Source organism: Etheostoma cragini, chromosome 15 (assembly GCF_013103735.1).
Source record: "Etheostoma cragini isolate CJK2018 chromosome 15, CSU_Ecrag_1.0, whole genome shotgun sequence".
NCBI classification, from domain to species: Eukaryota; Metazoa; Chordata; class Actinopteri; order Perciformes; family Percidae; genus Etheostoma; species Etheostoma cragini.
The window spans coordinates 13907977-14052155 of record NC_048421.1 but is presented as its reverse complement, the minus strand read 5'-3'; the positions used below and the strand labels follow the sequence as shown (position 1 = coordinate 14052155).

General features: G+C 40.5%; 6 protein-coding genes across 17 annotated transcripts; 3 read left to right on the top strand and 3 right to left on the bottom strand.

The window, feature by feature from the left end:
* Positions 1-17479: 17479 nt before the first annotated feature.
* LOC117958390 (C1q-related factor) lies at positions 17480-34213 on the bottom strand. Its single transcript, XM_034894724.1, has 2 exons — positions 33003-34213; positions 17480-19441 (listed from the first exon to the last, which is right to left on the bottom strand). Exons 1-2 carry the CDS (start codon positions 33609-33611, stop codon positions 19262-19264), a joined length of 789 nt encoding a protein of 262 aa, XP_034750615.1. The 5' UTR covers positions 33612-34213; the 3' UTR covers positions 17480-19261.
* A 41222-nt stretch (positions 34214-75435) lies between these two features.
* On the top strand, positions 75436-77740 carry LOC117958610 (bryoporin). Of its 2 annotated transcripts, none has more exons than XM_034895097.1 (3): positions 75436-75591; positions 75890-76013; positions 77053-77740. In XM_034895097.1, the coding sequence occupies exons 2-3, from the start codon at positions 75910-75912 to the stop codon at positions 77480-77482; spliced, it is 534 nt and encodes a 177-aa protein (XP_034750988.1). In that variant the 5' UTR covers positions 75436-75591; positions 75890-75909; the 3' UTR covers positions 77483-77740. The 2 variants fall into 2 exon arrangements, with proteins under 2 accessions (XP_034750988.1, XP_034750989.1); XM_034895098.1 differs by having other exon boundaries at positions 75462-75591; positions 75874-76013.
* A 499-nt stretch (positions 77741-78239) lies between these two features.
* On the top strand, positions 78240-79964 carry LOC117958609 (DELTA-sagatoxin-Srs1a-like). The gene is made up of 3 exons (XM_034895096.1): positions 78240-78423; positions 78891-79016; positions 79114-79964. Exons 2-3 carry the CDS (start codon positions 78913-78915, stop codon positions 79568-79570), a joined length of 561 nt encoding a protein of 186 aa, XP_034750987.1. The 5' UTR covers positions 78240-78423; positions 78891-78912; the 3' UTR covers positions 79571-79964.
* Positions 79965-87474: 7510 nt separating this feature from the next.
* On the bottom strand, positions 87475-92279 carry ramp2 (receptor (G protein-coupled) activity modifying protein 2). 3 transcript variants are annotated; one of them, XM_034894958.1, is made up of 6 exons: positions 92047-92279; positions 91450-91512; positions 91329-91358; positions 89485-89517; positions 89151-89328; positions 87475-89049 (listed from the first exon to the last, which is right to left on the bottom strand). In XM_034894958.1, exons 1-6 carry the CDS (start codon positions 92105-92107, stop codon positions 88800-88802), a joined length of 615 nt encoding a protein of 204 aa, XP_034750849.1. In that variant the 5' UTR covers positions 92108-92279; the 3' UTR covers positions 87475-88799. The 3 variants fall into 3 exon arrangements, with proteins under 3 accessions (XP_034750849.1, XP_034750848.1, XP_034750850.1); XM_034894957.1 differs by having other exon boundaries at positions 91450-91515; positions 92047-92277; XM_034894959.1 differs by lacking the exons at positions 91329-91358; positions 91450-91512; positions 92047-92279 and adding an exon at positions 89780-90474.
* A 3989-nt stretch (positions 92280-96268) lies between these two features.
* On the top strand, positions 96269-114105 carry ezh1 (enhancer of zeste 1 polycomb repressive complex 2 subunit). 7 transcript variants are annotated; one of them, XM_034893110.1, is made up of 21 exons: positions 96269-96441; positions 97992-98175; positions 98348-98473; positions 98986-99108; positions 99563-99680; positions 99839-100078; positions 100694-100796; positions 101096-101259; positions 101446-101537; positions 101632-101794; positions 102934-103118; positions 106004-106095; positions 106395-106423; positions 106537-106662; positions 107818-107996; positions 108133-108228; positions 108428-108509; positions 108594-108674; positions 108783-108867; positions 109013-109058; positions 109150-110399. In XM_034893110.1, exons 2-21 carry the CDS (start codon positions 97996-97998, stop codon positions 109174-109176), a joined length of 2337 nt encoding a protein of 778 aa, XP_034749001.1. In that variant the 5' UTR covers positions 96269-96441; positions 97992-97995; the 3' UTR covers positions 109177-110399. The 7 variants fall into 7 exon arrangements, 5 of the variants coding, with proteins under 5 accessions (XP_034749001.1, XP_034749000.1, XP_034749004.1 ...); XM_034893109.1 differs by lacking the exon at positions 96269-96441 and adding an exon at positions 96604-97039; XR_004659511.1 differs by lacking the exon at positions 96269-96441 and adding an exon at positions 114091-114105 and having other exon boundaries at positions 97996-98175; positions 109013-109185; positions 110127-110130.
* cntnap1 (contactin associated protein 1) lies at positions 110733-132783 on the bottom strand. 3 transcript variants are annotated; one of them, XR_004659510.1, is made up of 24 exons: positions 131904-132783; positions 127595-127696; positions 126568-126761; positions 126124-126277; positions 125586-125789; positions 125045-125229; positions 124655-124804; positions 124222-124483; positions 123818-123967; positions 123547-123721; positions 123041-123147; positions 122804-122926; positions 122273-122476; positions 122023-122179; positions 121805-121932; positions 121529-121702; positions 121207-121425; positions 120864-121103; positions 118538-118777; positions 118180-118307; positions 117900-117993; positions 117410-117489; positions 111189-111283; positions 110733-111155 (listed from the first exon to the last, which is right to left on the bottom strand). XR_004659510.1 is itself a non-coding variant. In XM_034893107.1 (24 exons), the coding sequence occupies exons 1-24, from the start codon at positions 131962-131964 to the stop codon at positions 113970-113972; spliced, it is 3927 nt and encodes a 1308-aa protein (XP_034748998.1). In that variant the 5' UTR covers positions 131965-132783; the 3' UTR covers positions 110733-113969. The 3 variants fall into 3 exon arrangements, 2 of the variants coding, with proteins under 2 accessions (XP_034748998.1, XP_034748999.1); XM_034893107.1 differs by adding an exon at positions 117127-117171 and having other exon boundaries at positions 110733-114169; positions 117259-117489; XM_034893108.1 differs by having other exon boundaries at positions 110733-111283.
* Between the last annotated feature and the right edge of the window lie 11396 nt (positions 132784-144179).

The following is a 144179-nucleotide window of genomic DNA, read 5'->3' as shown; positions in this document are numbered from 1 at the left end:
ATCCCCACCCTCCACCTCAACCCATCACTAACACTGTAATTATCCGCCTGTGGAGGGTGGGACATCTGCAATAACACTGGAGTTTGATCATTTGTGTGCGTGTTGAAGACTAGTGTGACTCACTGAGAAAAGGGGAGAGAGTAATTTAGGGTTGAATTAGACATCCTGTTGTTCTATGCAAGCTAGCAGCTCTATTCTGTTTATTATTGAGTCATTTTAATAAGCAATTCAGTGAATCTCAATCCTTGCTTGTCGGAAGGTTAGCTGCAGTTTGGATTATTTGGTCACAGTGTTTGGTCAGAGGATCTATGCGGTTGATCTCAAGCTCCCCTCAACTCAAAGCTCTGCCCATTAGAGGCCCGCTCTCACTCCTCAGCACTTTCTCGAGATCCGGCAGCTGATCAGTCCGGGGTTTATGTGTGGCACATCTGATTAGAGACTGAGGGCTGAGTGTGAAGCTCCCATGCAGTAGGGCTGTCACAACAGCCAAAGCTCTGTGGTAGAGAGGAGAGGTGGGTGGAGGTGACCCTGTGGAACTCCGGGTGTTGGCGTCACATGCGCTCAGTTGCAGCGATGGCTGCTGGCGATCGGGAGTGATAGTGATGATTTCTGATGCTGGATCATCCAGGGGCTCTGGTCTTATACTCACTGGTCCACTGGCTTTTTTAAAATTAAACAACACTACTGATTCAAAGTTGATTCACTGTAGACAACAAGACAAAAAATAACTGCATATGTCATTTAATGGGCGTATTATGTGAAGGAATACGTAAATGTATTGAAAGGTCTTGCAGGTTTTTAATTCTAAGTTGAGTATATCCGCTGCCAGATGTTAATTGATGCATGTAGCATTACAGATAAGCTACAGATACACAAGTAGGATGTGACTGGAATCATATGATTGATTCTCATAAATGCTGAAATTAAAAGTTCATTAGTCAGAGCCAGAAAGAAAATAAGACAATTCTGATAACTAAGAATTGTCAATTATTAGGAAATAAATGACAAACTGGTTCCAGCTTCTCAAATGTGATGATTTTCTTTTGTTCAAGATTTAATATTTTAGGGTCGCCTGAATAGCTCACCTGGTAGAGTGTGGTCCCCATGTACAGAGGCTCAGTCCTTGCTGCAGCGGCTGCAGGTTCAGTTCCAACCGGCGGCCCTTTATTCCATGTCATTCCCCCCCTCTTACTCTCCCCCGCCATCCTGTCCTATAGAATAAAAGCCTAAAATGCAAAACAAAAAAATCTTTAAAAATTAATAAAGATTGAATATTTTGGGGTTTTGGTTTGAAAATATCTAATTATTAGCACTTAAGACTCTGGGAAATCTGTGAGGGGCACTTTTCCCCAGTTTATAGACTGAACAATGATCTATTATTGAAAACCGTTGTAACGAGCAATTGTAAATAATTTAAATAAAAAAACATTTGTAGCAACACTCCAGTCACAGTAAGTGTCTGCTGTGTGATCTTAAAATCCAAAAACAGGGGCGGCCTCTTGCACACCCAGTGAGAGAGTTCGACCCATGTAGGCCGAGTCCTGCAGAGACCCGGGTTCGAATCTGACCTGTGGCTCTTTGCTGCGTGTCACCCCCATCTATCTCCCCCTTTTGTGTCTATCCACTGTTACTAAAATAAAGGGAACTGCCCCCAAAAGGGATCTTAAAGAAAAAACGTTGAAACACAGAGTTCAGTAGTTCAACTGAAAGCCTCGTAAAACATGGCCTCTTGGTCAGGTGCCTTTGTTATTGACGCTAAAAGTCTCCTTTAGCATCATTTATAACACGCTTTACCTAAACACGTTTGGTCCCTTTTGACACTGTTGGGTTAAGGAGAAAGCCCGTGGGTGGGCTAACGGTTCTGTGACTCGCAGGAATAACGGGCCAGTTAAAGAGACACGCGGACACGAACTGCACTGTCCTGGGTGAAAGTCCTGTGTGTCACCCATCCACCACCCCGATCAACCTCCCTACGCAGAATCTCCCCCTTTTATGCTACTCGCTTAACTCTGTCTAGGTGCTGCTCTCCCCTGTACGTTCTACACACACACACTGACGGGTGCTTTTTTTTGTCGCATCAGATGCTGACAGTCACTGTCCAAAAATCCCCGGTCTGTTGTTTGGTTTAACGTTTTATAGATGCTAATGACTAATGCTGTTTCACTTCTGAGGATCATTCTCTTTGTGTTATATCTCTGTTTTTCTGCTATAATCAATGAACCATAAACGCCACGTTTTATAACTCTATCTCTCTTTAGATTTCAAGTGGGGAACGATATGTGGGACTGAAACTTTTAAAGCGTTTCCTTCCCCTGTTCAAGCTTCAGCAAGGTCACTGAACTGCAGCGCTAATTATCACCTGAGGATGGGGGCTCTTCTCTGGAGAGTAGGAAACCCCCCCACCCACCACCCACACAGCCACCCAGCCTGTGAATGTACTGTAAGGCCTGGGGCGACTAGCATGTTGGCATTTTTTCCGGGCGCACGTATGTGTTTCCCTACATTACATTTGTTCATTTGGAATGCATGTTCGTTTCTTTTGTTTTCTGTGTGTATGTGGTTGAGAAAGATCCCACGTGGATGTTCATGGTGCTGTGGTCTAGTTAAGCACTTTTTAAAACAGCTGCACTATCTGTCTTGTCTCGGTGGATTTCCCCCTCCCTGATTTCTGTGAAATTAGACAATATGAGAGACCAGCCGACATCTCATTTGAAGACTAATTAGGTTATTTGCAGGGCGGGCAAGGGCGTGCATTGCATTAATGGTTTAATATGTGCTCTTTGAGACGATGAATATTGAGTCACATTTATGCTGCATGGGTGAGTGAAAATACAAATGTTCCATTCAGGTCCTAGTGGAAGCAATCTGCATATCTCAGCTCTACAATTCTCACAGTATAATTGGTGGTAGTATAATAGGATAGACAGTTTATTACACAGCACTGTGTTTGCTGACACAAAGTTGATTTCCCAAAGACAAAACAAAAAAAAATTGTTAAGACAGCAGAGGCAGAAACAACGGAAGTCAGGAGTGTGAAGATGAGATGTCTCCCCTCCCCAATAAACACATGACAAGGTTAAGGAGAAGGTTTAAAAAAAAAACTGTACTCTAATGTGATGGCTGACATGAATTTGTGACATGCTGGTGTGAAGTTTTTTCCAGTCGATGCGTGTGGTGTTAAAATGGCAGCCACATGAGGGGCCGTGCCACACATGTTATGCCCCAATCAGCATGCCCCTTTACCACAGATTTTCTCATCTCTAGAGGAACAGCCCTAGAGGGGGCTTAACTTGTGTCAACACATAGAGAAAGATAGAGAGAGCATAAGTCAAAAAGATAGAGCGAAATTGAAACCCCTGAAGAGGAAGAAGGGTAGCGGGAGAGAAGGCAGATCCTTCACATGACCTCCATGTACATCCAATGGTGCTACCTGAAGCACAAACGTTGGCATGGCATTCAGAGGATATGGAAATTCACTCATGTCAGCCATTATCATTTATGGCAGCTCATTGAATCAATATTTCGTGGCAGCTGAGTTGGTCTACTCATCCATGAGCACCCTGTGGAGCAGCAGAAAAAACCTGAAATAAAGACAAACCTGGAAAAAGTGGGGGAATAATGGAGAAAGAGAGAGAGTTGGACAGTGAAAACCTCATCTTATAACCTTCTCTTTTAAGCCATCAGTCTTTCTGACCCTCGTAATTAGCACACAAAGCACAGGGATGGAAAGAGCTAGCTTCAATTGGTCCCTGTGAGACTCTACAAATAAGATATTGCCGCATAGACAGTATTTTACTGAAAGCAGAGAATAGATTTGTCTCCTGGCATACACAGCAAATATTTCATCCAGGGTATGCCTGCGGCTTGGAGCCTTGTTGGTATTAGTGCACCTAAAAGTTGTTGGAAGCTTACAGTCCAATTGGGAATACTTTCACAATATCAATTACATCAAACACACACGGGCGCTCACAGAGATTTACACACATTCAGCGCAAGACACCAGAAGACAAACAAACAGAGGAAACAGGTTGGCGGCATGGAATTAGGCAAATGAGATGACACCTGACACCTATTTGTATGGGAAATGAGCATGATGCTGTAGGGTGTCCTCCCGCTCCCCCCTCAGGGAGCAGGCAGCTCCACACAGGACAGCACACCCAGTGCCCCCCACCAGCAGCCCCTGGGCGTGGAGGCCGGCCGGGTGAAATAATTGAATAACTAACAGCAGATCACTATTTGGCTGACTCCAGCTCATTGGATGGACAGAAGTGCTTAGAAAGTGCTGCCTTGCAGGCTGGCAAACAGCAGACTAAATGGAAGCTCGGTGGAGAAAGCCGAAGCTGAAGACTGTAGCAGGCTGTTGGTCGTACTTGTAGACTTAGCTACAGGACAGACAGTATAAGAGCAGCGGATAAGGCAAGAGGCGGTATAATCTCGCAGAGGGGCTGATTTACCACCATTTCTGAGTTCATGATTTTAATGACTTGTAGAAAAAATTGTGAAAGCATTTAAAAGGCTTTGAGAATCGAGGTCAGGGAATATTTCTTGATGGGGCGAGGGAAGTGAAATCCTGTACGGTCTGGTATGTGTGGAGTCCACTCAGGGCTGTGACTGCAGCACTGCGTCCCGGTGCTTTGTCTTTGTTCCTGTGTAAAGGATAGAAAGTGTGTGGCAGCATGGAGGAACTAGTTTACTTATTCATCAGGTTTCCAAGTCCTAGCAGGCGCAGGGTTTCTCAGGGATGATAAATGGCATCCGATGGCCCAGGTGGAGGGGGAAGAGGGGGAGGTAAATAATGGAACAGCCTGACAAACAAAAGAGGCTCCATGATGCATTGTCTGAATATAAAACAAAGCCACAGGTGTATGTGTGTGTGTGTGTGTGTTGTGTGTGTGTGTGTGTGTGTGTGTGTGACCAGGGCTGATGGTCTCTGAAACGTTCCTCATCTCTCCATCGCTGCCAAACCCATTGCAGGAGTGTTTAGGTGGCTTTTGAAGTGAGCCTTGCAGCACCACCTCTGTGAAGTGGCTGCGTGGAAGGAGCCATTGCAATTGGACAGGGATAGAAAATAGAATAAATAAATATATAAAAGAAGGAACGTCCCCCCAGAGTGGAAATGTAACTCTAATGCAGTAGGAGGTGGACAGGAAAGCTATTAAGGCTAAGCGAGGGCCTGGGGTCCACTCAAGTTTAACACTCCTACTCAGGTCTGCACAAAATGTATCCCTAATACACACTCTCCCACACGCACACACGCACACACGCACACACGCACACACACACACATACACACACACATACACATCCTCTCAACCTCCTGTTCCAGCTCCGTTCCATCTGAACTCTTTCTCAGCGCTGAGCTGAGCAGACTCAAGGAAACGGTTCATTTAAATGTACATAATTTGCTCTCGGAGGCTCACTCTTGGTCTCAGTGTTCCCCTGTGGCGCCACAGAGAAAATGCCCAGGAGAGGCAGACTGAGAAAAAAGATTTTATCCTGGAAAAATCCAGTGGCCTGGACAGAAACACAGGCTGGTAAAAGCCAGGCAGAGTGAGAGCTTCAGGTACACTGGACATTTATCCCCTAGAGACTTTGATGCCAACACATGTTTTCATCTCGTCTCTCTACCAGATTCCTTCCACTGGATAAGCCCATACAAGCCTGTGCATTGACCAAAGCAAAGTGCAAAGATATAAGTATCTAATATACTCTATAGCGTCTAATAATATTTTTGTTGTTTGCTAGAGCTGTAACATTTACCAGCAATTTTGATAATGGATGATAATGATTTTGGTATTTTTTCAAACAAAAAGGCAAAAAATAGCTCCTTTTAAAAATGTCCTGCTTTTCTAGGGCTAAAGACATTCTTAGGCAACTAACACTCTTGATTTTGTCGACCAATCGATAGTTGATTTAATCAACAGATGTGTAAAACTGAGTTTCTTAAAATCTTGTGTTTACCAGAGTTGTGCTCATAAGTTTCTTGGAAATAAATCATTCAGCATGAAAAAGCATGTCAAAATTACTAATTGATTAAAGAAATCTGAGTTGACTAATAACAAAACAACCAATTATTTGACTAATCGACTAAAAGTGGGCAGCCCTATGCTTTTCTCTGTTACATCTGTTATGTCATTATGAAAGACGGTATTTGGGATTTGACTCTGGTCTCTTGGGAACTGAGAGGGACATTTTTCACAGTTCTTTGACATTTTTCTAAAGTGACTAATCGACAAAATGAGTAAATAATCTAAAATGAATCGACAATTGTTAGTTTCAGCCTTACACTACACTATCGGGAATTAGGACATTTTTACACACATACAAATGAAAAAAAGGAAAAACCAAAAAGGTAATACAGTTTACAAGGTTAAAAGAGGAAGACAGGAAAGAGCGGAATTAGAAGAGAGTGAGAAGCAATTTGGCCTTTGTCAAAGTCAACACTTGGCCTTTTGCGGCTCAGAAGGTGATTGCGTTGACTGTGTTGCACAAGCTAATGTGTTGTCAGAGTGTGTGAGATGCTGTGTCAGAACTACTGCGAGCCGTCAGAATATCAGTCATCTGTTTACTTGTTTCTGTGTGTGAGGGTTTTCACAACCTCTGGATTTATACAGGCTCAGTCTTTACATTACCACTGACCCGCATTAGCAGGGGGAGTGGAGGAGCTTCAAGCATGTGTCTGTTCTCCAAGAACAAAGCAAACAAATCCTCATAATTGATTCTATTTGGGCTATGTCAACTTATCTGAAATAATGGGTAAACAACAAGAAGGACTTGAGGGATAAAAGACATGCTTGTTGTATATTTTGTCAGCATGGAGTTCTGTCATTGTGATAGGAGATCAAACATTTACAACAAAACAACAATACAAGCTAAATTACAGCCAAATTAACTGGTGGAAATGGACCCGACCAGGTATGTTGGGGTGGCGTTAGCTCAAGCTTCAAGTCCCCATATGGACCAAAGTGTGATGGTGGACTGGTAGCTGGAGAGGTGCCTCTTCACCTCCTGGGCACTGCCAAGGTGCTCTTGAGCAAGTAACCAAACCCCCCAACTGCTTGGGGCGCCCTCCCATGGGCAGCCCCCTCACTCTGACATCTCTCCATTAGTGCATGTATAGGTACTGAGCATGTGTGTGTAATTCAAGCCTGTGTGCAATGTGTGTAATAACGTGAAAAAAAAATATTAATCACCTTGGGGCAATTACACATTAATAATAGTAAACTCTTATGTTTATGGGTCTTAAGACCCATGGAAGTGAGTGTAAAAAATACATGTTTGCTTAAGGGAAAAGGTTCAAGAGTTAATGTGCTGGTTCGTTGCTCACAACTCTGCAAGGTATGACCCGAATCAAAACTGGGAAAAAATACCCTCCCCTGTGCTGTCAAACATTCAGACTTCTCTCCCCTGAGCAGAAAGAAAAATATAGTCTACTCTCTCTCTTTGGACAAGTGAGAGGGTGCTGTTTAAAAAAGGAAAACTCCCTATCGCTCCTATGTAACGTACCTATCACTGGTCATGTTTTTATAAAAGACAGGCGCCTCTTCGCTGTTCCATGCTATACTTTAGCTGGAGGGAAGAGTTAATGTGCTGACTGTGCAAACTCATCCCCTTCTGAGGATGCCTATTACTAAACGTTTGGAGAACGACTTCTCATATGGAGCCCCTGGAAGGTAAATGTTGACTGAATCACAGAGCAGCAACTGGGCTACATCTACATTATATTTGATCTGTTTTGGATATTTCAATGAAGAAATGTAAATAAGGTACTTATTCCAGCTTGGACCACAAACCCTTTAACATGCGTTAACCTGGATATAAACGTCCCTTGATTGCAGAATGAGGAGTGTTTTAAAAAAAATTATTAAAGAAATAACTGCTCCATTACGTCTTTCATTAATCATCTTACATTTTTAAGCTGTTTACATTATTTAATGCAAATGTTTCCAAAAGCTTGTGAAAGGTAAATCCTGAAAGAGGTTTGTCCACACTCTTTCAGGACTTGCTTGTATCTGAATTTAGCAGCAAATAAATTACAGATTGGGAATTTGATAGTGTTATCACTTAATTTTTATGTAAAGAAAGAGAAGCAAAAGCAATGACCTTTTCTACATATGCAGATCATTTTGTGACATACAGTATACTACTGTAAAAGACATTTTATTGTTAAATTGGTGGAGGTAAAAAGTAAAAATTCTCACTTTAGGGGCGAGAGCATACCTTGGGTGAGTTGTGGAAAAACAGACACACACAGAAAAGTCCCACTGCTTCCCACTGAGCCACCGTGCCGCTTGCATTAAAGAATAAAAACGTTTATGAAGCATTCCTTAAGCAACCAGATGGTGTAGATGTGTAAAGGTGTGTCACAGTTAAGTGCTCAGTTTTAATTAAAGCGGCAAGAAGCAAATCGCAGTACAAAAGCAATTCTGATGTTCATCCATATATTATGACTGTTTTACCTGATTGCTGTTGCTTCCTCCCTGCAGTTTGACTACATTGACTTGTCTTTGATATCGCATTAATACACACACTACTGTAAACGGTATAGGTCCCTTAAAAACTATCATGTACTGTGTATGTTGAGTATAAAAGACATGCCTCCCAGGTAGGACAGCAGTTGAAAAATAGCCAATTGGCTAACACTGGCGCATATGCAGAAATGTTCATTAATGTGCATTGTCCTAATAAAATAAATAAGATGAATAAATAACCTAGAACACAACTGCAAATGAATTCACAAAACAAAGCTTCATCCTTCTAAAATCCTTCAAATTATGAAAGTGTTTTAAGTACACTGACTTTACCCTGACATTTGTAACTGTGGCACCTGCAAGGTTTTAGCCAAGTATAGTCATTTATAAGCAGAGGTGGGTAGAGTAGCCAAAAATTATACTCAAGTAAAAGTACTGTTACTTCAGAATAATATGACTTAAGTAAAAGTAGAAGTAGTCATCCAAATAATTACTTGATTAAGTAAGTGAGTAACTGTTGAGTAATTGTCTGTCAGCATCAATCAGATAAAAACACAAAACAATCGTCTTTATGGAAAAATTAAAGTTCATCCAATCGTGACAAGGTTTCTTATCTTATAAATTATAAGATAAGAAACCTTGTCATTATACTGCTTTGCAAGACAACAATACAGTTAAATGATCAGATTTTTATTATAATTGATCAACTGTTCATACTGTCCAGGAACACAGACAACAGCTGCTTCACACAGCCAGAAAGCACCAGAAAAACAACTTTTTGTTTGGAAAAATAAAGATTATAAGAATGATCCAATATCATCATTTCTATTTTTATTTACATCAGATTCTTTTTTGTTGTAATACTCAGGAAAGAAAAAGACAGGTGTCAATTCCTGCAGTTCAAATTTTGCATGATCACTTAGAGTTGATATGTTGCTACCATTGTGTGCATTTGGCCAATATTGCACACTTATTTTATGAATGATTCAACAAGTTATCTGGAAGATGGAATTTGTCTTGTGAGTGTCTTGGTTTGCAAAGACTGTATACATACATTTTAATCTATGTTGTTGGCAGAAGTGTACATTTGGGAAAACATTTATCCAGAAAAATGAATAAAAACCTTCTATATGTAATTTAATTCATTAAATTACAAAGCATGATTGTTTGACATCTGTTGGTGGAGAGCATGGGATATTGTCACAAGCTTCAGAACAAGCAAGTACGTGGACAATTAGTAATGACCGTTTTGTCAACTAATCAATTATATATGCTTTTTACCAATAACTTTTTTACCAAAGAAATAAATCAATAAAATTGTTTTTTGAGATATCTTACACACTAGAATCCCCCTTACGTTGTATGATAATGAACTCAAATACAAAAGTTAAAGGAATAAATGGTACCTTTTGTGAAACTTGCAGATTCAACTCAGGAATACTTTAGAAATAACTTTCAGTATAATGGAGTCCAACGCAACACAGAATACTGCCTAAAACTATTATCATAGGGCTGAGTCAACAACCAAACAAACTTAACTTAGACAGCATTTTAAACAAAAGCTCAGGCTAGTAGTTCTTGGCTCTTGTATTGCATAATATCATACATGTGTTTCTATAATTGTGGTCACTCAGCATATGAGGTATTATACTGTACAATGTCATGAACCTAACTGCATCAGGTTTAAGTAGTTTTAACTTTGCTACAGTTTCAATAGTGTTTCTTTGTTTGACCTTGGTTGGACTCACCAAGCTGTCTTAAAAGGTTTAACATGTAACGGCAGCGTTTGGGTGGACTTACTGATGTCCGATCAATAGGAAGGACCAAAGAGACCCAACATGTTGCCTCGTAGCTTTCCCCTCCTTCCATCTTCCCAGTTCCCTCAGGTTACTTTCTAAACAACTCTTGAATCCTCACCAGCAGCACCATGGTTCTGAAATAGGTTTCAGACTGTTTGCTTAGTTTGGTGTCTCTGACTCATATTTTCTGAAAGATTACTGTCACTGGTAGAGTCTAAATAAGTGTTATTGTCTTAGTTTTTATTTGTATCAATGCAGAAAAGGGCAGATTTGCCAGCATGTATCCCCCGGCACACACCTGTATATATTCAAGAGATCACTGGCTCAAATAAGCAATATCACCTCTTGTGTAATATTGCAGTTATACATACAATGGTTACCAGCAAAATAAAAGAAATAATCAAACTGCATTCATGTTGTGGGGTAGCTTGCTCAGAGGATGTATAGTCCTTGTTTAGTCCACCTTAGCCAGCTGACTTGAGCTTACGTTATCTTTTTAGAGAGCGTAGGATTTCCTAAGTTGAATAAATACTGCACAAAAAAATGCTTTGCATTGCTTTGTGTTGTAACTAGATAGCTCCTGAAAACAATTCCATTTTCCATGGATGGATCATTTGCAAACTTCACATGTAGGCTATTTTCAACAAAGCACCTTTTCACCTACTTACCAGAACAGCTGATTTGAGCCAAACATTTTCAATAACTCAAAAGCATTATAAAAGAAGGCTAATTTATTTAATCCAATTAATCACTTCCTATAAATATGTTGGAACACTTATGTGTGTTCCACTGTGTTTTGTGATGTATTTTCATGGATACAAATGTTTCAAAAACAGTTGGGGATTTATTTCTGGGATGTAGTATTTTTAGTGATGAGCATGGTGTGCTATCATGCTGACTTGAGCTCGTTCTAAATTCTTAGTTGGCCAATCAGGTAGCTTTAATAATTAGCTGTAGCAAATAATCTGGCCTTTGGCTGAAGCACTCTAGTCCTTGCCAAACTTTGCCGGCTGCCATGGCAACGGGTGACACTGACATTTTCAGTTGGGTGCGTTTATCACCTCACACCCTTTCTGTTATGTACGTCTCTGACATTTTAGAAGGGATGTAGCTGGCACTGGGTACTGAAGCAGCACTGCTGCTGGCTTATAAGTCTCTGTTTGTGTTTTTATGTGTTTGTTAATTAACAGAACGTAATATATGTTTGTTTGCTCATGTATATGCATGTATGTATATCAATGTGTGTTTTCCCTTCAGTTGCTGATTTCTCACTTAAGCTGTTGCATCTCAACACTGTGCATCTCCATGCCAAGTGTTAATTGAAATAAAAAAATCCAAACAAGTTGTTGTACCATGTCAGTTATCCATTATGGAAACATTATCAATAACGCAGCCATGTTGGCATGATTCATCTTATCTCATATTGGATGCATGTGTGAAAGAAATATATTTTCTATTAATATGTATATGTGTTCAAATGCATGTATACAGACCTTGTGCTTAAGCCTCTAGCCCAGTAATTGAAAATTGAATAGAACAGTGAAGTTGTGGGCTCATGGCTCATGGCCTAATTTGGCAGATGGCTCACTGAATCTCTCCGCTGAACCATTCGTGTGTGTGTGTGTGTGTGTGTGTGTGTGTGTGTTTCTGCTTGTGTAACTCCTCAGAGACAATGACTCTTTAAAACCTCCTCCTAACGATTCAAGTTTACATCAGGACCTGCACTGAAAGTTGGAAGCGAGATACAGGTGAGGGGCTGTGGTCTCCTTCAACTTGCAGGAGCTCATTACCTAATCAGCTTATCTAAAATGTTATTTTAATCAGAATCAGAAATACTTAATTGATCCCCGAAGGGAAATTCTGTAAATTCCAAACCAATCACCAGGATAACATATTCAGTTAAGACAATGCCATCTTTAACACTTGTTGTTGCCTCTTCAAGTACATGTGTACTGTGCATCCAAAGTCAGATTATCAACCTTAGTTCAACCTTGTACACTTTTACGGGTGTTCTTTGGTATTTCTTGTATTGTGAATCTTAGTTTTAGACCTTGTGAGGTCAGAAAAACTGTATGTTTGGGTTAGGCATGTTACTGAAATATTTTTGGTACATTACACCTTGGTTCTTAGTTTTGTAGTCTTGTTCAATATCTCTATTGGTTGTTAATGCATGTGCTGAGATCTGGAATATTATGACAACATAGTCCTACAGGGAAGGAAACATGCGCCATCAGATGATCAGACAGGTTGTAAATGAGCCAACTACTTGGCCGGATTATCTAACCTACTTTATTTGAAGGTCAAACGGAAAGTTCATGTAATGTCTGGGATAGATGGATGTTTACAGCTGACAGTAATTGTACAGTTAACACTACTTTTTCACTTTGAAATGGGATTTGTCTACTACCTGTGTGCTCATCTGACTGCTTGTTTTTCTTCTTGCCGTTGCTTTTCTAGATCTCAGCCATTAACTTGTTGAGAAAGTGAAACAACGTGGAAGAGAGAGACAGAGCAAGAGAGAGATGGGAAGCAGTGTGTAATCTGAACATATGGTATTGGAAAAGAATAATGGAATTGTCGGTCCAAACCCCCAAACCGTCTTAAATTGGCACATGTCCAGAGGTCCTTTCATGTCTCTAAATAACACTACAAACAGTTTATTGTAATAGCACATGCCAAATGGAGGTGTGTGTGTGTGTGTGTGTGTGTGTGTGTGTGTGTGTGTGTGTGTGTTTGCAAGTGCCCAAGTTAATGTTTGTGAACGTGCACCTGTGCAGACAGCTGCCTTTCACTTCAGCCTGAAATGTATTTTTCACTCAAATCTATTAATTAATGTATCCTCATGTTTTTTTAAGGGCTCACGTTTCTATGTGAATGTGTGTGTGTGGGCTCATTGCTGCCTCCCCACATTTTCTCCTCCTCTTATCTGTGTCTTTATTTAAGCAAACGTCTACTGTGTGGAGCAGGTTGTGTATGAGCGTCTCCCCGCGCGCCTCCCAGCGAATGCTCCACACTGACACATGTCTGAATGTGTTAATCACAGATGTCTGTTTCTCCCCCTCTCTGGCCTCCTCCAGACCTCCCATGGCTCTCTCCCGGTCTCAGTGCCCAGAGCGAGCGCTGCACAGGTGACACAAGGCGGCATGACTAGCATGCCACGCATCCATCAGGCTGCGAGAAGCAGCAGGAGATAGCACACTAAGCTAAATTTGGGGAGTTATTACTCAGTACAGGCAGACTGCAAAAAGTTAGGCAGGAATATGGTGGCTTTTATATTTCATCAGAAGTTTGGCATGATTACTAATTTCCTGTTTGCACTGTTCCTGTCTCCCTCAGACATCTTGGAGAGGTTTTTGTGTATTATTCACAAAATCTTCATTTTCCATCCAAGGTGACTACTTCTCTTGCTTGTAAATATTATTTTATCTGCATGCTAATGTTTGAAATAAATACCATACCATGTAATGTCATATCCTGGTTGAGTGGGAGGGCAGGTAGGTGTCCTCTTTGACATCTGCCCTCTGCAATTCTGACCTTATCCACCTTCCAGTGGTGCCGTAGGTCTTGTCTGATGTCCGCTCACGCAAATACCACTGAACTTTGCACAAACACGCACACATACAGATTCACTGTAATTAGAGTCATATGGTGTGAGCTTACTGCCTCCCACGCCTCTAACCAATAAGGTTATTCTGTAGATGAAGAAAACAAATACTTCTATTTCTGCAAGTTGCCCATTTCAAGTGCACTCCACAACCCTGTCTTTTCCTCGAAACAAACTGCAATCAGTTTTCTTCTTCTTTCACTGTCCTCATCTCTAACTGTATCACTCTTGCCTTTTGTTTCCCATTTGTATGAGAAAAGAAATGTGAAGCAGGTGAATGCAAAGACATGGATGTTGTTAGAGATGGTGGAATAGATCTACAGCATTATCAACATGTTGGGTAATTAGTGACAGCAGCACTTTATACTGTACATAAAAAGCAAAACAGCATCTTTACATATGTGTGCTCCTCATTCTGCAAAAACCTTTATCCATTTGGCTTCTATTTGCCTACAGATATGTTTGTTTGTCTTGGCTACATATTTGAATACCATTAATGTAGCAGGCACTGCCTCACAGCCCAGAAATGGTTTGATCTTTTTTTAAAGTGTGTCAGTTTTTTAGCCCTATTAGTAGTTTGTTCTTCTTTGGGGTGTGTGTGTAAAGCACCAGGGAGGCAGCACTTTAAAAGGTCACTAATGCACTTTGCCTGCTGAAGAGAAAAAAGCTGTGTTGAATGTTTGTGTTTTTTTTTATCTATCTTTACAGTTAGTTCTCTGGAGATGCGGCAGTACAACATGAGGATAGCATTGGTGTTTTCACTTTGAGGGAGGAGGAGAAGAATGTGAGAAACATTTCCTGCGTTGCATCTGTTCCGCCTGCAGTGTGTAAGGGCCAGCGCAGGCCGGGATCAGATATTTACAAAGAACTAAGCACAAAGTGGTGTAGAGCGCAAAACAGCAGTTGTGGCAAGTTAATGTCAGAAAAAAGTGTGTGTCAGAGTTAACTTTAATTTTGTTGTGGCCAGGAATATGTCGTTGCAGTGTTAAACAACTGTATACAAGGGAGTGGAGCGGCAAGGTGGGGTCACTGTGTTGCATAGTCCGAGCGAGAGCCTGCAGATGAGAGCCTGGGCGCTCAGCTTGGCCGGCTCCCCCGGCGCAGGGAGTGACTGCAGAGTACACCTGGCCTGGCAGCTTCAGACCATCCAGGGACAACTGGGAATGGCTTCCTCCTCAGCCGCAACCCAAACTGACAAAGGGAATCGTGTGCGACCATAGAAGCAAACAGAGCAAGTTTGACAGTGTTAATGTGTGACTGTGCTATCATGCAGAGGTTTTCTGTGTGTGTATATGCTCTATACGCGCATGCCTGTGTTTGTGCGGATAGAAGAGGCTCTAGGGCGGCAGGAGGAGGGCGGTCAACTAACAGCTGTCGGATTTTCTAACCTTTGTGTTTGTCATATCAGGTTAAAGGCAGGGTATGGTAAGGAGAAAAGAAAATAGGTTAAAAAAAAGTGAGTGGAAAAAAGGTCAGGCTTGAAAATAGAAAGAAAATAATGGTGCTAGAGTGCATGCTTTAATTATAAAGTTATCACTGTTGAAATTGGCTGCCAAAGTACTCTTAAGCAAAGCCACTCCAACATGTTCTACCCACACAGACATTTTAGCAGTAGAAACCCTGCTGTTAAAGATGTGTAATCAAATCAAATATAGCTATCAAGATCACATTAATCAACACCTTAAATTTAATAAGCATAACAAGTGAGAGACCAGAATATGGATGGTTATTTTCTCATTTGATTTAACCAAGAACACAGAACAGAATAAGACATGCAGAGTGTATATTACGTTGAGCATTAAATTGAGATTTTAGGCACTCAGAATCATTATTTTCATCACTAACAGATCTAGAGTTCACATAGCTGGGCTCTGTTTTCTCTCATGAGGATATGCAGGTGACATAAATATCCAGAAGTCACCACCGTTGCTCCTTTCGTGAGTGGCAAATGTTCAACATCTGCCAGGTGCATTCACAGGAAACACACTGTCAAAATGTTCAGGAGCTGTTGTGCAATTGGCTGCAAAAACAGCATTAGAAAGAATTTAGGCATGAGGTTGGATTGACTGCCAAAGGGTAAAAGACAAGAAAAGCAAATGGATCACCCCGTTAGTGAGACAATTCTGTCCTTCTGGTACTTAAACTTGTCAGGTATGAATCTTCTTTTTCGAACACACTCCTCTGAATTGAATGTCTTTAAATTCTTCCTTGACGTTTTTAGTGTTAGGAAAGTTGTTTCTGGCCACATTGTAACTTCTACAGACCACCAACTGCCATCCGGATCATAATCGATTGTAGTGCTATCAAATGTGTTTTACTTTCCCTCATTACCTCCATTGTGAGTTTGCTTTGCCACACAGTGGTGTCAAGGGGGGTTTTACCGCATGAACATGTGATGTCAGCTCAGAAACTTTGTGTAAGACTGGGTCAGCATTCAGTTCAATAGAGATGTTCCTCTTAACGTACACTCATGAGTACTTGTGTCTGCTTATTTTTTGCACTGCTAAGACCACAACACATTCTTACATACACACACACACACACACACACACATAGTGTTTATTCAAAGAGCAGAGGCTGCGACAATGCAAGACCCAGAGCTGATGGGTTTTTTTTGTCAAAAGACTCAGATGAACAGGAGATACATTTTCCTTTTTCCTCTTCTTTTACCATCTGTGTTTGCATGCTCTGACAGGTCTGTGTTGAGGAGCAGCCACTTCCCACGTTTTGTGGGTTTGAGTAAAGCAGAACATTTCAAACAGATTCTGACCTTATGTCAAACACTAAAACAAAGCTGATAGATGTTTCTTTTCAGCGATGGTCCCTTATTTTTTTTATAATAATGTCTTCAAAATGAACACATGGAAACGATTTACAGATGTTAGTGCCAGACGTTCTCATTCTTACCAGCTCGCGTTAGCTTGTTATATGCTAGAGGGAAATGGATGAAATGATACAGAGTGGGGATACTGGCTCTCTTAAGAGCAAAGTAGCGCATACCAACATAGCAGCTAGTGTCACATCCCATTCCTGCCAGGTCTGAGGAATGTCCAGTCCTTGACACTTGTCCAATCCGAGCTATCTCAAGCTTTCTCCTGCAGCTTCAAGCTGGCTAATCTCTCCTGACACCTCACACAGCCCCGACAGGGAATCACTCTACCCTGAAAACAATCCATCCCTCCTCCCTCTCCACCCCAAAGCGGCACAAGCCCCCCTCTCCTTCTGTCTGTCTTCCTTATATTTCTCTTTACCATCTCCTTCCTTATCCATACCCTCCCCATTACTTCTCTTCATGGGCCTACTCTTTCTCTCGTGTCTCCATCTGTCTTTGTCTAACCATATACTCCTCTTCTATCTCGTCAGTCCCCCCTCCCCCTTGCCTTTCTCCTCCATCCACACTTGCGTGCTGGGTATATCATGCCTCTGGTGGATGTTTGCTAAAGTTGGAGGGTCTTTATCTCCAAGCACACCTTTGCAGATGGAGAGAAGCTCCACAGGACCACTTTAGGATGGTTCGAAAGAAACATAAACACAGACATCTTTCCCTCTACACCCATCCCCCTAAATATACTTTAGTTTTTGGAGAGAAAAGAGAGATGAGGGACTTGCTGATAAAAATATGTTTTAATGTTTGCACAACAGGCCATTGTTAAAATTCTTAAACAGAACAAGAAACACACATTTCCAGTTATGTTGTTGTTTGCACGGTAGTTAGAACAAATGAGATTTTTAACAGATCTTTTTCCCTAATTAGCGTATTTGGGATTCAAGAATTCTCATGAGACAAGTCACTCAAAAAATCCCATTTATTATTTAAATGTATTCAACAATTCCAAAAGATAAGATAGACAAACATGTCATAGATTTAATTTACAAGCTGTTTGTACTCCTCCTCATATCTATAGAAGCTCCCCACCCTACAGAGCACAATCTCATTGGCTGCTGAGGAAAATATCTGTGGCACATAATAACTCTGAAAAAGAACAATGTAGCTATGGCACGGCACATGCTAAAATGCAGACGCTCACTAGTATGCACAGACACATACATACTCACATGTGCAAACGCACGCACCACACACACATACACACGAACAAACGTGCAGTCATGATTGACCCAGTCACTCACCCAATCAATTTCATTATCAAGCAAGCTGTCAGGCCGCCAAGTTGAGTAAATATTACCATAATGCCTGTGTGTCAGTGAGTATGCAGCTAATGAATGGATGACATCCAGTGAATCTCAGACAAACTGAGACGGAACAATTGCCCACTCACTGTTACTGTGCCTAAACACCCCCTCCACCTCCCCACCATCTTCTGACTCTCTCTCTCTCTCTGTTTTTGTGACCCCCCCCCTCTTGCCCTCCTCTTCATAAGCCACTTTTTGTTTTCTTACAGTGCAAGAAGGCTTGGAGATCAGCACAGCAAAAAAGAAAGAACTCTTCAACTAGGTTACCTGTGAATCGGAAGATTCGATCAGAGCATCTACATAAAACATTGAGGAGACGATTTGAACTCTACTTTTAATCCAAACAGCAGCAGGACGTAGTGTGTGTGCGAACAGTGTGAGGTGGTTCATGGTAAAGACATTGTCGCTATGAGATGTCTCCTTTTTCAGATACATTGGAAAGTAAAGTGCAGAATGCATTGTTATTCTCCACATGAACAATATTAAGATACCTTGCTGTACCCAATGATGAAGAAAAAACACCCACTGCCATGGCATACTGATTTAAAGATTTCTTTCCCAGCTGTTAGATGTCTGAACTGCATCACAAAAAACATCTCACAAACCCGTTCTTTCGGTCAAACAGGATATCTTCACAAGGGACAAATATATTCTTTTTTTTCTTCTTAAATCTCCTTTGTGTAGAATATTATGCATGTCTACAAAATAAAAACACACTAGGAAAAGAATTGCACGGAACAACACTATGGGGTTTCAGTCAATCAAGTCCACTGACAGCACAGCCGACTGTTGCCACGGTGGAGAGAAGAGGTGAGATCATCCACTTTTATAGGTTTTTCATTTTGGTTGTTGATCGTTTCCGTGCAATGGAGAGGAGATACACTGAAAGCAAGGAGCTTCTGACACGTCGGTGTTGTGGCGAGGAGTGTAGAGTAACCAGCCCACCTCCCCCCCACGTCCCACTCCTCCCACCCGGCCCCTCTCAGTGTGTCCTCCGGAGCTTTGCATTCAGGCGCGGCTACAGAGCCTGGATGTCTTGACTGATGGCTACAAAGCAGAGGTGTCCGTGATGATGGAGAGAATTAGGAAAACTAGAAAGCATTCCAGCTTTTAACACACACACGCACACACACACACCATCCCCATTACTTTCTGTCAATCTCTTCCTGTCTGACTGTCTCTGTGTCTGTCTGTTCTCAGTCTGCGTAGAGGATAAAGCCAGAGAAGGTGCTGTACTTGTTGTTGTTTCCTCCATGGGCTTTCCCTCCGTCCAGTTTGATGTAAACCTCGTCCCCAGCGTCCAGATGGAGGATGACGCTGTTGGATGCGTAGTCGTAGTTCTGGTCAGCGTCTTGGGCAATGGCGCTGGCCCGAACCTGAAAGGACATGGACAGAAGAACATGTAGGAGAATGGGTAGGCTTGTTAGATACAGTACACGTTAAGATGTTGCCTTTTCTCGTTTAGAAAACTCCACCAAATAGGTTGTCATTTTCTCATAGCGTACTACGTAGACCTACACACCTGCAAGTCTCCATTACTGTAAAACAGAAGTTAAAGCACTCTCAACATTTGTTATTTTAATGATAAAAAAAAATTGTTTTGAAAATGTCCAGGGCTATGCTTGGATTTAGACAACAAAATAGTCTTTCGTGGGCTAAATATCATCACATTTGATCCTTGATAAGGTTTTGAGATATTCTGCAAATAAGTAAAAAACTAGCAAACATCCAAACAAGACCAAAATGGCTAAAACAAAATGTAAAACCATCATTTCTTTTGGCAGATGTAATAAAGAGAAAACAAAGAAAAGACCCTAAAAACTCACTAGTCTGAAAATCCACTGTGCAACTGTGAGTAACATTTGTTGCACAAAGAACGTACCACTTACCCCCAAAGAAATAAACAAACAAAAGAAAAATCTTTTTTTAGTAATTTTTTTTTAAATACTGACACTAGTTTTCATTTTGAAGTTAAATTATTACTGGACACAACAATGGCAAAAAACAGTTCTTCATATTGATATTAAATCCACAGGACCAAACACAGGGTCAGGCAGACCTCTGTCAGGCAGATTTATGGCTTCAATCAAGCCAGCGTTTTTCTAGAAGACCTTACATTCAACCTTGGAACAAAAGGTCCACAGAAAGAGAAAGTTTCAGAAACTCAACCACAAGGCTGGCTCTATGGGCTTGTCACTGTGGTGGATATTACTGAGAAATATAATAAAAGAGACACGAAGGACGCCCACTGAATGTAAGCAGAAATATTTCATTACGCACAGAGCGTGATGACAAGAAACTTTGGAATGAATTCATATATCACACAGGAATTTTCATCGCTATATTTGCCAGTATGTATGTGTGTCTGTGTGTGCGCACACCACAGTCTGGCTATAGGACATTTTGGAGAGGTTTCTAAATAACATTTCCTGGCTAATTAATACCTCTACCACAAACATGCTGTCTCTCCGGGGAGGACAGTGTAGCTGCAGTGCCAAACAATGGCTGTGTTTTCAAGCGTGAGTGTGTTAGTGTGACAGAGAGACTGAAATTGTAATGTAATCATTAGGAATGTATGACTACTATATCATGCTGTAGCTCAATTTGCAATTTTTAAGACTGTAGCCTTCTCTTGACTAAATACATTGTGATTTAAATTTCAGGATGGTGAGTAAGTACTTGGGAGAAACTAGCAGTGGCATACAGTGAAGGTCAAAGACTGGATGTTTTTTGTGGTGTGTGGTGTGTGCCTTGTCTGCTGAGATCTAATTAATTATAATCCGCCACAACATGGAAACCTTGTTCTGTAAAGTGCAGTGTTTGGTATTTAAGCAGGTACAAAGAATACTGAAAATGATTCATATATAGAGCAGAACCAGAGATATCGTCTGTAGTCAAATTGTTAGGAAGGTCCTTAACTGAGTCAAAGGATCCGGAAGGATCTACTACAAGTGGCAGCCATGATAAGAGCTGGTCAAATTCTCTAAATGATAAGGAAAGGTGCTTCAGTGCTTCCTTACTTCTTTCCTTTAGCATTGGGTACACCGGACAGTCCAAGAAAGGAGATCATGCTGTCCCACAATTCCTTGCATTTAAAGTGATACACCATTTGGCCAATAACAAAATAAATGATCAACATGACCAACAAGAAACGCCGATCATCTTGTAAGTTACTGGACACAACAATGTTAGGCTTATTAAGCATTTTTCATATTATTTCATAACTGGTAGCTTATATTCCACCACGGCAGACCCACGTCAATTACATCCACCGTCGCATAATTACGGTGGCGAGTGCAAGTGCACTCAGATTTTCTTAGCCCTGCAGTTCTCTTTTCTTAAGTTCTTATGTATTCTCCTTCGATCTTTTCTTGACCTCATAACATTTCCATTGTGGTCAAGGAAATGCACTTAGGAACTATTTTTGACTATTCAACCTTTTTTATTCTGTGCATTCACTTTCTTTGTCAAAACATTGTGCCTACATTAACCACAATGCAACTATCATATATAGTAGTACTCCCCAAGACCTGAAAATAGACCACCCCCCCCGCAGGGGATGACCCTGAACATTAGACAACCAACGCATTTATGGCCTGTGCTCTTTATTAACTTGATATCAATCCAACTTATCATGTGCATCAGTGGCCAGGGACTAGACTTAAAGCAAAACGCCCCCATAACAAGCAAGAAGGGAATCTGGCTGCAGTTCAGGCCTGGCAGTGTATCTCCGGGTCTGTGGGTCTATTCGGGCCATAAACTGCTCATAGTTATGGACTTCATTAAATTTATTTACATTCATGTTAATCTGTCAGGTAACTTTGGTCAACTAAACTGACTATAAAAAGGGTCATAATTCCTAAACTGTCCAGCCAATGTAGATGCAAAATTAAAACTTAAAGTTGGTACTTTAACCTCATACAGTAGGCATTATTTCAGAGCACAACCACCGACAAATGTGCCAACTCTCCAAGTGCTTACAGTCTGCGCTGTATCTCAGTGCTATAGTAACTAACAAGGAGAACTGCATCAGTTGTAACTTAAATAGTTTAGAATCGAACAAAAAAGTCATTATTTTCTGTTGGGATGAAAAAAGAAGGCACTGTACAGCTTCAAAGCATCCATTGGTTAAATAAGCCAATTAGTCACTTAGATTGGTCAGTAAGGTTGAATCAAAATCAATAGTTTACGTGCATTTACGTGCAAGTATTTTCTTGTGGCTCATTATCAAGTCTCCAGAGATCACTCTGGCCCCTACTTTTGCTCCGTGTTTGTCCACACAGCTTTAAATAATTGTTTTTCGAGTGGGTTTCGACAAGCTAGCCCAACATGCGGCATAAAGGATGCCCAATAATTAGTGGCCCTATTTAAGGAGTCTACACAACTGGCATATTGTCAAATGTTAGAAGAGGCCAGCTACTGACCGAGATCTCCTGCACAGAAAGCATTACCATTGCCAAACATAACAGGGAGCTTGGAACTGGTTCCCTTCCCCTACATTTAGATGTAGTACAATCCCTAATTATATATATGTATACATATATATATATTTTTTTTTTCTTTAAATTTTGTGCAATTCAAATGAGTGATTTCAAGATTTATTTTAAAATAATCCCTTTTTTTTATATTTCTTCTTTCTTTCTAGTTTGCACACTTTTCCAGATGTGACCTTTTCTATGGATTCTGTTCATTGAGCTATGTTTCATTAAGGATATTCTTCCTATTGTCTTCTCTGTCATAAAACTGATACCAATGATATGATATGATATACTAATACTGTTAATACTAAACCCTCAGCTCACACTCGAGCGATTTTTAACCACCAGCTGTTGGAAACATAAGTGTGCAATGGTGTGCAAAGTCTTATTAAAATAGAAAATGTAAAGCTGGTACTGAATATTTAGTAGTTGAATCACTGCACTACATGATAGTCTAAACAGAACATTATTCCTTTCATTTGTATATTTCCAAGCTCTAATTGACACAATAATTAAAAGCTTGTGACAGAAACTACAGCATTTCTTAAGCGAAGTATGTAAGGCTTACAGTGAGTGCTTTTTTTCTGAGAAACACGACAAACAGAGAAGGTTAGAGTGAGTCTATCCTGCACTACCAATTTAAGTGGTAAAGTGCCATATCTTTGACACCTTATGTTGAACCTGGCCAAACCAGGCTGCCTGCTTCAGGGTTAGGGTTAAAACATCTCTTAACAACACTCCATCTTAGGTACAGTAGGACTGGGTGGGTCGACATCTCTGCTAATATCCCCACATAAATCAATATTGTTTGTGCTGCCATAATGTTTCTGGGTGAGAAGAACAACTATTTATGACCATTATTAACACTGATGTTCTATGATTCAATGTTAAATTCAAGAGTGTGAACTGCAAAATATTTCTCAAAAGTTTTACCAGAATACAAATGTACAATCTTAATTACTTACAGATATCTATGCCCTCAAATCATCAATATTGTTTTTAGTCATAGGCCGGATAGTGGCTGAGCATTCTGCTGGATTTCTTGTGAAGTCCTCTTGCACCCCTTCAGACATTCTCTGAAAGGTTTTTCAAAGAGAAAACTCTTATTTGCGTCGCCTTCAGTTCGAGTTGTGAAGCAGAGCGGAGCAAGGTTGAAACCCTCAATGTAAAATGGAAGGTGACCAAGAAAAGGGATGCACAAAACTTTTAAAGAGCATGAAGCGTTGGCACAGCACTTCAAATAATCACAAAATAATTTATTTACAGCTACTTTTCAGTCCTTATGACCTTCCTGAGGCTGGATAAGAAAAAGACTTTACTTTATCTGCCAAATCAGCTCTTTATGTTTAACTGTTTGGAAGGTGCCTTAAAGTTTGAAACAACATGCCATGGACAGTGAAAGTCACGTTGGTATAACATGTGCAGATACTGTAAAGGCTAATCTGGATAATTCAATTCAGAGGAGAAGTTTTAAGATGCACGAGTAATATATGGAATATTGTACTTTTTTATTGTTTATCCTCCTGATTAAATCTGGCACAGCTCATATCGATGTGCAAACAAAGCCTCCTGTTCTGAGCATATTAATATGATAAGATGTGCCCTGAGTGTGCAAAGTCAACACCATCCTATTAGAGGGTTACCGCCTTGAAATGGTGAGGGAGTGGATGACGATGGCTCAGGAAGATTTGTTGGTTGGGATTTTAATGAAACTATCAAAATATTTGTTTTCCAGGTGTTCACACATAACCTGGGGACAGATGGCAATGTCACAGATGTGTAATACCTTTAAATTACGTTCTTCATTTGCTCTATAAGGAGCTAAATTTTAGCCATCTCCATGTGCTTCATGTGTGATTTATGGTTTTAGTGGAGAGGAGGTAGACAATTTAAATGTAACATTTTCCTTCAGCAGAGACGGAATGAGCAAAGCCCTGGTGAAAGCAAACTTCCTTGAAATGTCTCTAGTTCTTCCACGATTATATTTTTTGTTTTTTGCTCTAATGGTTTTTTATCCCCTTCTGAGTCAAACTGCTGCAGGCTTTCAATGATAAGCACGCATTAATAAAGTCTCTCACTATTTTTGAAATAATCATCAGGGAGTTCCTATTGGAGCTATTTTTCTTTCTGTCTTCAGTGCACACATGGACTTGTTAGGGATGTGAGTTTTACATGCAGGGTATCGCAGATGTATAGTGAGAGATGAGCAGGACAAACAGCCAACTAGCAGTGCGTGACCTTGGTACAGAATATGTAGAGGAACTTTGACAGGACAAACAAAGCATGAGGCTGTAAGCGCCGGCTCCAGCGATGGTAAATTAGGTGTCAGGCGGTGTTGTCTTCCTCGTGGCTGCTCGTGCATGTTTGCATCCGTCACATCTTCAACGTGATGGCTATGATTGAATAACATTCTGAGTGGAGACAAGGCTTAATAGGTAATACATGCATTGTGCACTACTGTACTGTAAAAATGAACATTATACATTTATTGATAATACGGCTGTTTATTATGGGTGGGAATCACCAGAGGCCCTTATGATATGATATCATCACAATACTTTTGTCACAAAACAATACTATTTCTATTATCTATTTCATTATTCCCCAATTTCAAATTATGTCCCCTAAAGGAAACTTTGTCAACATCTATTTTATCTAAAAAGATACATTTCTCTGTTTGTTTATCTCACTGAAAAATCTGGTGGTCAAGCAAACAATCTGACCAGCCCGTATATAATAAAAGATTGATACTTTTATACTTTATACTTTTTTTTCCCCCCACCCCAAGTGTTTATGTGAGAAATTGGAGATGAATTTGTGGAACATTTTGAAATACTGTCATTGCTCCACAATGAAGGGGTCTGTCTTTTACAGTCAGTCTCTATTGAGAAGGCATTTTACATTATTTTCATTCAGCATCTGTATTGTGCTTCTATTCTAAACCCTTATTAGAATACTGTTTATGAAAATCCTGACAGCTTGAAGTTTTATCTGTTGTGTCTGGTGCAGGAGGGGCCAGTAAAGTCCCACTAGGACGTCTTACAAGAGGCTTTCTTACTTTGACAAGGACATGTCTGGTGGATTCTCTGACAGGGATTTGTTGACTTGATGTTGAGCCTCCATTTTGGATCAACGAGTCTATTGGTCCTTCTTAAATCAAAGTGCACTGCCGACTAATTGTGTTTGAACATTCCAGCCGTGAACTGCATGCTTAATAGCAGCTTAGATACCTCGCCACCGCATTGAGCCAGGTCCAACATTTCACTGCACCGCACACACAAACACACAGACTGAAGTTGAGACTCACACTTACACACACACACACACACACCACACACAAGATGCAATTTTATTGAATGAGAAAAGGAAATTAGGATAGTTTGCAAGAGAATTGCGGTGTCAGAAAACGGCAGATCTCCTATATGTTACAGGTTTATTTGTCTGAGGAACCCAAGTGAAAACATGATAAGAGGAATGAAATGGTAACACGAGATTTGCCATCTGTCAGACAAGCAAAGGAAAAAGCTTCCTGAATTAATTTCACCAGCTGTTTTCTTTGTACCTGCTCCTTTGAAACAGAATGACTTTGCTGCAAAAACCTCTCGCTGTTTATGAAATTGCTGAAGTTAGTGCCAAAGATGAGTCTGGTTCATTAGTTTATCCAGCCCTGTCCCTTAATAAAAGACCTTACCCTACAACTAAATTGCATTATCAATTATACTTTAAGGGAATTGTATTTAATCCTGGATTTTGGTTTGTTTTTTTATGTATGCTACAACAAATTAGACGTTTCGAATCAAAGTCTATGAAGGGATTAGTTCAGGCTGGAGGGATGGGTCAAACTAATACAGGACTTTCACCAAGGAAGCCGCTGTTTGTGCACGTGTCAAACCAAAAGTCAGCTTTGGCTTATTTTATGTGACATAAGTAAATTCATTTACATGATGTACTTAAGTTATGTCACAAACACAATTTAAGTTACGTAACAAATGTACTTGTTTTAACCAAAAGCAGGATCTTTTTCTGAACCTAACCAAGTACTTTAGTTCCAACACACAATGTTAACCACGTGTTTAAAACTGCGCCCGGTGTGGTACAAGGACTTGACACAAACATAATCTGGGATAAAATATGTTTTCCTTCTTGAAACCTAATTGAGAATAGTTAGTTGTATGAGAATGCTACTTTTAGGAGAGACGGGGTTGCACCACCGATATGTGATCCAAATTAGAGATGTTCCTATTGGTATCGCCTCCGATACTGCCTAAAACGCTGGTATCAGTATCGGAAAACTACTTGAGTTTTACTCAATCCGCTACCACGTTACAAAAAAAACTAAAGAAAATCCACATGAAAGTAGTTTATTAATGTTCTTTTTCCATTAGAACTGACAAACTGGATGATAAAAGAAAGTTCTGTGGCATCCATTGTTTGTTTGTTCATGTTTCACAAAGAGTGTAACCTGATCCAGACCGACAACAAAGATAGAAATCATATCACATCCATACAGGGATAGTATTATACAGTTGTTAAAACATAATAAAACATATGACACACTGGTATTGGATCAGTACTCGGTATCGGCCAATCGCAAGTTCAGGTATCACAATCGGTATCGGGGAAGCAAAAAAGGTAGCGGACCATTTCTAATCCAAATGCTGTAGAAACCTTCTAGAGGCCAGAATAACTGTATCGCAATTGTAGCGGTGGCGACAAAGAGGATGAAATCAAGCTTCAGCTTCAGAAATCAGCTTCTCTTGAAAGAGCCACTGAAAGAGGCTTGTCTAAGGAAACAGTGATGGGAAGAAGAGGCATCAACTTTGACCTGCAATCCAGCCACTCTTTTCTCTCCTGAGTCTGACTCATCACACTCAGTTAATTACTGAGATAGGCCGCACTGTCTGCCTCTAGCCCCAACACCAAAACCACAATCACTTCTCCAGGCGTAGTCTGGAAAGAGACTTTTACGGCAAAATTTTCACCCTTTGTTCACACTAAACCTATTTTTCCATTGTGCTTCCTAGTAACCCTGAGGCGCTGAAATGTTCTCTTTTTTCCTTAAATAAAAAACAACTCCTCTAAAATGAGGCAAAGAGAGTTCCTGTGTAAGTGTTGGATGAGAGGCAGACTGTCAAATTTGCTATAACCTGCGTTTTTCCAACAGTGGTCATTTTATCCTCTCTTACTGGGCAATTGTTGATTTCTTACCCATATTCATTTTAAGGGGGGAGGGGGGCAAAATGTGTTAAACACACCGATTTATGTAGCCGACTGTGAGTCATTTGAGCCATTGACTTGCTGTTTTCCCGTGAAGAGGGAAAGCATAATTGTGGGTATCACTGAAGACTGAATTCAGGGGACGGCTAAATGTCAGGGGCGTGGGGAGAGACGGAGAGAGAGCTGTTTGCATAAGAGGGCCAGGGGCACTTGTCTATCTCCCATATGGTCCTCATTATAATGAAGAAGTCTTGTGAGTCAACACCATACTGTAGCATCCTTGAGTCAGCCAGCCACATGAGACTATCCATAGCCTTTTTTAGACCGTATGTTTTTGCTCTCACGGATACATGAGACGTTATAGCAGTATTTCATGAGCTACTCAATCTGAGATGTCAGCGCAGCAAGTGTGTGCACTGCTGTGCTCTAATGGTTCTCTATTTAAGGAGCTCAGTGTAAAATGTTTTAGTAATACAATTATTACAGACAAGAGGTGGGCAGTTTTTGAGCAAGTTTTGAAACTTCACCAATAAATGAAAGATTGTCTTCCCAGTGCTTGCGGATGACAGCTCGATGTCATCTTGACATTTCCAATCTGTGTGGTATTTCCTAACAACATAGGCCAATCTTCATTTCATAGCCCTCACACGTAATTAGGCCTGCTCTAATGTTCCACTCGGCAGAGTGTCAAATCCAATGTCCAATTTCAGATCAAGGCCAAAGGTCCGCCTCCACTACCTCTCTGGCTGATTATAAAAGATATGCCACGGTATACATCACACAGAAAGAGATGGGTCTGTCAGAAGAAGGAAAGAGACACGTAGATGCATACACAAACACACCCACACACACACACATACATACACATACGGGGATCAGTACCACAGGCAAAGACTCTTAGGGACTGAGGGTGGCTCTCTCAAACCCTGTCTGTCTATTTCAGACAGAGTCTCTCTGTTACACCAGGCAGGCACACAGAGGCCTCTCAGTGCTGAAGTCAGACCACGATGAAGAATAGCAGGTCGGAACATTACCAGAATTTTAAAATCAATGAAGTCTATGTATTGCAGTATGTGTGTGTAGATAAATTAGGTGTCTAGTGGTTGCAATCACATGTTTTCTTACATTTTTGTACGGGAAAAAACCCTAAACATTTAATCTTGTAAAAACAATCATTAAAGACCCCTGCCCATCTTGAGTGACAAACTATTGCATGGAATCTCTTTTTGTTATTCACACCTTTCTTTTAGAGCATGTAACCTAATCAAACGGAGCAGACCCTCATCCAGATCTCCTGGCCAATGGCTCAGTTCCCATGTTTAATGTCCGGATTGGCACCACATGCTAAACCCAATGCACAGCAACAGGAGAAACAGGCCAGGTTGTGTTCATGTGCAGCATAGCTGGAGCCCCCCTTGGAGGTGTCAATAATGGACTGAGGGGAATAGTGTGAGAAGGAAATGACACACAACTGAATTTAAGCAACACTTTGAGATAAAAAAAAAACAAGCACAAAAACCAAATCTAAGAAAAGGATGGGACGCTCTTGTTTATTCTGCTATAGTGCGATGCCTCACTTGAGAGCATAGAAGAAAATTGATGGCATTGTGTGTTATCAAATCGATTCTGTGATGCTGCAATCTGGATTTTGTTTTGCTGTTTAAAAAAAAATAGAAGTTTTCCTTTTAAGATGAAAACTTTCTGCTTCTTTGGAAAAGTTCCTGTAGACCTGACATAGAGGAGAGATGGAGGGCAATGCACAGTTGGGGTGGGTTGAGGCAGTGGGTTAGGAGGGTGGGGTGGAGAAGGGAGGGGGGGCAAACATACGCGTCTGTGTGTGTGTGTGTGCGTGTGTTTGTGAGCATGTGTGAATGTGTGTGTATGTGAGGAGGAGACTGCAGCGGTAATTGCTAAGGAAGAGCCATGTGCACGAAAGGACGTTGAAGCTTATTAAAGGAGGAGACAGAGTGATTATTCACTATGGCACTCTTGAGAGACTGATGCTGAAGTCATTGCTTTTAATTAACTCTGAAACGGTTTTGCGGATTAATAACAATATTAAGAAGGGAATGGAGAGAAGAAGCGCAAACACATCCTGGATCTAGTTCAAGCTTTTTAATTACAACTAAATAGACTCAGTGGCACAATGGCACAATAACGATGTCTTTTCTGTCCTCTTTTCTTTCTCCCCCTTCAACTGCATTCATTGTATTTACCTTCATTGTCACTGCTGGGTCTCTTAGGATGTGTCGAAGACAGGTGACATAGAAAAGCATGGATTTACTAGAGAGAGTTTAGGATTGGTTGGAATATTTGGCACGTGAGTAACAGAACAGGCAATGAAAAAGCCAAAAGGAGTGCTCAGCGGAGAGAAACTTGCAAAGCGGATAAAGTGTTCTTTGCTGAAAATAGATTTCTTATTTGTTTGTTTACCAGGAAGCTCACTTTTTGGTCTAGCTTGAAATGTGTCGAAGTTGGGGGGGACAGTATCGGGATTTTTATATTGAACTCTGGAAGTGGAAGAAGAGGAGAACAATAAAGTAACCCATAGATGCTACACAGCGTGTAAGAACCCCTGGAGTGGGAGGAGCCCATGCTGGAATGAAACAGCACTGCAGGGCCTGGAAACCCACTGCTTCACTAAAGCCAAAAGATGATAAAATACTACTATTGTCTGCAATTCCCTGGCCTCCCCTGTCCGAACTCACAGTGTAGTGTTTTGCAGTCTTAATGAGCTGAGAAAAGCACCATTGTGACTGTAGGAGCTTCAGTTTGACTTTCAGCACTTCATCAATGATGTAGCATAACTTGGCCCAACATTTATAACCATTCACAGTCATTTACACAGAGTACGGCTCATGGGTATTCTCCATTAGCCAAACACACAACCTAATAAACACCATAGCAAGAAGACAGCTTGTTTTATGTATACACTGTTCATAGGACAGGGGAAGACAGTGAAAGAGACGCACGTACCACTTTATAAACATAACACGGGTCTCTAGAGATGCACACTGTGCGTCTAACTTAAGTACTTCCACACCCTCCTCTTGGGATCAAAACGAAGCGGGAACAGAAGGCGTTTTATAGGAACATATGTTCCTCTTCCCCTATTATATATCAATGCTTTTACACCCACCCATAAACATTACTGTTGAGTGAGACATTATATATAGAAGGCGATTGCTGTAACTCTTTTTCTTTCTTGCTGTGTGTGAACTTGGTGAGGGTAAAGGAATTAACCTCTGGCTGTCTTGGTGAGATTGCAGGTTCACCTATAGAGCGATGCCAGCTGTTATTTTAGCCCCACGCTGCTTATAAACGTATACTGTAGTGTACTCATAATGTGGGACCCCAACATATTTCTGCTTTAATCTTACTTCATTATTTGGCATGCTTTTTTATATTCCACTTGGCAGAAATTATTAAAAATTTAAGAAAATAAAAGGATTTTAAAGTCAGCAGATGTGAAACACTTCAGAAGCTGCTAGGAAATGATGTGCAATGACAGTTGGAGGATCAGATTTGGTGTACTTTAACTTATTATGTATCTCATTTCATTGCAGGGCTATGTGTTTCTGACTGCTGACAGTGAATTAGAAGCCCCAAATGTTCATGAGACAATGCGTTATGCATTTCCTATGCTCTGTGGTAAGCGTGAGCTCACTGTGTAAAATAAGAAAAATAAATGTCAATAGCTGCATATCTACATCCATGTGTAGAATTCACTTTGAGTACACAGATTTGGTGGGAGGAACTAAAGTACAGCTTAGCACGCAGTTAAAATCAGAGACTCATGACAATGTTTGAAATGTAATGCAATGTAATGCGGCTTTTAACTTCTATTTTTGTCTAATGATTTCTCCTAATTTTTTATGTTTTTGTCACTGAAATTGTTTTCTACGTGAAAGCAGAAAACCATCTTTTTACATGACAGGTTGCTTCTTAGCAGATTTTTTTCTGAACGATAACTTTTCCTTTTTTTTGTGTTTGTTGTAATTCTGGCAACAAACTTTATGAAAGAGACACAGTTGCACTGCAGCCTGAGTAAACAAAGCAAACAACATCTGCAATATCTGCAGCCTAACATCTGTCTTTTTACAGGCAAAACGTATTACGGAGCCACTTTGAAGATCAGAGATCTGACAGCTGATCGGAAGGCTGCAAACTAGGCACATTAACCAAACTAAGAAGACCCTGCGGGGCGCAAAAATAAAACTACAGCCCCATTAAAATGATGCATCAAAGAAGCCGAGAATAGATCGTGGAGACGTCCTAATGCATTTAACACGACTGCAAAGAGAGATGGTTGCAGCGGTGGACAGACTGCACAATCCGGTAGGTTTGCACAGGTATGTGGTTCAAATACTGTAAAGCAAATGTTCTAATATTCTCCCTCCCCTCTACATGCAGCGCAAAACAAGCCACTAAAGCCCACATAGTTTAAAAGTTAGGCTAGCCTATATAAGACATTTGTAATAAAAGAACCGGAAGGTAGGTTTAGCCTACACATAGGCTGTTAATAATAATAACAAAAACAATAACGTAATATCGTAATATCGTACTGCGTACTTGAATACTACTACTACTACTTCTACTAATAATAATAATAATTAAAGCGTGACTATAACATAACTCGAAATACAGAATAATCACCCATAAAATACACGAAACCCCTGATGATCAAATTAAATGCCAGCCAGGCTACAACATCAAACCTTTCCAAAACCAACCGATTCGTTTTCCAGATCACTCCATCTCTAAAACACTCAAATGAAAACACTCCGACACAAACTACAATTGAATTCACCTAGATATTAAATCCTAATTGACAAAAAGCGGAATGCCTAAAATGTCAAAATTTGACTGTGTAAAGGCAAAAAGATCGGCGCGCGCTCCCGTTCAGCCCAAACTGTGACTGTCCTTTGGATGGCGGGGCGCGGCAATGTCAGGAAGCATCATGCAAAGAGGAGACGCGAATTACAACCAGTCGACACATCTTTATCTCCAGGCGCGCTGGGTGCCACAGCTGTGCGCTCTTGGCTTTGGAGGCGCACGGCAGATGCGCACGCTTGGCTTACAATGTCACATTTTATTCGCTGGCTTTTTATGAAAAATAAGTTTCCTACAATGAAGAGAGAGCGCCGTGGAGCAGGCAGCAAGGGAGAGCAGGAGAGGGAGCATCAGGGGAGCAGGGACACGGAGGAAAGGAAACTTTCAAAAAAAGTTTCAAAGCACTAACCTGGCCATTCTTGCAGAGGTCTGCCCACATGCTGGTGCCGTCCCCTCCTCTCATCAGCACATGGTAGATGAAGAAGTACGTGCCAGGTATGCTGCAGATGAACTTGCCCGAAATGCCATCATAGTTGTTGCCTAGGTTGGTGACCACGTCGTCAAACTTGAGGATCTCGTAGCCTTCGTGGGGGTTCTTAAGCCCTGCATAGAAGGCCACCCTTGGTACCGTGCTGTAGGTTGCCGTGCTGATAGCTCCGTCCCCCCCCAAACCCAAAATCCCAGTCCTCCCCTGATCCCCTCTGTCACCAGGCGGTCCAGCGGGTCCTGGTGGCCCTGGTTCTCCCGGTGGTCCGGGTGGTCCGGGCTTGCCTGGCCTGCCAGGCTTCCCCTGTGGGCCGTGCTGTAAGGTGGAGGGTGGAAGCACGTTGCTATGGTCGCTTAGCGCCTCTGCCTCAGCCTGGAGACCGGTGGAACTGGTGCTGCTGGCCGGAGTACCCTTGTTCAGGTAGGGGTCGCACACCATACGACAGGTGCCCAGCATCTCATAGTGGCTGGCATCTGTACCCACAGAGCTGACGAGCACAGGGATAAGGACGACCAGCACCAGGACCAGCATAACCCCTACAGCAGCCGCCACCAGGGTCTTCCTCCCGATGCTGAGTCGGGGAAGGGGCTGAGCTGCCAGCGTGGGTCTCCCGGGGGCAGAAATGGTGACTGCTTGGTGTGAGGAGTCTGTCACCGTTGAAAGGGATCCGGAGATCCCGAGAAGAGTTGCTAGAGTACCGGCGAGTGTGTGAGGGTGAGACAGAGAGCCACATACACTTGATTCTCCTTACTGCTCTGCTCAGTCACACTAAAGTAGGCAACCAGTCACTCACACATCCAAAAAGACCTAAAGAAACCCAAGCTTACACAGGGAGACATTCAGCCCGTACTTACAAACACAATCTGACTTGTGAGAAGAAGCGAGAAGGATGCAGATCCCAGAGGAATGGAGTGAGAGACAGAGGGAGCGAGACAGAGAGAGAGAGAGAGAGAAAGAGAGAGAGAAAGAAAAGGATGCGAGTGGGTGAGTGTGAGAGATACAGAGCAGCCACTGGATCTGTATGTGCATGTGTGTGTATGTGTGTGTGTGTATGTGTAATGAGTTTGTGGTGCCGGATTCTCAGGCTTGGCTTTTTATACGGCAGTAGCAGCCGAGCCTTCCCCCATCCCCTCCACTCCCCCATCTAGTGAGAGGATGGTGTGGTTACGTCCCCTTTTCTCTCTCCGGCTCACTCAGAGGAAGGACATTGCATTTCTTTCTACCACTATCCTGAACCACTGAGGAACCGGCACAACCCCCCTGACCATCTTGCTCCCCCTCTTTCATCCCTCTCTTTTCTTTCTCCTCGTCCTCTCCCTCCGTCCCCCCACTTTTGATGCTGTTTCTCACTCCCTTGCTTTCCCCTGTCTCTCATCAGCATCCAGACTCTAAAAATAAAGATGGAGCTGTGGAAAGACAATCTTTTTCTTTTTTTCTTTTCCTGGAGGTGGGTTCTAGAGATTCATGCATATACTGTATTTGCACAGACACAAGACAACACTTAAATCTGCTGCCAGGAAATGCTAGCAGCTTCACAAAAAAAGGTGCTAATTACAAAAGTTAATGCCAAGAAAATTATTCATAAGCCGAGAGCTTGAACTGTATAATACAATTTCAACATTAACAACACACGAAGAACAGTTTGAAAACTTTTTTTAAATGATACTTAGCAGCATCACACAGGGCCACTTTTTGAGGGTAAAAGCAGCCAATCTATCCTTCCGCTAAGGGCCACCGACATTGAAGCTCCCCTCTTTGCCTTTCCCCTGTGTCAATAACCCTGTTTCTCCACCTGAATGCGCTGACACCGTTTCTTATTGCTGTCTTTTTTTAGGTATTGATTTCATGGTTTTTATCAAATCAAGGGTCCTGGTTGGGAGAAAAAAATCCATATGCAGCAGTGATGTCATTTGTTTGACATTTTCGTCCCTTAGAGTGATGAATGGTAAAGTAAGAAAGCAAATGACAAAGTCTGTAGATGGCAAATAGACATAGTCATCATGTGAAATATGTGTTGTGTTTGCAAATAGGTCGGCCTTAAATGTTTTTGGTCTTAATGCTGTAAAGTTCCGAACACAAAATGGACAAATAAATCAAGTTGGATGGAGAGAATATGGCACGGCCATGTCAATATGAACTGCAAGTGGAAAAATAGTGTTCCTGTCAGCCTCACAGAGGCAACGGTAAAAACAGCAGAGGCGGATTTGCACTGATATCTTTGGCTTTGAATCACACATCTGAAGCCAATACAGCTGGTAGCCCAACACCACACACAATCCAGTGATGAACAGTACAAGGTCACAAAAATCCAAATGATAATTTTCAATAAACAGTCTGTTGCAATCTAAGTATCTGTTTATCATAGTAGATTTGAAATGCATTAGAAAATATATATTTAAGATGTGGCTGTTTTAATAAATCAAAATGTGAATGTGTTGAAAGTGTCTCTTTTCAGATTTTAAATCAGAACATTTTTGGATAAATGGACCGTTGTTTTTTAGTCCACTGGGTGTTTTCACCGACCAGTTGCACTTCTTTATTTAAACATGTGCTTATCAGTGAAATCAGCTTGTGTAGTCATTGGTGAGAATACATTTCTGCATATTCTTGGCACTCCCATGGTTGCCCATTCTTGGCTTCAGTAGGACTGTTTGTGCCTGAGCTGAACCAAGCGCTTGTGATGGATTGAGATGGATCAATGAGCAGGATGCCTGACTATTTGTCACCACTACACTTGACATAAGACCAGTTATTTTTGCTGCATTTCTCTCTCTTCATCATCATTAAACTTCAGTTGCAAACTTCTGGCCTCACCAGTTGGTTGTCTAATTTATCACTGAGCAGAGTCTGTGAGACATACCCAAATAACTGGTACACCAGGTGTGCCTGCAATGCATATTTGCCTATTTTGTTTTATTCCTTACTACATTCTATATGCTTATATGAGGAAGCACACAAGCCCTAAATTGGTTTTGGGGTTTGTTTAGCTGGCCGTTGTTTGTTCTTCGCACCTGTCGGCTGTAACTGCCAGGGAGATCACTGTGCCCCAAATCTTTAAATCTCTGAACCACAGAGATCAATGCACACCAGAGAGGACAAACAGAGAGCGATAGAGATGAAAGAGAGATGAGAAAGATGGAGAGACAAGCAATAGAGAGGAAGCAAGAGGTGCAACATGGAGAGGGTGTTAACTGCTGTGACAGCTGAGCTGCATATCAGTGGAGCTGGTTTGTTTTGCTTGATTTGTTGGAGCACATAGGGAGAGAATCCATGAGTGTCAGTGACAGTCGTGGTAACACATATATTTTAATTGAAGTGACATGGTATGAATCCCTGCATTGCTTCATGTGGTCGAGACTTGAGAGTTGCATTTTCCATGATGTCTTGTCACATTTTTTAAAACAGTAAGGGGATCACATAAACGTTGCAGAGTTAATGTTCCCTTCCACCATGGAGCACCTTGGGCATGATAGCTCCAGCTAACACATTTGGCATTGTTTTCGGAACAGGGACAATAGTTGACACAATCATGGGTTCAGGGAGTGGTCATTACAAAGTAGAAGAAACAAAGGAATGATATTTTATAATACATACATAATTTGGCCTTTTATAGTGTTAATTTGCAAGTGTGGTAATTGCTTTGGTAATTGCTTTACTGACTATTTTAATGCCTTTAAACTGATTTTTGGCCAGAAGCTGAGAACACAACATTGACATAACATCACCTTTTAAGGTGATATTGTGAGCAAAGAGTTGCTTACTTACGCATCATTAGCTTTTATTGTGGATCATATTTCTGGCCAACTGATTAATCTAAGCATAATGTTCCCACTCCTTTTTACTCTGTTTTTGGTCTCCACCAAATGCAAAAGGGAAACATCTGGCTCTTTAGCTGCTAAATGCTTCACTTTGTCCAACAGCTAATTGCTAACTTTGTCCGTCTGCTGTTTTTGCACTGAACAGGTATAGTACAGTCTAGTTAAATCAAAACATTTGAATCCTAAAAGTTCAGTATTCTTCTCATATATATGTTCATGATTTGAAACTAATTAGGAAATAGGTTCATTTTATTTGAGTAAACTAACAGTATGCTACTACATTTTCAATTACAGCATGCCCACTGTCTCGAAAAAGACTGCATCACTGATGTTTGCATCTTTCGGCCACCTCTAACCCAATCTGAAACAATGGAAAAACTATACCTTAGGAAATCATGCAAGGAAGTGGAATACATTTTGTTAGTCTTCTTCTAGGATTGTTTCAATCCTATTTTAACAAAAAACTCACTCAAACTTAACCATTAACCAATACAGCTTATTTGATGCATGTCAGACTCTTAATTCCATCTCTGCTTGTCTTGGTCAGAAGTATGGTGAAGATGTGTTAAAATATATAATCAAATAGAAATATGATGACCCATAGAAATGATGGCAAATCGTACAAAAATAAGAAGCAAGGGCTTTTTATTAGGCATTTATTCTCACTGTTATTTTTTATTAAAAGAGAGCTCAGATAGGGGTATACAATTATGTCAGGATTCAATGTATGTATGTATGTATGTATGTATGTATGTATGTATGTATTCATATCCATATTATTAATGTAGATTTGTTTGTAATTTGTTATTTTAACATCCTGTTATGATGTAATTGTATGTTGTGTTTGATGTCTGTAAGCTACTGGGACCTTGAATTGGGGATCAATAAACTATCTATCTATCTATCTAGCTAGCTATCTATCTATCATTTGATTTTAGTAGACATACAATAAAAAATTAAATAAAAAACAATATTAAAAGAAGATGAATCAATTTTTGGAATTCTATGAATTGATTTTGAATCGGTAGATCTTTAATCGCAATTTGAATAGGAATCGATTTTTTTCTCACACCCCTATCAGATTCTGTTCTGTACAGCACAGCTGATCGGACTTTGATAAAAGAGAACACTTGTGAGATACAATAAGTGAGCGGATGCGAAGCAAGAACAGGAAATACCAACCTCAGTAGCACTGTGTCCAGACATCAGCCACATCCAAACACACCTCAAAAGCTTTTAATCACTTTGTTGTTCTCCCTGGTTACAAAGAGATGGGGAGGCAGAACAAATGTGTTTCATAAGTGTTTCAGAAGTGCACAAGGGAAAACCACAAAACATGGAAAAGGAAAAAAAAACTTTTCTTTTTTTCAAAAGAAAAGTTTAACAGGTCAAAGAAACAAAACAACATCACAAACACACAAGCACACACAGTAGATGCCTCATTTCTATTTGAGTTTGTGTCTCTGATTGCTTCCCTTGTGTTGGTCCTGGCCGAGGCTTATCAAAGAGCTCCTTTCATAAGTGCCAGGATCAAGCCACTGCTGTGACTGCTTGGCACCCACTTGGGGATGGGGAGTAGAGAAAGGGGAGGGGGGAAGGGGGCTTCAAAACAAAGAAGACACTGCACAGGAAGTCCAAAATTGAAGATGGTGAGCGAAGGGGAGATGGTGCGTTTGTACATTTAAAGGAAAATGGGGAAATAAAAAGGCAGAGTTTGGAGTGGAATTGCCCACGGCTTCTGCAAAGTGTCTGTGGAATTATGGTGTGTGTGTGTGTTTGTGTTTGTTCATGACAGAGAGAAAACGGAGAAAGGGCATTCTGTGAGTCTGGGGAGGAGTTGTTTTATATATATGTGTGGAGAAAATGAATATGTATTTTCTTTAAGCCTTCTTCCTGCCTCAGTGATTTCCTGCTGACGCGCTCTATAATGCACAGAATATCCAGGTGAATGCAGAAACAGTGAAGGACAAGACTCCAGAGGAAACAAGCTACACACACACACACACACACACACACACACACACACACACACACACACACACACACACACACACAAACACTATACCCTGAGGCCATGTGTTCCTTCTCACCACAGCAGCCATGGTTCTATCAAGCCTGACGTTTGCTCTGTTTACAAGAGCATGTGACAGCATTGCATTTTTACAGAGACATAATAACTCTGACTTTGCTGACCAGAGCTCATCCACTTAATTGCGATTCTGCCTGGTGGTCCTTCATGGTCAGGGGTTCAGTTTTGCATGGTAGATCCTGATACCAAAGTGATTACGACACGTAACCACTTTACACGTCATGTCACTTGCCATCAAATCAGCCTTATTACATGCACTTTTGGCTGCAATGAGCCAATAATAGTTGCATGCTCTGTATGCAAGATTATGAAATATTTATTAGCTGATTACACAGACATGCTATCAACATCCACCAAGAGTAGGATGTTGTACACACTATTTAGTGAAGATGTTTAGGGTAGCATCATAGCTGCATTTTGTCACCCGTGAACATGGCTTGATCTTTAGTCTCTGTTTACACGTTGTCTTTTTTTCCATGACTGAGCAGCAGAGCTCCAGGGAAATTGTTGTTTTTAACTCTTTGTCCTCCAATCTGCAGAATGAAGAGAAGTGAGAAACAGCAGACTTGCTCTTTGACTGACCAGCTGCAGGGCTGACTAATATATCCAGGTATCATAATGACTGTGGTGATGGGGTGTTTGTGTAACTGTGTGTGTGTGTGGGTGATTCATGTGTGTGACCCTCAGTCTGTCTTGCCTGCGGCGAGCTAGTTGTGGTTTCACTTGGTCTCAACTCCTCTCCCTTCAGGCTCCCAAATGACGGAATAACCTTTCCACCTCGGCCAGGACTGCAGAGTCACTCACAGCATGAACTAAAAACTAATCTCTCGCTAAACACTTCTTATCGCTCTCCACTCTACCTTTCTCCTCCACTTGCATTTGAGTCCATCTTTACAAGAAAGGTCCAAATTCTAAAGTCTCGGGATATATAATATTCATAGAACCATACACAATCATTAACATTTTTCATGTAGCAGTGTAAGCTAATTAATTAATTTTACTTTACACTTAACAGAATCCTACTTATTCTCTAAATGGAAAAATACAGGCAACTATAATAATATTTATAAAGAGTGAAACAAAAGTAGCTATGTGTCAATGGCTTAAAAAAGGTAGTAATACAATTTGATTCTAACCTGCTAACTCCCTCGCTTCTCCAACCAGATCCTCTATATTGCTTCAATGTCATGAAAATCAAAGTTTGTGTTTATGAGTGATGGTGGCCCCAAATGTGTTAAGTAGAAAATATCTGTCAGGTGTTACTAGTGCTTTCATTTTAGTTGTGAAAGTAAATTGTTTTAAATAGCATTGGAATGTAGAACACACAAATATCCTCATTAAATTATTATGTCAACACAGAGTCTGAAAGCTATTTCTACGCGTTTTAAGAACTCCACACTCATCAGATTTAATTGAACATGTTATGATCCCTCTGATAAGCTATGAATAAACAACTTGCTAAATGATTGTGACTGAACAGAAACATCACTGTAGATTTTGTATTGAAACCTGGGTGATGTAAACATTTCTGTCTTGGAGTGTTATTTGGTGGGGATAAGTGAGGATTTTTTGTCTTATTCTTTCTCTGTGTTTCTTTTTCTTCTTTTCAGAACCGGGTTAGTCCCAGGGAGGTTTCCTTAATCTAGGTGTTAAAGACAAGAGCCTGTCAAAACCTCAGCAGGAGGTTCAGCTCAGAAGGCTCTTTGTGGCCTGCTCTTGTGCCCAGCATGGCAGGACTGCCGCAGAGAAACCACAGAGGAATTTTCTGTCCTCGGGGATGGGGATCAAGTTTTTGTGAGATAGACCACCCCCCCAGAGGTGAGATGAAGTAAGAAAATATTAAGTATTGTGAGTGAAGTGTTAATTCCCTGATGTTCTATGCAGTTATCATGTGAAAAAACATACTTATATGTATAACTTGTTTTTAAGAAGGGGAAGGACAAGGTAAATTGCTGTTAATATCATAACTAGAAGGGCTTGGAGAGTGCAGACCTCCACCAAGGCCTACCGTAACTCACAATGTTAATGCAGGGTGAATTAGGGCTGTCAATCAATTAAAATGTTTTATTGCAATTAATCGCATGATTGTCCATAGTTAACTAGCGATTAAGCTTACATTAATCACACATTTTTTAACTGGTCTAAATGTATTTTAAAAGGCATATTTTTCAAGTTTTTTAATGCTCTTATTAGCATGGGAGTGTCACAGTTTGGCCCAGAATCCCCTCTTCTCAGCCTGTGACCTGTCATGCCTCCGCTGTTCCTGGACTGGTTTTTTGATCTATCCTGTCTCCTGGTTGACTACAAGGGAGTTGCCATCATCAGCGCTTGACCTGCCACACCTGTTGCCACTCTTCTCATCATTTTGGGTAATACACTATTTTTATTGACAGCTACATGAAAAGATCAGTATATGTTATCTTGTTTGTTTAATCCATGCAATTGTGTTTAAAAATTAGCATTCTCTATTTACTTGGATTTTGTACTGACAAAATAATATACCACTTTTATGTGTCTTTTATATGTCTTTATACTTTTACTTAGACGTCTCTTATACCACTTTTATATGTCCTTTACATATGGAATGTCTGTATGCTTATACTTCATTGTTTTTTTTACTGAGATGGTCCATAGTTGAAGGCCTCATAAAGGCCAATGGGTCAAAGGAAGTCAACAAGTTTAGAATAGATGACGCTGTGGTTCAAATGCCTAGCAACATTAGAAAAGAGGAAGTTGTGCAGGCTTTGCTTCGCTGCAAATGGAAACAGGACGTCTGGACCATAGACTGTAAATATTAGTGGACAACGCATCTGGTTCTGCAAATGCAGAAGTTCCTCAAATCTGCATTCTATCTGAATTCCAGCAGGGGGCGACACGTGCGGTTCCAAAGGAGGTCAGTCTATGGGAAAGTGACCCACTTCTCACTTCTCACATTTTCATGATGAGTTCATGGTCTCAATGGCTAGTTTTAAGTCTTCAGCTATACAGAATGATGTTCATTTTTGGAATTATGGTATCTTGATTTTAAAATCGGCAATAAAGCAAGGGGTGTTTTAGGGTGTGGCTATGATGTGATTGTCAAAATGTGTAACGTAACGTGGCTTCTCCCTCTCGTCTAAAATCGTCACATCCGCAACCAGGATGGCTGCACCCGTAAGTGTTCACTAAACTATTAACTGATAATCTTGTTTCCTGAGTTGTTTCAGTATACTAGTTGAGGATAAATGGACACGTAGAGGAAGGGCTAAACATGGACAGGTTAAAATGGAGTCAGATTAGTTTGGGCCTTTGGGCCTGAGATCCAGCACAGAGCCGAGCAAAGATTCTTCTTCACTAACAATTGCATACCTCTTTTAGCTCCACAGCAGCAACATTTTATAAGTACAGAAAAGGTCAAGGCTCTATACACTGGGAACATATGCATAATGAACTCACCACAAATTTCACTGTGAGCCCAGTAAGCCTGCAGGAGGAAATCCGGAGATGTGTGTTAGTGCAGAATGTGTGTGTATTGGGGGTAGAAAGCAATAAAGCTACTGGTAAAGCATCTTCTAATTAGCAGACGGATAAATACAACAAAAGTAAATGTTGACTCTATCTACATATCTATCCAGAAAATAAACAAAAATTAAAATAGGTATGAATCTATATTCAAAGCACTAATAAGTCATGTAAAACTCGCTATGGGCTTTACAGTGCAATGTCATTTGGAGTCATCCTCCCCACTCTCTCCCCCACCATCAACCCTCTTGCTGCCAGGCACCCGTGGGTCCCAAACCTCCAACCTTTGACCCCTGCCAGCAACCCTCCCCACCCTGCAGAGCACACACGGCACGGTACTACCTGCACAACATTAAACTGTATGCAATATGTAATTATGTGCTTGATGAATGCCAATGAATCATGCAACATAGAGGACATTTCTAATGAACTCTAATGAAGTTTCTGTCCCTTAAGCCCCCATGTCTCACTGCAGGCCTGGCTCCCAGGTCAGTTATATATCATTAAGGGAGGAGAGACTACAGTACAAAACATCATCGATACAAAAATCCTTAAAATGGATCTGGGAACAGGGAGAGCACATACTGAAATAATGAGAAACCCATGTTTAGTAATGCTGTATCTCTATATTAGGCCACAAATGTATTACTAATAATTCTACAATAAGTGTGGGAAACGTTTATATGTTAACAACATTAAAATTCAAATTATGTATGTATTTGAGCTTTGTCTGCAGTCTCTGGGCAGCTTTATCAGGAATATCAAGCTTGTCCATAAGACACAGCACCTTCTGCAAAAGAACTGCCCACCATGACCTTGTATGTATCTTTTTATTGTTCAGATTTCTGCTTAATTTTTTCCCTGAATAAAGAATGTTTTCATTTAGCCTGGCTGAGCATATTTTTCTCTGAAATCTTCAGAGATCCATAATTGAGCTGACTACCTAACAACACACCTGGATCGAAAAACGTTCCAAATTTTTCCTGAGAGAGAGAAAGAGAGAGAGAGAGAGAGAGAGACAGATATATAGAGAGAGTGGGGGGGTGCAAAAGGGGCCAACCCAAAAAACGCAGTGGTACCCTCCCCCCCCATGGCTGTTAATTTAAATTCTGCCAGGAGACAACTCATAAATCACTTCCATTCTGACTAATGGCTCCTGCACTGAGGGAAAACTCTTGCCTCTCTACCTGGAGACATTCTGCACAGCAAAAAATAAAGGCTGCACTTAGGTTGTGTGTACTGTGTATACATACTGTATATATGAGTTCTCACTCAGACAGACAGTTTTTGAAAGAGTCAGCAGCACAACTAACCCCTCTACGTGAGCAGCTTTCACTGGAGGCAGAAATTCCCCTGTGTTGGTCCATAATTAGCCCCCATATAACTGCAACTGTGTGACGTCAGTGGTGTGTGACACAAAACTAACCTTGGAATGGATTCCAAAAAATCACCCTGGGTTAACGCACTAGCACAGCTAACACAGTTTTGTGAGTCATGTGAGTCATAAAAGCTTCTGTGTATTTATTTTATCAGACTCAAACTGGTCGTACCTCAGGGAGTTTACAATGCTTTTTTTCTGATTATTTCACAGCAAATGTTCTTTGTGTGTGTGAAAGAGAGAGAGAGTGTGTGTTTGCAGTCATATTCAAATGTTCTTGTTTCAAAGAAAGTTAAACTGGAATTATTATTTTACATAAATCCAGCAGTAAGTAAAAATGGCAACCATAGATTATTTATTTGCATTTCACTATGAGAAAACATTTCATCTGCAATATGATTTTAAGAAAATCTTAACATCTAGCAATTTAGCTAGAAGTCTCCTTTCCCTTTAGTTCACTTCCATCCTTGCTCATTTTGTTACTATTTACTTGTTCATGACTGTAAACACACTATGAACAACAGTTTCAACCCAAACCTTTTTTTGTGCCAAAGTTTAGACAGTTCAAGGTTATTTAATGTATTTCCATTTTTCTCTGCGCTCTTCCATGATTTAAAGTGGGCGGGGCTCAGTTGGAAAACAGTGATGTAATATACTTTAGTGTGGCAATTTAGGAGTTAGCACTATTTGAATCAGAATCTGATGACAGTTGCATGATTGTTTGATCACTGTCATGAAATCGGTTTTTCTATGTAAATAAAAATGACCTAGGTGTAATAGGCTTCTTAATACTTTAAGCATTTTTACAGGCCTTAAAGTGCCCATATTATGCCCATTTTCAGGTTCATAATTGTATTTTTAGGTTGTATCAGAATAGGTTTACATGGTTTCATTTAAAAAATCACCATATTTTTCTTGTTTTCACCCTGTGTGTTTAGGTCTCTGTTTTAGCTATGGAGCAATACATCTCACTTGTTTTAGCTACAGAGTAGGACATCTCACTTCTATCCTATCTTTGTTGGGAATCGGATGCCAGATGCTTTCTCCAGTTTTGGTGAGTACAAGGCAGGATTAGCTGGGAGACTTCTTCTAAACGACGTCCACTTGTGGAATACCAGCAGAACAGGGACAAGGAAGTAGTCCTTTTGTAGATTATGGTGAACTAGAGTGGCTTGTGGCAGTGTTTTGCCATTGAGAACAAGCTAGCAAACAACTTTCATGCCTTAAAGATGTTTAGAAAAATTGACAGTGTAAAATATAAATTTGTCAACTATCTTTGGTACTGAAGTAAGATAAAGTGATCATAATCAGAGTTAGGGTTTATAAAGATATACACTTTTTGTTTTTTTAACTGTTTTGTCAGATAGATGGAGTTATATGATTGGATAAGCGTCAGTGCATATTTCTGAATGTATAATATACGTTATATATCTCATATCTTATCGTTATATAAATTCAGATTCCTTTGTTTTTCAGACAATTAGGAGAACAAAAGGTAAAAACCATGTGGCCGAGATAACAGGTTCTACATGTCAAACTAAAAGGAGCAGAACAAACTGATAGGGAAGTGAGGTGTTTGGAGGGTTTGACACTGTTTATTTGTGACATTAATGGCCTATGATCACAGAGTCCACAGAAGGTCCTGTCAGGATGATGAGCTGCTTTTTGTGCCATAGGAACACATCATGTCTCTTCATCCGACGCATCAGGAAGGCCTGTGTTATGAGGGACGTATGCATGCTTGTTCTTCGCTCACTGCTTCTAATCTAGTGATTATCTTTCAGGCTGGCGCCATGCATCGTGACTATCACAGTTAACAATGTTAATGAGACATTTCGCTAAAGTATGTTAGGTTTGTAGCTTCACCTTCTGACACAGGATGTCAGCGGCACAGTGTGCGATGAGCTGGTGTGTACAGTGTATTATTGTGGATTGCGGCATCCTGATGGCTCATCTATTTGAAGAACATACCACATACTCATGTGACTGTATAGCACTACCACCTTATTTTATTCTCCCATGCTAGCGCTAGCATGTGCTACTGTTAGCCACCTCATCTTGTCTAGTGATGTAGAAAGCCGTGCAGATTTTGAACAGCTCACCCGGAGACTGAGGCAGAGGACATTCAGAAACCCGTATCTCACTCAAAACATTGTGGATGTTTGTTTTTTCTAAGTTTGTATGTGTGTGAAAGCAACAAAGAATTTTTTTTTAATATGGAGACTTTAAGTGCAGGTACTTCACAAGAGGAGCATTAATGGGGCAATGGATTCACCAGCCCGCCCATTTAAAAAAAGCATATTGAATTGGCTAATAGTCATATACCAATGGATTACCTACTAGAATATTTTTTTAAACACGATGATTCTCAGGCAAGTTTGAGAGTTTCTATGATATCTAAGTTGATTTATGGAGGTTTATTCACAGACAGAGATAACTAAATTATTAGAAAGCCTAAGAATCTAAAAATATGAATATCATATCTGTGTGTTTGGATTTTGAGATTTTCAGTTTTTATGTAACAAGGCGACAGAAAAAAAAGAAAGAAAACAAAACAAAAACACAATCAACAAAAAAACAAAAACAAAACAACAAGCAATTAACAGACAAATAACAGAGCTGCCAGGAAAATTAAGATTAAAAGTGTGTCTTGGATGGATGTAATATTGCTGTTATCTACATAGCAATATTATAGCAATATAAGTTGCAATACAGTCAAGAGCACATCTCAACAGAAAAGAATAACATGTTTTTAAATAAATTTTCCCCAGGATGCTCAGAAAGCGGTTTAGTGTTTTAGAGTGTGCATGCGTATCCTTTCCATCTGAATAATCCCAGTCATTTCGTTAAGCCATTTTTGAAGGCAAGGACGAGTGGGGGACTTCCAGTCCAGGAGAATCGTTTTCTTTGCGACAACCATGCCAAGCATTAGTGCTTGTTGCGTCTCAGGCGGGTACCTGAGAGCCTTCTCTGAGCACCCAAGGAGCGCCAGCTCTGGGTCAGGGGCGATGTCCAAGTTAAAGATCCAACTGAACCAATGAAATATATCACACCCAGGTAGATTTTATGCAGCTGTAGTTTTGAATAGTGTAATCGATGAACAACTTTATACTGAATCAGTTTATATCTAGCATTGATAGAGCATGTGTGAATTCTAGTCAAAGCTTCATTCCAGGTATCGTCGGACACCTCAAGCTCCAGTTTGTCAGACCAAGCTTCTCTGATATGGTGAGTGGATGCAGGGATGGCGAACAGGGACACAAAGCGAGATATTAGCTACTTGGAGTCAGGAGGAAGCAGCATGAGATCGGAGAATGGGCAACTTAATGGCATGGTTTCAACGTTTGTAAATACACCTTAAGCAAACTGCCTGATTTGAAGATGTCAAAAATTATGAGAATTTGGTAGATTAAATTGCGTGGCCAGCTGACCAAACGAGGCAAAATGTTTGCCCACATATAGGTCTCCGAGGGCAACATGTCCCCTCTCTCTCCAGTCTGCAAACACCCTATCCGCTTGGCATGGTAGGAGTGAATGATGGGGGTGTGTACAGAAGGAGTTGACTGCTGAACAGTTGAAGGGAGTTTCTCAAACTGAACTTGTTACCAATACATTTACAAGGAAACTCTGTTTTGGAAAAAAAAGCAATGCACTGGATTTGAGTTTGAGTTATGACTTCAAGAAGGAGTACGAATTCTGACCCAAATTGCAGTTTAAGTTCCCCTGGGGAGGTGTGCCTCACAGTTTGAAAACCTCTGAAGTAGACCATCACTGAGATCATCTGTCCCCCAGTGATGTGAGGGGGTATCCTGGTTAGGCTGCAGCAGACAGGATGGGTTGGTGACTCCTTGCTGGGGGCAACCGTTTTTTTTTTAGTTGGTTCACAATTTCCTGTCAGCGAAACATAACACCTCAGGGCCCTGTTTGCTTCTTAATTGCCCCCTCGTGACCTGTCACTACTCATTTGGGAGCAGTGGTGTGACCGATACGAAACATGCATCGAAGTCTCGCCAAATAAAGTTGTCCTGTGGTCTATCCAGATATATAATGCGCATCAACAGACAAACAATCTTTTTTGGAAACCATGTGGAAATACATTACTTGTGCGTCTGTGTGCTGAAGTGTATTTTTTTCACATTTTCAATTGTTCTACATTTTAACCAAGTATGCAAACTTTGGGATTTGATTTATTTATGACGTATTTCTAATAAATATTTATTGCTCAGTGTGGAGAGATACCTTTCTTGTGATAAGCTTTTGTGTTTTTAAAAAAACAGCAAATACCCTCTACAGACACACATACGCCATTTTGTCAGACCTATAGATCCATTGAGAGAGAAGATTAAAGAATGTGCTTTTTTGCTCTGTAATCTGTCACACACTGTGGACATGTACTTCATACACTCCCGATGAAATGGGGCTATTGCTTGTGCGGTGACCTGGAGTAACTGGCTTCAGCCGGCTTCGCCTCTTATCCCTCCCAGTACCACGGATGACCCCTAGCTTTGATTGGGGCCTCTGATCCCCCCTGCGGGTCATACATGTGTTTTAAAACTCAACAACTCGCTTTTCTTCCTCCACTATCTCCTCTAGTCCATCCACCTCCTGCCTTCCCTTTTTCACCCCGGCTTTAGAGGAGGTTTGAAGCTGTGGGGCGTGACACAGATCATCAGATGCTGACGGAGAGTTCCGGTCCTCTGGACCACAAGAGTCACGGCTTCCCCTCTCGCTTCCGTGTCCAGCTGTGCAGGACAGATATGAGCCTCTGAATATAAGGGCCACTGTCACAAATATCCAAACCCCCCCACTGCCCCAGCATCCCTAGCTCCCTCCAGCCTTAAACAGCTGGGCTATGTGGGACATCCAGATTCTGTGTGTAGCAGTGGCTCACTGCAATAATCCCTTGCACTGCTCACCCATCACACTGACTAATAATGACTATGATCAATCATATGTGAAACTTCACTGTGATAACCTCACACGAGATAACCCCCACAAACCAAGCAGTTGTTAAGTTTTTTAGTACAAGTCAGAAAAATGGCAAGAAGGGTCACTCGGAGAGCGCAGCAGATGAGGTCATTCTTTGCATGTGACTCTTCGCACCAAGATGTTTCTCATCGTGATGCCCTTTTTCTGTTTTCCTAACTTTTTTTATCCCATTGGATATGAGTTTCTTCTTGTGAGTCTTCCCTCTCATCTCCGAAGCCCTGGTCCTGTAATCCAATCTCATTAGCTCTATGAATGGAAGGCTCTCTGTGTGAATCCATTAAGAAGGCTTCTCTGTGGCTCCTTCTCTGTAATCTCTCCAACCCTGGGGGATTAATCACCCACAGAGAACAGAAATCAATACATTTAATCACTAAAAGATGTGACAAAAACGCTGCAACTGGGGGATATGGTTGAAAATTATTGTCCAATTGAAATTCATTGGAGAGAGAGAGAGAGAGAGAGAGAGAGGAAAAGAAAGGGTGAATAAAACCCTACTCTGCAGCACCTTAATGAGGCAATCATTCCAGTTATTTGTGCCATGTATTTGGCCATAGAAAGGAGGTTTTTTATTTGTTCAGGAAACTTGCAGTGTAGAAAGTAATAGACAAAACAAATCAATAATTAAGAATAAAAAAGCCCGGAGACAGAGTTTGACCAAGACAATCCTGTCATGTATTACAAACAAACTTCAAATAAAGTCTTTCTTGTGCCAGTACATTATGTTCAGTGCCACTCACTTTGTTTGTGTGCATGTTCAGCAAAGGTGTGTATTTGAGAAATGAGGCCAGGGTCTGCTGAAAAGTGTTGTAACGTTTAAGATTTGATGATGCCTCCGTGATTCCATAATGAGAAGGAATGAGGGTCGCCCGGCGACTTTAACCCACTAATAAAATCTGCCTCCTGTTAAAGGCTGTTCAAAAACCACAATTACCTCCCTGACATTTTTTACTACATGATTTATGAACTGAATATTACATATCCCTATCTCACCCTTATTCTGGCTGGGGAGTAATAAAGGGAAGTTAAGAGGCAGTATTGATCAGCTAAAAAGTAGTCTTTAATTTGCCACAGTCCCGCGGATGAAACCGAGAGGAGAGCAGAGGAGAGGAGAGGAGAGCTATTGATAAGTTTTCCTCTCCCACGCCCCTCCACCATGCACCCACTGGCCGTCTGGACACCCGCCACGTGTGAACAAGCTTTCAGCTCACATCATCTTCTCCACTTCCACCTATAATTGGCCATATGTGTCACCAGCACCCTACTGCTGCTGCTGCTGCTGCTGCTGGAGGGAAGGAAAGTGAGATCACAGCTTTGACAAGGTGATTGTTGGATGGCTCTTGCTTTGACATGTCAGGTAAGCCTTATCTTGGCAAGCACTTCTGAATTTTCGACCCTTTCTACCAGTTAAATTAGTGGAACCTGTTGTGTTACGACAATCTGCCTGATTATAACTTTAACTGCTTTAGCAGTAAAGTTGCTAGAACATAGCAAAGAAAGAACACCATAAACTTTAAGCTTTTGTCCTTCACGTGTAGTCTGGACATAATGAGATATTTATACCGTCTCGAGAGAATATTTCTAGTAGTTCTGCTAGGGACCGAAAATGTACAGTAGATCATCAGTAGGCCAATCACTGAATAAACTGAATACCTAATGCCCCAAAGCGGCTCATGGCATGTGGCATTCAATGAGCATTTATTAACCTTTACCGCTGCTGCAGAAGTTACCTGCATTAAGTGAGACAGTTAGTGTTCAGACAGGTTATCAGGTAAATATCATTGGATAGAGAAACTCAGCTACAACAAACCCAAAACACAACCAAATTACATACAATAGAGGGAATCAGGCGTCTTAAATTTTATGTTTAGTCTCTGAACTTCATTGGCAGTTGAATTAGCAGTGAATGCATCAGTGATGCCAGAGAGGGACAGAGGGGGAAAGGTCAGAAATTGGATAAGGGTTCATCCCTCTTCTCTTGTCTAAATGGCAAATGTCACAGCAACCAGTAGAGAGGCGGCTGCAGAGTGCAAGAGAAGGGGGAGTGGAGGGGCGGGTAAAGTGAGAGGGGAGGGTAGGAGAAGGTGGATAAGTGGGGAGGATGTGAAATTTCTGCTGAGATGCTACTGGGCAGATGCTAAGTGTCGACTGGTAACAGTGATCTCGCCAAGCAGAATAGCAGAGCAGCAAGGCAGCAGGGGGGGAGGGGGGGGGGGCGGGGGAGTTAGGAGGCAAAATACATGTAAAGCAATGACATGCACATACAGCACAATTAATGTGCTTTCCCCAATGTGGACCACTGCTGTCATTTATTCAAAGTGCATATAAACAACTTTCATGTCTTAAAGATGTTTAGAAAAAATTTATAGTGTAAAATATAAATTTGTAAACTATCTTTGGTACTGAAGTAAGATAAAGTGATCATTATCAGAGTTATGGTTTGTGAAGATATACACTTTTTGCTTTTTTAAGTGTTTTGTCAGAAATAGATGGACTTATGTGATTGGATAAGCGTCAGTGCAGATTTTCTGAATATATAACATACGTTATATATCTCTTCTTTCCCTTCTTCCTTCTCACACGGATTACATCCCAAATGAAGAATTGTGATTGTGCATAACCATTTAGGATAACAGTTTCAACAGATCCTAGTAATTACCTTGCTCACTCAGTACTTCCACAAACTTTTGCGGCTACACTATTAAATTCAGATTCCTTTGTTTTTCAGACGATTAGGAGAACAAAAGGTAAAAACCATGTGGTCAAGATAACAGGTTCTACATGTCAAACTAAAAGGAGCAGAACAAACTGATAGGGAAGTGAGTTGTTTGGAGGGTTTGACACTGTTTATTTGTGACATTAATGGCCTATGATCACAGAGTCCACAGAAGGTCCTGTCAGGATGATGAGCTGCTTTTTGTGCCATAGGAACACATCATGTCTCTTCATCCGACGCATCAGGAAGGCCTGTGTTATGAGGGACGTATGCATGCTTGTTCTTCTCTCACTGCTTCTAATCTAGTGATTATCTTTCAGGCTGGCGCCATGCATCGTGACTATATCAGTTAACAATGTTAATGAGACATTTCGCTAAAGGATACGTCAAAACAAATACGTCTGTGAAAGTTTTTGCTGTTTTAGTAGCATTAATTCACAGCCTTATGTTTTCTGCACCCCCCAAAAAGTACAGAAAAAAAAAAATTCAGTCTGTCACCTCTTGTGAGTGGAGAAGAAACACCTCCCTCACTAAAAGGTCTTCTTTGGATCAAATCTTTGAGGTCTCTGTTGCTGGTAATAAAAGTTGTTTAAATGTTCATTGATTTGCTTATTAATTAGGCTTAAGTAGGCTACCTGCCCCCCTAGTAATCAAGTGAGCCCTTTGCTGCATGTCACCCCCTCATTCTCTCCTGCCTTTCCTGTCTCACGCCAAGCGATTACCATCCCATAAAGACGAAATGCTGAACACTGAACAGGGATCAGTGTGAAATGTTTTTGTCTTGCAGTTGTAGGTAGTGTGTTTGTCCCAAGTTGTGTAAATGATGATGAGTCAGTGTCTGGTGTTGGAGGGCAGATTCATTGGGCAACCCTTGAACATGATAAATTAAAGCCATTGTGTTTCTTTTTCTCACATGAAGATGGACGATTTCGGGGAGTTAAACCTATAGTTTCTTTTCCCTGATGAACAGTAACTCATTTTTAAAACTTTTTTTTTTTGTTAAGTTGCATATTTTCCTCTTTTCGTCTCCTCTCAGTTTCTCTGATGAATCAAACAGCACCTGAGAGTGTCCAGCAGCGTCAGGAGTGTAACCAGGCCGAGGCATCAGGGAGGCTGAGTCAGCTGGCTTCATCCCCTTCTATAGGAATGGTAGAGGAGAGCACTGGCACAGTGTCTGGCCTCATGACTTAGTGAGACACATGGGACATCTGGAGACAGGCCACCATCTGGTGTCTGTCATTGAACTAGTTTGACACCACGATGAGAAACACAGAAGCATTACAATGCATGTCTGCCTTTCCCTTTTGCGTCAATGGCTTGGACTCACAAAGACTGGCAGCCACCACCCCTCCTTCTTCTCCTGCTATCCAACCATCCCCCTATTCTCACTGCTCATCTCTCTCTATATATCTCAGTCTGGTCTGAAGATAGACGAGAATCTGCTGTGGGATTATGTACTGTGAGCTGCTAATAATGTTGAAGAGCCTCCTGGGCTCCCACTCCCGAAGCAACGGTGCAATAAAGCCAGGAGCTTGGAAATACACGGCTATTTAATGGAAGCCGAAGCTTCTGAGATGCTGTGCTATATTTACAGGTAGCCTCTCTGCCTCAGCTTTTTGCATCCTGTGCTTGTCTGCCTCGGCTTGCCTGCCCATTGTCAGCCACCTTGGCGGAAACCTGGCATCTGCTGTTACCTGTGACTCCCCTGTAGCCTCCCACGCCACTGCTTCACACTCTGCTTGCACAGGCAAAAAAAACAAAAACACTAGTGCGGGCGCAGTCATTCTGATTGCTGTGATAAATGACACCTGGTTATGCAGCACAAAACCGGGGACAAAGAAAGACAATTATGGTGTTATTCTCAAACAGTGGAGAAAAGGGGGAGAATCGAATGCTCTCTTCACCTTCTTTTTTTTGTAAATTATTTTTTGTGGCTTTTCCCTTTATTTAAGTGACAGTGGTTAAACATGAAAGGGGGATGACACGCAGCAAAGGTTCGTAGGTCAGATTTGAACCTGCGGCAGGAATCAACCATCATGGGGCAAACACTCTTACTGGGTGAGCTAGAGGGCACCCCTTCATCACAGTTTGTTGTTTGTAGTGCTTAGTGCTGCAGCCCAGTTTTTCCAACTATTCAAATCTTGCCATTTAGTTTGTACCATCTGTCTCACACCGAAGCTAGAATGGATATGACACAACAGGGCCACTGTTTTGTCGTCTTGTTCTATTTATTCCTCGATAATGAGAAATCAGCAGAGGGACTGGCATGGTGCTTGCTGTCACCCATGAAAGTCTTCCTAGGCCATATGGCTTGTCTACAGGGGGCTACTTGACTCTTCTGACTCTGTGGCACCAGAAGCACAGATCTTGATCTCTCTTCTTCAGAGAGTTGTATATGCATCTACACTACCATGCATCCTGGTTGAAACAGAATTACTTTTTTGCAGGGTCTCTACTGGATACTCTGTCATCTGTTTTTGCAGTAATTGGCAGCTGGCTTGGTTGTATAAAAACAGTAGCAACAACAAAATCTGTGAGAAAACGTCCTGGACAAGTGATGATGAAGACATGCTGTGGGATTTAAGATGTCATAATTGTCCTTTCTCTTTGTGGGAAACTTTGTCCATATGCGGTAATTTCAGCTTTGTGTGTGTTCAGTGTTTCATGTCTCCAAAAGAGAAGACAGCACTATGTGACTAATTACGCACTCTCGGATTATTTGAAGGGGTGCAGATTGAGGATGGCATGCATGCAATGTTTAATTCAGCATCCCCGCATTAAGTCTTTAATATCTAGTGTTGGCCCTGATCTGCAGGAGCAGGCTCTGGCACAGACAAGACTTGCTTGTTATCCCCAATGTCGCAAACAATAATACACGCTCTCTCAAACAGTGCAGTACAGTAGTTTTATAGTGTTGAACATCACACTCCAGTTCACTGTTAGAAATACACATTTCATTTGACAATCTCTCCAGGAATCCGTTCTCTCCCAGTTATATTTACTAACATATAAATGTAACATTTGTAAAAGTTTGCGATCCTTACAAAACAATGCATCAGTGGGTAGAAACTTCTTTTTAGCAGCAAACAGCAGCTCTATAGTTCACACAGTCGGTTGGTTGGCAAAACCTTGCCCACCCTTTGGTGCCCTAGGAGGCTGAAATTTAGCGTGGAGGTCAAATGTGTGTGAGGTTACAGTATGTGTGTGTAAATGCATGAGCGTGTGGATGCGTGCGCATACTTGGTCACAGCTATTCCGGATTCACGCGTAAGTGTAAGTGGATAGCAGGAGAGGAGGGAGGGGTGGTGGCTACCAGTCTTAGTGAGTCCAACCCATTTTGGCCTTTTGAAAAGTATAATATGCAGTGGTATCCTAATAAAACAGTCATAACTTATGACCCACCCTCTGCCTGTATTTTTCTTATTTTTCTGTTTGCATTAAGTTTATGGATGTCAGCAAAGAGCTCTTGGGCCACATGTTGGTGTGTAATCCCAAACCAATGACAGTGTACATAAACAGACAGGATGAAGCTCTGCATTCACTCATAATCTGGAAATTTATGACCTTTCCTTTCCAAGATGTGGGTTGTATGTGCTTTAAAACATAACTGTCGTAAAACAATCAGAGAATTATTCGTCTGATTCCCTGCTTTGTTTGACGCACCTTCTCTTCATGAACTCGCTAGCTCGCTCGACCACTGCTGCTCTCTCTCTCTCTGGCCTATAGCGGAGGGGCAAACTTTGAACTCTATGTTTACAAACAGTAAGCAGTACTTACTACATATTATATGTTTAAAACCTTTGCAAATGAAGTCATTTTAAGGTCTCTATGCTCAAATACAAAAACGTCCCTTAAATCACAAATCTAACAATTCAAAGTAAACTAAACTCGTCCAGGCTGTGGCGACCGTGAAAGCCTTAACATGTGTTTCAGCAGTCTAAAATATGCCAACTTTACTTAGAGCAAAGCCAGATTTGAACAATGGCTGCCACAATAAACAATATATGATAATAAATAATTACTGTTGAGCCAATAGAGAACTGCCGTGACGAAAATAAATCGTTATTGAACGAGATAAGAGATGCCAAAACATGCAGGCCTACTGTTATACTGCCAGAAATTAGACATCATCATTTTTTAACCATAAACCTTAATAAATACCCATGTGGTCAGTGTCATTCAAATACATTTTTGTAAATAATTAGGGTTACTACATTACATGCTTTCTACATGTATTATCGTCAGCTTTCTTCATAAAAAAACAATAGGTTTGTCCACTGGATTGTGTTTTATGCAAGAAATGTGGCTTGTATCTCTGATGTATTCAAATTCCCCATTTTTAAAAATATAGTCATGAGCCCAACCCTATTTTACAACCACTCCATGCAAACTTTTATTCATCCACATAGATAAATCCCTTAACGGTTTAGGTCCAAAATACATTTCTGATCTGCTACTACACTATGACCCCCCCAGACCTCTCAGGTCATCTGGGACAGGTCTACTTTCTGTCCCCAGAATCAGAACTAAACAGGGTGAAGCAGCTTTCAGTTTCTATGCTCCTCATATCTGGAATAAACTCCCAGAAACCTGTAGATCCGCTGCTCCTCTCAGTTCTTTTAAATCAAGGCTGAAGACCTTCCTTTTTGATACTGCCTTTAATGCTCATTTCTTTCTTATGCTGCACTGTAACTTTTATTCTGGTGTTTTATGTGTCCTAATGTTTCTATTTTGTTTTCAACTGTATATTCATGTGTCTTATTGATTTTTAATGCTTATGACTTTTAACTGTTTGTACTTGTGTTTTATCTGTTTTAATGATTTTGTGTAAAGCACTTTGAATTGCCCTGTTGCTGAAATGTGCTATACAAATAAAGCTGCCTTGCCTTGCCTTGCCTAGATAGATCAGAATTTAAATCCAACAGCATCACACAAATGCGAGTAGACATGCAAAGTAACAAAACAGTGCATAGATAATCTCATCTTTCAGTGCTCAACCAATAGTGGAAATTGAAGACAAATAGAAAATGAGTTGTGTTTAGCTTAACGAACATTCATTTCACTCTCTCACATCTGAAAGAGTTCAAATCCCAGCGGGTAACCACCTCAGGCGAAGACGTGCTGAGCAGCAAGTCCCAGCAAGACCAATAACCATCACCAACAAAGAGTGAGGGCCTATGGAGCACACATGTGGAGAGAAGGTCACGGACCATGCTAAACCAGCTGCACACACACAGCCTCATCCACCCTGTCTGAGACAACATCTTGTAGACCTGCCCCCATGTTCAGATTCTGGACGTCCCCTGGTTGCTCCGTGGCTGTCTGGGTATATTACAGTCATTCTAGCACTGTGTGGCCTTCCGCTCACTTTAATAAAAATGTATGAAGACATTTAAGTCACATGAAATCTATTATTCTAACAAGCCTTGGAAGCATGTGTCCATATTTTATCCATACATCAGCAGTGTTTTCCCTGAATCTGGTATGTTAATCCTGATTATCTCAAATGTATTTTAGGGAAGCTGCTTGGATTGCAACCCTACTCAGACACATCAAGAGGCTCAACATCTTCAAGTATGGCTCAGTGTCCTCAAGTATAGAAGCCTTGAGCTGTTGACAATGAGTCATTACAGCCTTGGGCCACATTGGAACCTTGAACTCAATGGGACTGTCTGTTTTCTGTAATTTTCCTCACTGTAAGTTACCATTTCAGAGTTCTCCTTAAATGATAACCTTAAAGTCTCTCACATAAAAAGGTCTGGCAAATGGCTCAAAACTTCCACCACGGCCCCTAAATTAGCATCACCTCACTTCCTCTTTTGCTGACGTTTTTTTAATCACAGAATTCTTTCATGTTTTGATGATTCATCTGAGAGTATTGAAGACTCTCCAGGCCTTGGAGTTTCATCCAACAGTTATCCATGCAGAAAACGAATGGTCCAGAACCCTGGACCCCTCAAAATAACTAATCTGACGCTATTATGCTCATTTCAGTTTTGTACCACATGCATGTGATATTCATTCCCCATACACAGTAAGACATGGTTACGTGAGCGTGTGAGCATGTGAGCAAACACTGTGCGTGCAGCAGCACTGAGCACATCTAAGCAGGTTCTCAGGAAACATTAAAGGTGTTGTGGCTATGCTCAACCCACACCCCTGAAGATCTCAACTGATTTTTCTTGCGGGAGAAGCACTTGGCAAGTTGCCAGTTTGTTTTTTATTAAAAGAGGTTAAACTTTGAGGTCAGTTGGATTCTTTTTTTTGTTGTATGCAAATGTGAAAAAGCCCCTCTCATTCCAAAGTGTAGGTGTTTAACAAAGTGTCAGGATCCTGCAGCCTGACAGCAAAGAGATGAATATCCCACTCACACGTAAACCGTGCTGTACAACGTGTTACACACCCAATCAACCGTCCTTCCTTTTTTCCCTCCGGCATGGGAGACAGGTGCTGCTACGTGCGGCGTAGTGGGACTGAGTGGCATTTTAAACTGAACTCACCAATCCTACCTACACCTGCATTGTGTCTCCAGAGCAAATGCTTTCCGATTTAGCGACTGACAATATCCAAGCTTTCTATTCATTTCCCGTCTTTCAGGCAGAAGGAAATGAATCACGGGGCTGTCAAGGAGAGGCACAGGAGCAATAACAGGAGTGTGAAAGAAAAGAAACTTTGATATGTGAGGTTTACTTAGTCTTTTATTCCTTACGGACCCTTGGGGTATGTTATGGGACACCATACTGCTAGACTCCGGCTGTTAAAGCTAACAGACCTGCAGGTGTAATTTCATCTGCCCATCTTTTTCTTCCCTGCCTCGCCTGCCTCTCGATTTCTTTCTCACTTTCTGTATTTGGCATCCTCTACCTCTCTTTTTTTTTCTTTCACACTGACTGTCTGTCCTGTGTCACTTTCATTTAAATCACAACCGCCACGCTTCTGAGGCTTTTAAAGAAAATGCTATCAGACAAAAAAGACCTTAATATTCAAACATCATTACCTTTGCAGATCTAAATCCCACATAGTATGCACACATGAGTACAAGAGTACTAAATAATAACTTGTTGACATATTCACACTTGCATACACACAAGACTGTGTTATATAACATTGAAATAGGAAGTAATATGTATGTTTTGAAAGAAATGCCCAAATTGAGTGGGAGATGTGAGTTAACCTGTGCTGAAATTAAGAGTTTAAGTGGACAAGTATAAATGTTGACTTGTTGGTGGCCCTAGATGAGAAATCAGAGGATCACAAAAATGAATAGGATTCTTCCCACTGAGAACCGAATGACTGCGACAAATTGCAATTATTAATTGATCAAATAGTTATTTCACTCTGTACCAAAGCGTTGGATCGACTAGCAACATTGCCGTCCCCAGAGCTGCCTCGCGCTTCCTTGGCTAAAAAAAACAACACATGGACAAAGGGGTGGAAGGTGGAAGGATTTGGAAAAAAAAACAGCACTGCACAATTGTGATTAATTAGCTGCCCATCACAGAGGTGAAGAAAGTAGGGACAGACATATTGCCTATTAGACCTGAATAGGAAAGATGGAGTGCAAGCCAAGTAAGGTGTCTGAGGCTGATGGCAGAGGACATTTCACCGCAATGTATCTCTGATGTCAAACACAGGCCAGGGTCTGCAGCACTGTTCCATCCTCCAGAAAAATGTTAGCATGCATTGGCAAGTATTGTCAGTGAGGAAAATATGTAACAGTAATGAACTCACAGTATGTGTTTAAGATGTATGAGTATCTCTATTTATTTTTACAGTATATATGAGGATTTTGTTCATACTTTGTCTGCACAATCAAAGATCTCCAACGCCATGTATGCAGTTCCTCGGCACCACTCTCATTTGACAATGTGTTTGAGTGAGTTTTATTACAGGGCCTGGTGCTTCACTTTCTCTCTCGCGTTCTCACCTCGGTGACGGTACTGATATTTTAAGGTCTGCCATCTGCACATGTGCCAAAACAGCCTGGGAGTTCTACTGGATCAATCTGAGATTATTCCCCAGGTTCCGTTGGCTTCCAGGATGGCCAGTCCACTCTCTCTTTCTCTCTCTTGCTCTCTCTCTCTCTCTCTCTCTCTCTCTCTCTCTCTCTCTCTCTCAGACACACACCAACATTTAATGATTTTTCTGAAGTGAACAAAACAATTAAGTAAAGCCTGCAGCATCAAAGTCCTTCAGTTAGAGCTCAGAAGCCTGTAGGGAGGTGTTGTGGAGACTGAACACAATCAAAGAAATCAAAAGGCAAGTGAGTAAAAAGGCATTTTGTATTCATTCTCTGGCCTAAGGCATTTGAGTAGAGGTTACCTCAGAGGGATCTCCTCACATTCTGTGTTGAACACCTTTGTTCTCAAGCACAAGCTGTGGATAGCGGCTAAACAGTGAAAACTCTCAATACCAGTCATCAGTGAAAGTGATGTTGCACACAGTTTATGTCCCAAAACGCTTACGTTTCTGAATCCTTTTTGTTTCTCTTTTCTAGAAAGGAGTTCACAATTTAATTTAATTCATCCAAAATGTCCTTGAAATGGGCTAAATATGTACTAATTGTTGTGAAAATGGAAAAGGAAAAGGAAAAGGAAAAAATCATGCAATTGTTATTCTATATTTTTGACCTTTTCCTAATTATTTTGGACCTTTTGGTAATTGTGGTCCTATGACAGTCTTTTGTAATGCCATTGACACATTCATTCCCAGCATGCCAGATCTGTTCTGACTCTGTTAGTGTCACCATCATTGTAAACTCAGATTTAGTTTAATTAAACTTTTTAGTGGTCACTACTTATTCTTTCATGTTTTGTTAGAAACATTATTCATTACTAAATCACATTAGTTGTTTGTAATAATGACATTAAGTAAGCAGTGCACAGATCATGTTTGAGTTAACTAAGGATGTTAAGTTTCTGTATGGGAGGGGTGGGGTTATTTGAATGGGTAATAATAATATAATAGGTTCAGTGACATGACTCTTTGGTCAGTTCATCAACACATAGTTATGGGTTATGTTTCTTTGCATGTTAAAAGCTAGAGTGCTTAGTTTATATCCCCCCCTAAGGTATTCTAAGTAATGACAGCTGTTGGCGCATCCACATTATACAAGCCCTTTGGTGATTGCGCACCACCCCAACCCCTCCTCCACGCAGTTGCTACTAACCAGGGAGGACACGGAGGATAAAAAAACATGATGGACTCTTCACAAGAGCTAATAATCTTCTCTCGATTTTCTGTGCGCAAAGGTTTTGTGGAGGTGATGGTGATAATTAGCTTTGTAGCAACTAATTTGGCAATGGCTAGAATGTAACGGACGTTTATTAATATTAAAAAAAGTTACGCATTAAAGCTTTAAGTTAACATGCTTATTTTAGGCAACATGACTCCAGAAAGTATACTCCAGTAGTATACCTACTTACAGTATGTAAACTTGATTAGTCTACCGCATCAACTTACTACTCTGTGTTAATCCAACTTGACCTGTTAAGTTTCACTTTGCGGGTTTCCACACAAATTTCTAGTGAATTCAACTAATTAGGGATAACAGTGTGTGGCTGTTGTGCTGGCAGATCCAGAACTTAAACTCTAATCAATAGCCAATAGATCACTAACGGCAACAGCAGTGTCTGCCTTGCCCTGTTTGTCTCAGCAATGTTGTTTTTGCCTTCCTCTTGGAAATACCTGTCTTAAATGTATTGCATCAGTACTCAAGTTAGTCATGTCTGAAGGCACAGTAAAGTAGAGAAACCGACACAGATGTATGTCAAAAAACATCGGTAGATGTAGTTTTCTGTCCATCTTCTGGTAACTCAGAACCCAGATATTAATAGCTTTCCTCACCATGTCTGCATCAGCAACTGAGCTGAAGGCCCTGACACACCAACCAGACGGCTGACCTTTGGCAGAAAAGGCAGTCGGACTGACTGCCTACCCGAGTTGCCTCGGAACACACCAAAGCCTTGCCGACTGCCGACGGCAGCTGATTGGACGAACGCATCACGTGGGTCTGGTTTCTCTGGACATTCAAAGCCAGAGTGGCATGACGGCTTCTTCAGAATATGATCTCGTATTTTACTAAAATAGTTCACGAACTGTGTTTCTGAAAACATTTTAAGCAAGAAATAGGCCATGCAGTTGCTGAATCGGTCTTCAATTCAGATCGACAAAAGGTCGGTTTAAAAGATTTTCCTCCGATTTTGAGAGACTCTAGTCAAGCTTATCCCACTCGGCATTTCCTGGTTGGCACTCCACCAATCAGATTGGTCATGTGAGTCCGACTGCCGGCAGTGCCCGCCTTCCAACTGAGAATGTCAGGTCGGCCAAATGAAGGACGCCGGCCCCTCCAACGGACAACGGCAAGGAACACACCAAGCAAACTTTGAGTCACTGATCTCGCCAGACTGTCCAACGGAGGACTGTCCAACGACACACTAACCGATTAACGGGTTAGTGTGTCAAAGCCTTAAGAGTCATTACGGTACCAGCATGTTTGTTGGTTGATGGTTGAAAATACTAGATCAACGCAAATCCAGTGTAAACATACCCACCCATCGACTGGAATTGACCAGATTAATTACACTGAACATCCCCATAGGAAATTAAAGTTTAGGTACAGTACATCGATTACTCTTGAGATGTATCCGAGGACCAACACTGGCCAAAGCGTGCTTTAGTGCTGCTTACTGCAGCTGATTCTCAGCTCAAATAGACCCAAATCTGCACCACCAAATCCCACCAGCAAAATTGCCAGATTGCTTGCATTCTTCGACTGATACCCATTGTGTTGATTTGAGTTAAGTATATGAAAGAAGGAGAAAAGGGAATATGCTTGCTCCCAAAAAAAAAACTAAAAAGAAAAAGACTGAAAGACAAACAAACGGTAATCAAGTGGACTGATTTCCACACACTAAATGCAGTACAGCCAGACACCTATATGTCATACTAGAATGAGCAGAAAAACAATATTTTTCAAGACGGAACAATAAAAAGCAATAAAGGCGGGTTACAGCTGGCTCAACACCCATAATAATGAAATATCCAAATTGAGCTCAGATTTGGAAGAAAATTTGTTTTTTGTTATTTATTTATTTATTTTGGCTTCTGCTTTTATGTGAGATTATCTTTTCTGGACAATTTACATGATTAGATTAATTCTAGTCGTTTTCCAAACGAACAAAACACATGTTCGCTAAACCTCTCACATTAAATGATAATTTGTTGTTGTTTTAATTATGTGATGATAGTACTGCACATTTGTTTGTTAAGTCAAGTTCTCTATTTGCCAGCACTTCTTGGACCGGTCTACTGTATTTTCAACCTTTGCTTCTGTTAAAAGATATTTTTCTTCTATTGCCTGCCCAATATGGAAATTATTTTCTGTTACCCTCAGAAAGTAGGACAGTGTGTTTGATCTGAAGCTTGGCATGCTTGGAGCTTGAGAGTCACCTGATTATTGCAGACTGGGAACGTTGGTCAATCAATGGTCTTGACTGGTCACGTTGGTGTCTGATGGGTGGCTTGCCATTGTGATTTGTCCATTAATTCAATTGACAGAAACTGTCCTTGCATTCTGTGTATGGCATGTGTATACCAAGGGAGATTGTTTTTGTCTCTGCTTAATTATGAATCAAAAAGCTTATTCCATTGTGTATTGGGTCGTGGATCAAACTGTCCATGTGTGCACAGCATACACCTTGGACCACAGCAAACCCCATTTTAGTGCAAAATAAGACCAGCTGACCTCTGCATATGCATTATTTGTGGCATATTTGTTCAAAGTTGACCTTTGAACTAAACACAGACATGATGAGTAAGAAAAGTCAGCAGCTTCTCTTCTGTCTGAGAAAGCTGGCTAAGTTTCAAGTGGACAGATCCCTGATGACAATTGGTTTATAAATCCTTCATTGAGTCTATCTTTACCTTTTTAATGTATTTGCTGGTACGCTTCTCTGAATTTAAAAATGAAAAACAAATTAGCAACGGTAATTAAAGTCTGCTTAACTCTGGAAAGACTAGGTAACGTTGCCACATAAGGTACACTGGGGTATAAACTTTTAATATTGTGGCATTTTTTTTTGCCATTTGGTTTGAGACTGTATTTTATTGATGTTGTTGTCTTTGTTGTCATTTACTGTGTGTCAATGTTTTGCTACTGCAGCAAAATGAATCGCCCCTTGGGGATAAACAAAGGTTTTTGAACTTGAACTTGAATATTTGTGACATTTTGAGAAGCATTGAGCCAAAGTAGGACTGGTAGGAAGAGTTTGGCTGAATGTGTGGATTGGCTGTTGGTGTTGAAGGCATACTTTAAGCAAGAATACACACTGTACATGCTTACTCTTTAAATATTTCATTGTAGTGATGTTTGCAAGCAGCACTTTGCATTCTGAAAACACCTGATTCACGTGTTTACTGCATATTGTCTGATTGGTTTTGGATTAAAGAATCCAGAGGTTGAGAGTTTATACGTGGGCGCATACTTTGTTAGGGATCTGTGTTAGAAGAGTTTAAGATAGATAGATAGATAGATAGATGTTTATTGATCCCAAAAAAATGGGAAATTCCTGTGTTACAGCAGCAAAATCAGTCACAAAGCACAAAATATAAATATAAATGAAATACTAGGAAAAATATACATACATGCAATATACATGAAATAATAATACAAATAAAGTAAAAAGACAAATATATTTGAATATGTACAGGATGGGGGAACAAAAATGTGCGACAGCTAAAACAATATGCTAAAATGTAAAAATGTATGCTACATCTAAATAAACCAAACGTGCAGGTTGCATTAGTGCAGTAGTGTGTTGTCCAAAGTCTCATCTACCACCCAGAGATGACATGTTAAAAAGTGTTATTGCTTGTGGTATGAATGATTTTCTGTAGCGGTCCGTGCGGTGTTAAGTTGTCAGTTTTGACACCACCTTTTGACTGTACAGTTTGTTTTACGGGTCATTAGCAAGAAAATGCCTATGACCTTAATGCCTCTTTTGGTTCTGTGCACTCTTTCAATCAATACTGTGGGCTGTCCAGTAATGTGCCGACATCTGAGTATAGATCACAGCATAGATCAGCCTGCCCTTTTTTCTTGCAGATTTGTGGTTGTTTTAATAAATTATTAAAAAATAAACTTTCCAGTTTGTTAAATAATAGTATGTTCACATTAGAATATCTACACCACTGCCCTACCTATTACCACTACCATAATTGTAAATATTTATTTTTAGCCATGGCCATAACATCTCAATCTTGATTGATCATTAAAAAATGTTAACAGCGTTAAAAAGGTGTTTGCCTGATGGCTCTTTAGTGAGGAAAAAATGTTATTGAATTTGTGCATTTGTGGATTTGTAGTTGAAAAATGCACAAAACATCTGATGGGACAGCAGTTTTTTACTATGAACACATTTTCCTGTTAATGGACAATTAGTATTAGAATTTTCAAGTTGGGACTCACTTGGATGGCAGTCTTATTCCACAGTTTTTTATGGTCATTCTTGAATGTTTCCATTTTTGGATGTAACACTTTGAAAAACCCTCTAAAGCTAGGTATGCTCAAGATCAATAATCTGACCACAAAAAGCCATTTCTGCATAGAAGTACCCCACATGTGGCTAGAGATGATCTGGTTTGCCTCAAGTACAGTTTCGATGGAAGAGGTGAATCCTATATTGGAGTATAAAGCAACTGAAATGTACGGTGGCCAAGATGGCTCAACACAAATACAAAAACCATAACACAAACGCAAAAGCTACAAGAAAAACTCAAAAGCTACAACACAAATGCAAAAGCTACAACACAAACGCAAAAGCTACAACAAAAACACAAAAGCTACAACAAAAACACAAAAGCTACAACACAAACGCAAAAGCTACAACAAAAACACAAAAGCTAGAACACAAACGCAAAAGCTACAACTCAAACGCAAAAGCTACAACAAAAACACAAAAGCTACAACACAAACGCAAAAGCTACAACACAAATAAAAAAGCCATAACATAATTAAATAAGCGACAACAGAAGTGAGTGAAAATGGAAGTGAGTGACAACAGAAGTGACAAATTAAGCCAGCGGATGAGCTGGAGGAAAGTTCTCTTATTTTATTTTAACAGTGGGATATAATATTTGTGTGTTTTAAACAGCTTCACTAATCGTGACAAACCGTAGACTTTAAACATAGCACTCACGTGTTAAAAGATGCTGAGCGCCATTTAGATGACGTCATAGCTGTGGCTTCGTAGCCTAAATGGCCGAGTAAATACATGTGAAAATGAAAAAGACCTTGCATAGATTGCTTTTTTGTGACATTCACAAAATCATAATTAACAAGGAACCATGTCTCAATTACTTCTCAAACACACAAGAAACTTCTCAACCGTGGGCTCCGATTGTCAACAACACACTTGCTTCAGCTGTCGCTTATGTATTTGTGTTGTAGCCTTTGTATTTGTGCTGTAGCCTTTGTATTTGTGTTGTAGCTTTTTAATTTGTGTTGAACCATCTCGGCCACCGTAGAAATGACACCTCTGACTGGACTAAAAATGCAACAGCCAAAAACAATCCTAATTTTGCACTACTCACACCCTCAATCTGGCTGGAGAGTCTGTGCCTCACTCTCTCAGTGACAAATGACCTTGATACACAGAAGCAGCGTATGTAGCCTACACATGGACCCACTCACTTAATCAAATGCAAAAAGAGAAAGGGTTAAGAGAAAGAAAATAACCATGGAAACAGAGTAAAAAGTCATCCATTGCTTTGTGCCCTTTTAAACTGTCATGTAATGATTTAGTATGAGGTGGGGTGTGAGGCACACTCCCTTACAGCTTGGCCCCATCACCTCAGAAAGAGGCAAAATAAGACAGCAAGGAAGGCAGGAGGAGGGCGCAGAGGAGGGGTGGTGGTGGGTGTGTGGAAACATAAGGGTAAAAAATAAATCCATATCCGTGCTTGGTTGCTTCTGTCCGGCCTGTCACTCTGAATTCATCGTGAGTCAAAAGCAAAATGTCACACCTTCCATCTGTTCACCCTGAGCTGCAGACTTTTAATTGCATGGGTAGAACATCATTTGATCGAAGTGAGGCTGAGGTGAGGATGGGAGCGAGGTTTACAGTAAGAAGGTGGGCCAGGTGAGGGGCGATTGCAGCAAGCAACAAGACAAGAAAGCAATAAAACTGATAAATGATGCCAAGACACACAAATACTAAAACCCGCCGCCACCACCACTTTCTCACCTCTCACCGCAGCGCAGCCCTTCCCACAAGCACACCTCTTCAGTACCCGCTGCAGCTAGAACACCCCCCAACACCCACCATCCCACCATCTCCTCTCTAGAGGACTGGGCAGCTCTTATTGAGCACTCGTCTGTTTACAAATCAACGCTTCCCATCGGGTTTTGGATCAATGGGATTATATTTCTTAAAAAGCAGTGCCGGGGCAGACGAAGGTGGGGGCGATAGGAAGGGCGGCACAGGGTTGTGGGTGTGTGAGTGAAAGGCGGAGGATCGAGCTGTCAGAGAGGCTGCTAGAGGGCTGTTGGAGGATGTGATGACAGAGCGACGATTTGAGGAAAGAATGGGGGAGAGTGTGTGTGTGTGTGTGGGGGGGGGGGGGGGGGGGGTGGTGGTGGTGGGTGAACACAAGAAAAGCCAATGCCTACAGATGGGATGGAGGTATGGAGCTTATTGATCTCCTGTCCGTCTTCTCTTCAAAAGATCAGCGGCAAACAGAGGCCCTGGTGTTGATCATTTAGTCAATGTGAGGATGCGGATGTTCTGTCTGGGGATATGGGAATAGCAAACTCTGCAGTTTAGCATGTTTTCATGATGCAGATATTGTACCAAACGTGGCAAAAATTGAGATGTTTTTCGGAAAATAACTTGCTGTTGAAGGACAAAAAAAGCATTAAATATTTACATTTAGCAGAATTGGGGTAGAATGAGCCCACAATGAGCCTAACAGATTTATTTCAGTTTTTTGACATAGTGTTGAGAAAATAAAAACTTAGTTTCTCTCTGTGGAATTTTAGTTTGTGTTTGAAACACAATCTAAAGAAAAGAATCTCTTTTGGTTCACCACAATGTGTATGTTTTCATTCTGTGCATGTGTGAACTGCTCTCCAACAGCGGCTTGTGTTTACAGGCATCCAAATGTCATAAAATGCACTCCAAAAATGATTGTAAATCAAACAAAATAGCCCATCTATGTTTTCAATAGATTACTGATACAATGGTAGACTGTAAGGGATTGCATGACAAAAATGAGATTGAAAGTGCTTACTTGAATCATGAATGATGAATATATTTGCATGTTTAGAGTTATCAAATGCAGAAGCTTCAAAAGTTAAAGATTACACAAGTGCTATTTTGGAGAATTGTATTTAATTCCTGTTGAGCTGTGATGGAGAGGGATAATGAGAGACAAAGCGAGAGAGTCCTTAATTACTGGCGGCTCTCCAGAATAAGCCTTCTAACCAGTTTGGTTGTTAGCTGGTTTTTAGTCATTTTGATGTGTATTCTCTAAACCTTCTGAGCTGTGTTTTCACCTCCCTGTCCCCATGAGGTGACAGCAATGTATTCTTATTACACACGGTGCTATTGATTTTTCTTAGGAGGGAGAATTAATCCGCAGTGAGCACAAATCATGTTTGAAGCAGGTGTTTATTCCCACTCTCACCTCCAGTGCAACACCCCAGATGCATTTCATTGCACGTGGTAATTTGAGCGGCTGGATGCACTGGCATGCTCTGTCAACTTAAAGCCCCTATCTTCAGTCCTTGCCCTCTTGGAAACACACACCAGCCTACATAAACATACACACTTGGGCGCACGCATGCACAGACACTCGCGGACACACAGATTAATGTCAAGGACTTTCCTATTTAGAATTCTAAAACATGCAGATTAAAGCCACATTTCTCCATGCACCTCTGCTGTGGGATATTCTGTGGGCTTGTCCCTTTTATTTCCCCCCCTCTTCAAAGTGGCACCAAGTGTAATCCTCTTTAATGGATGTGTAATATTTACACTTATACCATAATCGCTTAAACATTCATTTACGGAGCCATATTTGGTTGTTCGTGTCCCTGACAGCCTATTCATCAAAAAGTAAATGTGCAGAACCTCGTGCCTCCTGCAGCAATCAATCAATATGCTCCTCTCTCAGCTATCATCAGTGGAGATACGTCTCAGGCCAAAATTAATCACTGTGAAGTTTGCATAATCCCCCTCTGCTTCCCCCCACCCATTAGCCAACATTTGAGAACCTTTACCTTTGAAGACCATTTGATGACTTAAGGAATTAATCAGAATCTTCCATTCTCAAGGCTGATGACATTGTAAGAGTTTATGCTGCGGTAATACGATGTATAAAAAAGCGTTATTTCTATTCAGTGATTGGATCTAGGTTACATTATCTGATTGTCTGGCATTTTACATTTCTTCTGAGAAACTGTACATGGATCATTAAATCCAGAGCGATGCTGCTTTGAACCATGACATGTTTAGAGTCTAAGCATGCAGGGTTTCACCCGACACTCGGAAGTGGTCATCTTTTGTATGTAGGAAACATATAAAAGTATCCAATTGAATGCAATTAATTTGTCTTCTTCTGATTATTGTGTGCATGTTTAAACTCAAAAGAACCCGCTAAAATGAAATGTCTGCATGGAAAATGTGCAGCTGTTAAATATGCAATACCAAGTACACAAATCATTTGATCTTTTTGTTTGCATGCTTGTTTGTTCCAGACATAGTTATGAAAACGAGGTTATTGGTTAAAATTTGCAGTTGCATTGTTAAACAAATAGGGCCTTGTGGGCCAAATCCTGCCCACCAACAAAAATATGTGATCCACTGATAAAGACTTTTGTATTTCTTAGTTTACATTAAAAGGTTACATGCCTGTCTCATAAACGATAAATAAGTACATAACTCTTACGACATACAACGATAGTGAATCCCAATAAATATAACTATGTAACATCTTATTCTGCCACCAAACAGCAGGCATGGTTTTAAGAACTGAGGGTGGTGCTCAAGTGAAGTCTAAATAACTTACCAGATGAATAACACAAATAAAACTACAGTAGGACAGATAACAGAGCAGAAACCAGATCACATCAACAGTATTTAACCATCTTATCAAACCATAGATGAAGTGTGATGCTGTTTATTGTGTATAGGTAACCTATTAATGGCATTTCAATACTTTGACATGCAACATACATTCACATATATCAGTCATTTATTTGCCAAATGAGTATTAACATTAACTTAAACTCAACTTAATATAACTGCTGCTTCCACTTACTAATTGAATCTGGCCTTAGCTAAAGTACTTAATAAAAACATAAAACATATTGAAAACATTTAGGCCTCCATTTTCACAGCACCTGACCAACATTCCCTATTAACTCGGGTGTACAGCACCCTATAATGTAGCAGGAGAACGCCTTCTGTGGGCACCTGTACGTGGAGGCTGGTGTATGAACAGATAATGAATGGTTAGTTGTTAAAATATAAAATATGTCTTCAAAGGAGAAGTTATAATTGTTGCATATATATTATTATAGCTGCATGCAACTGCACTAAAAACAATGTGTACATACTCCCTAACAATGCTAAATAAATCTTCATCATCTTCATGTATCATATTCTACCTTTTACATCTCTTAGTCAAAATTAATATCTCCCAGTTTATGACAGTTAATGAGGTAACCCGATTTTATACTGATTAATCTGGCAATGTTATTATTATTATCAACAACATTACACAATATTGTTCATTTTAATAATGACTGAGTATATGATGTCTCCCTCGGATCTTTGTAATTAAAATACACTCAAATACAGCCATAAAACAAACCAACAATAAACAAACCACAGTGACTTGACCTTTTCATCAGGTATTACAGTATATGTTCTTTTTATAAGTGACATACCATTATGCAAATGGTATGAAAATTATTCCAAAGCAGTAAACAGTACTGGGATTGAGACCACAGGTGTACTGTTACATTCATCATGCTGTGTTTTCCATGTTGTATATTGGACACAGCTTAAATTGTTAAGCAAACGTGCAAAATGTGGAAAAACAGTGTCTCTTAAAGAGGAGAACATTAACACAACAACAATACATAAATGACCCATTAATGAAGTTTTGGATTTGGCGCTGTTTTGTAAAATAATTGATCTAAAGAGTGGAAACTATAAAAGCACTGCATCAGGATAAAAAACAATTACCAGGCATTACAGCAGGAATACAAAGATCAAGGACATGAAGTATGCTTTTTAAGAGATAGAGATGTCACTAATGTTACACATCATTGGGGCTGCAAAATTGTTGATTATGTAAAATAAAAGTTTAATCAAACATGAACATGTCTGTGAATCATGTGGCATTAGTGTTTAACACAAGCAAAACTCCCTTTTCATACTTAAGGTAAAAGCCTTTAAATCTGTGAGGTTATGAATGTCCGCTGTTCAAACCTGGTGCAATGTCTCCACACAATCATAGAGCAGCACAATGTAATGACCAATGCATGTTGTAGTATAAAGTTATATCAATCTAAAATTGGGCTGCCACATCTGTCTGTCTAAGCTAGGAGCAATACACGATCAGGGTTGTTTTCCAACGTCCTAAGTGGCCAATTCCGCATCCCAGAGCTACATAATGTCGATATTACATTTGGTAGTAAAAGAGTGTTTCTGGGAAAAAGGAAAAAAGAAATCAGACATCAAGCAAGGGATGATAAGGCTTTACTGTGTATCTGATAATGGACAGAGGAGCTGGGAGGCAACTACATTAAAAACAAAGCACATATTGGAGGCTATACACACACACGCACACACACACACACGCACATATGCATAACACATCAAGTCAAAAAATTGTCATTTGCCTCAAATGTGAAAGTGTTTGTGAAATACCAGACTAATATAAGCAGGGCATTCCTGCAAATTGGTGGTATTTATGTGTGTGTGCGTGTGTGTGTGTGTGTGTGTGTTTTTTGCAATGTTTTTTTTTTATGCTAAAAGAAAAGAACGTATGATCTAATTAACCCCACAGGGTCAAGTTATAAACGTGTAAGTTGAAAATTGAGAATGATAAAATAATTTAGTGAAATTGATATAATCTCCCACTACGAATCAGTGTGGTTGCAAATTATCACCTTTGAGTATTAAAACAGATTCTCTAAAATCCACCAATTTTTAACTGTGTTATTAGGTACGCCTACACATATTTGACGTCCCTGATACAAATGAGTGAAGGAGGCTGTAGGTTGTGTTTTTGTTGAGGCTACTTCTTTTTTCTGCTGAGAACGAGTCATGAAAATAACACCTGATCTGAGGACAAATATCATAAACCAGATTAGAAATTCTGTGACTCTCATATTTCTACACATATTATGACATGCTATCATAATCATTTGTGAATGATTTACTGACATTGTCATAGCAACAGCTGCCCCACCCTCCGCATCCCTGCTACTCTTCATCTGATTAATTTAGCTGTTTACCAACATCTCCTGCTGTTGCAGACATGATATTCCACACGTGCCCACTAGGTGTCCCCAGCGGTCACCTGATAAATCACCTGCTGGCACACCTGCTTCTAATTGCATGTTAGTCTCAGTTAGTCTGGATCAACGGAGCATGTTGCCTGACCCCTGCCTGCTCTTATCTCTATGTCATAATCCCTTTGCTATGGAAAACCACAAGAACAACCTCCAAGCTAGCAAAATGGCAAGTTTTTATGAATATTTTGAATCGTGCAATAAAGAACGCCCTTACATTCTGCATTCCGATGCAGAAATGTGATTATAGATATTATAGAGATGCTCCTGTTAGCTAGCTAAGCTAACAAGTTTGCCAACTGACCGTTAGAAAGCTTGTTTTATTCTCTCTCTTTGATAGGCTAGCTAACTTTTAATAAAACTGATGGCATGCAGTTGTGAACATAATACCGAGGGGGAATAATCAAAACAATAAAGAGAAAATTAAGAGGTGTGTGTGTGTGTGTGTGTGTGTGTGTGTGTGTGTGTGTGTGTGTGTGTGTGTGTGTGTGTGTGTGTGTGTGTGTGTGTGTGTGTGTGTGTGTGTGTGTGTGTGTGTGTGTGTGTGTGTGTGTGTGTGTGTGTGTGTGTGTGTGTGTGTGTGTGTGTGTGTGTGTGTGTGTGTGTGTGTGTGTGTGTGTGTGTGTGAGTGTGAGTGTGTGAGTGGCCCATCCAGCTAGTGAATTGACAGTTAGCATGTAGCTAAGCAGGTTACCAACTGGCTAGCCCTTCAAGTAGCTAGCTAGCTAGTCAGAAGGAACCAAACTTCCAGTCCCACCTTTTTCTTGTGGATGACCAATTGTCACTTTGTGTTGTCACAGTTGCTGCTGACCTATTCACTTCCATTTGTTCTCTATACCTAATATTTATATTGTTCTATTTCGCCTTACATTTACTGCTGTAACTCTGTATTGAGTTGAGCTGTTGATTTGATATTGTGTCTAATTTTGAGTTTTGGGCTTTTTTCTCTTGCTTTTTTTTTTTAGTATTTTCTTTATATTTTAATTGGATTATGCATTGGAGAGTGCCCTGATAAAACCCCTCTGAGCTTTGTTTTACCGCATCTCCCATCACATCTCTTATTATGTGTGTATTAATCTGTGTTGTTTGTGTGAACCAATGAAATAACATTATATATATATATATATTGGTACCTTAAGCTTGCATTTGACCCTAGCTGTTTTCACCATACCAGCACTTACCACAAAACATGCTTGTGGGTTCAAGCCTTGATTTTGATTGTAACAGAAGTGTACTGTATTTATCACACATAGTAAAGGCAACAAAAAGGTGTTGATTGTGATGCTATCTTTGCTGTTGGCACAGCTATTCCCAGTGCACTAAAGCCTTCACAGGTGACATCATGCTGATATAACATTTTACTTTACAGCTTATTCAAGGCTGAATAGATACAAGTGTAAACAATCAATCTAATGGAAACAGAGTGTTCAGTGATGTTAATAAATATTATTTGTTTAGCTTTCTCTCCAATTTGGGGTTAATGGTAGCTGCTACAATCTATCTACAATAATGCACATGATTCTGACAGTAGGAATGTGTAGTGTCAGTTTCAGCTAACAATTAACCTGACAGTTACTTTTATAATATAAAACAGGGTGTAAGTAAAGGTGTAACAGATTAGAAAAGCGACGTGAGTGACGATCTCAACGAGGTTCAGATACTGTACTGATACCGCAGCCACTATAATTAAATATGGTTTCATCTTTAGCATACATTTATAATTGTCACCGTAACACTTTAAAGCCACAGTAACCTACGTATAAAGATTACTGACATTCTGTCTGTGTGTCACTTTTAATAGCCTCTTACCAACTGTTCTCAGAAACCGCAAAGATAACTCTACCTCTACAGCGTGATTAAACTTAACACACTTGCTTAATTATAATGAGGAGGAAATTTGAATCCATTATAACATAAATCAATTGCTTATGGTTGAATGTGAGACTGAATAAGTGACTTTGTGTTACTGAATTGAAGATGCCCACTACTTATAGTAAATAGAAAGTTGTTTTTGTTGCATTTCAAATACATTAAAGAGTGATTCAAAAAATACAACCCAGGACCTATGGTTCTTGGGGTCTGTGAGGCTGTGATGTGAAAATCTGTCAAGATTTCTACATTTTCACTGCTAATGATACAAAAGCATAAAGCGTAAACATTGATAATTGACCAACTATAATGAGTCTGTTTGTATCAGCTCTGTCATTTTTTTTCCCGGAGACTTACAAACCTCTTGATATATAGTATTGGCACCTGCGACTATTTAAATGCAGCCATGCCCTTTTCACAAGACCTAATGAAGGGCATGCTGAATATATGTTTGTCAGAGATTTCCTTCCACAGACACTGGCTTACCATCAGAAAGCAAACATTAACTGACAAAGTCTGTGTAGTGCAAATGCATTTTTGCAAATGCATGTTTGGTGCCATCTGGTGACTTCAAGCATTGGACTTTAAGGATTTAAATCAAGTTCCAGTCGCCAGATGTGTGATATAGAACAGTTGCCATAATGGTTGGTTGGTGGAATAATGAACATATCTCAAAACACACTAAGTTTGCAAAGGCCCTATAATTGTGTGGATAAATATAACCTGGTAGTTTACCAGCATATGTTCCATAATGCATTGCTTTTGGAAGTCACTCCTACATGGAAGAAGGTAGTATCTCCTCTTCTGCTCTAAATTGCAGTGGGAGCCGAGTCTGCAGTAAAAGAATTAGTGCCATTAGATTCACGGTATGTTGAAATATGTGGCGGATCCAGGGAGGTTCCCGCAGGAATCTGTCGCCAGCCATCACCTGCAACAACATGTAGTCAGTTGAGTAATGCCTGAGGGATTAAGGTTACATTCTAAGCAAGTCAGAATTTGAAATGGTCCTTAAGGAACTTGAAATGAAATATACTGAACTGAGCTCTGAAGGGTCCATATGGAGAATTCATTGAAAAATGTATTGAAATTAGCTAAACTAATACAATAACTAATGGATTAAGATTTTAACTGCAAAAATCTGATACGATTTCACAACAATGGGCGGTATTGAGTTTCACTTTTGTAAAGTAAAATACCTTTTCCTGAACTCACCGTAAGCCTTTAATAGCAGAGGGGATATCAACACCACCCATGTCTGATGTGAAGGCAAAGGTTGACACACGTCTAGTTAATATATAAATTAGTTTAATGATTCACCTAATTAGCATTATTATGCATTACTTTATATTGTGATCACATTCTCAAAAGTGCTTCTTTTTTAGATGAAATTTTCCCTCTGGGATGGTGTATGCTGCTCACTTCACTGTGGACACGCCTGTGTTTGTGTTGGAACAAGCTTTGTGGAGGTGTTATGACACAGGGGAGGCGCTCCACCCCTCTGCAGGATCTGGGAAAAAGAAAACTTGACTCTGCTGCCTAAGACAACTAGTGCATTTACCTTCAAAAGGTGAATATCATTTTTTTCTACTAATAGCAAGATTATAATTTACAGTACATATAATGTGTTTGTTATCCTGTACTCTGTACACAGTTCTCATATGAGCTATAGTCACATTGTAGTTGCACTTTACTAAAGAATGATAAATTTAGTAATCAAGAGTAAAGAAAATGTTCTTAGTTTGGCTATAAAAGGGTAATTTGTTTTTACAAGGAAAAGATTTATATATTTCTTTTGACCTGCCATCGCTTAAAAACTAAATACTTGTCTTTGTGTCTTTTATAAAAAAAGAAGTCCTTGCTCTAAGCTTTCAGTCCTGCAGCCAAGATGCCAGAAACAGCAGAAGCTGTGTCAGCTACTCTTACCACCAACAGAAACTGCACCATAGAAATAACCAATGTCAGCGGTAGCTTCTGCCTCATCAACCCCAAGTAAGTCTGTAACTGTATTTACCAATTTAATACCTGCAAATTGATTAAATAAACACAACATCTTGGAGCAAAGTGGATTGGATGATGACAAAAACTTTTTTTATTTTAAGAACAAATTATTGAATGACCTCCTGCAAAGATAATTTGCAATTTATGAAAAACTAGAACATCTTTTTTCTTTTGGATAAAACACTTTAAAACACTCTAAATTAGAGTTCACTGCAGGTTAGCTTAGTCTTTTAGTCAGCTGCTTGAACATTGTTTTCGGCACTTAGAGATAAGCTCCTGCAATCGGCCTGCTTACTCAAGTTAAATTGGTTTCAGGGAGAAATATTCATTTTCAAAAGTCTTAATGCATTGCTTTGAAGTGCTTTGAGATTGTAATGCCTGTTTACAGCATTGGTATGCAGTCATTTCATAAATGAAGCATCAACTACTTTTTTCTTTCTAATAGTCATAGAAAAAGCACAGATTGCATAAGACATCTGTTTATGGTTATCCTGTACTTCATGCAAAGTAAAGCCCAATGATAGGGCAAGTGAAATGTCAGTATACTATGTATTTAACATACATCATGCATTATTGGATTTGGTCGCTGCCTATTCCTCAACAATAAAAGCTGTCAGTTTCATTCACTTCTGATAAAAAAGGGGAAATTAATAAAACGACACAATACAATAAATAGAAAGACCCACGTCTATTGGAATTTCTACCACACTTCCACATTTATCTAGCTGTGACAGGACAGACCATATCTTGGATGGGTGGTTTTCATGTGTGACATCACTTTGCTAAAAACATCCACCTATCCATCACGCGGTGACACACACTGCCTCATTGCACATCGCATGCAGGTACACTCACTGTTGCTTAGAAGTCCACAGCAGTACTTGCACAGTCACACTCCATCCATCAGTATGAGGCGGTTCAGGTACCCTGCAAAGCCCAACACTCGAGAAGTACACTGACAATCTCCAACAAAACTTGCAAAATTCTTTTCTTTCATCAATAAGGATTTGTCTCCTGCTCTCTTGTATAGGGTATACATGTCAAGTGGCTTCTGTCATCACCCGCCCCAGCCTACAGTTCGCACCACCAAGACCGAAGTGTGCTCCTTTACCAAGGATGACAACACTGCAACGGGCTCTGTTGGCCTTCTGACCTACGACCTGTTCCATATGCAGAGCCGAGTTTGCTCAGAGCGCTTGGTCATCATGTTCTCTGTGCCCTATGACCACAACTTGTACAAGAACAGGCTGGCTGTGGGTGTGGTTGAGCATTCCCGTGCCTGCGACAAACATCTGTACGACCAGCTGTATGATGGGAAAGATCTCAGTAGCTTCACCCGCTCTGAGACACACGGCTGTGGGCTGGAATATAAAGCTGCATATGTTGATTTGAGAGCCACAATGTCTTCTATTGGCAAAGCCATTGTTAAAGTGGAGCTGTATGATAAAATGGGTCGCTAAGAGTCTGCTGGTGTTTTTCTTTTGTTTTTACTCTTTTACCCAACAAAATAAATAAACTTTATGTGATTTGACTACTGCTGCATGTTGCCATGCAGAGGAGAGGAAGACTGATTTTGCTGTCAGCTGTATTTTGTGTCCACTGAAAGACATCAATATCTGACAGCCAGCTCAAGGATGTCCCATTAGATATTTTTTGGGCTTATGTATATTGTACTCTCCCTTTGTCTTTGATAATGGTAATAAAACATCCAAACCCAATGTTTTTGTTCTGTGTGTTATTTGTTCACCTATAGTATGCTTTCATTATTACTGATGAACAGTAATCATGTTTTAATCTCTTAACTGGATCCATCCAATTCTAATGAGTAGCAACAGATGGAATATGTGCATAGATGTTTTTTTAATTGGCATGAGATTGTTCTTCACTGACTGTCCCACTCTCCATCTTGCTCTAACGAGGGCGTGTCTTGTGTGGATTTGAAATTGCAAGAGTTTCAACTAAACAAAAAATAAGAAGTAAAGAACCAGCACCGATGTCTGTCTCAACTTGTTCAGTTTGCTTTTGTCTCTGTTGCACAATACCACAGGAATGAGAGATTCAAAACCATATCAGTCCATGTAGCCACAACCCTGTAGAAGAAAATACGTGTGCTGAGCAAATTATCCCTGTTTACCTAAGAGGTCAGTATCCAATAGGAAACCGTTGCAAACTCTGCCACGGGCTAGGGTGTGGCAGTTTTATCCCACAGGAGAAAACAAAATGGGTTCTCCTGTGTTAAAAGAGGGTGCGTGCTATCCAAGAGGGGTTGTGTTACAAGTGGGAGGGTTTCCTGGGTGATGGCATACATCCTTGTTTATGAAAAAATAAAATACAGGCGCCTCCCTTCTAGGTGACTAATCCCATTTTGGGACTTGGTAGATTCAACAGAAGTTCTAAACAGGTAGGTCACTTAGACAATTTGGGAAAAAAGACTTGAGAAAGAAATGTAAATTATTAAATATTTGTAGAGACATACAGAAGCCTGATGGGGCATTTGTTTGATGTGTATATTATATCTGTTGATTAAAAGTGGTGATCATTTTCTCTAGAGATTTTACTCTAACTTCATTATTGCATGCTCCTTTGTGCTGTAGAAAAAACTTTAATGAGGCAATGTAAGTCTGTTATTCTCTGATTCCTTACAAATGTTTTTGAAATCTCATTAGCCTTTTTGAAATGCATCATTCATACCCAGTGCCCGTTCATGTGCACTTTTGAAGGTCAGTGTAATGCCAATACAGCAAATCAGCAGAGCAGTGGGGATTGTCATGATTCCCAGTGTGTTTAGAAGTGGAGGGAAGTGCTTGTCACAGCTGCTATGTCGCTCAGTTCAGATGGTTAACACCTAAATGACCTTTGTTTTACAAGCCGATCTCACACCCATTCCAACATGACGGAGTCAGCTGAAGCTGTAGCAGCCGATGTGAATAGCAAGAGAAGCGTTACCATTGAAATTGTAAATGTCACTACAAACTACTGCCTCATCAACCCCAGGTAAGCCCGGACTGTTTTGTCCTTTATTTCTCAGGCTTGTTAAAAATGAATTACATTGATGCAAAAGACAATGTGTAATGTGTGTCTGTTTGTGTAGGGTGTACTTGGAGAATGGGGAGACATACAACCCACCTCAACCCACAGTGCGCCCACTAAAGACAGAGGTCTGCACTTTCACCAAGTCCGGCGGCAAAGCCACCGGTAGCACTGGTGTGCTGACCTACGACCTTTTTGAGAGGACTCAAAATGACTACATTGAGACACTGGCCATCATGTTCTCAGTTCCATGGGACTACAACCTGTACAAGAACTGGTTTTCAGTGGGTATCTTTAAAAAGGGCCGTAACTGTGATAAAGATTTGTACAAAGAAATGTACTACGAGAAGAACCAACAGGAGCGTGGGTTTGTCAGGGAGGAAGCCATTGGGTCAGGAATCAATTATGTGGGAAACTACCTAGATATCAAGGCCACAATGAGTCCCATGGGCAATGCCATCATGAAGGTAGAGGTGTGGGATAAGATTTTCACACCCCTGGGCCAGCAGGCTCACTAGAGAACCCTCCATAACCTATCCTGTCCTAGCAGCAGAATTCATCCCTCCACGCCAAGCGTTTACTGTTTTAAATACAGTCAATACACATGATTTAACAGTTCTGTTGTTGCTGATGTGTGTCTGTATACCTGGGTATTACCCCTCAGTAAATCTGCTTAGGATCAGAGTGTAGTTTGTTTATAAATCCATGCGGCAATAACCCCCCCCTTTATAGCCGAAGCCTCTGTCTGTTTCGACAGCATCCGGTTTTAAAATGGCATCTTTAGAAATGAAAATCAAAGCGTGACTCACCCGGAAGACGAGGGCACAAACAAGCTTAATAAAACCACACAGAGTCTGTCTGTGTTTACCTTGACACTTTATTCTGAGGAATAAAATAAACCTTTTTGATGAAGCTATTTGTGTTTGTGTGTGCTGAATGACTTCAGAAAAGTGCAAAAGTGCTTAAACGAAGCAAGATTAATATTGTTACAAAATTACATGTTTTGTGCACGTGTAAAATACAAGGCATAATTTGTTTGCAATTGATTCGGGAGGATCATTTTAAAGCAAAATTAAGATTTAAACAGAGACAAAACTGAGCTGGTTTTTCCACAGTGGCTGTATGAGAGCAGCATAGGGACACACCCTGTCTCATGTCGCCCAACATCAAAGCAATCATTGCTGATACTGTGTTCACAGTACACCAAACATCAGGTGAAAATTAAACATATTTTATTCAAGTTGTTTATCTAATGCAAAAAAGTTAATAACATGGTTGGCATTTTGTTAAAAATTAACACATTCTGTATATGTCAGAGCATATGGTTACAAACTATTTTGCACCTTTTTGGTGTGGATTTCTATTAAGATATTCCATTGATTCCTCTCATTATCTTAATTAACCTACAGGTTAAAATTACAATTTTGCGAAAGATCGGAGCAGCTCATAGCATAGCATTTACTGTTATTGTAAATATATTCTTAATAATGTCTCAACAAACACCTGCACAAAAATAAATACATTCTTGACTATATATAACCTTTTGTCATTCAAATCTGGTTTTAGGAGACTCAGTAGAACAGTAATTGTACCCAGATTTTTGAGATAAAGAGGCTTTTAATTGCCGGCTTTGAAATCGTGACAGAACTAGAGGGAACACTAAAATGTGTTATATAGTTATGTGGTTATCGTTCAAAACACATTCCCTTATTTTTTATGAATCAGTATCCTCAATGAGAAAATGAACAGATACATTTGCTTTTTGTTGTAATTATGCTCTTGGCAGAGACTGTGAGTGGTGAATGAGACAGGAATGGATTTAAATGAAAACCCCCTATCATTGTGAGCGCTCAGTTACTCATCACACTTCTAAAAGCTGTGTAGTTCTTTAAGTGGTGATAAATGACAATCTTGACGTGTTATCTCATCATCTAAAAATGTGTTTTGCGGTACTGGCTCAGCCAATTCCGTGTAGATACAGTCATTAACCTTAGGAAAAATGTGTGTGTCTAAGACAGGAGGCAGTATTAGCTCTTCATTTACATTGCAGGCGAAGTTGTCAGGTTCCCTTGATTATGTTTAGAATCTCATCACCGCATTCCTAGATCTGTTGTCCCGTTGGATTCCTGATGCTTTTGCTGCATTGACTGTAGAAGCGACGAAGAAGCCCAGATCAAAGGTTTTCTGTCACTGTCACTGTTGCATTTGCATAAGAGCCATACATAATATAAAGCCACATACTAGGCCTGTTTAGGCTCAATCCCTGAAGCATTGTCACATGGGGCCTATAAACAGATGAGGGACACTAAACAAAAACTTTTGTTTGTCACAGCTTTAAAATGGGGATAATTTTCACACATTCATATTTCTTTCTTTCAATATCTCCTCTAGGTTTACTATACCTGCCCGTACGTCTTTTTTCAGGTTTTATATTATATTGTTCTCTGTGTGTGTTTGTGAGTGAGTGCTTATGTGTTTGTGTCCATATGTACGTACAGTAAATGTGTTTTTGTGATCTCTGAGTGTAGGTACTGTGCACCTGCACATGCAGAGACGAATGTTTTACATCAAATGCAATATTTTGTGCATTATGAAATTTGTATTAAGCAAGCCTGAAAAGATCTTTCAAGAACAGAGAGGGATTAGGCTTCTTAAACGGGAAACAATACACGTATTTGCCTGGATAAGAAGCTCAGCAGTGGTGGATTGAATCTGATGCTATTTGCCACTAAACAGGAGTGAATCTAGCTGTTTGTCATGGTAAACATTTCTGTCAAAATCCTACCAGGATGTCCCGAAGAAAAGCGAAATGGATGAGTGCAGGCACACCACAAAAATGTTGTCTTTTCATAAGGCAAAAATCAGCTGATCACACTAAAACAACAAAGGTTCCAGCTAAAGCCACTGCAAGAAGATGAGCAGAGGTGAGAGGAAAAAACAAAGCCTGGAAAATGTTACCATGGCAAAAAAAAAAAAAACTCATACCGCCTGTTACAGCCTTTTTAAACTGTGCAAGCATTTTCCCTGGGTACTTTTTTTATTTTGACAACACGCTGTTGAACTCATCTGTAGTTTTCATGCAATGAATAGAAAAAGGCTGAAGAGTGAAGTAAACACAGCATGCATATCCTCTCTCATTGTACTTGACGTCTCTATTTACTTCCCCTGTTATCATCCCCACCTGTTATCAAGACTGAAAATACACAGACACTGTACATAGCATGAACAAATAAATAAAAAAATATTTGAATTTGTGAGACTCTCAACAAAGCTCGGCTGATCAACACAAAGCTCAGAGTGCATCAACTGGGTGAGTCCCATCATAATCTATCTGCATCAAAGTTTCTGCTTTCAAGTTAGTTTGAATTTCATGGGTTCTACTTGCTTTAAAACTAAGCCTACAAAGATGAGAACTAACTTGTATATTTACTCAAACTGGGAGTGTCCAAACAGCATACAATTATTGAATTCCAATGACTTGTATGGGTGTAAGCAGCAGCCCTTTTTAACAGCCTAAAACAAAGTTACAATCAGCAATTTAGAACCAGGTTATTTTCTCGTCAAAGAGAATAGAAGTGTACTTAAAAGGTGCCATTTCTGAGTGCCTGCAAGTACTAAATATGCTCTCAAAGACTGCCATCTAGAGGCCCCCTGTGATATGGAGTGTATTTTACCTTAAATGCTCTAAACACGCCAGGCAAGTCTTTTTTAAATACTATACATGGATACTACTGTGACAAAAAAATGTTCAGTGATTGGTCGATAAGCAGAAAAGTTGTGTTCCTAGAGACCTCATCATTAGTAGCAGACAGAGCTTTATTGTGCACCCGCTTCTCTTGCCAATCCTGGCTCCAAACAGGTCTTGATATCCAGCGGGGCTTGGCACTTGAATAGTTTACTCGGATGTGTGTCAGGCTGGCAACAGGCGCCTGCAGCCACATCATCGGATCTCAACCACAGGCCTCAATATCAGTCAGGTTCCCCTTGTGTGTGTCTACAAGGGTAAGACAATAGAGTCAATTGTGTTGAAACTAAGCTGGAGTTGCATTGTTTCTGCATGTTTATTTTGTTTCTCAAAAATTCTGTGGGTCATATTTCGAAAAGAGTGTTAATAATTCCTTTGGATAAGATGTGTGGGTCTAAGGTCACGTTATTTGTGGCAGGCTTTGGAAATTGTCTCATGTTAGTTTGTTAGTATGGAACTTATCATGCTGATGTGTTATCATGTAACAATATAGAGAACCTGAGGGAGGACACACAGTGTTCTCTACAGTACTCTGTTCACTAAGAACTGAACTGCCTTCTTAATGTGTCCAGTGCTATTACATTGGTGTATCTTGTAATCAATATTGCTTAAAAATGTCAGTTTGTTACATGACACAAACCTAATTCAATTCCATTTCTTACCCTTTTTTTAAATGTTGGCGGTTATCACCCCAAATTTTGTCATACTCTGAGACTGTACTTAATTTGACCAGGGTTTGCCTTTTTTTGATTAACTCTCATGCTCTTATAGTGTCGTTTTCAGTTTTTTTTTCAGCAAAAACAAGTACTAAAATCCTGCTGTATCATGCTACATGCTACGTTAACAACCCTCAGAAGCCAGGGACTAGCTGGTGAATATAGTGTAGCATTCAGGAGCCAAAGAGTCTTGTATTTCCTTAAAACGTTAGAGACCGAGACAAAAACATCTAAAAGGGAATAATGGAATTACAGTACATTCATCTGGTGGCAGAAACACAACTCCAACGTTTTGCAACCAAGTTTGCCAACTTAAAAAGTGACAATGTGTCAGTTTTATGTTCACAGCTCATTCCTGCTGTCCCCAACGGGCAAAAAACTCATTGTAAATTATTATAAAGTTATTGAAGATGTCTAATACTATTTAAGATATACTAAATTATCCACAGGGTTATCCATAAGTACATTATTTTCTAGAGAATTTCCATAATGCTGAATGTCTACAAACCCAGGTTTAAGTCTTAAGTGGTGATGTGGTAAAACACTGCTCTTACTCTTACTACCATTGCTACCAATTGCGTTGCATATTTGTAGAGTGCATGTTTTGCAATTGTTTTAATTTCCTGATTCTGATCATACCGAGATCCTCTGGTTGTTTCTCACGTACAATGACTATTCCTTCAATAGGTATTTTTTCAGGAATAAATCTCTTCAAAGCAATTCATGTTGACCTTCACAGGTTGGTGCAGGCCCTGCCCCTTTTCCCTCATCGTTGAAGAACTGAAGAATTTTGCTGCCTCCTGTCACTCAGGTTTTCAGCTGGCAGTGGAACACGGTTGTTCATTCTGACTGATCGAGCAGCAGTTTTTATGTCAAACCTACTTGAATCCTCTGCCAGTTTGGTGTCATCCAGCTGTAGGGTCAGCTCTGACACTGCCGTGCCAGCTGCCTGGATCTCACACAACAGAGTAATTACTCATGTCACATTAAATTACACGCATCAATGGGTACAATCTTTTAATTTTCATCAAGTCTGGCAAAACTCCAGTCTGCAAAAATTCAATGAAATATTAATAACTCATCAATAACTTGGCATAGACTCCAGGACACTGACCGTTTCACCAGCTGTCAATGATACTGCTGAATGCTCCTTCGGATGAAGCAGTGGAGCTGACACTGTCAGCCACCTCTGTTGTGTCCACTGCCAAGTCCCAAGCCACACTATTAAGTCTGCCAAAGGAACCAGCAGCTGATGTACAGATGCCCTTCCCCGCTGTCCTTCCAACCACTCTGCCAGATATCTGGGACATAACGGTCATCAGCTCCCACAGTGAGAAGACCCAGAGGCCCTGACAGAGGCTCCAGAGCCAAAACCTGCAACTGGAGACACAGCTGCAGCTCTTGGGTGTGATCACTACTGCAGTGAGAGGAATGTCTCTGGTCTTGTCTGAAAACACAGTCTTTGTCTCAGTTCTAGAAATATATATTCATGTATCCATGGATGTGCCATATATATTGTCTCAGATCCAAGCTAACTATAGCTAACGTAACATTTCCATTGTGGCTTTGGTAGTTTGTTGGGTCTGGACCTACTCTAGCTGTAAAGTGTCCTAGAGATAACATCTGTTAGGATTTGACACAAAATTGAAATGAAATTGAAATTGAATTGTTTTTGTTTTATTTTGGACCGACACGATTAATGAGAAAAACTGAAAAAAAAGTGTTTCAGTTCTATTTCTACTTTTATTTTGATCACAACGATATCATCAAACTATGATCAAATGGTCTCAATGAAAATCTAAAGTTCAAAAGTATTCCTGGTTCCTTTACCCAATCAATCAAACTTGTCAATCAAAACTATCTACTAACTAACTACTGTCAGATTTTACATAACACAATATAGATGGAGGACTGCAGGCATGCTCTGTTTCAGAGAGCAATTCAAACCCCACAGCTTCAAGTCATCTCACTTCAGTGTCAGCACAGATCACTGTGTTCGGATCAGCTGATTTATATATGAGTCAAGGCATCTCATACTGTTATGGTATTGTGATGTGGCATAGCTGAGGGACTGGAGAGTAACCCTATGGCCTCATGTACTCTCTGAAGGATTCCTAGTGATAGCATACCTCAAAGTATTGTAGCAAGCTGACGCCTAGATCTACACAATAACACTCATTTTGCCTTGTAAGCTTCAACAGTTGTAGCTGACATTATTTTTTTGTCATTAATTTGTCATATTTCTAAAAAGCCCCAGAACTTGCCTGAGAATCATCACGTTTTTAGGTTTTCTTCAGAGTCATAGTTATCCAGTGATAGTTGTCAATACATCCATGCTCACATTGCAAACAGGAGCTGCTGTTGGAAATTCAGCATACTCTCGTGCCAGATTGACAAAATGTAATCAAATTTAGGAGAAAACCTTTGCAACCCAGCTAACTCACTCCCTCTCCATGGCATCAATTCATTTTTTAGTAGGACCTCTGTCGAAGTTCCAAGTAGGATGAGTTGATACTAGAAAAAAAGTGGCGTTAAAACAATGCACACCACTGATTGGTCAGAGAGAATCATTACTAGCACAACATCCTGCACAAACCCACCACTTTAAATAGACAAGCAATAGTTTTATTCACTTGACCTGGATGTAAAACTGTACAAGTGACATAGTGCAGACGTTCCTCTTTTTAAACAAATTAGGTGAATGTTGCATTGAAGATGATGTAACGGCACATTCATTTTGCAGTATTATGATGATAAACTGAGAGTCTCACTTACACTGAGGGACTACAGTGTACTGGAAAACCAAATAGAGAAAAGGACCTGGTACAAAAAGTGAGTTGCATCGATCCAAACCATGCAGTGGGAGTAAGGCATTAGTCTGAGGGGGAGGGCACAGGGTCCGACAATAAAAAGCCCTGGTCTATATCTTATGATAAAGATTCAATGGGCCAAGAATGACATGACATACTACAGAACATACAGAGCCTAAGTAAGTTATTTCTCAACTTTGTTCACTACTTGTTCCTGATTTCCATCTCTAGACCACACATGTACACATAGACAGATAAGCATTTTGTCTGTACACAAAGATTAACAGCTAGGGGGTTTGGTGACACCACTGTTACTTATTAAAAAAAACATTTTGAGTTGAGCTTTTTTTTTTTAACGGGATGACTGTCATGTTGGTAAGTTCTGGTGTGAAATCTCACTCTATCACTTAAAACCTAAAACCACTAGAGGGCAGGGTTTCACCAACCCATGTAAATTGACCATGGGTATTTAACATGAGTACTAAAAACACAAACATGTTATTTGCTGAAACTATTGCTGTAATGTGACAAAAAACATATGATTAAAACTGTTTTCACATGTTGCATAATGGTGGCAGAAATTCTTTCTGGCTTGCTGTAAGAATAAGGAAGACCGAATCGTAGGAGTTCAGAAGAGGGTGGGGATGAGGATGACCCGAAATCTAGAGAGGAAGAAGGTCACCAAACACACTTTCCCGCCCAGCCCAGCCCACCTAGACGCACACATACACACACAAACAATGGCCCACCCTGCAGTCTTATGTATGCCAGATGAGGGTGTTATACATGTCACTGCTTCCTTCACTACAGTACTTTAGCACTTGCGCAGCATAGCAACTGCACCACAATAAGCTCACTGAAGATATATTGAAACACTACCTGAAGCACAAAGCAATGCTATCTGCACTGTTCTCAAGGGAAACAGGTGTTTAATCAAATACTGACAAAGGTTAAAGAGTACCTTAGCCAGAATTATGTCACAATTCTGTTGAAGTATGATTGTTAACATCAGCTGAACTGAATACAGTCTGCTTCTTTCCTCTTGTGATTGGCTTGAAAAGAACAAGTTTTGATTTGATTGTTATGAAGTGAATAAATAAGCAACAGCCAACAACCCAACTTTAGATTTAATTGTATAAAACATTCAAAACAGTATATCAAAATACATACAGTAAATGGTGTGAGAGCAGGCAGAATGGGTTATCGCTCAGATGATACAGTAAATCCACTAAGCCCTGACAATGGCAGAAATATAACACAGTTCATAAATACAAATTTTCTTTCCAAATCTGAAAGCACTTTCAATGGCTTTATCGTCATCCAAGACTAAACAATAAGTAACAACGTTATCATGATTCTGTTGAACGATAACGTGTTATCTTTTTGTTGTTGCTCAGTGTTGATCGCTATGCTGCACAGACTATTGTTTGTCTGTCTGTCTGTGCGGTTTTGTCTGATCTGTATGGAGATGTTACATAAACTTTACTTCAATTACCATATTGTTTGATCATGAGGATTGCAGTTGTTTGGACAGGAGAAAGTGCTAAAGGGTTTCTAACTTTTCAAAAATAGACAATACCAGGAGATAAATCTCCCTTTCTAGGTTTACCAGATAATTGTGTCCCTTCTGTAACCTCTGACCTCAAACCTTACACAAGCTATGACACACATAACTAGATCCATGCATCGCACCATACTCGTTTTCCTGTCCTTTCTTTACACATAGAGAGAACTTTTTCTAGATCAAATGTTGCTAGATACTTTATCTAATCCAGACTTCAAATCAGTTTAGGTTGCACATGTCCCCCCGCATACTTATTGTACATTGTTGAATCAATGGCTCAAAGCAGAGATCGGTTTGATTGGCAGCAAAATAAAATTGCATTAGAAGAGTTCATGAGTTCAGTAATAAACATTACCTTGTCTTTTATCAACACAACTGCTGTCCAACGTGTAGAGGAGCGTCATCACAATTACATTTGACTTAACTTCTGCAAGCTCCAGAGCTTTTGTCATCACAACACTGAATACTGGGTTCTTAAGTAGAAAACCAAACTTTGTTTTCTGAATGGCGTCTGCAAATTGGATGTGACCACTAGATAAATGTTCAGATCTTGAGTGGGTTGGTTGAAACCAAACTTGTGTCACAGTATGGTACAGTAATTTATAATTACACAGATTTAATCACAGTGTGTCTCTGTTAGCATCAAGGAGGTTGTTATTGAACAGATGGAATCATTGTGATGCCACTGATTATGACATTATTTCTGAATCAGTGTCATCTTCTCAAAAGGGTTCCTCTGTGGCAAATATTTTAGAATTCCTCAGAAATATTCAGTCCTCTTCAAGGTCACTAGCGGGATGAAAGTGAAGCTGCGGTGTATGTGTTAACAAGCTGTAGTCCTCAGGTTTGCAAAGGAGGGAGAGTGCAGGTTATATTCTTGGGAATTGTGATCAAGGTCAAGATTCAGGATTTTCAGGAGCTACCATCAGCATTCTTGGTCTTGAGCACCACAAGGCTGACCATGACAGGGATCAGACAGATGGGAGTTATCACCAAGGCAAAGACGATGAAAGGGGGTGGGTCACTTAGCTGCTCTGTGGGACAATCCTTGAAAAATCTGGAGTGAATATCCACAAAGGTCTGTTCCACCAGCTGGTTGGGCCATGGGATCACTAGACAGTCAGATATCTCCTCTGTGCAAAGGCTTAGGTTACTATATAAACTGCAGTGTGGAGACAGAGAGGGTGCAGAAGATACACACATCAGCAAATATTTTTAACGTTTTGAACAATTGCATTGCAAATATGAACACAAATTACTTACACGCTCACATTGCCCCAAGTGCACCAGTCAGTGTTGTTTAGTGATGCCATTGCACCATTAAATTTGAGGAGACATAGATGGTCAAGCATGATGGAAAGGCAATCCATTGTTGGTGCACCATAAAAGTTATAACAGAAGCTGCAATACTCCTGACAATGGTGAGAATTATTCCCACAAGCTGCATGAGTTAAAGAGTGAGTAAAAGAAACACATTGAGACAGATTAGAAAATGACAACAAAGATGTGTTGGACATTTTTAAAATATATCCATGAACTTATTTGTTCACAGAGTGATATAAAGTTGTACAACTCTCTAGGTTATAAAGGCACATACCAAATGACAAGGTAGACTCTCCATAAGTGGTATCTAAAACAAAGTAAAACAAGATTTTTGGATTACAATACTTGACATCAAACAGTAATGTGGACTATTCCTGCAATGAACACTCTTCAAATCTGCCATGTAAAGTCCTTCTAATTCAATTTATTCAATAATTTCATCAAAGACATACAGTACATCCTAGCAAATTTCAATGCAAAATGTTTGTCTATTGTAGCTCATGAGTTCCTTCATATGCCTAGCACTGAGGCAGGCATATGCAGCTGTAGAAGGGAGGCCACACACTCACCGCAGAAAAAGGAGAGGAATACCCCAATGAAACCAAGTGCTCCCTTCATGTCAGAAAAAATGAATAAAGGTACGTTTTCCCCAACCGGTGACCATATATGATAACCCTAAACTTCTTAGAGTGTGTACAGCGAGGCATAACAGGAAACCCGACAGGATGGAAGAGACGCAGTGTAACCTTCGGTTACCAGATGTCCAAACAGTGTTACCCGCGGTTACCAGATGTTCTTTGAAGATCTGTCTGACGGCCCTGTGCTTGGCAGCAGCTCTTCCCCTCTTCAACACACGTTTCTTTAGGATTTTCTTTCTTTTTTAAAGGGGTGGAGGCAAAAAAGATTGTCCTCTCCATTCTCCCAAATAAAAGGGAGCACACCCAAGCTGGGCTGGACTCACATCTGAAAACCCTTTACTCTTTAACTCTTGTTCTGCTTTTTAGTCTCAGTTTCTCACAGTCAAGGGCCTGGCCAGCTCACAGCATGTGATTTATTTGCCTTTTGGGCTGCCTCTGCCAAATAGGAAACATAAGTAAACATTTAGGGCTTAGCATTTTGGGGTGGATGTAATCGTGATTCTGCAGGGTGTTCTGTGCAGACAGCCATGATTTCATATTTAGGTTAATTTGAACAAACCTGGAAGAAGTTATTAGTCAGAGCTGACCAGCTGTTTAAAAGGCCAGACAACTGAAATTTATCACCACAAGTGTGGGAAACCTTGAAACACTTGCTCATGAGTGTTCTACATCTGTAAGGTAGTTTCTCACTGTCTCCCCTCACTACTTTATACAGTACTTTATACAGTGTGAGAGAGGTGGTTTCATTGATTGAATGAAAAATGGAAAGGTTTATGTTTTCTCACGACCAACTTGTTAATTTATGTCGTTGAATCCACATATTGGGCCTCTCACAACATCTGTTTGCCGAGCAGAATTTTGATTTAGTAATGACATCAGGAAATGTGTCTTTTCAGCAGAGGAGGAGCTCAGAGTTGGGGGGAGTTGGCAGGGGAAGGTAGGTGGGGGGGGGGGGGGCAGTGAGGGGAAAAGGAAAAAAGGGAAGGCACAGGAGGAGGAACAGCGAAAGGGGCGCCGCTCCAAAGTTCCAGTTGTTTCACAACTCGAAGTTCATGCGTTGATCACATACGTTGCATGGGGTGAATGACGAACAAATTCAGGAAGTTCAGCCAGGTGGGGTCTGCTCATAATGAGGTTTGAGTTAACCTTTAACCCAAACCACCATGGGCCTTGTGTCTACTGCTGTTGACTCCTCACTGGTAGAGACCTCCCCAGGAGTTTGTCTTGGATTCTCATGATAGTACACGCAAGGAGATCTTGGCAGAAACCAGGATCTCTGTGCTATGCTTTCTGTTTGTCAGTTCCAGGCCAAGCAAATGAGTTTAAGGAATTGATCCAAAACAATCCCCCAATGGACACAAATATATAATCACTGTTTGTAACTTTAAAATATAGAACATGTAAATAGGACGATTTGCAACTTTAATTTCTAAGGGAGAAACTATGTTATCAGTTATAAGTGTAGAGAAAAAAAACTTACTGGTAACCATCATCTCTGTTGAGTGATACCCTGAAGAGAAAGGAGGTCATGTTAGTCCAAGTAATTGTGGTCATGTATTATTTCTTTTAATTGTATTAATTAAAAAATACACAGAGCCTACCAATTGTTGTGGCCGGTTGATTCGTTAACTTTACATCAACCAGACAAACCACTGTTGCGCATCCTGCTGTAAGTGAAATTAAATAAAGAAATTATGTAATTGAATTATGTTACATAATCCTGTGTGTACCAATTCCAGAACTTGTGAAAGTAGAGGAGGTAAAGGAAATAACAAGAAGTAAACTGTAGGGAGTTAACAGGTCAACGCATCCTCTCTTTGTCTGCCATTCCTTTGAGGAAATCTTTCAACTCAAGGACATTTAAACTTACGTTACATTCCCCTTCCCCGTGAGGAAAGATCATATTTAATAAATAGCAGCTAATTATTAGTACAGCATGAACCACAAAATAAACTACAAATATCTCAACAACTATTCTACAGCATCATCTTTTTAAAACAAACGTGTTGCTGCTTGGTCACTGCATGACCTTATAGCAGATTTTTAAAACTCAACCAGAAGACCCACTAAGCTCCTTTCTAAAAGCCAATCAATCACTAAAAGCTCCTGAACATTACTCTTGAGAGGTGAGATAGAGGGTAAATGATGATGTTACATCATAGGAGTGAAGAAATGAACAGTATAAATTCTCTACTTACCCCAGATGAGAAGAGTCACAAAACATCCAGAAAACATAAGTGAGGAGCTAGTGGCTGTCATTTTGCCTGACAATGCTCTGTCCGTCTTCCCTGGTGGTCAGGGGTTATATATCTCAACCTTTTTGCAGGAAGGCTCTATAAAACAACAGGAAGCCCTCATTTCCTAGGATGGGCGGATTCACAAAATGGGACAGAGAGCCTCTGATCAGGTTAGAACTACTGTGGTCCAATGGTGCACCACCACCATCACTCTCTCTCTCTCTCTCTCTCTCTCACTCTCTCTCTCTCTCTCTCTCTCTCTCTCTCTCTTTCTCTCACACACACACACACACACACACACACATTCTCTCTATTTATCTATTTCTTTCACTCATCCCACCCTCTGTTAGAGACCCTGAAAGAGAGAAGTTGGGGAGAGCCCTGTCCTCTCTCTCTCTCTCTCTCTCTCTCTCTCTCTCTCTCTCTCTCTCTCTCTCTCTCTCTCTCTCTCTCTCCCTGTCTCTACCTTTGATTAATAGCCTATTTAATCAATCAATGATCAATACAAGCAATAATTAATGATGGGTTTACACACTGAGTGGACTAACAGCATGTGAGCCGTATCGGACCAAAAGCATGCTGCTATTTGATTATCTGACAACTTATTTTTTATGTTTTGAATGTTTTGCTTGAAATGTGACTTGGAACAGTAATTTTGTGTTAAGTGAATTTTAACACCAGGAGCCTTGAAGCCAACTCACAGCATAAAAGAAATGCATGGTTAATTACTGTTACCTACCATTACTGCAAATATAAGATATGTGGGGGTATTTTTACTCAAAAATAGCAGTTAATGACAAGTAGGCTACAGACAATAAGTTGTGTGGCTTTGTATGACATTTTAAAAGAGCACTCACTGAAAATGGATCCAGCAGAACCAGAGATATTGTCTTTTTTATTCCACAAATTTCACTTCTTTTCAATGGCAGAACCTCAGTCCATAGGGAGTTGGGTTGGGAACTGAAGGGTTGGTGGTTCAAGTCCCCATATGGACCAAAGTATGGTGGTGGACTGATAGCTGGAGAGGTGCCAGTTCACTTCCTGGGCACTGCCGAGGTTCCCTTGAGCAAGGCACCAAACTCCCAATTGCTCAGGGCGCTTTTCCATGGGCAGCCTCTCACTCTGACATCTCTCCATTTAGTTCATGTATAGGTACCGAGCATGTGTGTGTAATGTGTGTTTGTAATTCAGGCCTGTGTGTAATAACAACAGTGTAGATTGTAATTTCCATTTCTGGGATTAATAAAGTATAAATTATTATTAATACCAACGTTACCCACAATGCAACTGAACCAGAGAAAGTTTGATTGCAGATTTGGGTATTATGCTAATAGAGAGAGGCAAATGTAGGAGGAGCTGGAAACAGTTCTTCTGGGGGGGGGGGGGGGGGGCTGGACTTGTTCGACTGATCATGGACAGGTCGACTCCTGTGTTCTGTACATAGGATAAATACCTGGAACTGTATTGTATTAATATTTTTAAATTCATTGTTTAAATCCTTAAATACAACGTTAGACAAAAACAGCAATATTACGAATATTATGTATTTGTATCTTTCCTATCCGCCAAGCGGTACGTACTACGTCACTTCCGGAGTTTTCCGCCAATTATTTTTTTTAAACGTACGGTGCATAACTTACTGGAACAAAGCTGAAACATGTTGTTGCTGGTGACAAAGCCATTGATGATTAAATATATGAAAATTGAATCGCTGTCCGATTCTCAAGTCTGAATGCCCGCATTGCATTGTGGGATATCAGCTTTGAACGCGCCCAGCGCGGCATATCGTAGTGTTCTGTTTTACAGCCTGCTGTTGGCTAATGTTTCACCGGTAAGACCAAAATAATATGATTTAAATAATTAAATGAATACTTGGATAACATCCAACTAAATGTTGATAAATGTAACGTTATGGTTTAAAAAATATTAATAAACAACAAAGCAACCAAATAAACCAAAATTATAACATTAAAAGAAATGCATAATTATATGATAAGATCTCGTGAATAAATGTTAATTAAAACAGCAGTTATAGGGATAAAAATACCAAAACCGCCTCAGATTTTTAAGGGGCCGTGTTCTATGCGACTGTGAGGGATTAACATGAATGTCTATGTGACGGACCCCCCACGTCAAAAAACAACGCAAAGGGTAGGCTACACCTCTGTCTTTGGAACTTGACGCCAGGGGTGCTTGACCATGCGTCAGACATTTGAGGAGTGGCCTGACTGAGGAGTAAGACTGTGTTGGCTTTAAACTACATATGCAGTAGTATTCCCCATGACAAATAAACAGACTTTTATGACTTTCTGTTGTTGTCGCTGCAGAGCATGATAGGCTTCTATTAGTCCATCACTGCTGGTGAGCGCGAGCGCTGAGCTGCGTTACACCAGTACTGATTCCAAGCATCCCCTTCCCACCAACTCTGGGTCTGACGTCAACAGAGCCTCTGTGGTAAAGAGAGGCGGCAGGGATCTCCAGTAGGAGACTGATGCACTCATTCACGTGACTGAAGGATGAGTGTTCTTCAGCTGCTGGACTTGGGAGACAGCCAGCTCGCTTGGGCCAAAATTGCTTCCACATTTCAGATTTCACATTTTCACATTTCACATTTCAGAAAAAAAGAGGCCAGTTTTTATATATAACTGACTGCATTTGAAAAAAAAAAAAAAACATCCCAAATGTTTCAAACGTTTTGTTAAGGACAGGATAAGTGAAACATTTAGTTGGCAAATCAATCTTCTATGAATAATAAATATAATGAAAATAAATACTAAATAATATACCGTACATTTAATATTTAAAATAGCTTGAAGTAAGTATTTTATTAGCTGCTTTGTGAATCTTTTCAACTCTAAGCCATTGTCACAGATGATAAAAGCTGTACCTATTTGGAGACAGCAAAGACCAACACACACTGCTTACATTATACAGAATTTAAAACTTCCTGCTGATAACAGCCATGCTCCACAAGCTTATCTTCCTGTGTGTGTGTTTGCTTTTGTTTGACAGGTTGGTATCAACATAGCATGAGTTTGGCTACCACTGTAGACACGCCAAACATGTTGGATCATCTGAGACACATTTGCTCACTGAATGCATAATTACTAACCAGGAATTGCACCAGAGCACAGAAAAGATCAACAGCAGCTTGCTGATCAGAGAGAAACACAATAAGGCAGTCATGCTGGTATGATATCAGACCAAACCATGTCAAGCAAGGTTTCTTCATCCGAATTAGGCATGTGTGCATGAGCACATGTTGTGTTATGGGGTGGAAATTAACCAAACACTGCCATCTTGTGTGCCAGAGGAGTAGCAATCATGTGGTTTCCTTTTATCCATTAAGAGTTTTAAAAAATAGAGTACAAATAAACTAAACTGATAAGAATATTATCAGAATAATAAGCATTCATACATTTGCAGCCTGTGGGATAGGATGCAGTGTTAAATTTTAAATCCCTAAATTGATATTTGTTACCCTCATGCTGTACATCGACAACATTGAAACAATCTATAAGCAAATAAATAGAGCCATGTTTTGAATAATTGAAGGGCTATGTTCTTTTCCACAATGGCACAAAATGCTGAGATTAAAGATTAGGTTTAATCTGGAATATAATAATAGAAAATTAAAGAGAATATTGTATCAGGTTCCCTGTTTTTAGATTTTTCTTCATGCCAGAGACCCCTTAAAGATGAGGAGTGTCGTGCATGCCCTTTAACGTAGTTACATGTATTCACCCCTTTTCTTTGTAGCCATAGAAACGGTCTGGAGAAATAACAAATAAAAATAAGAATTCTGTATACCCAAAAATATTGTCAAGACTTATTGAGAGCATGTGAAGAGTTCAGAAGAGGCAGCAGAACCTCTTTAGTCTTAATTATTCATGGACTTTTTTATTTGTATGTATCATTTTAGTTATTTCAAAATATATGGTGGAATGTGTGTTACTTCCTGAACTTAAAAAAAATAAGTAGGCTATGTCTTGTTTTCACACTGTCACTTTAAATATTTGCAAATTATGCTGCTCCTTCTCGTCAGCTCGATTTTTTCTGTACATTTAATACAAAACTAAAACGTGATTTTATAATTTTTTTTCAATTTAAATTGGCAAAATTAGGATTTTCCGTGAGGTACGTGATGTCATCAGTGGGAGGACATGTCATCCAGTCCTCTCCCTAAAAGCGTTGGATAAAATGCGTCGAGCTCTCCCTGGAGGAGGAGTGCAGAACAACAACTCAACTATTTTCCATCTGATAGAATTCCACTGTAGGAGTTTTCAAATATCGATCATTTTTCATTCCTAATATTTTTGGACAGTTTATTTCATCAACACAATCAGCGCAATCGGGGTAATTAGTCCTATTATGCGAATTTATATCCCAGTGTGCCTGTGTATTTGTTAAGCTATTTCAAAAAATCCCTAAAATAGGGCGGCGAGATTCGTTTCTTTATTTAAAACGTTGCAATATTACGCCGATCAAACCCAGAGAGCGTCGTGCCCTCACGCATTTAGATGGCGATCTAGCACTCTTGACTGGACAGTTGCATCAGTTCCTGTGTGTGCGTGTTGTAAATGGCTGTGCTGTGGCTGCTGCTCCACGCTACTTTTTATTCCCAGGACGCAGAATAGTAATACAGTCTCATCTTGTAGGAAAGGCAGTGATCATAAGACGTCACATTCCTGCTTGGGTTGGTTCGACAAAGCCAAGTGCGCAGCTATTTGTAAGCTAAGACAACAACAACAACCAGCAGCACCATGCCCATGGATAACGTAGGGATTTCTCTGAGATCCCCTCGCCTTGCGGAGACCAGATCTGCGTCAGATCCATAGCAAAGACAGCCGTCAATTGCTCCGGATCTCTCAGCTGTAAAAAACAAAAACATAAAAAAGGGACTTCGTGTTGCCTTTTCTTCGCAACAAATAGGACGCACGCCGTGGATTTGAAGGTATTTAATAACTGCGACACTGGATATAGCGGGAGACGTGCACACGCGTCCGCTGGAATAGCGTGCTGTCATTGTAGTGCTCGCAGTGCGCACACGTCTTTAAAGTGTTAAAACATTTAAATAGATAGTGTGTGGCTCCGTCTCATCGGGGTTGCAGCCGTAGGACGCAGCGCACTTCATAGCTGTGGCTGAAATGTGCACGATTCATAAACCAGAAAAAAATGCACTGTAGCAGTTTCCCGAGCTCAGTTTTATCGTTGTACTTATTTTTGATTCTGTTTTATCTCAGATAGGGAAGTTGATGTTCACTCAGGGGATTATGAAGCACAGAAAAACTGTACTACGCACTTTTCTGCTCCGCTTCATATTGTTTTTCTGAAGAGGCACGCCCACTCCTCAGCAATGTGTATTACCCGTGCTGTTAAATTATTAGAGACATATTTGCATGCAAACGATTATGTTTATTATTTGGTCAGTTGCCATCCATGATTAAAAAAGAAGCAACGGCAGTCTTGCACTAAGCAGTTTAAAGCACCAGTGTGAAAGGCATTTCTTTACAGTAAATGTCAGTTTTGTTTTGCCAACAGAAGAGGGCACCCTTTCAGAAAGAGAAAGGGTGAGTGAAAGGGGAAGTTTAATGTTTGTCATGGGCAAAGGGAGGAATGCATAGTTAGTAGTTTAACATAAATGACAGAAAGCGATTCATAGCTTATTATACCAATACCTATTCGGTGAATTATTGTGATTTAATAGGTGCTGGAGACTGATAAATGGCACTATAAACTTATTATTGAGTGAGTCCCATAGACTCAGTCAAATTCATTACAAAAAATCCTTGTCCAAAATTCAATATTCCTTTTACCTTTTTAAACACCTTTTGAGATCTAAAGGCTTAAGGTGACAGTATAATCTAGCCTGTTCTGAGCCACATCGTATTGCTGTGTTTTTAAAGAGTCATGGAGGAAACAGCTGCTGCAGCTCCAGCCTCTGGCAACGGTGCTGCCCCACCAACCCCGAGACCTCAGCTTCCCCCCTTTGTGCCCTCCCGCAGCCTGCTAGAGTGGAGACGGAGGGTCAAGTCTGAGTATATGCGCCTTCGCCAATTAAAACGCCTTAAAAAAGTAGAAGAGGTCAAGGTGGGTCAACAAAACTATTGACAGTTCTGCTAAAAAATATATCAATTTATGCCTATGTATGTGCTGTATGCATGGTGTGGGGGACTTGCAGCAGGTGTGTGTTCTACATGCAGCACTCACTGTGTGTGTCTTGCAGTATGTGTGACATGCTCTGTCTTCTGCTTGATTCCAGACCCTGTTCATGTCCAACAGGCAAAAGATTGAACAGCAGACAAATCTCCTGAATGCAGAGTGGTCCAAGCTCAGAGTTCAGTCCATCCCTCTGTCAACGTCTGGTGGAGCTCAGGGCAACAAAAAGGTGTGTGTGTGTGTGTGTGTGTGTTTTATTGTAACACATTACTTAACATACTACCCCTGCCTGGGGTATTCTGTCCTGTGTTCCTATCCCTGCCCAGGCTGCTCCGGCTTAATTTGAAATCCAATTTGGTACTATAGTGGGAATGTTTAGTGAGAAAACTCATCTCTCCATCATGTTGCATCCTCTACACCAGCACCAAGGTTCTGCTCTGATTCCCACCTGGTTGTCGGGTGCTCCTAAAATATCTTTGGACAAAGCTGGACAAAACAAGGATCATATAGCCTAAAAATGGTCTCTGGGCCCATGGGAGCTCATGATACAAATACCTTGAGGGCATGACAGCATTTTCTCTTCCCACGTGCTGTCAGGGTCCGTTTTATTGTGTTTTCTTGGTTTATATTCCCTGTTGGGGGTCAAGGAGCATGTTCATTTGATTATATAACATTGTCCAATGATGCTTGGGACTGTTCCGTTGTCTTGTCAACCCCAACCCACCGCTGGTTCTCTTACAGATGTGTACAGTGGAGTTTGGCTTCCCAGAATTCAAAGCTCAAGCCATTGCCATGAGACCCTTATCAACGGTGACAGGAATCCCCTTCATGTACTCCTGGTCGCCTCTGCAGAACAACTTCATGGTATGACATGAACCACATTTTATTGTTGGTGATTTAATTACAGTGTTATTAAAGGTGCAGAGCCCATTAAATATAATTTCCTCATTCACCTGGTTCCAGTTATAAAGAGTTCCATGTGTTCAATGGGAATAGCATGATTCTGAGTTGATTAAATAAATAGAACATTTTGGAGAAATTCAAGAACACGTTATCAATCTGAAAGCACCCTGCGCTCCAAAATAAAAGTTTTCTTTCTCTTGCAAACTTACTTGGTTTCCATTTCTGTATTTCCAGTCCACGTGTGCACCTTTGTTCCATTGTTAAATGCCCAGAGGCAGGACCATTTGGACATTTTTTGCTTGTTTGTTATTTTCACGTTTTTGGTTTTAGTTCCTCAAAAGCATCACAGGTGGTGGGTTGACGTGCACCATCAACTGGTCGAATACCTGTCTTGAAAGGAGTTTTTGTTTCTTAGGTTGAGGACGAGACGTTCCTTCACAACATCCCCTACATGGGCGACGAGGTGCTGGAACAGGACGAGGCCTTCCTGGAGGAACTCATCGACAACTATGATGGTGTCCATGGTGACAGAGGTGTGTGTTTAATGCTCTGTCCTATTAAGATGTCTGCATAATCTACGCTTCTCATACTTTATATAACTGTGAAATTCACTTGGGCCTTTGGTGTATTATATTCTGATAATGCAGCTGATGTTATTGTATGATATTCTGACATGTTAATTGTGTCCCAGAGGGGGGGGTTATCAGTGACGAAGTCTTTAAAGAGCTAGTGGAAGCCCTGAGCCAGTACTCTGACCACGAGGAAGAGGAAGAGGAAGAAGCAGCGGTGACAGCGGTGACAGGGACGATGGCGGACGTCATGGGAAAGAAGGAGGACGAGAGAGTGATGAGGAGCTCAGTGGAGGGTTCAGAAGAGACCAAACCTGGTACTGTGGCATCCATCAGGAGGAAGAGGAGGAGCACTACGGAGGGTGAGCATCAAGTCTTCGGCTGTGCATTTGTGCGTTCAGACTTTGTCCTGTGAGAGAACAAGAGGACTGCAGCATGAACAAGGCTGGTACTGTTCCTCTCATTACACTGTACAGCTACCACAAGGGCGCCCTGCAACAGCAGCCTGTGCACGGGCATTGTTTACTTTAAAGCGGCCCCTGTGACCCCTGCATGGGTACTGTGTGTGAGGGAACCTGTTTGTCAATGACACTGATATGGCTTGGCTCTAATTACAGAACTAAATGACCTTTTCCACCAAGCGTTATGGGAAACTAGGCAGTATACACAATTAGTGATAGTGAAATGGAAGCACACCTGGCCACACAGTCTTTCAGGTATTGGTTGACAAACCCATCAATGAATAAAGGGTTCATGAAAATGAAAACTACATTGTTTGTTTTAGATCATGATTTTCCCTGAAACATTTTCAGAACATGTTTTTTCTAACTGGCCTTGAGCCTTGGGAAAATATTTGTACCATTGCAAAATGATCAAATGAACATATTGCATAAGCTTTGTTTGTGAATCTGTATCAAAACCTGATGTGTGGAAACTGGGGATATTTGTATAACAAACTCTCTTTCTGTCTCCCAAAGTGAGGGACTTGTCCAGCAGCAAGAAGGTCCCCAACGATAACATATTCACAGCCATTGCCTCAATGTTCCCTTACAAGGGCACCATGGAGGAGCTGAAGGAAAAGTAAGAGAAGTGCAGTGAAACTTGGAATCTATGTGCACAATGCTGAACATGCCGTTGCTTAGTGTTCACCATGGAGACGCAAGCTGTCAAGACGAAAAGTAATAATGGTGTCTCCCTCTTAGGCTCTCTGGCTCAAAGGAGCAGTTGCATCAGCATCTGAAAGAGCTTTGCTTAGAAAGAAACATCTACAACTTCAGCCAGCCCCAACTCTGAATAAGCATGTTAACACTGTTGAAAAAAAAAAACTAAACACAGCTGAAATAATACTACCAAAAAAACTCTCCCTGTCACTTCAACAGGTACAAGGACCTCCTAGAGCCCCCCAGTCCGGTCAAGCTGCCCCCACACTGCACCCCCAACCTGGACGGACCCTTTGCTAAGTCTGTACAGCGGGAACAGTCGTTACACTCCTTCCACACGCTCTTCTGCAGACGTTGCTTCAAATATGACTGTTTCCTCCACCGTAATGGCTTGATTTTTTATTTTTATTATTTCTTCTGTAGGTTTATATGATTTTAGGTTTGTTGACTCCCAGTGAGATTGTGATAAATAAATAAAACATGTTCTCTTTACTTAGTGCTTACAGTTGCTAACTACTGTACTTGATGTACAATAGAGAGTAAAAATATGTTTGTTTCTTTTCACAAAGCTTTCCATGCTACACCCAATGTTTACAAGAGGAAGAGTAAGGAGATCCGCATTGAGACTGAACCATGTGGTGTAGACTGCTTCCTGTTACAGGTTTGCCAAGCGCAAAATGATTGAACCTATTCATGCATTATGTAGTAATTGCTGGTTGATTACTGTTTTCCCCATTCCCTGTCTTCTTCTGAAGAAAGGGGCTAAAGAATTTGTGGATCAGAATATGTTACGGTCACAGAGGTCTCGGAGGCGCCGAAGGCAGCAGCGTCCCACCTGCTCCAGCTTTCCTGGACCGTCTGCATCTGCTGAGGATGGAAAGGAGGCCTACAGTGACCATGAAACCACCTCCTCCTCAGGTAGGACACGGATCATACAGGAACTGGGTTTTTAAGCTGCTTTTAAAACCAATTTTTAAGTTCCACTTATTGCATATTGTTTTGAGGTTTCCATTTTCACAGCTACTCTGAAGTAAATGTACACATCTGGTAAACTCTGGTAATGACTGTCTGCTTTGAGGCCTTTTACAGCACAGACACAGTTATTTGAAAGTGCTGAGTCACTGTGTGACTGAGTGGATGCATCGTTTACCATAACTTCCCCCCAAATCCATCCTTTTCTGGAAGCTTGTCTGCCCCGACTGACTGCAGCCCTTCCGCAAAGTGAAATTTGGCCGAAGATCATAGCTTACAAGTCATATCCAACTCTCTCTTCTGTCTCCCTCCTTTCATCTCTTCTCAATATCAGTTCTCGTTCGCCAAGTAAAATAAACCAACCATTAGTTTTGCATGCTTTATCTCCAACATAAACACTTTGATCCCTCTCCCCCTCCTCCTACTGTAGTTTTTTTTAGCTTTCTGTTTCTTCATTTCTGTTGACATCTTCATGTGGAGAGCAGCAAGAAGGAAATAGGAGCCCTCCCCTTTGGCTCACCCCTCCTCTTAGGTTGTTGTTCATTGTCATCAGTGCTTTACTGTAAGTCTCTGTAAGTTCTGGAAACCGCTCGTGCTTACCCAGTGACACAGCAGACTCTCTTGCACATGTTGAGATCATTTGGAAAAAAAACAGATTGTTGAGCAGATTAATAAACATACTCAGTGCTGAAGCATGTGGCCGCAGCAATGCTGCATTCACCTTGTTGCCAAGCAACATTTGGCTCTCTGCCTTAAGCTGTGGGTGTGCGGGCATCAGTCTTGAATATCCAAAAAGCTAAATCAAAGTCATGGTCACCTGCGTGTGTGCATGCATGCATGCATGCGTACGTGCGTGTGTTTCTGTGTGGGTGTATGCTTGACACCCAGAAATAGCTCTATGTGTGTCAGTGTAGGGTTAAATTACCATGACTGATGTGTGTGTGGGCAGATAAAAAGCTATCAAAAAACCTTTTTCCTGGACAAAGTAAAAGAAAAGTGTGTGTGAGCAGCTGCATGCTCTGACAAGAATAGTTGGTCATTGATACTAACGTGTTTTTCTGTGCGTGTCTGTATATGTGTAACAGAGGGGAATTCGCGATGCCAGACTCCCACAAAGATGCGTCTAAGGGATGATGAAGGAGAGCAGCAGGCGGGCTGTGTGGTTCAGTGGAGCGGGGCGGAGGAATCACTCTTCCGGGTTCTACACGGCACTTACTTCAACAACTTCTGCTCCATTGCTCGTCTCATCGGTACAAAGAACTGCAAGGAGGTAAAATGTTCACTCACTTCGCCAAAAAGAAATCTATGGACTGACTAATATTAGCACAGGAATTATGACTCAGATCTAAAAAAATCATTTTACATATATGATTAAAATTTGAAATTCTTCAAAAAAATACTCCACTGATTTAGCATTGCACTCCTACATTTTCAGACTCACGAGAATGCAGAACCAGAAATAGCTCCTACATTACCTGCAATGCAACTAAACCTCTGACCCTTCAGTCTGAGTGTGTTATGCTAGTAGTGGCTAATGTAGCTATAAGCCAATTAAGCAAAGATGAGTAGGGGCCTACAGAGGTCTGGCTCATTTCTTACTAACTCTACACCCCTAGATTGTTTTCATTTTTAAATTTGATGTCTTCAGACCCAAACTATGTTGCCTCTGGAGCTTCATAGATTAAGGCTGGAGATAGATATCACAATTCTAAAGACTTCAGTAGAGCCAATAAGACCACACATGAAACAAAGCCATAGAAAGGACATGTGACAAATAGGCAGAGATGGCAAAAGTACTAACTTCCAGTCCTTAAATAGAAATAAAGACACTTGTGTTCAAATGTACTCAAAGGAAAATTAGCCTTGCAAATTTCAACCATTTTTTATGCAAAGCTACCTGGACCACACAAATGTTACCAGTGCACACTGAGAAACTTTAGTGGACGTGGAAAAAAAGGCTCTTTATATGCCATTGGCTACATTTGAAATGGATGTCTGCCAATAGGCCTTACACATCACATATATGATTATTGTGACAGAGACTAGGACTCCAGGTTAATAAGATTCTGACTGAGTAGAAAGATATTATTTCAATTGATCCTTTGAGAATTCAAACATGATTCAGGTTTGAGACATTAACGTTAACATTAGTAACAAAAATAAATAAATAAACAAAATAAAGACGATTTGAGCCGAGACCAAGTAACATTAACGTTAACGTAAGTGATCTAAAAAACAAGAATGGCCTTGAGTACTACTACAGCCTTGTTACACTAAATCAAGTTACTGAATTTGTTTTTAATATAAAGCTACACATGCCAATATTGTATCAGCTAGTATTAGGTTATTTTCAAATAAAGTGCACGCTCGCTAACATTACTTATGTTACTTAACTAAATGCTAGAGAACCAGGGCATGGTCATTTCTAGCAGCAGAACAAATGCAACTGACCATTAACATAAACTTAATAAAGTTACTGTGACAAACAACAAATAGCTTTTGACAACAAAAAGATGCATTTACCTATATGTGTTTTTCAGATTCGATGGGAAATTATCAAAAGCCAGCAGTTTGTGGTGTTTTGGTTGGTATAATTGCTGCACATTAATTAACAATAATTCAGGCTGATTCTAGACCCCTTCTCTTCATGTCGGGGTCGTTATCATCCTGTCGGGGTTGTATTCGCTATAACAACCGCCTCGCTCTACATTATCCCTTATGTACTGCATATTCCAATCCAATTAGACTGAATTTGGTATTGATGATGCGAAAAATAATACAATAAATTCACTGAAATTATTTGAAACTAAAGTAATGAGCCAGTTTTTTAAAATGTAAGGAGTAGAAAGTACCAATATTCGTTTTGAAAATGTAAGGAGTAGGGCGCCTGGATGGCTCTGTTGGTAGAACGGGCGCCCGTATATAGAGTTTACTCAACGCAGCGGGGCCGGGTTAGACTCTGGCCCTTTGGTCCTTTGCTGCATGTCATTCCCCCTCTCTCTCTCCTTTCATATCTTCAGCTGTCCTGTCAATAAAGGCCTAAAATGCCCCCAAAACACAATCTTTAAAACAAAAAAAATGTCTGCAGTAAAAGTAAAAAGTCGGCACAAAAATAAATAGTAAAGGAAAGTATGAAAATATCGGAAAAATCTACTTAAGCACAGTAACAAAATATTTTTACTTCCCATCTCTGCAAATAGGAAATACAAGCAAGAAGATTTATGAGAAATAAGGTCTTGATTTTAGCGACTTGTGTACAGCAATCATGAGTGTTTAGCTGTCTCGTCTGTTACTAACAGATGAAATAGCCCTGAAATGGGGTTTTAAATCTTAAATAATGGACAAACTTTGTCAAGTACTTGTTTTTAAATGAAGTAGACAACATACGTACGTTGCTAATTTCTCTTGCATTCGAGTAAGTGCGATTATAATAACACATGCACTCTGTGCCTGTGGTTTAATGGTGCGGATCATTGGCCTGACTACAGAGAGAATGGCATGTGACACCATAAACACGAATGCTTACCAGATGTGACGTCTTTTATTTTCTCATGATGCAGTCTTTCAGCCTCAGACATTCCAAGACTTATGTCAATTGAGTGTCATGTGGGCTGTGCATAACAAGGCTTGTGGTAAGAACACATTACATCATCCAACTAAATTAGATTTCCAACCTTTTTACTTACAGACGCACAATACACTCATTAAAGAACAGGTGAAACAAATAATTTAAAGCAGCCTTGCCTGTTTACATCCAACCTTGGTGAGCCTCTTGTCACATGGCTAGACCAGTTCAGTGTCCAGGCCCCGCCCACAGCTTAACTGAGAGGAAATGCTGAAACCAGCTGCATCATTATGTATGTCTGTGTCCTAGGGAAGAGGCCAAACCTGGATTTGGCAGCCAGAAGTTGTGTGTGTGTGTGTGTGTGTGTGTAGACAGATGCATGTGTATGTTTGGCCTCTGTAGTGGAGTTTTGTTAACAGAGGATGGTGGGGGGGGGGGGTTGCAGGATGTTCTGTGCTGTACTTTTCAGCTTGAGCGGGTACATCGTTACAACAGTTTATTACAATAAAGAGAAAAACATTTCTTTACAGGAGAGTTTGTGGTTAATTAACAGGATGTGTTGTTGTTAATGTAATATTTGCTTCCCACAGGTGTACGAGTTTGCAGTAAAGGAGGTCCTTAACCATCGTGTTCCTTTGGTTGATGGAGGCGTCGCGCCCCAAAAGAAGAAACGCAAACACAGGTATGATGTCATTAGTTATTCTCCCTCTCTTGTCCACCCTTTGCTGAATGCCAGAATCATAATTATTACACGATCTCTTGCAAAGGGGACCTTGGCCCTCAGTGAAACTTCCCTAGATATAGAATAGATAAAGGTTAAAATGTATGTATTCTACTCTGTACCATTAGTATTAAAGCAGCATTCCTGTCGCATTTCAATATTTGTCATGTAAAAGTCATGAAAATTGCTTTAACTGAACAGATGTGGTTACAAGTTAGAAGAGTTTTTAACCTTGTCATTTTGTTTGTTTATTGGGGCAGGTTATGGGCAAAGATTCAGCTAAAGAAAGGTATGTTCACCTGAAAATAAAACCTCACAACACAACTACAACTACCCTATGTCTTCTGAAATACAACGCAGCTTACAGTGCCTGTCTGAGGGCTTTGTCCTCTGTTGCTCCAGATAATTTGTCCAATCAGGTGTACAACTACCAGCCATGTGATCACCCCGACCATCCATGCGATAGCTCCTGCCCGTGTGTGATGACCCAGAATTTCTGTGAGAAGTTCTGCCAGTGCGCGCATGAGTGTGAGTGTCACATTTCTTTTTCAACAATGACCGTACTTTCACGCACTGTATGCTGCTTTCTTTCTTACACAGACAAAGAGACACAAGTAGCTTGCTCTCCCTCGTAAAGCGAAAGGGAAATTGTTTGTCATACCACATTTTCCACTGAAAGCGCTCTGTAGCTTTAAAGCCTTTTTTCCAGGCCACAATAGAGCAGGGCAGCAGAATGTAAAACGATTCTGCAGTATTCTGGCAGCGGTCAGAGGAGAAACTGTCCTTTGGCGTAGATAGGTGGGTGTTTAATACAGAGCTGCATTCACAATTAAGCATTTGCTGCAGCAGTGATGACCCAGAACTGTGTTTTCTGAAACGGCCACATGGTGGAGGAATGACTTTCTTATTTTGTCCTCTGGAGAGTTTACAATAGAGAAATGGGATTAGACAAAGTAAAGATGTTGCTGTGGTTTGAAAAATATAGCTTTGCCTCATTTTTTCATCCGTTGTGGTTCGGTCACCTTTTCTCCCCCCTTCTCCCTACCCGACAATGACCTCGCCTTTTCCCGTAGTAGATGAGAGCCCGGGCCAAACAGGAAGCAGCCCCCGGTTGCACATGTGTGTGCTCTAAAGACTCGGAGAGAAATCAAATGTGATTTCTCTCCGTGTGCATGTCACAGGATCTGTCTCTGATAAACAACCACGTAGCCAACATCAGTATGAGTCAGACAGCTCCAGCTAAACAATGCTTGATGATACAGACGCGCAAAAACCCGCACAGGCTGGGACTGGGAATTTAAAAACAGCACAGCAGAGAAGACAAATGCTGCCTGGAGCTCTTGTTATGGGCAGTTTTCCCCAAGCAGAGGCTGCTTAGAAGACATTCGGGTTATTCTGATCCTTCCGTTTATCTGCCCGGAGGGTGTTGTGTTTCACTCTGCAAAATTGTATTTCAGCATATCTGCCAGCAGAGGTCTCTGAGTGATGGCCTTCTCAGTATTACCCACCCATTAAGGTTCTGTGCTGCAACTGCATTTTTAGATGGAATTATTTCTCATAATCATATTGTGTTCTGCCACGGCTCATAATGTATTATCTTTCTGTATTGCTGCAGGCAGTTTGCCCATAAACCTTCTAAGCACGTCCCCTTTCACAGCAGCTGTGTGTCTAAATATTTTTCAGGCCAGAACCGCTTCCCAGGCTGCAGGTGTAAGACACAGTGTAACACTAAACAGTGTCCCTGCTACTTAGCCGTGAGGGAATGTGACCCAGATCTGTGCATGACCTGCGGTACTGCAGACCACTGGGACAACAAAGCCATCTCCTGCAAGAACTGCAGCATCCAGAGAGGCCTAAAAAAGGTAGACGAGGACACTTGCAGGTCTTAATGGGTTTAATATATCAAACCTGATATTGTGTTATTCTGGAAACAGGTTATTGGTGTTCAGATCACCCATATGAATTGTGGTGTCCTAACATACATCTGACTTCTCTCAGCACCTGCTTTTAGCTCCATCAGATGTCGCTGGATGGGGCACCTTCATCAAAGAGTCAGTTCAGAAGAATGAGTTCATCTCTGAATATTGTGGAGAGGCAAGTCAAAGCAGTTAAGTCAGATAAAAGAATATAGTGTAAAGTATGGAAGAGTATAGTGTTTACTATGCCTGTGTGTGTGTGTGTGTGTGTGTGTGTGTGTGTGTGTGTGTGTGTGTGTGTGTGTGTGTGTGTGTGTGTGTGTGTGTGTGTGTGTGTGTGTGTGTGTGTGTGTGTGTGTGTGTGTGTGCATGAGCAGCTGATCTCCCAAGATGAGGCAGACCGACGTGGAAGGATCTATGACAAATACATGTCTAGCTTCCTCTTCAACTTGAACAAAGGCAAGTGTTGCCCATTTCTCCTCTGCTTAAAACCATACAACTGTATTTTAAGTGATCCTTAATGCACTCCATGTCTCTCAGTAGACTTTGTTGTGGATGCCACGCGAAAGGGGAATAAAATCCGCTTTGCAAATCATTCAGTTAATCCCAACTGCTACGCTAAAGGTAAGCTGGAATCTGTTTGTTTTGCTATTGCAGTCACATGTGAATTAAGACGATGTTGTGGGATCAAAGCAGTCTTTTATTGGCTAATACTGTTTGCTGCCGTTGCAGTGGTAATGGTGAATGGAGACCACCGCATCGGTATCTTTGCCAAACGAGCTATCCTGCAAGGAGAGGAGCTCTTCTTTGACTACAGGTAGAGTCACAGGCCTTTTAGTGACTCTCCATCTGCTTCAAAGTAAAATTTAAAAAAACAGGCCGCTGTACATTATGACTGAATTAATTGTTTGCGCAGATCCTGTATAATAACTTGATCTCTTCCCTTCATCTTCCCTCCACAGATACAGCCAAGCGGATGCCCTCAAATATGTTGGCATAGAGAGGGAGGTAGATATGAGTTAGCTACACCTGCTGCCTACCTCCATAACCTGTCCTTAACTCCTCAGCCAGCCACTAATGCTTCTGTCCCTCCCTGTAGCGTCACATAGCTGATGAGTTTCTATGAGCAGTCGCTGTCTCTGTTGCAATTCTAAAAATAGAGTCCCTCCCCGCTGTATGCAGATATCATACCACCTCCTTCAGTGACAGCAGTTAGCTCTCCCTCTCATCTGCCCGAACCCACCCACCTACCTGCAAGAGTGTATACGCCAAGCTTATAAAATGTAGCTATTTAAAGTGGAAATACAATTAATCCGTATCGCTTACTGCACCAAGAGGATCACATTATTCTTTTTTTTTTTCATCAAGACAAAGCAATGAAGTCGCGATTACATTACATCATCATCATCAAGTGTGTTACTCTCTCAGCAGTTTTATTACTGTACTTATAGACCGGCTTTTGTTTGACCTCTCAATACGTAGTGCAAGCTTTTACATCGTACCTAATGATGATCAGTGAAATGCATGTGCTGTCTCTTGGATAAACAAACCATTAAACATGTTAGCCACAGCATTAGCTACAGTCTGATGCTGCTCTGTGCAGTCTTTCAGTATTTTAGTGTGATGTTACTGCCTGTTCTTCAGAATAACTTGACTGTTTGACAGTGTTGTATGTTCTTCTATGAACCTTTTCAGCGGCTAGCATCACCACCACAAAATAAAAGTAAAATTAGTTATTGTGCATTTATATCATTGTTCGGCAAAAGTATAGGCAGCCAGACTAGAAACCGACTGACTGAATGTAACCTGTAAATGATGGTGAAGAGATCTCATCCCTCTTTTCATTTTACACATTAATCCATTCTACTGGTACTCTGGGCAACGTACTGTTTAACATTTATAAACATTTATCATCATGTTTACATGATCTTGAGGCCTTCACACCTTGTGAAGGAAATAATTAATAAATTAACAAGTCACACAGTAAATGTCTTCCTTTACAAATTTTTAAAGTGCCAAATGATTTCTCACAGAAAAAGGCTGATACCGTGTGGATAGGTTGCATACTTAACAGAGGTGTGTTTGCAAGGGTTTTACCATGACAAAAGCAAATTCATCTGTGTTTGACCAAATACTAAAGTCCCCCACATGTGAATGTAATTTATCTTTTATCATCTTCTCTTCATTTTTTATACGTCCAGATTTGTTATTCACTATGTCTTTCATTTTTAAAACATTAACGCCCACATTGAAATGAGATCTTTCTCAATAGGATATGAAAAAAATGGAGTTTACTGCTTTGTACAGTGTATGCCTATAACAATAAAGGTTTAACTTTATACAATAAAATATGTTGTCCTAGTCCTTGAGTGTGTTAACTTTCTCTGTGCAAAAAGCACATTCAGTTTTTATTATGGTATCAAATCATAAGCGTTATCTCAAGACACTTTACAGATAGAGTAGGTCTAGACAAATATCTATAATTTACACTGAGCTAATAATTTCCCAGGAGCAACCGTGGTGAGGAAAAACTTCCTTTTAGACAGAAACCTCGGACAGATCCAGGCTCTTTGTGGGCGGCGTCTGTCACTGCCAGTTTGGACAATAATACAAATATGCAGATATACAGAAATAGGATTCGTAAAAATGATAGCAGTTGGAGTGCAATAACACATTGACAACTTCCTTCAAGCTTCTTTTATTGAGGTGACAGTTTGGCTTTGCCTTGACTTACACAGTAATGGTCATTTACAGTGACAGTATTACAAAAAAAAATGGAGTGGATTGAAGAACAGAAGAAAATCCTAAATTTCAGTGTGATCACAGACAACCGTGATGATCATTTCTGGTACCTGTTGCAGAAGGATTCAGTTTAATGGTGCTGGGATGTGGTTTAACCTGCCCACTACTCACTCAGGGGCTTTATCATTCAAATTCATAAATTATATCCCTGTTGACAGGACATCTGCAGATTCATATAAAGTCTGAAAAGGTCTTAAGACCTTGAGAAGTGTTAAAATCTTCAACAAATTGACGTAGAACTCAGAATAGAATTGCATGCAAATCATGATTTTTTTGCAACCCCGCATTTAACTTTATGCCCCCATAAATATGTGTTTTTGTTTTTTAATTCTGATGTTAATCTTAGTTTTGAAGCATTAAGCATTACACATTTGATGAAAACCCTGTTTGAGATATTAACATCCTTGTGCCACCTACTCCCTCTATTGGCCCTCTATTTATTCACACCCTTGTCTCCATCATAAGGATGCAGGGAGGAACGTTTCAGGGTCAATTTAGCACAGAGTCAATGTGCTTGTAATTTACAAACACCTGATACCCTGATGTACATGGGGGATCCACTCTACGCTGCACCCAGTCCTTGTTACTGTCTCACTGAACTACTGTTGGTGCACTACAATAAGTGAGTTGGCATCAGTGCACGTTTTTATTTTTTTTAATGAGAGTCATTATTTGACATTGGTCATTGTATCTCGGTGGGCAAACTATGAATACACAATACATCTCAAACATCCAGTCAGTCACACATACACACGCTCCAGGGACCACGCATGATAACTAGTGAGTGGAAATGACGTGACATTGCTAGGCTGAATGTTTATAGTCAACCTACCAATGAATACAGAGAGGTGTATACATTTATATAATACATAAGTCGACTCTTTCCTATTAGGCAACAAAGCATATTTGACACAAGTTTTTTGGCTTGTGCCTAATATGAACTTTGAGTGGTGATTGTCCATTTAACAAAAACACAAACTATTCTATGTGTCAATCACAAATCAACAGTTTCATCTGCTTACTTTTTCTGTATCATTTCTCTCATAACAGCATTCTTAAAAATATAGCCTGTAAAGGCCAGTTTTGGCCAAACTTTACATACGCCACAAGTCGTGCAGTTTTTACATCCGTTCATTTCACAATTTAATTTGTCACATGTCACTTTCTCACAGTCCTGCCCATCTGCAACGGAAGAAGCCAACAATGTTGAGGTGTAGGCTATTTGTGCTACAGAGAGCAAGTACTTTACTTTCTTCACCCTGAGCATTCTAAACAGCTACCATGGATTAGTTTACTTTCAGTGCTAAGCAGCCTACAGTGAACATGTTCAAGCCGGTCTTCACTGTAGTGTCTGCTCATACATTACAGAGTCAGAGGATTTACATTCAAAGCACTCCATTTAACTGTTTTTAATTTGTTTATGTAAACCATAGGAATATAAAAATCGCATTATTCATATATTCACGTATACACTCATCACATACTACTTGCAGCTGCAAATTAAGCATTAACATCATTGGTGGAAAGAAGCTAATATTATAGCATGTTACTGCAAAGTGCGGCCATGCTCTTGCTGATATGTTACAAATGTTTTTTTTTCTCCTTTTTTCACATACACAACAGTGCTTTAGTATCAAGGAGAGCTGCGGTGATAATGACAGCCGGAAGCTTTGGTTGCACCACACATCAAAAGAAATTTCATCTTGCCATAGAAGAACATTTCAGTGGACTATATAGGTAGAATTTTCAACTTCCCACTGGAAGCAGCTAAAGGAGCAACAGCAGTGATTTTGGCGTGGTCGGCTACTGTCCTACAGCGTTATGCAAACATATTTGAGCAGTATGAGTAAGAAGTAAAATATTAGCATTTACACTCTTGTGGTCCACTGTACATATGTTAATGTGTGTGCATGTGTGTTCATATGTGTGCTTCTCCACACGGCCACATGGAGCAGCTGTTTCCTCAAGATGCTTATTATTGGGGAATGGAAGGATTGTGAGATTATTATGTAATACTGTTCTTAGAAATGTTTGCCGAGTCAAACTCTCTGTAGCACCGAGCTATTGGCAGCTTGACCAAGATAAGCAACCAGAAGTGAGACAGAAGAAATAAGGACTTGGATATTTAGGTCAACCTGTCCCTGCTGAGCTTCATCACCTCAACTTTTGTTTTGATGCTGCAGTAAACCAACAGCCTGTTATCGTTCACGCCCAGAGGAGTATCTTCATATCATCACACTCTCTTTCTGAAGCCCCATAGCTGAGAATGTGTTTGGGAATCTGAGCATAAGTGATCGGCAAAGCTACTATCTACTGACACTATGGCAGTTCTGAACCACTTATGTGTGCCATTCTGTATAGGTAATGCACTGTTATAGGCTGCAATACAACAAATACAAGCATATATACCTTATACAATCTTTAAATGTATCATCTCAAGGCTTAACATCTCAAAGCTCCATGCTTGTCCAGTGTGTTCTCTCTTCGGTTGGTTGTTTTTACTCATAAACACCAGTTTTGTTATGTGATCTGGATTATTGTTGCACTGGTTAAATTCACTAGTTCTCAGATGTGTTTACTACTCAAACCCAAGTCTCCATGAGAGATTGTCACCAAAAGGTATATCTTAGATGGCGATACATCTATATAGTAGGATATTGGTAGCTTTTATTGGTCTCAAAAGTGATCAGGAAAGAAAAATCAATCAATAAAAGGGTTAGAATACATTGAACTGTAACTTAACAAACTTTAAATCCTGATCCCACAGTGTCTAATCCAAACCCTATCTGAATAAGCTATAATGTTACTTCAGATGAAGCTTGCTCAGATGAGGCACTTCAGTATTTCACCCTGCAATACAGTGTGAGACGTGTTAGCTACTCACGCAACATTGGGCTTGATGTGAACTTTTAACCCTTACCAAAATACGTACTATGTAGAGCACCACGGGTCTAATCCCACTTTACCCGGGAAAAGGAACACAAACCAAAATATTAAAAAAAAGAGAATGAAAGAATTAGAAAACCTAATGCAGGTATCTGTGGTTCTTGTAATTGCTATTTCCCTCTCCCCAACCCCCAGTCAAACCCCACCCACTGTCCCAAAGGTCCTGTGATGCTAGTCACTCCTGAACTCCTCTTCAATTTCCGGGAGGTGCTTTTTTTCTCTCCTCAAGGTCTCAGTCAGCGGCCTGGAGCTGCTGGGGGACTCCAGGTTCTTGGGTTCATTGGTGCGGTAGCTGCCTTTCTGCTGATACGCGTAGACGTAGATGCTGTACAGGCCGCCAAAGAGCAGCAGCAGCGCCAGGATCACAATGACTAAAGGATAAAAATAGCACAGTCAGAGATAATCTGCAACACATTGAGGAAAGAGGTGCTTCTAAGAATAGTGATGAGGAACAGGCACTGTTTTGCTGCCACATTATTACATTGTACCAGCCTGTTATGTGAATGTAGGTCTCATATTATTTATAATGACAATAAAATGCCAATGCCAGAACCATCTGAGTCAGGATTCTAACAGGTAGTCAGTCCAAACTGTTAACACGGCATTGTCTACTGTGACTGAATCCTGCGATTTGCATTTCTGTATTTCTTAAGTGCTTTGTATTTAGTTTGTTTATGCACCTCATATCCCCAAATCAACCTCTTATTGACGATTGACCAGTACTAGTACTTCCTTTGTTTTGTTTTTTAATTCTTTATCATTTTTTTGTTTAAGTTGATTTGTATAGCACCTTTTCCTACAGTAAAAATGCAGTTTAAAGTTTTTTCCATGGGGAAAGAAAGCACAGCATGTATCAATGGAACAAAAAGTAATGCAAAATGAATATCTAACAGTAATAATAAAAGACATTTAATGACAATACTCAACTAAATACACATATCCTGAGAATGATTATAAATGAAATCTGTGTGAGTGGAAGTCTCAGAATACCAGATTAGCTATTCCATATCTTTGGTTTATAAATATTGAATGCAATCTCTCTTTAGCTCTCAGACATGTGGAAGATTGGTAGCTTTTTGACCTGAGAGGTCTGCTGGGTTTGTATATCAAGAGCATTATCTGATATATGCTGTGGAGCTAGGCCTTATACACCAGGAGGAGGATTGAGGTATTTCCCAAATGCTACTTATATGATTGTCAAAGGGGAAGTCAGCTTCAAAAATGACTGTTAGATTCATAATGTGGTCACTTGTTTTTAATTAACTTAATTAACAAGCTTTTAGATCACAACTAAAGTTTCAGACTTCAGCGCTTGTGTACGTGTAAAGTGCTTATATTACCGGTTTGCTCATTTTCAGGTTTATAATTGTATTTAGAGGTTATATCAGAATAGGTTTACATGTTTTTTGTTGTACTGCACATTGATGCAGGTTTTGTTTTCAACCTGTGTGGTGAGCTCTCTGTTTTAGCTACCGAGTTAGGCATCTCACTTCTGTACCATCTTTGTTGGGAGTCGCACACGTGCAGTAGCTAGGTTACGACTGCTAGCCAGTCAGAAGCAGAGAATGAGAGCATGCCATGCTAGCATCTAGGCGGGCATGATAGCGTGTCACAAAGTGACGCATGTTCGTCGCAGAAGTAAAGCTGGCATGCAATAGAGCTCTTTGGAGCAGTTTGTGAACAGGGTTTCCTGTTTGAGATGGTAAGTAGCTTTCGGGTGGACTTTAGGACAAAAAAACATTTATAACACAAAAAAGGAAAGAAAAAAAGGCCAAAAAGTATAATATGAGCACTCTAATGTTTGCCCTTGCGTTTGCTTGAGTTTCCTGTCACAGTCCTAAGATATGCAGGTCAGCTGAACTGGAGATACTAAATTGCCTGTAGGAGTGTGTTTGTTTTTCAGTCAGTGTGTTCACTGTGTAATGGACTGGCCAAATGCCGACAGCGTCTCTCAGCCTTTCTGCCAATGCATGCTGGGAAAGGCCTCAGTCCCTCAGGGTCATACACTTAATAAATGGATATAGAGAATGGCTCAGTGCTGTTGAAAATATTTACAGCACCCAACACACAGCTTAGAAAAGCCAAAAAAGCAAGAATTGTATTCAAAGTGATGTTACATCAGGCCAAATTAAGGAAATACACGTCTTTAATATCGTTTCAAATGACTTTGTTGACCAATAATGACCAGCAGTTTTGTTTTATCAAGTACATTTAAAACAAGTGGTGCAATTTCTAAGTCATAACCATTATATTCTGAGCAGTATGTCAGACAAGGATGATGTCTGATGACCGGGGGTGGGGGTTCATTGTTGGAACGATTTAAAGGAGCACCAATCTTTAATGACATGCTGATGTACTGCATTAGCATAATACCTCTAAATCCGAATGATCTGTGGAACTGAAGCATCTATCAATGATGAATAGTAAGCTGTGCCAGTGCAGACTAAATATAGTTGATCCGGTGAAGTTCTCAGACAGGGATGGAGTTTAATCCTGAGACTCCAGCCCCTCCTGCCCATCAGGGAGACCTGCTCTAATTTTGTCTGTCATCTGTAATACTGTACTGAAAACCTCTCATCTGGTCTCACCACTTCTCTTGTAACAGGGTGAGTTATGGGGGATTAAATAGGTTAACAAAAGTACATTAAATATTGATGTTTTCAGAAATCCATATATATATATATATATATATATATATATATATATATATATATATATATATATATATATATATATATATATATATATAGGCTCAGTTTCACACTTTTGTTTCAATGTCCTCATTTCTGTGTGACAGATACAAATTGTGTTATTTTTACATATATAAATATTTATTCACTCTATTGTTTGATATCAAAATGATGAATTACATCAGGGTGAATTCACATAATATCTATGATGAAACATTTACTAACAGTACTAACTGTCTCATAGCATTTGTCACTGCCCGGTGTGAGTCGAGTGTAGATTTAAGTCGTGCATATCAGCAACCCTAATACTGTCTGCCTTTTTGTATGTTTTTTTTATTTTATTTTGTCCCAGATATAATACATTTGAGACTGAAGTCAGATCTTTGAAAAAATACTCAAAAGCACACGCTGACAACCCTGCTCTAATTACGGATTAGAGGATTTAAGGAAAAGAATAAATGAAAATTTTAAACTGCTGATTTGTGTCATCTGGAAGTAAAACTGAAATGAGGGAGGGAAACGGCCACCTTATTATTTAATTGCAGCAATTCAGTAACAAGGCAGATATGCCGTATTTGTGTGGACAGGACAATATCTCATCAGAGAGTTTTAAAGAGTAGAAAAATAAATAATTATACCTGTTATCCAAAACAGGCCTAGGTCATCATGGATATAAAAATATTCTGAAAGAGAGAGGTACACAAATAAGTAGATGAACACAAAATAACAGTCTTTTTTTTACTGATGCATTGTGGGACAAATAAACTCACCTATGGTGGTGAACCAGGGGTCTACTTCCCATGGTACATAGCCCAGGATAGGAGGGAAGGCACCACAGTTGGACTCAGACACGTAACCTTGTGTTGTAACTGGAGGGTTTGTTTCATTTGGACGGAATAGGGCCTTTAAAGGGGCGTAGACATTGTATCTTACCCCAGATATACAGCCTATGAAGCCGGGAGCGTTATGCCTCTGGATCTCATAGTCAATGTCACCAACCTCTGAAAGAGCAGATGAAAACAATTAAACATAAATACAGTTCCACTACTTAAAATAATGAATGTATTATAGGTCCCATGGCATGACAATTTCACTTTATGAGGATTTTTAACATTAATATGTATTTCCACAGCCTGCATATGGTCCCCCAGTGGCTAGTAATGGTGATGGGTGTAAACCGAGCCCTGGGTATCCTGCTCTGCCTCTGAGAAAATGAAAGCTCAGAAGGGCTGATCTAGAACCTTGCTCCTTATGAGGTCATAAGCCAGAAGGTTACCTCCCTTTTCTCTGATTTGCCCGCCAACAGAATATGGCCCACCCATGAGAGAGAGAGAGAGACATCATGGCTTTCAAATAAACAAAGTTGCAGTTGGTTGAGGCCACACCTCCACCCTCCAAATTAGATATTTACCCATTACTCTGCCCAGGAACATGGACTTTGGAGAGTCAAATCTGGCGTCCTCCACTAAGGTTATCTTTTCAACTATGGGCTCCATGTAGTCGACCTGTGGGCAAAATCAAGGGTTTTGTTACCTTAAGAGCAACGCTAGCTGTTTTCCCTTTTCCAGTCTTTATGTTTAGCTAAGGTGGGTGCACAACAGTTTGGGATTTTTCCAGGAATAATATATAATTTCTTAGAACCATAAACCACAGATCAGGATTGACACAGTGACAGCAGTAGTGGCATGAACCTGTGTTTTGATGGTTCTGTTGTGTCTGGTTATGTTGACATAGTGCGGGTATCCATCCGCCAGGTTTCGATGAGTCAACTGGTACTTGTGTGTTATGAGCCCCAGCTTATACCTCAGATCCACACTACCTATAGCAAGAAAGGAAACAAAAGACATTAACACCATCTAGTCTTTTGATAAAAAACTGTATTAGGCATTAGGCCTACATAAACTCCTGAGGTAGTTTTGTGAGAGTCTATAATCTGTGAATGAAATCAAGCTGCTGCCCTACATATGTGATCCTACTTTTAAAAAAATGTACATTCTCAGACAACATTCATACAACGGTTCTCAGACAACAATTCTCAGCTTCTCCTACCGTCAGTCTTGAGGATGATAGCAATGTAATCTTGGACAAAGGAGCTGATGTAGAGCAACACAGCTGGCGTGTGAACGGTACTGAAACTGAACTCTATGTCATCTGCTGTGTCATTGTAGCCCAGGCTGAAGTTGTCGTAATGCGGGTCAATCCAGTTGGCCCATGCTGCTTCGTCTGATATAGGCTTCTTTCGTATGTTGTATCTCAGCCACGAGCCAATCTCAAAGTGTGCTCCAATGTCTTCAGAAAAGAACATTGTGGAATTAGATATCTGTTGCAAAGTACTGATGATGCCAGTTGCTATGTGTGAAGGTTTTATCAGGGCTCTAGTTAAACATGTACACTGTAATCCCAGATTAATTTATAATCATGTAACTTTTTAGTGGTCACTATTCTTCCATGTTTAGTTAAAACCCATATTCATTACTAATTCACATTAGTTGTTTGTAATAATCACCCTATGTATGCAGTCCACAAATTATGTTAAGCAGACATAACTAAGGATGTTAAGTTTCTGTATGGGAGGGGTGGGGTCATTTAAACTGTTTTGAGCTGAAGCGATGCAAAGGCTTATGGGAATAACAAATTCTGAATGGTTTCCTTCCCAGTTAAAGTGTGTTTTAATAATTTTCCGATGAGGGTTTTGGTGTGCATTTGTGTTATCTGGGTTTTAGTTTTGCATGGTTGATTCAGTATTTATGTTTATTTACATTTATTGATGCACCATGACTGAGACCCAGGGTGAAGGATGGATGGTTTCACAGTATAAGTTATGCTTGAATGCACACAGACTGAAAATCAGGCATCTACTTCAGGTGAGTACATTTTCTGTACAAGTGCAGTGTATTTGAAAATGCTATGCAAAACTTTGATACGGAGCTATGTTAGATTGGAGCGTGTTTGTTGGATAAATTGCTTTTGGAGTCAAATTGTCATAAAGGAAACACAATATTCTATATGAAGTGTAGCTTCCTTCATTTTATTATAGAATATAGTATATATTAGTGGCCTTATGGTTGACATTTGTAATTTTTATTTGCATGTAAACAGTGCGTAGTTTCTTATCCTGGATGCCAGCTGAATTCAGCCCACCCACATTTGAGGTTTGGGAACTTGTGGAGCAACTATGCTCAAACAAGAGCTGCTAGGACCAATCAACTTGTCAGGTCAGGCTTTATACGATGATGGAAAGATGATGAACGGCAATGTAATGGTGAACGCGAGCAGGCCAGTTGGATTGCCCCACCCATGCTCATATGATGGTTCTCTCAAGATCCTGCAGCTATGGATTGCTTGTAAATGATTGTAATTCACCATGTGTTGTATATGCTATGGTATTATTTTATGATACATCCGAAGGATGTACGAATGCTGTAAAGCCTGTAATGTCGATTAATAACAATTCAAACATTAGCGTTTTCCAAACTAGTAGCTAACATAAGCAGTAGCTAGCAGTTGAGATCTGTTGACAACTATGTGTTGCTCAACATACTTCCCATACTCCGTTGCTCTGATTGGTTGTAGGTCTATCCAATTGAGTGCAGAGTCATTTTCGGTTGAAACACGCCCCTTAATCACAGCCCAATGGAGCAGTATCAGATTCATATTCTGGCCAGAATCTGAGTAGGATGACTTCAGGCTAGTAGTTTTAGTCTCCCCCCGTGAAAAATTCTTAGTAACAAAACTTGTTGAGCGTCCAAATGATACAAGCCTTCCGTGAAAGCGCCCCACCCGCCACCCCTCCTTAATGCAGTTGCTATTAACCAACAAGGACACAGAGGATTAAAGATGCATGATGGACTCGTCACAAGAGGTAATTATCTTCACTCAATTTCGATGAGAATTACAGAGAGAGTTTTGTGGAGCTGATGGTCTTATTTAGCTTTCAAATCATTTGGCGATGGCTTGAATGTACGTTCTCAAAATATAAAAAAGTTACGCACTAAAGCTTTAACTTAACATGCTTATTTTGGACAACATGATTCCAGAAAGAATTGTTTATGTGTACTTAGCATTTTCTTATCAGGTCATAACTAATGTAACTAACTGTAAACTAGATTTGTATACTACAGTGTTTCTCAAATGGGGGTACTTTGGAGTATTGCAGGGGGTACAGGAGATTTCTTTAAATATGTTCTAAAAATATTAGTCATGAACAATTTCCTAAAAAAAGTACTATAATAATAAATTCAATAAGTCATGGAATTTAAACATTTGAAGTTGCATTTTAGTGTTTTTCAGTTTCAAAGTTGTTGTTTAGTCAATCACAGTGGTGGAGCAGCGCTGTAAGCGCAGTCAAGTAAATCGGAATAACAGTAAAACTCACCTTTATGGCAGTAGAAACCATCAAAAGCTGTGTTGTTACAGTCACAAGTGTAGCAAGCATAGCCTTCAATACACTGGCCGCCGTTTCGGCATGGTATGGTAGCATTGAGACATTCTCCAGTACAGTTCCTTCTTATACCCTGTTCTTCATTTACTTTCCCCTCTAAATCAAGAGGAACGCCGTTCATCCGCAACCCTCGAAGACACCCCAAGAAAGGTCTCAGGGTGCGGTTGGCTGCACCTAATACACAGAATACTTTTATCAGTGGTTATTCATATTTTATCAATGTTTAAAGAGGATACATTAAGTGCACTGTATGTCATGTTCAGCTCAGGCAACCTACCTACTAGGACAGGATGAGTAAACTTCATGGTGACAAAAGTCTGACCTGGAAAACGTGTGACAGCCCACGGCTGATAATCAACCTTGATGCGGGCCAGCTTCACGTTAAGCTCAGCTTGAACAAAGTGCCACTCGTTGTCATTAAGTGGCACCGGTGAGCGTAGAGTCACATTAAGGATGCCATCACCAACCATAAATATAAACGCAAGGTTGTGGGTGGCTGAATGAGAAAAGAAGACATAGAAACAAAAAATTGCAGTAATTATTAGATGCATCTTTCAGTTTAATTAGGTGAATAGCTCCCTGATAGCAGATCCACTCACTATTCAGCTCTATTCGTATGAAGTTTCGAAGTTGGTCATCAGAGTTCTCCAAGAAGACGCCATGGTCACGATAGGTTTTGAAATGGAAGGAGATATCAGCGCTGGTGCCTGGCCTGAAGGTGGGGAAGGTTATGTAGGTGGGCTTGGTGAAGGCTATGGTGTTCCAGATGTTTCCTGTGAAAAAAATTGAAATTGAACAACAACAAAAACAAGTCTCAAGTCTTCAGCAAAGCTGAACATCACTGTGTGAGCACAACCAATAATATTTAAGCTTACTGTCGCCGTGGCAGCGGAGGGGCCCAACGGTAAATTGTGCTTCTGAGCCAGTCCTGTTGGTGTCCCCAACTACCACCTTCTTCACAGGCAGATGGTCTCTAAAGTCCAAGTAGCCCTTATCGGAGTACCTGAAAAGCCACAGTGGAGATGTAAAGATTTCATCGTCAGTGTCACAGATGAAAGCTAAACCTGCACCATGTACAGTACCCCTTGCTCACCATTGTCTGTAGTCAGCATCACAGTTACATTGAAACTTGGGATCGGTGCAAGTTTGGTTGATAGCGCAGCCACACATTTGGACCTCTCTGAACGTTCCACCCCAGTAATAGTGACTCTCATTGTTACGACCAATCCAGTAACCAAAAGGTCTTCCATCTATTTTGAGAAAGTAATGGTGTGTTAGTTTACTATTGTTCTTGTTTTCCATGATCACACAAGCAAATTAATAAGCGGACTACTCCCACTTACTGGGGGTGTTGAGTAGACGGGATTTGTAGCAGGAGTAGTCGATCCACTGCTCACAGTACACGGAGGTGTTGGCTAGAGCAGTGACTTCATCCCAGGAGGCGTTCCAGTAGTTGACATCTCCTATATACGGCCGGTCTATGGAACTTCCAGTCACCTTGGTACCGTCCACACGGTCATTCAGAATCACTGTCCAAGCTTTATATGCTGTGACAGATATAGGTCATCATAGTGATTAAATGAAGGAGGGAATATTAATCTAGGAAGAATGAAAAGCAATTGGCTTTCTTATAAGACTGTGAACAGAAAGGTTAGAAATAGAAAATGCACATTTTGCTAACACCCACAACAGCTAGACCTATCTTGTTTTTCAAACTCTTTTAATATCCGATGACATTTCAGTACACATTTCTCATAACAGGAACACAATAACCTGACCCCCCGACTTTTCATTAAGAACCCAAATAGGATCGAGCAAACACTGAACACAGTGCTAATAAAGCTGTTTTTTTATAAGTGACAAGGATTACTTACATTTCATTTTGCAGTACACTTGAAATGGTTTCAGCGGTCCACTGAGATCAGGATCGATGGTGTAGTTTCCAGACCAATACTTGCCACTGAGTCTGTAAGCCTCGCATGACTCTTTATAAACCGCTGTTCGAGAAGGGAGATGATCAATTTGTTATTATTAGGACAAAATATAGTACGGGTCAAATGTAATCTAAAGAGATACTTATTACAGTGATAGCATCGTCAGCCAGCACTTACACATGTGACACACTTCTCCTTTATAGCCTGTGTTCTCACACAGACAGATAAAGTCATCCCAGGACTGGATGCATCTGCCTTCATGTTCACATGGATTTGGATTGCATCTATAAACAAAAATGTTTAGTGTGTCATTTTCTTTCTTTCTCAATTTTCTCTGTTTGTTGTTTCTTTTTGTGTGGTATAGGAAGTGAACTTTACTATGAGATGATGACATCACTCTAATGACTAACAAGTCAGTGCCAGATGTTTCACAAACATTTTTAATGAGATCACATTACTTGACAACACCATAAAAGAGCTAAGACAATAATTCCTATAGTTCTGAAAATGAATCATTATGGGAATGTGTGTATTTTATAGTTTGATAAGTATACATAATGTGCAACTTTACAAGTCAAATAACACAATAAGATTGTTTTGTCTGTTTCCTCATGCAATTACACTTATATTACTGAAATGATACATTTTATGCTACATATTGTAAGTTAGGTGATATTTCCTACCTGTCAGTGATGCCACAGGTGCCCAACAACAGCTCAGCATAGCGCCCCCATTGTCGTTGCAGAATAATGTCAATATCAAGCTGTTCGTTGTCAATGAAGATATGTTGCATGCAACCATGAAAGCGGTTCAGCTTAGTCTCGCACTTCCTTATTGTGTTATTGGTTTTTGGACAACCTGAGCGCAGGAAAGTAAATGTATGAATTGGACAGCACAGATTTGTAATAGTTGAATTCAGGAGTTCTCAGCAATTGTTTTAAGTCCTCCCTTCACCTCCAAAAAAGTAGCGGTCTCCCGTCCGAATTGTGAAAGGGTTGGTGATCTTTAGTGGAGAGCCTTCCTCCTCATCAATTGTGAGCGTCAGCAGGCTGTCTCTGGCTGCCAAATCCACTGAATGCCAGTAACCATCATTTAGCCGGTATCCTAGAGATTGGAGAAATGCCTGTCATGCTACTGTATGTTTCTACAATCAGTTTCAGTATAGAGATCAGATGCACCCATTGCTTCAATAAAGATTATGAATTTCTTGTAGTAAATCTGCCACCTATATCACCATAACTGCATGTGAAGGAAAAGATTGACAGGCATAGCAACACTAACTAAGGGGTGGTGGTTAGCGAACTGTAAATAACCTGAAGCATTTGGCATCATATGTTAAAAAATCTGCATGAGCCCACCTGCAGCAAACTGGAGTTTCTTCTTCCCAGGCTGGAATATAGTGACGTTGATCTGTCCCTCACTTAGGCCCAGCTCAAGGGCACCAAGGTCATCAGCAAATCGTGTGAACATTAGCAGCCCTGTGTAGTCCCATGAGCGAAACTTAAACTTCACAAACATACGTGGCCTCCTAAAGAAGCCTGGCACCTGCAGGTAGTTGTTGGGCCCAGCAAAAGTCATTGGTTTGAGCAGAATGTCCCTGCAGGCATAATGCATCTTTTTCTGAAGGGAAGAAAGAGAAATCAGACCTCAGTTATGGTGAAAACATTTCCAATGATTGTTATTGTATTTTCAGCATGGCACAGATAAAGTTATGTTGTTTAATAACAATGGATGGTGACCATCAGTAACAGTGTACTAGAATGCAGTATAATGGTTTGTATAAAGCCCTACCTTTCGTGGGATTCGGATGTCAGGTTCATCTCTCTGAGCCTTGTCAATGATGTTGATGCCATTGATGAAGACATTCTCCAGACAGCCCCGGAAATTTGGTGTACTGGGCAGGTGAGGCATATTTTGCTCTATGACACCTCCTACATACAACTAGGAGAAGGGTATGAAGGCCCTCAGTCATCATTATTTACCAGAAAATCAAGGCATAAATGAATATTTTAAATACATAGTTTAGAAGTTGCCTTCAAGTTGTAAGTGAAATGCATTTGGAAGTATCCTCATAAGAAGCATCAGGGAATGTATTCAGCATACAGCTAAGTAATCTTTTCCTTTAATTATCACAGCTTTCAGTTTAAATTTTATCTTGTAATACAAATACATATGAAGTACCTGCGTATCCAGATCCAGGTGTGTAAACTCTCCTTTGCAGATGGCTGTGACTGTGTGACTGTCCACTGTGAAGTTCACCTGTCGACCATAGCGCTTGATGGTGACATAGTGCCAGTGTAGATTATCAAGAAGGCTGCCAGCAGTTAGTGTAGTTCGGCCATCAACTTTGTGTATTACACTGCTTCCTGAAAAACAAAGGACAGGGGGATTAAACATGAAAACCAGTCAGCTCAAATCAGCTCTAAGTAATGTAACAATGCGAGAAAATGCTAAGCGGCAGGTCTCCAGCCAACAATCTAACCAGCAATATTACTATCTCTAACCCCAGAACACTCAGCTTTTTGTCAGTATTGAGAAAAGCCCATTTCTTTATGAGACGAATGCTATGGTCACAAATGCCAATATTTTATTCACCCATGACTCTACCACATGATCCTTTCCGGAAATTTCCACTTTATGGGGTGCCCCTGTAGGCCTAATAAAAACAATGTCAACTATATTAATCTATATTTATTTATTTAACAAACAACTCAGGCTGTACCTAGGCTGATGTGCAGGTAAAGGCGGCCTCTCTTCAGCTCCAAGGTGAACAGGTCTCCTTGAATCCCTTCACTGTGTAACAGCAGACCATCCTGCTCCAGAGTCTTAAAGTTTATGGCGATATGGTCTTGCAGTGTACGAGACCTCTTCTCTGGGTACATGTAGACCACTGAGTCGTCCCCGTTGTACTGTAGCACATAAGAATCTGCAGACAAAGTTTCAAAATATAATTCTAAAATCCCTACAGAGGATGTGACATGCATTTCAGGATTAAATCTAATGTAGCATTTTTTGAGAGTTGTAAAGATTATCTTGGTGAATTCTGCATGGCACATTTCCTGGAACTCGTCAGATGGGTTTGCATTCAGCTAGAGTTTGATATTCCTGACCATGAATCAAGTAATACTGCGCTTAGTCATCTATTAACTAAGCACAAATTGTAGCATATTTAGATTTAATGACACATTATTAAATGATTAAGCAATAGGATTGTAGAATTTCCCTGGATGTGAATCCGAGAGTCCATCAGTCAGTTTTACCATAAGGGCAGCCAAACAGCTCCAGCCTCACACCGATCTTCCCTCCATTCTCTGTGTTCCACGCCAGAGGCAGCAGGCGTATGTGTTTAGCAGTAAACGCGTAATGGAAGACATTCCTCTTTATCTGATAATAATTCCAGTTTGCAGGCAGCGTCTGCAAACAAATGAAGGCGAGAAATAGGGAAAAGAGTTATTGAGACACTGCAATGGTGTTATGGCCTTATTATAGGACTGGAGAATGAACTGATGATGAGATTAGCTTTGTCAGTGTTGAAAGCGAGAATATGCTGTGCTGTCTTTGTTTCAGTGCCAGTGACAATAAATTTAATAGAACACCCATTTACTGGAGAATCGTCTGTAAAGATTACATTTGACTATACTCCTAGCCTCATCCCTGTTATGGCCCTCATCCCACCTAAATCAGCCGGTATCAGTGACACCTACAGAGTTTCCTCCATCCATGATGTACGGTGTCCAGGAGTCTGGTCGGTCTCCATAGAGCAGTGTGTACTTGGTGATCCAGTCATATGAATTAAATGTCCCCTGGGTGGCAATGGCCACCAGTCGATATTTCCTGCCCAGGTTTACTTGCAGCCATGGCTGTCTGTCCCTGGGGGATGGGGACCAGCCACTGCTGCCTGAGGCGGAGGAGGAGAAAGAGGATTGTTTGACTAGAGGGGTCACAGACACAGTTTGACTGGGATGAAATCATGTCCAAAACAATTGTGATATCAACTGAATTTGTAATTTATGGCAGCCATTTGAAACTTCTGTTAAATTTGGGGTGGAGAACTTGAATGAGCTGGTATAGTTCAACTACTGTATTGTTTGTTTGTTTGTCTGGGATTGGACAAGCCTTTAGTATTTTGCAGTTTAGACCCTATATACAACTAACTTTTTTAGCTAATTGTAGCCAATTACTCATACTGTAGGCCTCTATCTGTTGGCTCATAAGAAAATTCCCACAGTCTCTCTGATTGTTCCTTCAATTGCTAGTTTTTGTAATCTGAGGTCCTTATTTCTGTTCTACAGTGACAGTAGATTATATGCACCCTCACTCTGACATATCTCCATTTAGTGCATGTAAAGGTACTGAGCATGTGTGTGTAATTCAGGCCTGTGTGTAATGTTTGTAAAAACAATTGTGTAATTGGAATTTCCCTTAGCGGGATTAATAAAGTATACATTATTATTACATAATGTTTAGGATCCCTAAAGAGTTTAAGTAGTCTCCACCGGTGGCATACGGATACTGCAGTATCTGGAAGTTGTTGTTTTTTGCCCCCATGTGAATACCCTTTGTTACGATGGGCATTAGAACTGTAAAACACAGGTGGAACTAATAACATTAATGTGCCTGCACACCGAAATGCACCCAACTTGTTATATTAGTTAGATTAGTAAAAACTGCCATGAGAAAAGTCTGTAAAATGAATGTTTTAAAAACATGGATGATCTCAACATTACTTACCATACAATTTGGCAAAATTGGCAGAGTAAAGAAAGTTGTATCTGGAGGAGGCCAGGAAGGAAGAGGCATAAAGCCCAGAGATCAGTGGATCAACGCATTCTCCTGCAGTGAAAATCAGGATGACACCAAGGTCAGGAGTTATTAAACCTCATCGTTATGCAGCTTAGACACATTACTTTCACAGTGATACGGTTGGGCAACAAATACTGGCAAATCTGTGCAGCTTGATAAAAAAAAAAATAGCAGTTTAATGAGAGGCTACTGCATGCTCCATTATACATGAAATACAAATGTGGTCAGATCAATCCAATTAAATTCAAAGCACAGCACAAATACATTTAGATTTCTGCTGGAAAAAGTATACAGATAGTGAGGTCACAGATTCATATTTCACAGTCGAACAAATTTCCTAAATAGCCCGCTTACAAGGTGGTGGACCAAGACTTATAAATCTAACTGTCCTGACATCTACTCTGAGCGTGCATCAACTTTGCATCTTCATTTCTCCACAGGATGGGTGGGACGAGCGGTGAAATATGAGACTGACAGCTACTGATTATGCACGCTATCTCTGACATAAACTACTGTGAATGTCATGAGGTTACACAACACCCCCTTAAGATTATAAACGTGGTCTTCTCTTGTGCTTTTTGGTGTTGCAGAGGCAGAATAAAAATTGTGCTGCGTCACATGACTGTAGCTGTGTGTACGTGCTTGTGTGATTTCTTGAAAAAAGTACTTGCAGTTTCATGCGTAGGAAAGTCAAAGGCTAACTGAGAACGTCTCTTTGTGATGTTGCGTTGCTATTCTGTATGTGGTTATGAGACTGGACTGATAGGACCAGCACCCATCTGATCAGACTCGCTCCTCAAGCCACGGCTATTAAAACTGACCATAATTCTACCTAATCTTGCTTGTGTCACTGCTGAGGATATATGTGTGATGCCCTCACTTCTAGCTGCAAGAGAAAAACTGGCCAATTTTAAGTGCCAAAGTGTGTTCTTTAACAGTCCCAAAAGAATAATATAAATAGGCTAAAAACTAGAGATGGATTGAGTTTTAATTGAATGTGAAAGTAGGCAGAAACAAAGAAATTACTTTTAATCTCAGTGTGCGCAGGACCAATCACTGTAAAATAAAATAAAAAATAAGGTAAATGGAAGTATTTCCAATCTGCCCTTCCTTTTCTTCCTTCCTTATCAGTATAATATTCTCTAAACTTCTGGAGTTGTTAACTTAACAAGAGTTCTGGCATTGTAATTCGTGTTCTTACAACTACAAAGGTCATGAAGCAAAGGATAGAAAAGGCATTAAAAAGTGCTAGAAACAGATGTCGTTAGTAGAATTAGTATGCAGGCTGCAGGTGAGAGCAAGATGAGAAAGGGTGCTGCATTAAGTCACATTTTAAATAACTTTGTCAAAGAGCAGAAGGCTGAGTGATTATAGTAAATTCTGCAAAAATGACCTTAAAAAACACGTGAAACATCTGTAAGTGATGACACAGCACAAATACACCATTTTCTGCCTCATCTGGTAATACTGAGTTTGTCCCATGAGCACCAGTTCTATCACATGTCATGCAAGGACACACTGCACATTCGGGTGCAGTAATGTGCTGAGCAAGTGAAATGTGACCTTGACTTTCTGCCACTGAGTGCCTCTCTCAGAGGCTTTCTCACCATCCTTATCATACAGAATTCCCTGCTATGCTGCAGATGATCGATAACAGATCTCTTCTGCGTTGCTCCAAACTAAAATATTTAAAAGAGTGATGCTGCAGTTACACAGGGAAAGCTCAATTGCTACCAATAGCTCAAGGTGTATTGATTAGTTTAATTCTTAATTTAGTAGTAGGAGGAGAGTTTGACTTTAAATTGGGAGAGCAGCTCCATCCCAGCCTACAGCAGGTTAACCCAGGCCATTTAGCTCCTCCTCATGACAAGACTACCACGCATGCTTCGTTTCCCTTACTCTGAGTCCTCTATCTTTTAATCTCCATTCCAACTCTGAAAATCAGCCACTTTTTCTTGCTCTCACGGCGTCCCATTCCCTCACACTGTCTCTGATCATCTTGCCATTTGTTTTTACTTTTACTCTCTGTCTCTCTTTCCCGAAGTGGGCGTTGTCGTGATGCAGTAGCTAGCGTGTACCTGAAGCCTATGCAGAACATCCAGTCACCAGGTTTTCACCCCTCTCCTTGTGATCCTGCTTTCCCCCCTCCCTTCTCTGCACCACACAGAGTAGTCTCTTTCTCTATTCATCACTTAGGGAGTGGGGAACAGTGTGGTTGTGTAAAGCTCTAGCACCATGCTTGCTGAATCATCAGTTTGCTGTAAGGGTGGGCTGGTCTGTCTAGGCTGACACATCATTACTGCTGGTTACATACAGCATGCAAAGAGGTGCCTCCTCTGCCTGTCTCTAGCCTGTGATGCATGACTGCTGAGGATTCAGACAGCAAACCCTATATGTGCACTGATGTCAACTGAATGCATATTACCACCAACAATATATCTATAAACTGCAACAGAACAACACATAGATGTAGTAAAGTATAGCATGCTCTGTTAAAGGGGTTTATATAAATCATTCATGCCAAGGCAGGCAACGCAGTGGGTGGTGTCTGACTACTGCCAGAGATAAAGACCCAAACCATGAAGGACATCAGAATCGCATTTGGACTTAAATTCAGATCTCAAACTGCTTTATTTGCTGTCTAAAAGAACAAAACAATGGCGTGTGCACACATATCAACGTGTGCTTCCTTCGAGACATCAATTCCCCTCACATGGACCAAACTGTCTCCTGCTGCCCAGGCTGTAAAGCTTGACAGAATGCACAAATCATAAACTTGAGATTGATGCACGTGCATCACAGCCTCCTAAATAAAAGACACACCTTAATAAGTGAGTGTTGGCCTCACCCTACCCTGGCTCTCTGTGCTCTGGGATCTGAGGCTCCATTTTAATCTAGCAGAGCTCGGTTTTGCCTTTCCACAGAGGAGACATACAGACGGCCTGGCCTTCAAAAAAGTACCAGCAGACTCTAAAACCAGCTAAACCCACAGGCCCCCATTTGCTGGTTAGAATTCAGTGATCCAAAGACGTTTAGAACTCCCACTCAATTGCAGACTTTGCTGTTCATTCACTTTTAGTTCTTTCAACACCATGTACCTCCCAGCCTACCATGTGACAGGACAGCAGCATGGCCTCCTATGCAAGCTATTTTCAGTAAATGTTATTTCCCTACAATAACTTAACAGAAAGAGCTCCAAAAAGTGCACATTACATATGTAAAGAGGATCCACATTTACACCCAGAACTATAAACCTGCTAAAGCTTGTGTTGGACCAAAATACAGTTGTGAGTATAAGAAGTCAAATGACAAAGCATTCCTCCTCCCTGATCTCCCACTGATATCACAAACTACTGACCCATACAATGGCTGTTTGGGGTTAATTAACAGTCAAGACCTGTGAGGTCATCATGACACTGACATCATACATAATGCTTATTAGTATGCATACAGGCTCTGTGATAGAAAGGTAGGCTATCACAATCCAATTTAGCCCCAAACACAGCATCACCACACGACTGCCCACTGATCTCAGAGTGAGTAATGATTTCCCTGCCAGGTGAATCCACGCTCGTCGTGGGGAAGATGGAGGGATTTATTTTTGGGCTTCCCAAAAAAAAAGTACTGCAGTGGGCTGGTCCCGCTCAGAACACTGTGCCCTGCGCTCTCAACCGCCACTTTGGAAAGGTGTTCAGCGGATTTTCACCCAACAACAACATACACGTTCAAAGCCATTCGGAGATTATTATATTAGAAACCAAATAGACTTCCGAGCAGTAACGTGCTCTACAAAGAAAACGAGTGCCACACCGTGCATAAACTTGCGTGCTGGCTGGGAGAAAGCACTGCAATGCAGACAGTGCGATGGGGACAACCATGCGCACCTTCTGCCGGACCGACGCGGTTTGCTTTTTTCTGTGATCCCACCAAGCAATGCTTTGCTGAAATTACATAAACCAAGACAAGCAGTGGAATGTAATAATCTATGTTTGAAGGCTGTCTGATTTTATCACAACGTGTGCTGTTGCCCTTCAACGATCCCAACACCTCAGGCTACATTTTGCCCAACAGTGGTATTTTCCATTTATCAACGAATGTTATAATGCAACTTTTTCAAAGCATATATGACCAGACTCTAAACAATATGCAGATAAGGCATGTATACACACTTTGAATTATTTTAATAATATTCTAGCAGAAGATAATAGATGAACAATTGCTGTTTTACAAGACTTACGTGATGAGCAATGTTGAAAACCCAAAAATAAGAGGCATATGCTCAGTATTTTGCAAGTCATCCTTCACTTAGGACACGTTTCTCCGCATATGCTATGTTAATTGGATCGTAGATTGTTCTGGAGCATCCTCTCAGCCCCCTTTCGCCCAACTTTAACTCGCGCAGATCCAACTCCTCTTCCCGGGATTTCGGGCAGCCTCTACCGGGTCGGGGACGCGCATCGGATGCTGATGCTGGTGCTGCGCTTGGCCGAGAGCGCGCACTTCTTCTTTAATTTCCTTAAAATTGTTTCTTTCACATGAACCTCATGTAATGATGTGGCTCCTGCATGATATCATTCAACATATTTGTAAAGTAGCAGAGAGCTTGTAGGCCAGTTGGGAGTGGGGTTCTTCAGCGTCCTCTCCGCAGGAGTCTGGATGCAGAAGAGACTGGAAGGGAGGAAGGAAAAAAAAACAACTTTGTTGGTCCACCGCAGAACGAAAGTATTTTTTCCAAAACAATTATTAAAGCTCCAAATAAGTCTTGTGGAACTGGTCAAAAACAACAATTTCCATCTAGGATGAGGTCATGTCACCAATGCACCAACGATGTATTCCTCTTCTTCATGTTATCCTTTGGTACACTTTTCGTGGCTGCCAACTAGAGTGCACTGCATGAGCTAGTGAGGAGATGTTTAAGTCTTTCTCTCCAGCAACGCACATCTAAACTTGAACCTCAAAATAGAATGGAAGTCCTTGATATCCTGTGTCAGCAGGAGGACTATATAGAATGACAATCACAGCAGGCTGCACAGTTTTGTAGGTTGTCTGTTTGACCTTGTCCAGGAGCTCTGTCCATGCCAGTGCATTCACAAACATGCCCAGAGAAGAACAGGTTACAGGATGATGCCAGCTGTGCCTGAACTCAGTCTCATCCCCATGAATACACAGGGGACGGGGGAAGGGTGAGACTGAGGCAGAGGGGGATTTGTGGCAAAGGGTGGCATGTTGATCACAAAATAAAAAAGGCTTTGGGATTAAGAAGTGGGTTTATGGGACGGCAGTGTGTGAGTGATGATGTGAGATTGAATGCCTGGGCCAGCGTCGGATTTACAGTGTTTTCAATCAAATCAGATTGTCAGTTTGTAAGCTCCGTACCGCTGCTTTCCCCCTGAAATAGCATAAGAGTATAGAATTATATCTGCAGAAAGAAGACAATGGCCAAGAGAAGAAAATGACAGGAGAGATAGGGCATCAATTCAACAGGGGAAACTAGAAGTGTTCTTATTGATAGTGAAGTGGGATCCATACTATTTCATAGATATTCAAACAAGGTGCAATGCCATTTATAAGTGTTAAAGTATCCTACACTATACTGCTATGTATTATGTATGGTTTATCACACACTAATTTGAACAGTGTTAAAGGTAAAACAACAAGCAAAAGAATAATCTTATATTTTCAGTAATTTGTCTCTGTTAGACTATTAGAAAGTCTAGACTATGAGACTGTTAACGTTAGGGAACATGTTAAAAACCAAGTGTTTTCTGATAACTCTGTTCTGTTGTCTTCAGATAACATGTTCAGTACATGCAAACACAAGCACACCCTGCACCTATAGCTTATAGATGGTTAGGCTGGATTGCCATCTGTTTCCCCATTGACCTTTTATATTTGACCTTATAGTAACCATAGAGGAGACCAAATGATGTCTGGTTGGGGTTAAACCACACATCGGGGGAAAAAACAACACAAAGGCTCAAGTGATAAAATGATTAATAAGAGCAACCACAGGCAGAATTCCCAGCTAATACAATTCGGGCTTTTCAATGCTCAACCTCAATCACAAAGTCATTTTGGCATCATGTTTGCTACAAAATACTGTATGGCCAAAATATACAACATCAGTCCTACAATCCTCTTATTTCCATTATGTGAATAGCTCTGCCAATGGGCAGAAATCATTCCAACTATTCACAATGATAGCTGACTGCAATGAATGCTGAAGGAAGAAGGACATTAAAAACATGAAGAACATACACACATGTTTTTAAAATCTTAAAATAAGGCAGAACACTAAATGAATGATTTAAATTCAGCTGTCATTTGATAGTTAGCTGTCAAGTGATATCAATTACTTAATATTGAAATCTCTATGTTACCTCACTGGTAGACATTTTAAGAATGCAATTTTAATGCAGGGTTAAATTGCTTGTTTAGACAAAAGTTAAGTTTGAATGGAAACACACATTCAGTTGCGACTAAATTATGTGGTAATGGGAATCATAGAGGAACAACTTTTTGTTTGATGTACTGTAAATGTGCATTTTGTGATTGCAGCTGCAGTCCAGAGTCAAACCACAAGTGACCACTAGATGTCAGAATAAGCTCAGATTTGGATCTCTGTTTCTCACACAGGATGTCAGTTTGCAGCATTTTACTGATCTTAACTTAACATACTTACTGACTTAACATTATTCTGCTGGTTTTATTTTTTATAAGACCAGCAGAATCATGAATTCTGAATGAACATTCAGAATCATGTTCATGCTGACAAAATGTTTTGAACCTGTAGGGCCTACATCAATGAATGAGCAAATGATCTTTTGGTAGTAAAATGAGTCTGAGAGTAAAATATGCCAGACCATTTGCAATTGAGATATAGGGTCTACTTTCACACTGTTTATCCCACTTTAAACTAATTGAAATACACACAAACACACACACACACACACACACATACACACACACACACACAAACACACTCACACACACTGTAAAAGACATAGACTCTGTCTATGTCTTTAAAACGCAACAAATGCACAAACAAACTCACAGGTGGAGGAGACCCGTGATGGCCTTGCTTCTGACAGGGATTTTTTTCTTTGGGATCAGATTGTACTTTGGTCTACCCCCATTAGCATTGTGTTTATTTTCCATAGGGGTGCCACTGTAAACTGCATAGAACATGTGATAAGTGTACGAGCATGAAAACACGCACAAACACGAGGACATTCTCACACAAAGACATAAACCGCAAAACCACAAACAGGGGCACACAAACACGCACACACCTACTCACAAACATGGGTCGAGTCATGACTTAGGCCCAGATGTTTCCAAGAGATAGTGTTGCTGATTTGTTATCATGGCTGGTTGCTACTTGTCATGAAGATGAATAAAGGAATCTGTCAAGCTTTGCATGATGAGCATGGACATTTATTTCTCTGTATCTGATATTTCACAAAACAGTAGTAAGTAGAGCTGACAATGGTTGGTTTGAAACTCTATGTCAGAAACTGGGCAATTCAGCAAGATTGTATTCCTGTTGGACTTTAAGACAGGTGTTTATTTGTTTATTTTGGCCACCACCTATGGGAACCTGCATACTGGCGGGTGAGTTGCTGTAAGCAAGGCTATTAAAGCAGTCTGCTCTCTGGGGTCCATACACCGGCATGACCACCTGCTAGTGAAGGACCAATCCCAGCTGAAAATAAAATAAACCCAGCTGGGGAACACCAGACTGGGATCCCACCTCTGAAGATCTCCCACCACTGTTAGCTCAACTGCTGTGTCCCAGACAGCTGCTACAACCTGTTCGACCACTCACTATTCAGATTGGACACAACAACAAGCTCAGTTTATGACATTAACTGATGGAAATTTTACAAAACCAAGTGAGAGTGGCTTCGGCTTTGGATATTAGCTTAAAGGAATAATTTAACATTTCAGGAAAAACACTTAGATCCAGCATTTATATATGCAGGAAATCATCAAACATAATGGGACACTGCACAAAATATAAGGCTGTGTGATGTCTGCAGTGCTGTTTAACGTAATTATGGACTGGGTGATGAGGGGAACCACAGAAGACTGACCAAGGGGCATCAGATGGACTCTGTTCTCACAACTGGACCATCTGGACTTTGCTGAAGACGTGGTTTTGGTCTTGCACACGCATCAGCATATGCAAGAGAAAATCATTCGTCTTAACAACTATGCACGGCAAATAGGGGCGGCTGTGGCTCAGTGGTAGAGCGGTTGCCTGCCAATCAGAAGGTTGGTGGTTCAATCCCTGCCCCTGCAGTCATTGTCGAAGTGTCCTTGGGCAAGACACTGAACCCCAAGTTGCCCCTGGTGCTGCGCATCGGAGTGTGAATGTGTGTGAATGTTTATCTGATGAGCAGGTTGCACCTTGTACGGCAGCCCCGGCCACAGTGTATGAATGTGTGTGAATGGTGAATGTTTCCTGTAGATGTAAAAGCGCTTTGAGCAGTTGTTAAGACTGGAAAAGCGCTATATAAATACAGCACATTTACATTTAGATGAGGAAATTGATACCACCCTCATATCAGCATTTATATGTGGCCGGTTTTTTTTCTTCGTTTATGTTGTTTGAATTTTAGTGTTTCTACATTCATATTTTCCCTTCTTGTAATGTCATTATCTTAGCATTATTGTCTCTCTCTGTTATAGCCATTTGTTCTGTTGTGAAACACTGTTAAAAAGTATAAGTGCTGTAGCAGTAAAAGATCTAGTCAGTGTCCTCTCTCCATTTTGAAAGGTTATTCCTTTGTGTCTGACTGGTCAATACAACAAAAGAGTCTGTAAGCCATCTAAGCTCTCATCAGATTCTACTTTACTCTGTTAAAACAAGTGATGCTTGTGTGTTGACGTACAAGTCATGACACCTATTGCTCGGAATGACCTATCTTTATGCACACACACACTCACGTACATTTTCCAAGTTGATTTATTTAAAGAGGAGACATATGCATAACGACAGCTCCACAAAGACATAAGCTTTGACTCCTAATGGAGAGGCATGGAGCTGAGAGACTTTTGCTCCACGCACACACAAGTTTGCACTTACACTACACAAATGCATAGGCAAAGCCAGTGACACTCACACACACAAACACACATGCACACACGCACACACACTCACACACACGCACACACACAAACACACCACTCGGTTGTGTTTCCCCTCACGCAGCAGACAAGCCGCAGTTATTTAGTCTGCCTCCCAGTTTGTTTGCCCACTGTCTTCTCTCTTTTGTTACTCTGCCTTGGGCTTTGTTTGATGTGAACTGTTGACTGTAGCAAATGACAGTTGCAGCTGGGAGGATGAGTAAGGATGAAAAGGGTCACGCCAAGTGACAAAGTATGAAGGTGGTCAGGTTGGAGGAATATTTCTGTGTTTGTGTTCAAAAAGGCACAACTGTATGGATCTCTTCACATTCAGTGAAGAGATGACACTGGGAAGTTATCTAAACTAACTTGGACAAGACTTTCAGCATGTTTGCAACATGCAGGTCCAGAGCAGTAATGCAATGGATGATCCTTAAGGTCTGTCTCTTTTCAAAGTTCTGCTGGCCCATTTTACAGTGTGTCATGCACACACACACATACTCACTCACACACACACACTCCCCAGCTCAGTTCCTTGCAGTTGAGCTCCAATAAAGTACCTTTGGCAGCAATGCAAAAGAACGATTTGTCCTTTATGCTGGGCCCCACTCCACTCACAGCCTCCAGGTGGGATGGGGGTTGGAGCATCTGGAGGGGAGGCCTATTTCTTACAACAGATGTTGGGTATGAATTGTTTAAGACTAATATGCAATGATTTTATATTAAAACCTTTGTTCAAAAAGTGAAAAAGACTAAAATATCTTGTAAAATCAGAAACTCCTTTGTTTCCTCTGGTCAAAAAGAGAAAGAGAGATCATTCGTTGTGGTGGGAGTGGATATTGTGCCTGATGATGAACCACTGGTGAACAAGCCTAGCCACAAGCCAAGCCCATGGGGAGTTAGTGGTGTACAGTGTGTGCGTGCCTGCAAGCAAGCAAACGAGGAGGTGTGTTTAGGTTATAGGGGGATGGTGCAGAAATAAAATACAGCCCTACTTCTTGCAGGGTTCACCCTCTGCATCCATGAATATTGCTTTTGGATGTCCTGGCACCTAGCAACAGCCTGGATCATGTCCTAAAGGAAATGGGAGACGACACACAGGCAGACATACATACACAGTTTATATGGTAGCATACTTTTCCTAAACACACCTATGGTAAACTGACTTTGTCAGCTTAATATGATGTTGCTGGAGTGCGGAGTAGTGTAGAAAAACAGTTCCACTTTGTAGTGTGCTTGTGTCTGCACAACTGACATGGTTATCAGAGATCGGGCCTCATTATCTCTGTCTTCATCCGGTTGATCTTAAGACCTATTTGCTGTGCATAGTAAGACGGTTTTCCCTTGCATATGTTGATGCGTGTGCAAGACCAAAACAACGTCTCCAGCAAAGTCCAGATGGTCCAGTTGTGAGAACAGAGTCCATCTGATGCCCCTTGGTCAGTCTTCTGGGGTTCTCCTCATCACCCAGTCCATAACCACGTTAAACAGCACTGCAGACATCACAAAGCCTTATATTTTGTGCAGTGTCACATTATGTTTGATGATTTCCTGCGTGTATAAATGCTGGATCTTTGTTGAACTTTTGAACTTAACCAATTGAAGTGTAAGGAAATTCAAACAAGATAAGTAATTACCCAGAAGATTAGCGTCCCATTCATTGTCACTGGCACCTTGGTTTTCTTGATTCTTGCAGAGAGTTCCTGTATACAATAATGTCTCAAGTGTGAAATATCACAGGAATGCACAATCATGTTTTATGATGGGTTTCCCTGTAAAGACACCCAGATACATACTCGCAAATTGGACAGAAAGAATAGAAGTTTACTCAGTTGCTCTGTGAAGGGGTGCTGCTCAGACTGAGGTTAAGCAGAGGGCACTTTTTCCATATTCAGTAAATAACCTGTTTGTACTGCGAAGAGCCGCTCTCAAGGCTCATATCTAAACACAGGAAACAAGACTGAGACCGAGCAGGGCTAGACTCCTTCACAAATAGCAGACCATTTCCAATGATTCTACAAAACCCTTTGACCTGTCCATCTTTCAATAGTTCTCCATAGTGACCACAAGCCCTGCCGTTCATTTTCACACAAAAATACACACTTAGTTTTGATTTTTTAGCTCATGATGCATATGCATACATGTGCTTCTGTGCACAAATGCACATGCATGAAATCAAGTGCACACATACACCTCTTATCCAGCACAGGTTCAGATTTTGGCAATGTGTCATCAATTCTGTGTTCAGCATACTTTCACACAGTCAGCACACTAAAAATAGCTCAAAGACTTTGGCTCTCTGCCCAGCCTCCCTTACTTTCAATAAGTTATCTTCTCCCTCGCACTCAACTTTAACTACAGTTCCACAACCATTAACCATCCCAAGCACCACAAGTTAATTGTAAATTTTTTTTTTTGTTCTTTGTAGTTTTTTCACACGCTGTTACATGTAATCTAGCAAGATTGGAAACAACCGGCATGCTACACATACTTGTTTGGGCTTGCGAGCTGGCCAGAGAGTAGTAACGTTACGTTTTGAGTGGATGCCGATCGTGATATGCTGAAATTGATGCAAATAAGATTCTGAATGGAAAGTTTACTTTTTAAAAGTTGCCAAATGGTTCCCCTTGGACAAGACCAAAGTGAACTGTGTGTTTTGTCGTTGTAAACTGAGCTGTCATCGTTGCACATCCAGTCTAAAATACCACTTAATGGCCAAGCACACAGCTGATGCCAATCCCCCCCCACCCCCCACCCTTTTATTGATGGACAGTGTTACATTGTGTGAGAGATTATTTGCTCCAAGTGAGAATATTAATGTTGTGATACTGAAAACTACAGTAGGCTATATTCCAATGTTGTTTTCAATTAAAAAAATAGCATTTGCACAAAGCAAGCCGATCCACTTTTCCATGTTGTTGTTAGAGCATTAACATAAAAAAGAAACAATGGGGGGGGGGAAAGAAATCAAGTGACATTAAGAATAGATACAAATGTGCAATTAATTACGAGTTAGCTATGACATTAATGCGATTAATTGCGATTAAATATTGTAATTGTTTGACAGCACTAACCATAACAACAAGGAATATTTACAGGAATAAGGATGATCTAACTTGATTGTTTACTACTTTTTATAAATCCTTAACTAGAAATGAAGTGTCTAGGGGATGTCTTTTTTATTTCCTCTTTGATGTGAAAATACCAGAAAATATGTGAGCATATCTCTGCTGGTTGTTTGCATTGTGGTTGTTGTGTCTCCTCCACGTTTTAGTCTCAGGTCTCCTTGCTTTTTTATCTCCTGTGGTTCACTATCCATCGCTATCAACTCCTCATCTTTCTCTCTACCTCCCTGATTCCAGTATAACTCCTCCTCACTTGGCTTTTGATGATGGTTGCAGATAACAGTGATTCAAGTATTGGACTGGAGGTACTTTTTGCCATGCTGAGGAATGTCTGCCTTTCAAATTAAACTATTAGGTGAACTGTGATGCAGAGCTATGAAAAGTTGAATTATATAACCACATGGATTTAATGAATAGCATAAATGTTGGCCCTGGCATATTTAAAGCTTGCATGTGTACATCTTTTTAAAGAGTGATGATGTGATATGTTTCGTTGCTGCCCACATATGCCAAACAGCTGTATTAAACAAACTACCTGGACTTTTCTTTAAAAAATCACTTGCAAAGGCAATGCCACTCTTTGACTTTTGTATCACAATGTAGTAAAAAATAGCTAGGCGCCTTAATATGCGGTCAACAATGGATCCATAATCCTAAAACAGATACCTCAGGTATAGAAAATCATTCAGTCGCTTAAAAACCTGAGATAACACAATTTTTCCTTGTACAAGTTCTGCAAGCAATTTATGTGTTGACAGGCTGAGCCAGGGTGCAAGAAAGATTCTAGGGTTTTAAGGGTTACTGTAATGAAGCCAGACAAGGAGGGAAAAGGGGAATGCGAGGGGTTAACTGGGGCAAGAGGGTCAGAAGTTGAAACCGGGAATGTTTTCTCCAGCCTGGCCTTTCATTGACACAAGCATGTGTGCCATACAGTCCCAAGGAACAGATGTTTCGACAGCCAGAGTTGGAAACACCACCCTGTGGTGAATCTGATACTGAAACACTGTTTCTGAAGAACAGGACGAAAAAAACAGAAGGTACTGGACATGGTATAGATGGGACCTCAAATGCGTACCTATCAATCCCACTGTCTCTCTTTTTTATTAAGCCTGTGATCAGAGTCTGACTCTGCGGCAGGGCATGTGTGCAGTTGGAAGCATATCTTTCCAATTTCCTTATCATTCATTTGATAAAAATGAATCTTCCATCATCATTTCATCCCATTTTCCTCATTTAAAGCATGCCTGTCATATACGATCCACATGCACACAGCTGGATATTTCACAGTGGGAACTTCAGGTCAAGTGGTGTAGTAGTTAGAGGGCTCCACAGCAGCCCTATCCCATTACATGGGGCTAACAGCCGTCAAACAACAGTCCTCTGTTCTCTAAACCATAGCCTAAATCTCTGCTGGACCTAAACACACCGGGCTAGTGGTAGAGGGGGTGGTGGCACGGCAGGATGAGGGTTAAGTTCAATGCTGGACACCACGGGGAGGAAATCCTGTCTGAGTCTTGGGTTAGGGGTCGCTGGAGGTCAGTTCCTATCCTAAATCCTTGGTTTGGGGTTGTCAGATAAACTCCGGCCTTGGACCAATGTTCTGAAGAGAAACATACGTAGATCACCAAAGACAAAGCAGCTTCTCATTGACTCGTTTCTACATGTGCCTGCAGACCACATTGGAAACTCATTTTGAAATAAAACCTCAAAAGCATTAATCCCACAATACTCCTTAAACATAAAGGTTTGATCACTCACCACCCAGAGAACAGGCAAAAGAAAAACATGACATAAAGTCACCCAAATGTGAACAATGCAGGGAGCTGCTTGGCAGAGTAGATTTTCAATCCCAATCATCCTGGTTCATCTGCATCAGAGTGTGGCTGTGATGCGGGTTGCAGTGAAACTAGATCTGCAGGAACAATCTCTGCCCTATTTCAGCAGTTTAAATCTTATTTATCAGATCAATTTATCAGGTCCTGAACCATCCCTCAGTTATGCTGCTAAAGGCCTAAACTGCCGGGGGACTTCCCATGATGCACTGAGCATCTCTCTCTTCCTTCTCTCCAACTGTATGCAACCTCATCTTATTAATGCATGTAACTCACTCGACTTCTTCCCTTTGACGGCGTCTTGTGCTCTCTCGCCCCCATAGTCTTGTGCTCTCTCGCCCCTCTCCTCTCTCCTCCCATCGCTTCCTGCAGGTGTTTCTGGCTCTGGAGCTGTGGACTCTGGATTTGTGGTTGGAGTCACCTGCTGCCTCCATGTTCCTGCTTGACACCCTCTGCTACAATTTGCCATCTCTATCTCTATCTCTCTCTCTTTCTTTCTCTCTTTCTCTCTCTCTCTCTCTCTCTCTCTCACTCTTTCTCTCTCTCTCACTGTGTCTGTCTCTTTATCTCACCCCCAACCAGTTGAGGCAGATGACCGCCCACCATGGTTCTGCTCGAGGTTTCTGCCTCTTGAAAGGAAGTTTTTTCTTGCCTTTGTTGCCAAGGGCTTGCTCATGGTGGGAATTGTTGGGTTTCTGTAAATAACATCACAGAGTACAGTCTAGACCTGCTCTTTCATAAAAAGCACAATTTTACATTTGTTGTTGTGATTTAGCATTATACAAAAAAATTGAATTGAATTAAAAAGGGAAAAATAGAGAGGGAGAGGCACAGAGTGAGAGAAACAGTTAGAGAGAGAATGGGGAACAGAGCACCGCTCAGCTCTGTCTCCGATCAGCTTGTTGAAGAAGATGTTTTATGACTGTGCCACGAAACAGTTACATTTTTTTACAATTGCTACAACAATTTTTTCAATGTGTTTGACAATTTATCTCTTTATCTAAACTCTTAACGCACCAACACACCTACAACACACAACTGGCAAAACGGTTAACTTTGTGTTTAAAACCACACATTGTAAACTAAACTCCATCACTAATTTTTAAAATACAATGTTACATCAAAACAATACATTATGTCTACCAAAACACTGCAAACATGTCCAAAAATCAAATAATTCTTCCAAAACACTAACACATGTTCTCTTCCAACAGTAACATTTAGTCAGCCGTAGCCCGATGCCATAGAAAACACTAATATCAGATGGAATTACAGAAACTGCATTATTTATTGTCTGCCTTTATACAATGGATAATAGTATATTGTATTTGATCATAGATTGTGTTTTACACTGGAGTTTCTCTTGAAGCTTCTACATTTTTGTTTTGTTGGGTTTAGTAAATGCATGCATTTTGTTTCTTTTGCTGCAGAAATCAATTCAAAAATCAATGAGCCATCTTAGAGCAGCTTTATAGAATGTATATTGTACAGTTCATAAAGAAAAGGCAAGAGACATAATTCCCCTGGTACTTGTCTTCTTCTCCCTCGGGCAGGAATTTTTCTTACTTTCTTTGTGTTCATCTTCACTGTATTCCAACACCTTTACACCATTACCATACAAAATCAGCCCAAATTGGTCCTCTTTTACTGTATGTACTACTGTAACATATCAGAATCAGCTTTGGCCAGGTTTGCATGAATAAACCAGGAATTTGACTTTGGTCACAGTAATCCTTGCTGTCAAAGTACAACACTTACTCATTGTAACATATAAAGAATACTGTAAAAACAGATGGTCGTGCAATTGAAAGATTCTCAACAGCTGAGTGTGTTTCCTAGATGGAAATCAGCTGTGATTGATCTATTTGCATAACTTCAAACTGCTCTTTCTCTCATTTACAGTAACATTAAAATACTGCAAAATGCAGGGGATATATTTGGTGGTGGTGTTTCAATTTAAAATATGAACTGCTGTTCACTTTGACTTTAGCATAGAATAGGTTTAGATCTGTTCTGAAATACAGTGTGAAAGCATTTGCAAATTGGTCAGTAAAAATCCATTGGTTTGGTCTTGGTTGAGCTTGTGTATGTAAGAAGTTCAAGCATTTTAAAATTGTGTTAACTGTGTGCATTTTGTGTCAAAGCAACAAGAAATGTGTTAATTGTATAGCCTACAAACAGATGTGGCGTTAAGAGATTAAGAAAGTTGTTAAAAGTATTGAAAAAATTGTCATGGCAATGGTAAAAGACCTTAACATAGGGTATCTCAAAAGCACAAAAAAGTAGTGCCCTTTACTAGTGTCAGCTTATTTGATTTGCAAGAAATAGAACCCTATTCCCACTGCAATGCTTTCAAGCTCAATCACATTTGTCCTGTTGTTGGAGATATCTGAGAATATTGCACAGCTCCACATCATCCAGCAT

Bases quoted from the DNA above. Each gene is read 5' to 3' on its own strand.
- LOC117958390 (XM_034894724.1), bottom strand. From the start codon at position 33,611: ATGCTGGTCCTGGTGCTGGTCGTCCTTATCCCTGTGCTCGTCAGCTCT. The intron at 19,442-33,002 runs GTTAGTGCTTTG...ATGTCCTTTCAG, and splicing joins ACCTCTGCAAGAATGGCCAG to GTTCGGGCCAGCGCCATTGC.
- LOC117958610 (XM_034895097.1), top strand. From the start codon at position 75,910: ATGCCAGAAACAGCAGAAGCTGTGTCAGCTACTCTTACCACCAACAGA. The intron at 76,014-77,052 runs GTAAGTCTGTAA...TCTCTTGTATAG, and splicing joins TTCTGCCTCATCAACCCCAA to GGTATACATGTCAAGTGGCT.
- LOC117958609 (XM_034895096.1), top strand. From the start codon at position 78,913: ATGACGGAGTCAGCTGAAGCTGTAGCAGCCGATGTGAATAGCAAGAGA. The intron at 79,017-79,113 runs GTAAGCCCGGAC...CTGTTTGTGTAG, and splicing joins TACTGCCTCATCAACCCCAG to GGTGTACTTGGAGAATGGGG.
- ramp2 (XM_034894957.1), bottom strand. From the start codon at position 92,107: ATGACAGCCACTAGCTCCTCACTTATGTTTTCTGGATGTTTTGTGACT. The intron at 91,516-92,046 runs GTAAGTAGAGAA...TTTCACTTACAG, and splicing joins TGTGACTCTTCTCATCTGGG to CAGGATGCGCAACAGTGGTT. The intron at 89,050-89,150 runs GTAAGTAATTTG...TCCACACTGCAG, and splicing joins ACTTGGGGCAATGTGAGCGT to TTTATATAGTAACCTAAGCC.
- ezh1 (XM_034893110.1), top strand. From the start codon at position 97,996: ATGGAGGAAACAGCTGCTGCAGCTCCAGCCTCTGGCAACGGTGCTGCC. The intron at 98,176-98,347 runs GTGGGTCAACAA...GCTTGATTCCAG, and splicing joins AAAAAGTAGAAGAGGTCAAG to ACCCTGTTCATGTCCAACAG. The intron at 99,681-99,838 runs GTGTGTGTTTAA...ATTGTGTCCCAG, and splicing joins TGGTGTCCATGGTGACAGAG to AGGGGGGGGTTATCAGTGAC.
- cntnap1 (XM_034893107.1), bottom strand. From the start codon at position 131,964: ATGACTTGCAAAATACTGAGCATATGCCTCTTATTTTTGGGTTTTCAA. The intron at 127,697-131,903 runs GTAAGTCTTGTA...TTTTCACTGCAG, and splicing joins TTTTCAACATTGCTCATCAC to GAGAATGCGTTGATCCACTG. The intron at 125,230-125,585 runs GTACAGCCTGAG...TTTGTTTTTCAG, and splicing joins TTACCTGCACATCAGCCTAG to GAAGCAGTGTAATACACAAA.